Source organism: Delphinapterus leucas, chromosome 4 (genome assembly GCF_059928025.1).
Source record: "Delphinapterus leucas isolate spDelLeu-1000000601 "Yukka" chromosome 4, BTC_Dleu_Yukka2, whole genome shotgun sequence".
NCBI lineage: Eukaryota > Metazoa > Chordata > Mammalia > Artiodactyla > Monodontidae > Delphinapterus > Delphinapterus leucas.
In genome coordinates, this window is record NC_143132.1 from 127,889,248 (window position 1) to 128,033,426 (window position 144,179).

The 144,179-nt window shown below is 38.1% G+C and overlaps 1 protein-coding gene across 4 annotated transcripts; it reads right to left on the reverse strand.

Moving 5' to 3' along the window:
• Positions 1-2,961: 2,961 nt before the first annotated feature.
• On the reverse strand, positions 2,962-120,548 carry RASA2 (RAS p21 protein activator 2). 4 transcript variants are annotated; one of them, XM_022582642.2, is made up of 24 exons: positions 120,399-120,548; positions 96,811-96,928; positions 92,389-92,492; positions 82,803-82,897; positions 73,232-73,308; positions 56,971-57,054; positions 55,232-55,304; positions 51,852-51,928; positions 49,929-50,030; positions 40,125-40,281; positions 39,569-39,717; positions 38,838-38,952; positions 38,335-38,409; positions 37,765-37,888; positions 35,349-35,455; positions 30,164-30,247; positions 29,653-29,730; positions 26,141-26,214; positions 25,479-25,585; positions 10,109-10,191; positions 9,250-9,458; positions 8,490-8,593; positions 7,569-7,758; positions 2,962-6,071 (listed from the first exon to the last, which is right to left on the reverse strand). In XM_022582642.2, exons 1-24 carry the CDS (start codon positions 120,523-120,525, stop codon positions 6,041-6,043), a joined length of 2,544 nt encoding a protein of 847 aa, XP_022438350.1. In that variant the 5' UTR covers positions 120,526-120,548; the 3' UTR covers positions 2,962-6,040. The 4 variants fall into 4 exon arrangements, with proteins under 4 accessions (XP_022438350.1, XP_022438349.1, XP_089767187.1 ...); XM_022582641.2 differs by having other exon boundaries at positions 25,476-25,585; XM_089911061.1 differs by lacking the exon at positions 29,653-29,730 and having other exon boundaries at positions 25,476-25,585.
• Between the last annotated feature and the right edge of the window lie 23,631 nt (positions 120,549-144,179).

Below are 144,179 nucleotides of genomic sequence, written 5' to 3' on the forward strand. Positions count from 1 at the left end.
ATTTCATTGCATATGGTTTCTGTTTTATAACTCTTTTTGAGAATTCATGGGACATTGCCTCCATCTATCTTTATTCCCAAACATTAGTGGATTCGGCAGGACTGCCAGCAGTGAACTCAGCCTCCACTAAACTGAGTGGGTGCGGCCTGCATTTCCTAGTTTGCCAGCAGAGGGCGACAAGCCCGTCTCTCTTACCAGTGCAGGGCCTGCCTGATCTGCCCACAGACCTGGCTCTGTGCACAGCTGACAGGAGCTAGGTCTCCTTAGGACGTACCAGGGATTTCGTTTCAGGACAATGCAGGTCTGCATCCACGTTGAGTGGATCTCTGTTTCTTTAGGACCTGCTGTAAGGTGCTGCCATGGGAAGAAAAGTGATGAAAAATTGAGGAGAATCTTTTGTGCATGGCTGACTGCTGGGGGTCTGTCATCAGAGGACCCAGCAAAGGAAGGGCCTGATGTGAAGAACTGTGTATTTCAGTTAGCTTTGTGTGCGAAGCAGACGATGTCCAGTGTCCTTCTTCTTGTGATGTTCCATTTTCCAAGCAATTTATTGGGGAACATGTCCTTTGGCTACTGCACGTCCTTTGGATGGCAGCTTTGTCATAAATTAACTGACCACGTGTTTGTGGGTTTATCCCTGGGCTCTCTATTCTATTCCTCTGGCCCATGTGCCTCTTTTCTTTACTCCAGCTGCTGGTCTCCTTTGTCAGGATCCCCTTGGCTGTTCGGGGTCCTCTGTGGTTCCATACGAATCTCACACGAATAGGATGCTAGTCTACCCAATCCCCTGCTGCCGCCTATGCCTGCGAGACTTTTCTCAACACAGCAGCCAGAGCAATCCAAGGAAGCCAAGTCCACCATGTTACTCCACTGCTCAAAATGGTCTCTCATCCCAGGCATCCCAGTTCCTCTCAATCACCTCGCTCTGGCCACACTAATCTCCTTTGCTGTTTTGAGCACACCACACGTTTTCTTTCTTCTGCCTGGGAGGACCTTTCCCCTCACATCCTTAAGACTCCCTTTCCTCGCCTTCTTCAGATCTTTGTTCAGATGTCACCTACCTTGCCTGACCACCTAATTTTAAATCGTATCCCAGCCCTCCCGGTCTCCCTTCCCCGCTTTACTTTGCTCCATAATACTTATCACCATCTGACATTTTACCTGTTTGTTTAACCTTCCATCTCGTCCCAGAATGCAAACTCCAAGGAGGCAGTGATTTTGGTTGTAGTTTTACTCTTGACAACTACTTCTGATGTACAGTTTAAGAGAGACTTGGGATCAGAATTTGGAATTTAGCCCATATTCCAGTGTTTCCCAAACTTTAAAAACAAATGTCCCACATTAACACAAACATCTCAGCCTCCATGTTGCAAAGGGCCTTCAGGTGAGAATCATGGTCTCACCTATGCTATTTGTACCAGTCAATATTTTGTTGACTTTTCTGTTCTATGAATTACAAAAAGAGGTGTTTTTTGCATTTTCAAGTATAAAAATTATACTGACTCATGCCTTTTCAAACTACACCTGAGCCCTCCATCTCCTCAGGGAGACTCTGATAGGCCTCTTGAGGGGTCACTTACCCCACACTGCATTGAGTCTGACTAAAATAATGGGTGCTTCTGTAACAGTGCAGTGTGGCCTTCTCAGTTCTGGGTGGAGTTGAGAAATATGTTAAATTTGGAAAACAATATTGTTCACTCCAGACAGAATTTTCCTTGATGAGCAAAAACTTCGTGTATCTAAGACCATGTCAAAAAGTAGATAAATGCAAAGAAAGCAAAGGCTTTGATAGTATGAAATAAAAAGGATTTAACATACAAGGCAGAAAACTGAATGAATCTTAATAGGACTTTCAACAGGTTACCTTCTCTGCTGTTAATATAAAATCTAGGTATAAGCTTAAAATATGATGGCAAATGGTTCACCAAACTGAGAAGTCACATGGCAAAATGACAAGCCAATGAATGAGACTTTCGGCCACAAAAGACTAAACCTCAGGTGAGGATACATATGAGGAATGATGACCCAAGGTCTCTGGACATGGATCAGTTTATTTTTGAAGTACGTCATGTCTATCCAAGACAGGTGTTCTCTGAAGGGCCACACTGGTCATTGAGACTTGGGGCAGTCGAGAAACTTACACCAGCGAATGGAACATAAAGGGACTCTGCTTGGCCTTAGGTGTCTCTTGTTTTGGAGTCATGAAACTTAAAGAGAAACCCAACAGAAGTATTGCCCCCTCTCTCTTTAAAGAACTGGTTTATGTCATAGAATAGAACCCACACAGAACCCTTTGATGTTTCTATTCTAAGGTCTATTCTTTTTTTTCTTTTGAAGGAACTAGTCTGTAGATGTGCGTTGTATCCAGTTGATTGATGTTGTTGAGTTCAACTATGTCCTTACTGATTTTTCTAAGGTCTATTCTAATACATGGGCTAGTATGAGTGGGATTCTGGTATTTCAGTAAAAACAAGATGCTTAGAGATTCAGAACCCTATTCCTTCCTCTTTGTTAACCTTCAGTTCCTCTGGAGTTGCAGGGACTAGGTTTTATGGAGGTTTATTTGAGGATACTAAGAGGCTGCTGAGGCACTAATGGGGAAGATTCTGGCTTCTCTCGTTGGGGGTGCAAGTCAGCTCTAAACTATTTACTCAGAAAAGAGGGGAATATATTCCCACACAACAGATGTGCATGGCTCTCGGGAATGATGGGATCCTTCACGGCACCTGCACACCGTAGGTCTTCAAAACAATTCTGCTGAATGAATAAATAAGGACCTCAGTCCATCAAAAAATCAGTCTAGATAAATGCAGAAGACTACTGCACCCTTTCCAGATGGTTTGTTCTTTGTTACTGAGGACTCCTCACTTCTGCTATTCCCTTCCTAATAGGTGAGGTACAATAATTTTAAACGAGAAGAAATTCTTACATCAGTGAGAAAGTAAGGTCACACAAAGAGTGGACAGGCTTCTTGTAATTTATTTGAGTTATTTCCAAGCGACAGCTACAAAAGTTCTTAAGTTTTATAATACTTTTGATAAGAAAATAAAATTTAAATAAAAATACATTCTCAACAATACAACATGGTTACACAAATTCACTACATTAAGTTTTGATAACTTATATTTTCAAACTGGAAACTGGACACTGTAAAAAACCAATATTTACTAGCAACATTAATTTCCAAAAGTTAATAAAAATGGAAGCAGATAATATCAAGACTGGCAATTTAACTCTAGAATGAGTCCTGTATTTTTCACATACTGTAAGGACACCTAAAAGGCCTTGTAGCATTTTGTCTTTACAGGATGTACCATTAGAACAAATTAAAGGTGCTTTTACTTACAAAAAAAAAACAAAAAAAAACAAAAAAATCTGGCATGAATGAGCCTTTCTGATAATGAAATTAGGCTTCAGAAACAAAAACAAAAGCCACATCATTCGTCATCTTTTTTTGTACAATAAGGAAAGCCTTGTTTTGACACTTAACCACTACCTGTGATAAACATATTTTTCTTTGGCAAAGAAAATAGTTCAATTTGATAAATTACGTTCCTGGGAGTAAAAAAAATGTTGCTATTTCCCATTATATTAAATGAATATTAAAAAAAACAAAGCTAAATGAAGAACAAAACAAACGATAACAACAACAAAACAAGCAACATACCAGCATAATTTTAAATGATAGAAATGGATAAACTAAGAACCAGAATTGGCATTTATGGCAAGAGTTTCTCCATATCATCCTTTTCTTTCCTTCTTGGGGTTTTCAGGGTTTTAGGGTAAAGTGAGCTGCCATGTATTTTTTTCAAGTTTAGAAAAGGCAGAGAAAGCAGATCAGGTAGTAAAAATCAAAGTACTCATAAGTAACAGCAGAGGAATGAGGAGGCCCTTGGAAGCAAGTAAGTACCTTGGTTATTTTGGGGTCCCACTGACATGGTCTCTTATTTCAGAAGACTTTCAAAGAAAATTTCATGTCATATTACTTGTTTTTAGGCTATGCCAAGGTGGTTAATTCCAGTCAAACTGGCTGTTTAAAAAGTGTCATGTGAAGAAAATAACTAGTAACTGAACTCTTCAAATTCTGAGTTACGTATTCACACAGCCTTGGTCCCTTTGAGAATGCTGTGATCTTTAAAAACCGTCATAACGGAGGGCTTGACATTAGAAATATTAGAAGAATATAACTAAAGAAGCCACTGGAGAGTAATGAGTGGTACCTGGCAATGCTCACATGGCCTTTCCAGGCAGACATTCAGAGACCCTTAAAATGAAATTTCAATCTGAATGAAATTCAAAAGTGAGAAATTTATTAAATGGTAAAATTCTTTCACAATGATGAATCAATGTAGTTTATGGAATCTACAAGCTCATAAAATTTAAAAGACTTTTCAAACCTGTCTTTAAAATGGGCCAGCAATGACCTACCATAATGCAGACTAGGACTGATTCTTAAATAAAACCAACTGATTTTTACAAGTCCTTTAGAGACTTGTACATTAGAGACATTGCTCCATTACAATCATTTATGGAACAACTTTGATGACTGTGTGTGAATGGTCTTTGAAAATAATTACCTAGTAACATTATAATTTAAAAACAATTACCAATAACATAATTGGCAAAGTGTATCTTGAAATATAGCTTATGCTCAGGGAAACAAAAAAAAGCACTACTAGCTAGATTTACATTAATAAGTAGTCACAGTTTTAAACAGAAACATGTAAAATACTCCAAGGTTCAAAGTACCACATTTAGAAAATGTTTTGAATTTAAAAAGACAAAATAAGAGTACCATGGTTTTTAATACTGATGAAGCAAAGTGCATACCTCTTAACTTCAAGGTGGCAACTTGCTTCGATTGCTTATTTACAGTTATGATTTTTAGGATAAAAGTAAATTAGGGAAAAATAGGATTCAAACAAACAGTTGCTTGCCCAAATTCCATTTGGCTAGCAGGCAATAAGAAAACAGCAGTGAAATATAAACATTTTCAGGAAAGCACTATTTCTAGACTTAAACACTGATCATTCAACTGATCATAAAGATTAGATACCATGGAGTATCTAAAGTATAATCTGGGGTGGCCCAGATGAGTAAAGTGCGCCGAGTGACTGTTCTTGAGTTAGATCTCAGCCTCACGCTGGGACGAGGGCGTCCTATGGTGGTGGCCCTTATAATAAATGGAGTAATGAGTGAAGTCGAGTGAGTTTACCACCACCTTTTCCCATTGTTTACTTTCTCTTCTTTTTCAAAAGTGAAGTCCTTAGAAGTCACATTAACCTGAACTCTCAAATCAAGAAAATGAGTACCTGATGTTTAAACAATGAAAAAAATTTAGTGGTCTCATTTTATTTCATCTGCCGTCACTCATCCCAAATGTAAACAAGATGCAGACAACAGTACATGTTCCCTGATTTCTCCTATCTGAGTTCTGTTTGCATCCTCTCTAAATAGACAAAAGATCTACCAGCTTTCAAGGATACTCTGGCAGTTTTCTAACATTTCTGTCGCTGTTCCAAATGTAATCTGTAATGACCAATGGACCAAAGGAGATCTTTTTTTTTTTTTTTTGAAGAGGGAGGGTCTAGATGAACTAAATGGAAAGCTCTGAATAGTCATGGATTGAAATATTCCAGTAAAACACAACGTTGGCAGTATAGAGCAGGCACTAATGGTAGTGAAAAGTCCACAGAACACAGAGTGTTAGAAGAAGAAATGGTTTCTTGCTATGGAGGAGTTCTCCTTTTGTTACAAAGCTTCTTTAGGAAGATTCTTTCTATTAAAAAGAAGTTGCAGAAACATGGCTTTCGACACGTAAGATACGAAGGGAATCTTGGGTTTTAAATTCTCTAGGAACACATCAATACCAGGATTCCCAAACAGTTAATTTCAATTATTAAATATTAAATACAAGGTGAATGCAGGTGACAGTAAAGCCAATGTTCATTCTTAAATACTATGAACAAAATATATGATGAATTGAAAAACTCCAACAAAAATAATATTTTCCAGTTCTTCTGAGTCAATTGGTCAAACTCTAAAATGTTTTCCCAATAATTGGATTTTCCCTAGAGAAAAATAGAGGAAATAAGATGAACAAATAAAATATTTAGTACAAGAAAGATTGGAATTTTTTAACAGAGGAAAATACAGCTGGGCAAGGGGGTGTGGGTACAGGAGTGTGTGTGGCTACAGGGGGAGAATACTATTTAAGAAGGGTGGTCAAGCATTGACTAGGACCTCATATGGAAACCTTCCGGGGCTCCAAGAAAACTGGATTACTACTGTTGGAAGAGAACAAAGTATACTGACGTAGAAAAGACAGTATTAGGAAGCTTACACTAATCTTCCTAATGTACTGAGCCTTCTATCTAGGGAGAACATAAATATTTATACCCGTCAAACTGATTTTTATTGTTTATAAAACATATATAATTATCAATCCACATAGGTAAAAAAAAAAAAAGTAAAAATGGTGGGGCCAAGATTCAAAGCCCCTCCTTAATCAGCTGTATGACCTTGTGCAAGACACTTAACTTCCCTGAGCCTCGGTTTCTCTAGCTGTGAAATGGGAATATAACCCTGTTGGGCTGATGTGAGGCTCAATGAGAGAGTGTGCATTGTGGCAAACACTTAGTTGCTGGTCCAAGAACCATCTCTCCCTATCTACCTCTGCGCAAATCGAAACCTGACTCTAGCGCTAGTACTGGGCAGCCCTGTGTTTCAGGGGAAGCTAGGGGTAACTTTGGACAAGGTTTCCTTCCTCTTGAGGAGGAAATAGCTTTGTCTGCCCCTGGCTGCTATTATTAAAAATGTGGGGCTCTGAACTATTGCAGCCCAGCTGTGACCATGAGGGGACAAGTTTGAGGAAAACAGAAATCATCTTGTTGAAGATGGCTGAGCGGCTGGATTGTCCTTGATGACACTGTTGAGCTGAGCTAACCAACTGTAGAAATCGGGACTTAATTTGTAAGGTTAAAAAATTTCCTATTATTTAAGCCACTTCAATTGGGATTTTCTGTTACTTGCTGCTAAAACCTATCTAACTGATGCAATGTAAAGTACTAGGTACAGTGCCCAGTGGTAAGGAGTAAGCTCCTTAATAAATATTAACTCTTGCTGCTGTTTCCACCAGTGTCCATCTGCATCTGAGATGGATCCAAAGCATCAACTACAAGCTACTTCCAGCACTACGAAGCTGATTCTTTTTTTCTAGTACTTAGTGTGTATAAAGGTACTGTAAGAGATAAAGAAGGAAGAGGATCAGCAAAACAAAACAAAACCAGAAAACTACTAAGTATTCAGTTCAAAGATTACATTGAAATATAACATTAAAAAGTGATGACAAAGTACTGCACCAATATAATGAAATGATACCAGAAGTGAAAAAGACAAAGATCCCTGTATGAGTGGCCAGGGAGATTCTTGCACAAGAGAAAGGTTCTGAGCCGGTTTTGAAAGATGAAGGTAAGCAGGAGGCCTGCACTTCAGGTGTGAGTACAGGGTAGCAGAGGCAATCTCAAACTATGTTGGAAAATGTTGAAAGTATCTTTAAAAATACTTACTTGCTCCCATATTTTGCACTACTTGATCTTTTCTTCCTATACTTTTCATGAGGTTCATCTAGCTTCTCTACGACGCTTTTTATTTGTTGAATTGTCTTAAAGGTTGTTACAGAATCCTCGATTACAAAGTTAGAATAGTCATCAGGCTCTTTCTGTGGTCCTTGATAGACTGCTATAGTTCCACAAGCCTCTATAAGAAGCAATAAAATCTCTGATCAGACAACTAAATTCATTAAATGTAATTTGTATTGGTAGTATAAATAAGAACTTTTCGGGCTTCCTTGGTGGCGCAGTGGTTAAGAATCCCCCTGCCAATGCAGGGGACATGGGTTCGAGCCCTGGTCCGGTAAGATCCCACATGCCGCGGAGCAACTAAGCCCATGTGCCACAACTACTGAGCCTGCGCTCTAGAGCCTGCGAGCCACAACTATTGAAGCCCGTGCGCCTAGAGCCCGTGCTCCGCAACAAGAGAAGCCACTGCAATGAGAAGCCCCTGCAATGAGAAGCCTGCACACCACAACCAAGAGTAGCCCCCGCTCGCCACAACTAGAGAAAGCCTGCGCACAGCAACAAAGACACAATGCAGCCAAAAATAAAAATAAATACCATAATTTATTAAAAAAAAAAAAGAAAGAACTTTTCAAGGGGCTCAAGCTGGGAAGATCTCCCCTGGAAATGCATAGATAACCAAAATACATATATTTTATTAATTATGATAATCACATATTTTCAAAAACAGTATTTTTACTTGATGAATATCTATGAAAAAGGCTCCCTTTGGGAGTTTGTCAACTTTCATATAAGTAACATTTTGGTAAATCTATGAGGTATCTTTGACTTTAAGAAAATGCCAAAGCAACACTTCAGGCATTGGTAATGAAGGATCATGGTTATATAAAAGTATTTTAATTGTATAGTTACCTTCCATTTTCTGCAGCTTAAGTAAACTGAGGGTAAAAAGGGAATAAATTCTTTCTGTTTCTCTGTCTTCATCAATATCTATTTGGATGTCTGCAGGGACACCTCTATGGTAAAAATGAAATCAGAGACATTGGAAAAATATCACTTTGTTATTAACATGCTAAAGACTTTTGATGGTTTGAGACTGAAAATAGAACCACAGAATTTTGCAGAAGGAACCTTAGGAATCTAATCTAATTTGATAATTAAATAAAATGGGGCCAAGAGAGGTTTGGTCATTACGTGACTAATCAAAAGGAAGGGAATTTTAAAGTGAAATCACTTTCATTACCTATGCTTCATCCCATTACTCTTTAAGTCTACAGGGCTAAGCCCTTCTTCCTCGGTATCTTGCTCAAGCTTGCACATCTATTTAAACATTGCCCTTTTTTATATTTTGACCTGTGCAACCATGATTTATTTGAGAACATTTTCATCGCCCCCAGAAGAAACCTGTATTCATTAGTACTCCCCATTCCTCCCTCCCACTGGCCCCTCACAACCACTAATCTACTTTCTGTCTCTATAAATTTACCTATTCTGGATACTTTATGTAAATGTTATCATATGGCCTTTGTGTCTGGCTTCTTTCACTCAGCATCTTTTCCAGGTTCATCTGTGCATGTATCAGGACTCCAATCCATTTTATGGCTGAATAATATTCCATTGTATGAATGTAACACATTTAAAACATTGCTTCTTTAATCAAAAAGAAACTTACGCAGTACATGGCTTGCAGCCGAGAGCGTTTTCACTGGTCTCCAGACAGCAGAGCCAATTTCCGTTTAGATATGCAGAGGGATGATAAGAGCTGAGCCTGTTCTGATTGCATCGGCTCACCCTGCAGAGTACATCTATCCATTCATTAGCTTCCACACAGTTATTTGCCTGGACATAGAGTGGTTTCTCTGTGTGTATCACTTGGAACATCTTCATAGGCAATTAAGACAAAAAGTTAGTGACAGGGTCTAAAAACCAAACAGTACAAAACACAAAAAGGTACATAAGAGAAATCTAGTTTGCTTGGCTAGGTAACTGCCGCTCAGGTATCTTATAAACTATTATGTTTCAAGCAAGTTAGTCCCTGGGACTGAGTCACATGGTACTAAACGGTACAACAGAGTATAATTTTTAGAAATCACACAAATCCAAAGGAAGGAACTATCATATAATCAGGAATAAAGGGACAGAATTTCAGATGGAGGAAAAAAGTATGAGTAAAGACAAAGCAGTGGGAAAATAGAAACAAGGAAATCATCTCGGATGACTTGAGTGTATTGGTATGTACTGAAGGGTAGCAGAAGATAAGGTTGCACAGACTGGTTGCGACTATATTCTTAAAAACTTGAATGTCAAGCTGAGAAGTTTGAGAATATGCAAATATTGAGAAAAGTACCTTTAACTTAACAGGGGAGGCAGACTATATAAAGCATCAACAATAATGGACAATTTTAAGACAGATTTCTAGCCACCAATTATAAGATATTAATGATTAATAACAAATACTAAAATAAACCTCTTTTTAAATTTCCAGCTAAGTAATATATGCAGTTTTAAAAGCTTTAAATTATGTAACTTACATTTTTCTTGTTGAAAGAGCTCTCTTCCAGTTTTTCCACAGCAAGAATGTTTTTCACTGGAATCGTGTAAATTGCATCTTTGCCTAAATTATAAAAGAAGTAGGATAAAATTAAAATAATTTCCATCAGAATTATAGAGGTGAGAGGTTAACTCTATAAGATTTGAGATCATTCTCTTGATGGTAGGTGTATAACAAACTTACAGATTTCCAAATGGTGCATATATAAGAATCCTTTGTTTTATGGAACAAATGAATTTTGATTGTTTTCTATAATGTGACTCCCTCTTTATTTTTTTAAAAATAAAATTAAAACATTTTCAAGGAAAAATGAGGGAATAAATCTGATCTCCATGTAGAAAATAAAAATGTTATTATATTTGTAACATTAATTATGTGGGGACCGAAAATATACTTAGCAATAAAGGTCTACTCAAAACTTGTGGAGACATGGAATTTTCTTTCATGGAGTTATTAAATAAACAGTGAATCTGTATCTAAGTGGATTTTTCTGCTTTTCCAATCAAATATTTAATTAAGGAATTAACCCTCAAAACAATGATTTGAAATTGAAAAATTGTTCATTACTATCACATAATGGCTGGTCAGCTGACTAGAGCTACCAAATTTACTCTAAGAGATACAGGAAATAAAAGTAAAATTTTATGTGGTAGAGTGAATCATTAACCTAATTTAAGAATTTGGGGACTTCCCTGGTGGTCCTGTGGTTAAGAATCCACCTTCCAATGCAGGGGATGTGGGTTCGATCCCTGGTCGGGGAACTATGATCCCACATGCCACGGGGCAACTAAGCCCGAGCGCCACAACTACTGAGCCTGCATGCCACAACTGGAGATCCTGTGTGCTGCAACTAAGACCCAACGCAGCCAAAAATAATAAATATTTTTTAAAAAAAGAATTTGGAAATTTGAGTTTTCTAAAAGAGCTTCATAATAAGGTGGCATGAGGATACGAAGCATTTCAACTTATAATTTACTTGAGAATAAACTACATTCATATAGTCATAGAAACTATAAGAAACTATAAGCAAATATAATTATGACTTTTTCTGGTCATTTTGTAATGTTGTTCTTAGAGAATCAAAGCTTTGCTTCCCCTTCCACCAAACTTTGCTTTAATGACATGTGGGTTGAAGTGCTGGAGGCTAAGACCTTTATATTTTATATTTTCCATGGATTCATGTATAGCTTTTTGGTCAAAGACACTAATTTGATTAATAAAGGTTTTCTTTCTTGAACAGAGAGGTTAACAGAGTATTTGCTAAGCCTGGTTCCTGATGTAAAATCTAAAATTCGTGTAATTCAAGAAGATGTGATATACAATTTTTTTTAAAAGATAAAGTCACTTAATTCAACTATCATACACTGAATGTTTACTATATACCAGACACTGTCCTGTAACCACTTGGGATACAGGAGTAAACAGAACGCATAAGGCCCCTAATGAAGTTTGCATTTAGGTCTGGAAAGACTGACGAAAGACAAATATTAGGTAGAGATGAATGCTATAATGACAACAACCCAAGGCGATATGATAGAAAGTAGTTGGGAAGTTACTTTAAATTGGGCAGGTAGGGAAAACTTTTCTGCGGAAACGACATTTAAATTCAACAAATACAAATTACATATACATGGGAAAATAAGAAAAGACTATCAGCAGTCTCCTGGGAGCTAGCTACAAGATCAAATTTATGAGGAGGTGTGGGGAGGTGGGAAGGGAGTAAACTGGAAGAAGCCACAGCCCAAACCACACGTAGGAAAAGACATCTGTAAAAGGAGGGCTGGTTTAGAAAAGCTTCAAGCCAGAGTCAATGGACATAGACAGTTGGCGGGGCGAGGGGGAACACACTCAGACATGTGTGATGACAGTCATATCACTGATTGGTATGCTGCATCTGGAACAGCTGGGTCAATTAGGTCCTCACCGCACCCCTCGCCCCGCCACCTTGTGCTAAGCAGCAGTCAACAGAGGCATAGCCCCAGGCTAAAGCAGTAAGGATGCGTACTGGGCTGTAAAGCAGGGCTGCCACAGGTTGTTGAAAGCATCCACGCCAGAAGACAAGCACGAGCACCCTTGCCCCTCAGCAGCTCGTCCTGTCCCTCCCTCGAAATCACTGGCTGTAAGCTACTGAACACTCAAGCAGGTGAATGGACTGTAACACAAAGATGAGCAAATCGCCAAAAAAATCACCAAACAGATGAGGAAAATCAGCACTCTGGAGGAGACACACATACAACAAAGAGAATAACATCTGAGGAAATCAGGGGTATAATAAATGAGGGAGAAAGGAGACATGTCTTTCGGTACTAATCTACATGGGGCACCACAGAGATTCCAGAGAATTTAAAAATTTTGCAGGAAGTTTCTATCTTTAGATTTGTTGAATACACAAAAGCATGCCCATATCCTAGAATTGCTGTATTTGTTCATTTCTGGACAATACAGCATGTGTAGAGAAAGTGCACTGCTCCAGGCACATATGATGTTATTAGAGTTAATTTCAGTCGATAATGATAATTGGAATGAATTGCAAGGTGAATTAGTAAAATGGAAGATTTTACTGAGGACTCTCTAAAGTACAAAAGGACAAAGAAACAGAAAGTAAAAATGTTAAGAGCCATGATGGATGAATTCAGAAGTTTTGATATCTGTCTAATAAGCATTCCAGAAACAAACTAGAAAGAAAGGTATAAATCTTCAGATTGAAAGGATCCATCAAGTGCTGAGCAGGATGGAAGAAAGGTAATACTTAGACACTGGGCAGTAAAATATTAGAGCTTGAAGATTAAAGAAAAGTCCTAAGAGTTTCTAGGGAGAAGAATCAAGGCTAAGAATCAGAATGACATCAAAATTCTCACTAGCAACAAAGGAAACTAGCAAACCATGGAGAAGTATCTTAAAAGTTCTGTGGGAAATGATTTTAAATCCGATCTAACTTATTCAAGTGTAAGGGTAAAACAGACTTTTTTTTTTATTGCAAGGACTCAGAAAATTTATCAGCCCTAATGCCTATCTGAGATAATTCCTTGAGGACATACTCTTGCAAAATAAGTAAGAATTCAGGAAAAAGACAAGTACATTATATAAAAAATAGTGCTGGGCAAAGAAATCAGAAAAAATGATAAGCATGGTTAGAAAAATCAAAACATAAAAAGGTTAAAGAAACAAGAGAACCTCTAATGATTAGTGATGTTGAGCATCCTTTCATGTGTTTGTTGGCAATCTGTATATCTTCTCTGGAGAAATGTCTATTTGGGTCTTCTGCCCATTTTTGGATTGGGTTGTTTGTTTTTTGATGTTGAGCTGCATGAGCTGCTTGTATATTCTGGAGATTAATCCTTTGTCAGTTGCTTCGTTTGCAAATATTTTCTCCCATCCTGAGGGTTGTCACCTCACACCGGTCAGAATGGCCATCATCAAAAAATCTACAGGGCTTCCCTGGTGGCGCAGTGGTTGAGAGTCTGCCTGCCGATGCAGGGGACGCGGGTTCGTGCCCCGGTCCGGGAAGATCCCACATGCCGCGGAGCGGCCGGGCCTGTGAGCCATGGCCGCTGAGCCTGCGCGTCCGGAGCCTGTGCTCCGCAACGGGAGGGGCCACAGCAGTGAGAGGCCTGCGTACCGCAAAACAAACAAAAAACAAACAAACAAAAAAAACAAAAAATCTACAAACAATAAATGCTGGAGAGGGTGTGGAGAAAAGGGAACCCTCTTGCACTGTTGTTGGGAATGTAAATTGATACAACCACTATGGAGAACAGTATGGAGGTTCCTTAAAAAACTAAAAATAGAACTACCATACGACCCAGCAATCCCACTACTGGGCATATACCCTGAGAAAACCATAATTCAAAAACAGTCATGTACCACAATGTTCACTGCAGCTCTATTTACAATAGCCAGGACATGGAAGCAACCTAAGTGTCCATCGACAGACAGGTGAATGGATAAAAGAAGAAAAAGAAACGAAATTGACTTATTTGTAGAGAGGTGGTTGGACCCTACAGTGCAGTGAGTCAGAAAGAGAAAAACAAATACTGTATGCTAACACATCTATATGGAATCTAAAAAAAAAAAAAGGTTCTGAAGAACCTAGAGGCAGGATAGGAATAAAGACACAGACATAGAGAATGGACTTGAGGACACAGGAAGGGGGAAGGGTAAGCTGGGACGAAGTGAGAGAGTGGCATGGACATATATACACTACCAAGCGTAAAATAGTGGGAAGCAGCCACACAGCACAGGGAGATCAGCTTGGTGCTCTGTGACTACCTAGAGGGGTGGGATAGGGAGGGTGGCAGGGAGATGCAAAAGGGAGGAGATATGGGGATATATGTATACGTATAACTGATTCACTTTGTTATACAGCAGAAACTAACACACCATTGTAAAGCAATTATACTCCAATAAACATGTTAAAAAAAAAAAAGAAGAGAACCTAGTACTAAAATTTCAGACGACTTCATTAGGTAGACGCTATTAGGGAAAAATAAATTGAAAGCATGCTCATGTTCTTTCTCAGCTTGAACAGAGACTGTGATTAACTGCAGACAACAAGGTAAACATGTAAGTTTAAACCTGTCTGTTAACAATTTAAAGGTAGAAATAGGATGCCCAAATTCTCTCAGTAGGTAGGACAGAATGAACATGAATGGGACTGATTATTCCAATTAAAAAGGCAGGAGAAAAACCCTCAATAAACAGAAAAGCCTAATAAACAAAAAACATAAAACAAAGTAGCAATTACAGTAATCACAATAAATGTGAGTGTATTATATTTCCTTATTAAATAACTAAAATCCAATTTAGGTTCAAATCATCATTACCTCCTCAAAAAGTTAAACATAAAGTTAGTTACCATATGACTCACTGATTCCACTCCTAAGTACATAGTCAAGAGAACTGAAGACATATGTCCACACAAAAACATATATGTGAATGTTCACAGCAGCATTTATTCATAATAGTAAAAAAAAATGGATACAATCTAAATGTACATCAACTGATGAACTGATAAACAAAATTTGGAATATATCCAAACAACAAAATATTATTCAGCCATAAAAGGAATAAAGTACTGATTCACGCCATATCATAGATGAACTTTGAAAACATTATGCGAAGTGAAAGAACCCAGTCTTACAAGGTTACATACACATTGTTTAAGTCCATTTACATGAAATGTCCAGAATAGGCAAATCCATAGAGACAGAAAGCAGATTTGTGTTTGCCAGGGGCTGGGAGAAGGGAGGAGTGAGCAGTGACTGTTAATGGGTATAGGTTTTCCTTTTTGGAGGGATTAAAATGTTCTGCAACTAGTGGTGATTGCACAACTTTGTGAATATACTAAAAATGGATTGTACACTTTAAATGGGTGAATTTTATGGTTATGTGAATTATATCTCCATTAAAAAACCATTACCACCCCAAGAAAAACAGAATTCCAGCTATATATCGGTCCCAAGGAACACAGATGAAATAAAATAACTGTGAATCTATCTTTTGATAGTAGTGTAAGGAAGCTGAGTAATTCCATTCCTTAGAAAGTAAGTATAAAACTGGGCAAATTATTAAAAACAACCACTTCAGAGCACTGGAAAATAACCAAAAGCAAGTAAAAATCTGAGACGTGTTTACTCAATGAACAACTGCTACCGCATAGGATAAGAACTGGGTAGTTCACAGTCTTCCTCCCTGAGGGTGTTTCCGAATTGCCCAGATCAGTGAAAACTCACAGCTTTACTGGCTGGAGGTTACAAATTCAGTTTAAGGGTGAGATTTTGGAAACAAGAGAGCTATAGAAAGGCTGAGATAATAAACCTGCCACATCCTTGGCTAACTGCTAAAGATGCATGTATGTGCCATCCCAGAGAGTCTGGCAAAAGTGGAAAGCCTGGGGAGACATGTGAATTTGCTGTGCCTTTGAATGTGTTCCGATTCACAAACAGCTCAGGTGATAAAGGGTGGAAGACTTGCTGGCTTCAGGTATTTGAGCACTATGCTCAAATCGCTGGCTGACCACTAAACTAAGCAAGCTCAGGTGAGAGCCCTAGGGAGGGAGGTAGGATTAGGGACCAAAAAAAAATCTGAGCAAAGACAACAGCAGCTATACACTGACAGAGAGAAAGATAAAAAGAGACAGACAGACACACACACACGGAACAGACGTTGCAGTCTGAGTTCTTCAGAAGAACAAACAGAATCCAGACACACTATAATGTACTACCTACAAAGCCCAGTTTTTAACTAAAAAATGAGATGTGGAAAGAAACAGGAAAAGTGTGACCCATACTTGAGAAAGAAAGCAGCCAACTGAAACTGACTCTGAGTGGACTTAGACGTTGAATTTATTCTATTAGTGAGCAAATCCACTATTATAAATATGTTCAAATAATTCAAGGAAAATATGCTAATAATGACTGAACAAATATGGACTCTAAACAGGAAAAGTGAAACTATAAAAAGAATCAAACAGAAATTCTAGAGCTGAAAAGCACAATAAATGGAATGACAAATTCACTACATGAGCTGAAGAGAAGATTTGAGATGGTAAACAAATCAATGAACGTAAATAGAAACTATCCAATCTAAAGAACAAAGATAAAAGGGAAAGAAGACAAATAAACTAAGTCTCAGAGAGACCTGTGAGACAATATCAAGCATGCCTGAATAAGTATATTTGGAGTCCTAAGAAGGAGAGAAAATGGACAGAAAAAAAATATTTGAAGTAAAAAATTTCCCAAATTTGGTGAAAAACACTAGCTTATGGTTTAAAGAAACTCAAATCCCAACAACCTCTTGAAAAATTTCAACTGCCAAGCAACACATTTTATGCCCATTATCATAACAAAAAAGAAAGAAAAAGGAGTGATGATATAAAGAGTGGGAAAATCTTACTTTAATGAAGTTCAGTTTATCTTAAAAAGATGTTTAGTGCATTTGATATCCTAAGAAATCCCTGCATACTCTACAGTTGCAAAGATATTCTCTTATGTTTTCACTGAGGCCTATGATCCTCTTATCTTGAATTAAATTTTGTGTGTAGTATGAGGTAAGGTGAAGTTCATTTTCTCTTCGTTTATCCAGTTGTTCCAGCACCATCTGTTGAAAAGACTTTCCTTTCCCAATTGAACTGTCTTGACACTTTTGTCAAAACTGAATTGACCATATATATGTGTGTGTGTCTTTCTGGACTCTTGTCTGTTCACTGATCTCTCTTGCTCTTATGACAAAATTTCAGACTTGAATTACTTAGTAATTAGTAGTCTTGTAAGTCTTAGTCCTCCAACTTTGTTCTACTTTTCAACATTGGCTCAGCCACGTTAAGTCCTTTGTTTTCCCATTGACATCAATTTTAGAATCAACTTGTCAATTTTTACCCAAAAAAACTTGGGATTTGGAGTGGGATTGTGTTAAAATCAAGATGAATTTGAGAAGTGACTTCTTGAAAAATACTGAACCTTAAAATCCACAAACATGATGTATGTCTCCGTTTATTTGCATCTCCTTTATTTTATCTCAGCAATGTTTTATAATTTTCTTTAAAGTCTTATACTTATTTTTTAAAAAATGATCCTAAGTATTTTAGGTGGGTGTTTTTGAACGGGGGGCTGCTACTATAAATGGTATTATTTTTTAAATTTCATCTTCTAACATTTTTTTTTTTTCCGGTACGCGGGCCTCTCACTGTTGTGGCCTCTCCCGTTGCGGAGCACAGGCTCCGGACGCGCAGGCCCAGCGGCCATGGCTCACGGGCCCAGCTGCTCCGCGGCATGTGGGATCTTCCCAGACCGGGGCACGAACCCGTGTCCCCTGCATCGGCAGGCAGACTCTCAACCACTGTGCCACCAGGGAAGGCCCATCTTCTAACATTTTGATGCCAGTTTATACAAATACAACTGATCTGTATATACAAATCATGTATCCCAAGATCTTGCTAAATTCACTTATCAGTTCAAACAGTTGTTGTGAAGATTCCTTAGGAATTTTTACGTAACTCCATATGTCCTTTTCTTCTTTGGGGGGGAGGGGTCTTACTACATTGTTTACAACCTCCAATACAATGCTGAAGAGAACTGATTAATGTGCATAATCCTTCCTTTGCTCCAGATCTTAGATATGATGTTACATTTATTCTAATTACTTGTTATAGTTGGGCTTAACCTATCATTTTGCTATTTGTTTTCTATTTGTCCCATCCGATTTTTGCTCCTCTGTTCTTCCCCTCCTGCCAAATTTATTTTTTGTGCAGGGGAGAGATGGGTTATACTTTTTTCTTTAAAGTTTTCTTCTAGAGATTTATACAGCCTTAACTCATTACAATCTACTTAAAATTATTCTTGTGTCACTCCACATAAAATAATGACCCTTGCAATAATTTACTCCATCCCCTTCCTTTGTGCTACTATTGTCATATACTCTACATCTAAATTTGTTATAAACGCTGTAACTCAATGTTATAAATTCTGCATTAAACAAGATGTTTTTAAAAAATTAAGACAGACATTATTACATTTATGTACATATTTACCATTTTCAATGCTCTTCATTCCTTCCTGTAGATCTAAGTTTCCATCTGGTGTTACGTCACTTCAGCCTGAAGAATTTCCTTTAGCATTTCATATAGTGCAAGTCTACTTAACAACTTATCTAAAGGATTATTTTCATTTTTGAAGGAAATTTTCACTAGAGTTCTAAGTAGAGAGCTTTTTTCCTTCAGCACTTGAAAGACATCATTCCACTGTCTTTTGGCTTTGGTTGCTTTTTATAAGAAGTTAGCTGTCACTTGTATTGTTCTCCTGTATGTAATCTGTCTTTTGTTCCTCTGCTTTTGAGATTCTTCTCTTTTTCTTTGGTTTGATTATTATATGTCTAAGTGTAGTTTTCTTTGTATTTACTATGCTTGGTGTTCACTGATCTTAGATCTGTAATAAAATGTTTTTCGCCAAATCTGGGAAATTTTAGGCCATTATTTTTTCTAGTATTTTTTTCTGCCTCTTTCTCTATTCTGCTTCTAGGATACCAATCATGCATATGTTAGACTGCCTGATACTGTCCCACAACTCGGTAGGTTGAAGGTTCTGTTCATTTTTCCCAATATTTTTTCTCTGTGTTCTTTGAGTGGATAATTCTCATTGATCTGTCTTCAAGTCCACTGAATCTTTCTTCTGACATCTCCAAACCATTGTTAAGCCCATCCAATACACTTTTCATTTATGATGTTGTACTTTTCAATTCCTATTTCCATTTGATTCCTTTTTATAGTTTCTATTTTTTTCTTTTGCTGGAATTCCCCATCTTTTTAATCATGATGACTATCTTTTCCATTAAACCCTTGAAATATTTATAACAGCTTTAAAGTTCATATCTGCTAATTCCAACATGTAGACCATATAGGGGTCTGCGTCTGTTAAGTGCTTTTTCTCTTAGTGTTGTATTTTCCTGTTTCTTCTCAAACTTGTTAATATTTCACTGTATACTGGACACTAAGAATAATATATTGTAGAGACTCTGGATTCAGTTATCTTCCCTCAAAAAGTTACATCATTAGCTGATCACTCTGAGGCTTGGCTTTACACTTTGTTTATATGATACTTTGTTTATTTAAATCTCCTTAATCCTAGGGCATAGTCTTTACTTCTGAACCACCACCTTCTAAAATTCCAAACTCTGTCTCTGAGGAGGAAAGAAGCTGAGATCTCTTCTCATCTTTTTTTATCTTTCAGTTACCGCTTTTCACTAGCCTCTCTGAAGTTCCCCCTAGCATGAGCAGTTCGAGTCAGCTAAGGATTTCAGGGGGGTTCAAAGCAGATTGGAAGGCTCCTCCTTTTAATCTCCTCAATTTCTGCCTTCTCTGGCAGCCTTGAACTCTGTCCTTTGCCATTTCAAGGCAATAAAACTATGACTTTCTGGGAATTCTCTGGTGGTCCAGTGGTTAGGATTCCATGCTTCCACTGCAGGGGGCATGGGTTCGATCCCTGGTTGGGGAACTAGGATCCCACGTGCCATGTGGTGCGGCCAAAAAAAAAAAAGCAAACTATGACTTTCTGTTTGAATTCTACCACCTCATACTGCACAGATTGGGAGTGCTCTCAGGGGGGAAAGCCAAATAAACATAAATCTCACCCAGCATAGTTCTCATCTTCCAAGGGTCAAATTCTTCAGAGAGTTGTTTTATATATTCTGGCCAAAGTTTTTAGTTGTTATCTATGAGACAGTTAGTCTAATACAAGCTTCTTTACTATTACCAGAACTCCCATGTCTGTTTTTAAAAAGGCAACTTCTTCAGTCTACTTGTGTAAGCCCAAATCCCTGGAGTTATCCTTGACTTGCTCTTACTCTTGATATCTGACCCTACAGCAAATCTTGTGAATACTATCTTTAAAATAGATCCAAGATGTGATCTATTTTTATAACCTCCGTTGCTACTAACAGGTCCAAGTCACTATCTTCTCTCCCCTGAATTAGTGCAGTAGCTTCTTACTTGGTCTCCTTGCCCCCTTCAGTCTAATCTCCACACAGCACTCCACATGGCAAGGGAGATCAATCCTATCAAAACATAATTCAAATGATATCATTCCTTTGCTTAACACTCTTCAGTGCCCTGCCATGTTATTCAAACTCCTTCAATGATCCACAAGCCCTATAATATCTAGCTCCTCCATGGTCTTTTTGATCTCAGTTCCTGTGATTACCCCCTTATTCATTTTTTTTTATAGTCACAAAAGCGTTCTCTTGTCTCCTGAATACTCCAGGTGTACTTCTGTTTCAGGGCCTCTGTACCAGCTGCTGTTAGCTATGTCTGCGTCACTACTACCTCAAATTTATCCACATAGCTCACTCCCTCACCCTCCTTAGGTCTGTGCTCAAGTGTCACTTTCTCAGTGAAGCCTTCCCTGACTAGACTTTTTAATATTGCAACTCTCCTGAGTTCTCTATTCCCCTTCCCTGTTTTATTTTTGTCCATCTCATTTATAATCATCCCATATAGTATAAAATTCTTTTGTTTGTTTGTTTACTGTCAATCACTACTAAACTATAAGATCCATGGGGGTAAGGATTTTGGTATGTTTTGTTCACTACTGTTTTCTCCAGAGCTTGGAACAACATCTGGCACACAGCAGGCACCCAATAAAATATCTGTTGAATATAATGCACAGACAAATCAATGGTGTTCTTTAGTTATTAAAGAAAAAAAATACTGCAGAGCCCTGTGTATGAAAATATGAGCAGGTAAAAACCAAGTCAACCTAAATGTATTGAGATGCATGTTTAAAACATCATGGAAACTTCTTTTATATTGTCCATAGGTTATATGAGCTAGAACACTGATATCATATGGAAGTTGTGTAGGCTGTATGTATGTATCTGTGTATAACAGGTCATCCAAAAGTAGACAATATCTAATCAAGTTTGGAGAACACAAATGGAATTTCAGAGATGAATTTGTTAATAACTTATTATTTAAAAAAATAACCTATTAGTAGTAAGCTTGGCAGAAATTTTAGAAACCCAGAGCAGTGGTTCTTAATGTATTCAGATAACAGCATATCTGGAAAACATGGTGTCCTCTGAAGAAAACCATTTATTAAAAATTAATAAATGCCTTAACGAAGGTAGTAAAAACATGGTCCTTGCTACTGAGGATCTTAAAAAACTAGGGCGAGAGATAGATAAAAGTAATGACCACACAGTGTGACATAAGTTATCACTAATGTGCTAAAGAAACATAGTAAGAGAATACTCAACTGAGGTGGCCAGAAGCTTTATGAAAACGACTTCCATAAAGAGCTGACACTTGTTCTGAGGGTTAAAGGACAACAGATTACACAGGTAAAGAAGGAAAGAAAGGGATTTCTAGATAGAGCAAATACAAAAGCATGAATGTAGAAGAGCACAACTCAAAGGAGCTTCAAGAGTTAGTCTGGCAAAGTGACATATGGAGAATGCAAAAGATGAGGCTGGATGAGATAGGAAAAGGCTGGAACATCAATAACTCATTTGATTCCAGCATACAACTAGGAGAACTTTTACTTGTAGAAGATGACCGCGTTATAGTGTATCAATATAAAATCATAATCACACTCAGATCCATAAGAAACTGTCAAGGTAATCATGACTGATAGCTGACTGAATGCCCTACGACATTCATTGGCCACATGTTAATTTAGTGATATTGAAGATTAATTGCTTACTATTACGAAGTGGGCATCAAAATTTAATAACTTATTTGAGAAAAACCCTTAAAATTGAGAAAATTCTATTAATTACTTTTCCAGTAAACTGGCAAACTATTATTTGATTCTAAGTGGTAGAAATACTTGATTCAGAATACTAGTGTTCAGTAGGAGGAAAGAGTGAAAGACTCAATGATTTAAAGCTATGTTACAGAATATTTGGGAGGCGCTCTTTCAGACACCAAAGTCGTAAAGTGTAATAAGAGACTAATTACCTAGCAGTCGTAGCTATGCAAAAAACTGCAAGGAAACAGGAAGTAAGCAAAACATTTGCTGAACAACCAAAGAGAGAATCCAAAGCCTATGGATTTTATTCACAGAGGAAAGTCCTGAAATCGTCAATCAAGGCCTTTTAATCTTATGTATAATTTTAACAAACACAGTACCTACATCTTCACTCATAGTATATTAGCAGTAAAAAATGGAAGTAGGGGATAAGAGGTGGGAGTGAGATGCTACATTATTGTTCACTGACAGCACAAGAAATTTAAGGTGACAGCTTGAACACAGAGGGGATAATGAAAAACTGTATAAAGCAAACACAGGAACACAAAAAAGCATGGCAGTCCAAGGCATGTAGCTGGGAAGTAAACAGCTGCACACACCCATAAGCAGCCCAGAAAACATCACTAAATCAGAGTACTGTATAATAATTAATATTATCAATGACAGCCCCAAGCCATCTCGAAAATGTTAACTTACGTTCAATGAACTCTTTTTTAGAAGGCAGGGAAGCATGTAATATATTTTGGAAAAATCCAACAAAATAGTTAAAAAAAAAGCATGATGCTTAAAACTGTAGGCTTTGGTAAATAATCTTGAAACTTCATATAACAGAGCTCATTCCTCCAATGCCATTCCAACATGTTAAATTTCTTAAGGCCTTAAAATAATGTAACTTCTAATGTGTCTATTTTATACCTTAGAGCAGTCTAATCATTCTAGAGAATTTTATCCTCATAAGATCACTGGATAGAACAGAAGTTCTTGAGAACTGTGCATGGACTCTGGGACTATGAACTCCCTGAAATTATATGCAAGGTTTTGTGTCTATATTTGTTCCTGAATTTTTCTAGAGGAAAAAGGTCCAAAGCTATCATCTGATTTCTAAAGTCTTAAGCCAAAGAAGACTTCAGAATGTTGGTTTAGATTAGAAAATACTTTAAATGAGGAGAAAATAGCCAACTTATTCACAGAGGATAACTAACTTACCTTAAATTTTATTTCAGTGTACTGCTGATGTAAGCATAATTAGCATATTATGCCAGTTATTTTAAAAATGGTGCTATATATGTGAGAGCATTTATATAGTATTCAACATAAACTGTAACTTCTAAAACATTAAAAATATGCTTAGCTTAAAGAATGCTGTCTGGAAGGGCAAGTATGTAGCTGATTGATCCTTAGTCATTGGAATATTTATATTCCACAACAAATTATCTAGGTGCCTAAAAATATAGTGCATTTGGCCTCTTATGTCTTACTAATATATTTGACATATGTAGTCATTCTGGCTAAGCATCCTCAGGAATTATGAAACAAAAAAATTTCTTTTCACTTCACTCTTCTAGAGTCTCCACTGAAGCACTCAGCTTAATTGAGTCTACATTCTCTTGAAAGTATCTTACGTGTGGTGTTTGTTTTTATCATTTCAGAATTTACACCAGAAGTTCTCTTAACAGATCTTTACCTAACAGATTTGTCAGATTAACCAAGACTCTCCATTTCCTCTGTAGAACTTACTGAATGATGCTCATGGGAGGCTGAATGCTTGTGGCTGCTAGGGTACTAACTATTAAGCTTGTACCCTTGTTTCCATTGGTTAGGCTGTTTTGATTACCAAGTCCATTGTGTTTGTTCCCAGACCTATTAATGCCATTTTTCCATGGTGTAATTATAATTTACTTAAACATTATGTAAAGTGACAAAATAAATGCCGCCTACCAAGGGGCATATATTTATTTGAAAATCAGGCAAACACTCTGAAAAGCCTTTCAAAAAAGGAGACCAACACCCACACAAATAAAGTTGATTTATATGGGGGTGAGAGAGCTGCAAAAACTTAGGGTGACTATCATGACACACTAAAAGGATTCTATAATTTGACTACTTTTCAAGTATTTAAGTTCTAGCTTCACTTTAGAGAAATCAACCTGAAAACTGATGCACTAGGGTTATGTTTGCACAAGAAAGACAGAGGGGAAATCTAATCTATAGATCCATATTCAAAGAAAAGATCTTGGCTATCATAAGACTGCTAAACAAACACATAAACATTTAAGGTATGAATGCATCTTTTTGTTTGTTTTTAAGTGATTCTTGCTTTAACTGATCTTTCTGGTTAAGTGAACAGCTTTGGATCCTGATCACTCTGAACAGAAGGAATTTTACTGTATGTGACCTATGATCTAGATACTAAATTCTTGCTAAGGTATCAGAAACTAGTGGCCTTCTGTAGATAATGCTTTACCCCCAAAGGAATAAACTTAAAAGGCAGAGATTTTAAGCATTATGTCAGTCCACTGAGGGACAAACTTTGCCTCTCCGAAGCCCTCAAATCACACTGTAGGAAGATGGCTCTCTGTACCCAAACAGATAGCCAATTTGTGCCTTTTCAGGGGGCAAATTACTAGAATTTTCATCTTGGAAGTTAGCTTGGCAATAGTCTAGAATGACTCTTTTAACTGAATAGAAATCACAGCCTATGGTATGACTGTAGGAACTTTTGGCAAACCACTGAAACCCTCTCATTTACTAGAAACTGATTCTTACCAATTTGACTCTGGAAGTTAAAATTCTGAGTTTTGAAATATCTAACTGTTGTTCCTTATAGATTGATTACAAAAACAGGGATTTACCAGGGATTTTTAGAAAGAGAGCATACTGTAGGAACACCACTTTTAGTAACACAAGACATTCAAAGGGAGAGAAAAGTGTAATTTACATGGTGTTACTCGTCAAATATTTATTATATTTTTAGTGTGTGTACATCACTGTGAGAAACCATGAACTACAGTAACATTAGTAAAAAGGTTCGCTAGTCACATTAAGCAGCAGAAAAAGAAATCTTCAGTGGGAATCAGGAAAAGCCCCACAATAGAGCATAAACACAACTACCTGGCTGCTTGTGGTAGGTGAGCTCTCTGCTTGTTAAGCAGAACCACCGTTTCTTGAAATTCTTTTTTCCAATCCGAGTTCTTCCCTGAGCTCTTTTATACATCTCACTGCCAAAACAACAGATGTAAACATTTAGCTACAAATATTAAAATAATTAATCCAAAACAAAGAATTATCCTTTAATTTTAAATGACATGAAGAGCTGTCAAAGACTATATTAAGTTTATGAAAATGTCTTTGCCATCTATAACTAACTCCTGTATTTATTTTGGCCATACTAAGGGAATAAAGTCCTTAAATAATTTGATATTTACAACTGTACTATCCAGAACGAAAAAGGCCAAGTGAGTAATTTTCCCCTTTAACTTCCAATGAAAACACTACTTTAAGACTGAATAATGCTGTTACTTTTTTCAGTACTACTCTACCACCCATAATCTCATTATATTTGCAAAACAACTATAGCACTGTATGGACAAGAAGTCATGCCCATCTGGCATAAAGTTTATAGGACAGTGAGGGTGACTTACCTGATTGATGTTACTTAGGCAGTTTTAGCACAGAATAAAGCCCAGATTTCCTCACTCCTGGACCCATGCTCTTTGTACTTACTTAATGTCTCTACTGAAATATGACTTTAAAATCTGATTTCATTAAATTACCCTTCTTTCAGGTGCACAGGCTCACTGGTACCACTGGACACTTTAGTTTCAGTAGATGAAATTTCATCCAAGAACTAAATGGGGAAAGGGGCAAATATTACAACTTTGTGACAAGGTACATCATAAATTCAGTTTATCAATGTCGCTGATAGATAATATCGTGAAGTTCTTCATTATTAAGGAATAAAGCAAAATACATATTTAATTATAGAGGAAGTCCCTAATTTACATATGACAGGTATTCTAAAAGTTTATCGTTAAGTTACTTAAAACCCAGGATATATGTCCCTGTAGAAATAATTCAACCCACAATTCCTTAACTGCAACTCTGAAATCTAAAAAGCTCTGAGTACAAAGAGTTTTTTGGTTTGCTTTTGATTTACAGTAAACTCATTTACAGTAACTTAACCTGAACAGGTGAAAGGCTACTTATAGCCTGTATTTATCCTACTTAGTGTGAATATTCACTAATGTGCTACACAAACATTACTGTGAGGCACACTGCGGGTATTTTATTATATAATATATAGCACATACCTATTATCTTTCAAAACTTTGAAAAACTGAATTCTGAAATACTTCCGTTCCCAAAGATTTCAGATACGGGATTGTGAACCTATACTGTGTGGGTCAGGAACTGTCAAACTATAGCTCAGCAGGCCAAATTCAACCCGTTTTTGTAAGGCCCACAAGAACAGTTTTTAAATTTTTAAAGGGTTGTAAAAACAAAGAAAAATATGTGGCAGTCCCCTTATGCAGCCATCAAAGCCTGAAGTATTTACTCACTGGCCCTTTACAGAAGAGTTTGCTCACTTTCATCATATATAATTGACTTTAGCCCTGAGAGCTAGTATTTCAGTTATGACTAAAGTGTAACTGGGTTCTTTGGAATAGCCTGAAAATCTAATAACCATTTAGAAACTTCCCATGGAAAATGTGGGAATGTGGTGGCTCAAGAAAATGTGAAGTACCCAAATCTAGCAATGGCAAACTACCCAATGAAAAGCATTTAAGCTTCAAGAATATGCTACCTCAACTGGTCAAGAGATTCCTGACATGTGGCCTTCTCTTCATGGGAGAGAGAAATTAGTAGTTCAGGAACAATTCCTGTTCTTAGAGAGGAATCCTATTTTGCTCCATAAAGGAACTATTTATTCGTTTAGTTCTTGTTTTTTCCTTTATACTTTTCTATGTTGTCCCGCTTAGGGTTTAAAACAAAAACAAAGTACATTCCAATAAGGATGACATTGAGGCACCAGTGAACAATCTAAAGTAGAGTTTGTGGGCACAGTCATTTTCTCCTAAGACTGGCTGTAGATTGCCCACCAGAACCTCCACTTGTGGGATTTTCCAGTGGAATGTTTACTTCTAGTTTGCTGGGAGAAATCTTGGTAACTGAAAGAACAAGAACAGAGTTTCTTTTGAATTATATATGGGTGACACAGAACAAGTATCCAAGGAAACTAAAGAAATGTCCTATTACATCTTCAGTTCTCACAGATCAACCATCCACTAATGGAGCGTGAAAGAGTTATTTAAATATTTCATTTCTTAATATTTGCCTGCGGGCACTAATTTTCTTATTTGATAAATATTTATTTTATTTATTTATGGTAATTATTAAATTTATTATTTATTTGTCATATTGTTAAGGAATATGAGGTAAATCCACTTATATAAGGTGAAAGAAAACATAATAATTAAGATGGACTACAGGCAGGGTAAATATAGGCCTCAATTTGCTCAGGGCCATCCTTGTCTACAACTTTGGTCCCCTCATAATCAAAGTACTCCTTTTCGCCCTTGAACACTTTGTGGTTTTGGACACTGAATTATATGGTCAGCCTGTTTACAGACCTATTCAGGTTATTTTTCCTAAACTTTGTGGAAATTGTATAGGGTTCAGGATTATAAACTATTTTCTTCTGGAGCAGTGATCAGTGTCACTAGTGAGAACACCACTAATTGAGAAATTGGGTTTCATAAGCTTTTGTACTTTCTAGCACTGCACATATCTAGACTAGTAAATAATCAAGAAAATTCATATATTAGGGCAAAATATCCTACGTAAATGTGAGACAGGAGATGTACTACAGTGATAGTGCATGAGAATGTGAGTGGGTGACTCAGAGCAGATCAGGAACAGACTAAACTCCTGGCACCCTTAAATACTTTCTCCACTGACATTACCAACTCTACACATTCCGATTGTATCAGGAAAAAGAAATCAGATGCTGCCACAGCCTAGGTCATAAAAAATGGAAAAACAACCCCAAAACAAAAGACAGGACATCATAATCTTGCCAACAAAAGTCCGCCTACACTGTCCCACAAACTGTTTCAACAATGTCCTGAGAATAAAAGGGCAGCTTTTTCTTTGCCTATTCTTTTGAGAGACTTTCTCCTCAAAAACATTCAATGGTTGCTTAAAAAAATTTTGTTTTGGTTGAACTTGCGCTATTATTCAAGACAAAAAAAAAATCCAACTGGCTTTAATTTTTTAAATGATCACTTTCATTTACGAGTCCCTCTAAGAAATTTAAAAGCACACATAAAAAACTACAAACAAAATATACTCCTGGCAGTCACCTGTGAATCATGCTACAGAAATTGAATGCAATCTTTAAAATCTAACCATGCTAATTTAGAGTCATTAAGTTAGAATTGTGATAAATAAGATACAGTAATTTCTTCAAGCTAAGTTTAGATGTACTTCAAAATAAGTTTTCTTTACAAATTTTTAGGGTTTTATAACAATGCTACATTTTGTTTAGGGTGATTCAGAACTAAAGACTCTAGAAATTAAAAATCTTCCCAAAACATTCTCAACTTCTAAGTATAGCAACTTTTGTTTGTTGCAGCTCTTTTGTTATGACCTTATATACTATAGACTTCTGTATATTTTAAATTAAAGTAACTTTCCTCAGGTTACTAACCACAAGCTTATATTGTTTATAAGATATTCAATAATTCATATATTTTCTCCAATGGCAATTAAGTGCCTACTATACATCAGGTACCATTAAGTCTTTCCCCCTAGACCAGAGGTTCTTAATCAGAGGCAATTTTGTTCCTCAGGGGACCTTTGGCAATGTTCAGAGACAGTTTTAGTTGTAAAAACTGGGAACGTGCTTCTGGCATCTAATAGTAGAGGCCAGGGCTGCTGTACATTTTACAATGGACAAAAATGTCCCTCATAGTCAAGAATTGCCCAACCAAATTGTCAACAGTGCTGCTGTTAAGAAATATCAACTCTAGATATTTGTAATTTGTGTTACTAAGACACTGGCAATAGTAGCTGTTGCTAAAACTCATTTAGGTATTTTCACAGCTGAAAAACCCATAGTTGTGTATGGGAGGAGAAATATAGTAAAAGACAGCCTTTTCATGTTTGATGGACAGGTTAAACATTTTTTTTAAACTGGGGATTGATTCCTAGGAACAATATAAAATGTTATTTGCCTAATGCTATATGATAAGAAGTTAATATTTCCAGAGTAAAACAATCATACCTTTTTAACTGCCATAATATATCCTTCTTCTTGAAACATTTTGAAAAATTCACACATGAATGTTTCTTTGAAACTTGACTAAGAAAAAAACACATGGAATTTATATATGTTAAGTAGAGAACTAAGAATATAATTGACTGTATTTTTAAACTTAGGATTAGGGCCTAAAGGGATTCAATCGTATATTTCAAGAGAGTTACGGGGCTTGGAGCTGAAGATTTCTCTCAACAGCTGCTGGATGATTATGGCACAAAAAGATAAACAAAAGGCTTTTGCATCTGTTAACTAGACTCTCTCTCCCATCTTAGACACATTAGTTTAAATGAAACTGTCTTCTGTAAGGGTGACTAAGACACAACATCTAAAAGACAACTATCGCCATCTATACATATATATGTTTTTGGTTCTGCTTTGTTTTTAATTTGAAAGGGAGTAAAGTGAGGAAGAAGGGATCACAGGGTGCAACAACATTTAGAAGTGTGAGTACAGAGCAAAAGATGTAAAGACTTACCTTGCTTTTGGACAGACTCCCCCAGCTTCCCAAAGTTTGAATGGTTTTTGAGATGAGAGTTAATGTTCTAACTGTCTGTGGATCCTAAAGAATGTAGAAAAGACACAAAAAGTCTTGTTAGGTTTTCAAGAAATAGAATTTGTGTAAAGAGTAGAACAGAGTGAACGGGCTACCTTGCTCTAAAACAGTGACTCAAAAATGTTCATTCAAACCAGCTAAAATCTAGCTAAGGATTGGCACAATTCACTGAACTAAGGAATTAAGAGACTAAAGAAGCCACATGTAATTGACAGTTCCTCTCAAAGTAATTATATCTAATGACATGTTATACTTTCTTCTGAAAGCCATAATTTAATCAATATTAATTTTTGGGGGGTGGGTACAGTATGGCAGATGGGATTACCTAAAAAACTGTATTCACTTTTGGAATGTCAATGGCATCTACTTTTTTCTACCATATGACTTAAAATGGCAGTTTCCAAATTTCTGTATTCAACCCACTTGTAAGCATATTCAATACTTTTATGGCTTCTGCAATCAATTCTTTTCACCATGGAAGCAAAGACCTAAATTCAACTTAGGAAATGAGAAGTCACTTAGTTCATGTAGGATCTTAGCAGAAGGTAACTATTTGAGTCTATTATCCAGGCCTATCTACCAGAAAGAAGTAAATATAAATAAAGTTGACTAAACAATGCTCCCTAATGAATCCTTGCTGCTTCCTTTTTTTTTTAAATTGAGGTATAATTTACATACAATAAAATGAACAGATTTTAAATGTATATAGTCTGATGAGTTTCCACCAATCCATCCATTTGTATAACCAATTCCCTACATAAAACATCTTTTTTGTTTTGGAGATTCAAATACCCATAATCTGCCATCAAAAGATATGTTCAAGGGTTTCCCTGGTGGTGCAGTGGTTAAGAATCCGCCTGCCAATGCAGGAGACACGGGTTCGAGCCCTGGTCCGGGAAGATCCTACATGCCACGGAACAACTAAGTCCGTGCGCCTCAACTACTGAGCCTGTGCTCTAGAGCCCATGTGCCACAACTACTGAAGCCCGCATGCCTAGAGCCCGTGCTCCGCAACAGGAGAAGCCACCGCAATGAGAAGCCTGCGCACTGCAGCGAAAAGTAGCCCCCGATCGCCACAACTAGAGAAAGTCTGCGCGCAGCAATGAAGACCCAATGCAGCCCAAAATAAATAAATAAATAAATAAATTTTTTAAAAAAGATTAAAAAGAATCAAAATAAAATTAAATTAAAATTAAAAAAGAAAAAGACATGTTCAAGAAAATTTAGATACAGAAATGCTTTAGTTTAGTGTTTGGCTGACATTCCTTAATATTTTAGTATCCCCACACTGAAAATAGGCAGTGACTGTGAAGGTGAAGAGATGACCAGGATGTAAGGCAATTCTGGAAAAGAAGGAATACCTGAGATATGATCATTACGATATACTCGTGAAACAGTTACACACCTTAATTAAGGTTATTCAGAAATATTTTAGCTACAACATTCAGAAAATATTTTAGCTACAATATCTATAAAAGGTCCCTCCAATTCTCTGCCTTTGAAGAATATAAAATTCTTAACAATGTGCTAACAACCTGAATTTGAGCTGAATTTCATCAAGACTTCCCTGTTCAAATTTGGTTTTGAAATCAATGTTTTAGCTCATTATGTTCCTGAACTGAAAAAAGTGAGCAAACCATATTTTCCATAATTTCTGCATGTCAGAGGTTTGTTTACACCAATATGGCCCTCACTACTATTTGACAATCGTATCATTTAGCTACTGCTGATGCCCTAGTGTACTCTACAAAGAAGCTGGTCTAAATTTTCACCCGGCTACTATCTTCCGTCATAATTATTCAGAGATGCCCAGGACCTTAGTCATCTGGCACCTAGTACACAGACTAGCACTAGCATATAGTAGAAGCTGTATTACATTTATTAACTTGAACTGAAACGTTGAATCTGTCACCCCAAAACAACGTATCCTATCCTTTTTTCCTTATATTAAGTCGAACCATGTGAAATTGCTGTTGACTATTTTTGATCTACAAAAAAACCAAAACAGAACAATTTCATAGGATTCACCATAATACTTCAAAGGAGAAACTGTTCTTTCCCCCAGCAAGTTTATCCTATCACTTTTTCTTTTAAAGACACTCTTTCTGAATCATCCAGTACATTGATATATTAGTAAGGCCCCTTCTGTCTTTAATTTCTCCCTTTCTGTTGGTCTCTTCTCCTCTATTTAAACCATACATAGCTTTTCCCATTTTTGGAAAAGACATCATTTGATGAGCTCTCTCTCTGAGCTACCATCTTTCACCTATCAAACATTTACTGAGGGCTTCCCTGGTGGCGCAGTGGTTGAGAGTCCGCCTGCCGATGCAAGGGATGCGGGTTCGTGCCCCGGTCTGGGAAGATCCCACATGCCGTGGAGCGGCTGGGCCCGTGAGCCATGGCCGCTGAGCCTGTGCGTCCGGAGCCTGTGCTCCGCAATGGGAGAGGCCACAACAGTGAGAGGCCCGCATACCGCAAAAAAAAAAAAAAAAAAAAAAAATTTACTGAGCACCTACTTGTTCTAGAAATTGTGCCATGTGCTTGGGATACACAAATTTGAAAAAGATTCCGCCCTTGCTGTTAAGGTATTGACAGTCCACATGCAGAGACAATAAACAGATGATTATAGAACAGTATGACAAGTGCCATGACAGAGGAAGCCCCAGGGTGCTACAGGCACATATAAGAGAGGAGCCTAACCCAGACTGAAGGGTTAGAAGTCTGCCTTGGCTGAGTCTTGGAAGGAGCTATCAGTGAGAGACTAGGGGATAGGATGAGAAGGAAAGTTCAATCTTTCTTCTTTACTATGAAACTTCTCAAAAGAATGGTCTACCATGTCAATGTTACTATAACCCATATTTTAAAATCAGTGTTTTTCAAAAGAAGTATTTATTCATGTGTATATGTACACACACATGTACATACTTGAATTTGCCCATGTCTTTTAGCAGCAGGGCGAGCTCACTTTTTTTTTTTTTTTGCGGTACGTGGGCCTCTCCCGTTGCGGAGCACAGGCTCCGGGGCGTACAGGCTAAGCGGCTCCGCGGCATGTGGGATGCTCGCGGACCGGGGCACGAACCCGCGTCCCCTGCTTCGGCAGACGGACTCTCAACCACTGCACCACCAGGGAAGCCCTCGAGCTCACTTTTGATATATTTCCTAGGTAAAACTGCATTCACCTACTTATTCCTTAATCTTCTGTAATTGGATTTTCTTCTTTTCTACTCTACTAATATTCTCAAAATCCAAAGAACTTACAAATGTAAAATCTAACAACCTTTAATTGGTTCTCCTCCTCAACCACTCTGTAACTTTCAATAATAGTCTCGACAATGTCATCGCCCTCAGGTCACTGGGATCATTCCTTGCTTTCAATTTCTATAGTATGGATTGTCTATACTCCTTACTTGGTACTAATCAGGTGCTAGTTTTAGATTTATGTATGTAGTTTTAGACTATGTGTCTTATATATTTGCCTTATTTCCCCAATTAGAATGAAAGGCTCACTTAAAAGCAAACAGTAAAGTTATATGACAGTTTGAAGCAATCCTTCTGACATACTGATTGGAAAGGTGACTTCAAATACAGAGTCTGTGGTTAGAAGGACTTTACTGTAACATCTGTTACAGGGATATGCAAATTCAAGTCTGAATATAAGGCAGGGTCACAAGCTCAGAGGTAGGAGTTCTGTTTATGTCCAGAATGTCATCAAGCTTTTGCTGCCCCACAGTTCTGTACAGCTTCAGTAATATAGCCACAGAAAGGACAGCCCTGTGAACAAAAGGCACTGGCCCAATCCTCCGCTGTAGCTACTCAGAGACCATTTGTTCTTTGACAAGAAGGTGTGTGTTGCTGCCACAGCAGCATGGTTTTACTCAGTTCTCAAAGTTAAGTAAGTGGCCAATGTGTAGCTGTCAAGAGAAGCAGTGGCTGCAGAGCCCAGTTTAACTCCAAAACCTGTGGGTCTTCCCTACACTGTATTAGCGAGTTTCCTAAGGGCAGGGAGTGTCTCTTCCTCATCACTACATCTCCGGTGCTGAGCACAGCATCTGATACACTGTAGGTGCTCAAACACCTGACTGCCTAAGAGGCAGGAAGGAAAAGGGGTAAGCTTACAGCCTGGGAAGACTGAGTGGGTCAGTCAGTGAACTTTCTTAATCCAGTGCAAATTGAGTGAGATCAAATCATAATTTATTAGTTGTGTGACCTTGGAGAAGTTCTTGAATTGTGGTTTTCTTATCTATAAATAAAGATGAGAATAGAATTTACCTCACAGGGTTACTGGGAGGACTAAGTAAGTTAGAACATATAAAGTACTTAGAAGAAGGCCTAGTACAAAGCAAGGACTAAATAAATGTTGGCTTTTATTATTATTATTTGTTATAAAAATCAGCAACAAAAACAATTAGATAAGATTATAAAATGTTTGGAACATAAAAGGTTAAAGAATTAGCAATAATACACTGTAGGAGAAGGAAAAAGAAACAGCAAAAATAAGGAATTTTAAAATGTTAAGAAACATGTAAATCTATGCAGTGCAGATTCAGATTTAAGTAACTAAATACAACTTCAGAACAGAAAGATTATATGCCTTAAGTTTTAAATCTCATATATTTATATCATCATCTCAGGTGAATAAAAAGTAAAAATATGGAGATACCAAACAAATTACATTCCAATGAAAGTTTCTACACCTTTCAGAAATGAGCCTCTTCAAATTTCTGTGAGATTTAAAGATATCTGCAAGATCAAACTAAACCTATAACTAATGAAAGAAAAAAAAGACATCCCTGTATTATGGAAATTTACAAACATACAGAATAGCAGAGGGAAAAGATGATGAATCTTCTTTGTACCCATCACCAAGCTGCAGCTATTACCAACATAGTATTATTATTCATGTGCATATCTTTTAACAACAATAACAAAAAAATAGAATTTTCCACCTTCTCTGAAAGAATCAAATGGCTAAGAAAAATGCCCAGTAAATTTAAGTATCCGTTATAAGAAAACATAGCCAAGTGAAATTTGCCTGTTATTTTATCTTTTCTTATTTTAATAAAAATAAATTAAAATGGAATAAAGCTTTGAGAAGAACAACACTTACTGGATGATGAGGTCGCAAATGAAAAGTATGAGGTGATACTACCGCTACAGCAAAGAAACGAAGAAACACAAAGCTGCTCACTGCAGAATACTGAACATGAGGGTCATCTGCAGGAAAAAAAATGGTGAAATGTCATGCACAAAAACACTGAATTAAAAAACAAAGATGACCAGGTAAAAAATATTGGAAAAACATGTAAATTAAATAGGAGATAAATATAATTTGTATAGTAAGAACTGAGTTGATGAAATGATAGTAATGGTTATGAGTAAATTAAAGGAAAAAAATCCTATGACTAAAAAAAAATCTGAAATAAATAATAAAGAAAGTGAAAAACAAAGCTGCTAGGTTGTCAGAAATATTTTAATTTGGAAAAATACCTCTTTCCTCATCTGCAAGAAGAGACTCCTGAAATTACAACAAAAATAAAAGTAGTATCTAGCACTACCTAGTGGTAATGCTGAATCCCCTAAGGCTAAGATAGGCGATTGTCTTCAGTTTTAGGATACTGTTTCAATTTTCCCTCAAAAATCTTGACAATATCAAAGGTTATGTAATATAAACAATTAGACAGAAATCTTTACTTTAAAAAAGCTACCAATATTCCCTATAAAAATGCAGATGAACTGAAGACAACTTGTGGCTTTGATCATTCAGCTACAGCTTTTGTTGCTGACTGGAGTCAACACAATGCAACAATCAACCAGATGGTAAACAAGCAGGTGAGGGAAACAATGTCTGCATTTGGTGTGAGTTTTAACTCTTCTAAGTCACTCAGCAGGTGGTCACCCACAAGTCATTTAATGTGTAGTTCTTTAATAATACTTGCTTCCCATGACTGCCTCCCCACTCCCCACCCATGTTCCCAGGGCAGTAAGAACAAATGAGAAAATAATGAAAATACTCTTTGAGAATAGAACTATCACTACTGGAGTCTACTGAGAATATCTAAGGCCAACAAAAAGACAGTTAAGGAAATATGTTTGCAGTTTTAAAAAAATCATAGGATGTGTTTTAGATTATTCACATAAACAAGAATTAAACAGCTAATGCATACTGAAGGCCAAATTCACTGGGTAGTGTAGAGTACGCTGGTTAGTAGCATGCTTTGGAGTGGGCCGGGCCCAGGTGTGAGACCCTGCTTGCCTGCTGGCCATGTCACGGACCTTGGGCAAATTACTTGACTTCCCTAAACCTCAGTTTCATTAACTACTGAAGGGGAGCAGTACCTATCTCATGTGGTGTTGTGTAGGTGAGAGAGTGGAGATAATTCAGGCTAGCACTGTGCCTGTTCACTAAGTCCTCCTCAATGTGGTTATTATGATCTAACACACTATTTAAAAATATAATTTCAGTCAGCATTTCATCTTTCCATACTTTAATGTCTCTGCTCCCCTTATTTTCATTACAAAGTCTAGATTTAGTATGCTTATTTCAAGTTAACTGTTTATATTTTTACTATAATTAGCAAAGACATCTAGGGCTGAATTTATCTACATGTTAGTTAGACAACTCAACCCTACTTTAGCTTTGGGTAATTTAGTGGAGCAGCAGATAACTGCACACACCTGTGTGCACATAACACACTTAAAAATATGATAAAATAGCAAAATCTCTTCAGATGGTTACAGAAATAAACTTACAGTTTCACACGGCTGGATAAGACTGATAATTTAAGCAGCTGCCTTACCTCCTTACCCTCCCCCCCATTACAGGCAGATCTGGAAAGACAGCCATAGTAAGTTTATTTACTTATCAGAGATGCATATAATTAGAATTCCAAGTGTTGACAATCAGAGATAGCAACTGTTAATTTAATTGAAATGTTTTTAAGGAAAGCCTTGACACAGGTGTTCTTGCAAAATTAAAGCATGCCAGATATTGATATGTTACCTCAAAATTCTATGTATATTGCAACAGAGATGTTTCTAATGTCTAAAACCATTTTTGCAAAAACCTCTCATCATTAAGACCTTAGCATTCTCAAACTGTCAAATCTAGTCAGTTGTACAGAACTTAAAAATTCTCACTATTTTGAATGCATGCAAGTGGAAACGGTAGTTGGTACAAATAACAAAGCTGTTTTTGTTTATCATATTTAACAGTCTTGTAAGCAGCTGGTATAAATACTTATATACTGTTACGGTTCTAAATTTCTGCCTTTCTTAAAATTAGTGTTGATTTTGATTTGCTTGTATAAAGTTGCTATTATATTGAAATAAGCAAGAGTATTCTGTTTTAAGATTACAAGAAAATTAGATGTTTCATTAAAATGCTAGAACTATTTTGAAAAATGAAAGAAGACTATATACTTAACAAACCATAAACACATTCACATAAACTAAATAGATAATAAATCTACAGAAAAATCAAGTATAGAAAAAAAAGGAGTATTTTAGTAAAACAAGGCACTTACTAGGAAATCTTTGAGTGGCCATTTGCCTTAGAGAATAAAAGATATCACACATTACAGTGGGGCAACTCATACTTGATTTTACAATTGTACTGAATAACTTGTCTACATAGTAGCGCAGATTCTCCTGTAGGATTTAAAAAGGTAAACATTAAGATTTTGACTTTTATACATGTTCAACAGCCTTTATGGAAAAAAATGCAGCGAAAATGAGATATATTAGGCAGTAACCATCTAGTATTCTAAAGCTTTGCTTCCCTTCTCTAAACGCACTCAGCTAAAGGACAATTGCATCCTGAACTCATTTAATGAATTAGATTTAGACTAGTTAGATATAAGAGGTGAATGTACGGAATAAAATTCATAAGAAGCAGCAGAGAATAAAATGATCCAAAGAGAAATGAGGGAAATAACATTCTAAAAACTAGACATAGGATATGCTGCTAATAGTATAGGCATTATGCAAATAAAAAGCGCTGCTTCCCTCCAAATAACATTACTACAACATAAGTGGGAGATAGGTATACCATTAAGACCAATTTTAATGCAGTTATAAAGACAGAGAAGACTTACCTTATTATTTTCTACATTATCTCCCTCTTTCAATTTAATAGGATCAATTTCACAGGATTTTGAGGATTCACATATCTGGAAAATAGATTAATTTTTCATCTAATGCTCTTTTCTAAATAATTTGGCAAAATGAAAATTACTATTATTTTTCTGATCATACAATTATAAAAATTAAAACTGTAACAAAGTTTAAAACCCCCATCCAGAGATAATGTATACAATATGCGTAAAGAACTGTATCAAAAAACATTTCTCATATATTTGAAACTCCAGCTAAAATAAACCCTATAACAAAGAAATAATTATGTAGAGTATTCTACAATGTGCCCTTCAAGTAAAAATCCATTGATGGAAAAGTACATCATTTATTTTACTTCTAAAGTGTTCACCTGTGTTCTTTCAGTAATGTGTGAATGGATATATCATCCCCATCAGTAGATAACTTGATGAAAGAGATGCTATAATAAGGACAAACTATTAGTATCAGAGGTTATATTCTGTACCTCATCTAGAATAGGTTTTAATGTTACTTTCAGGTAGTGCCTTCCCACTATTTTCATCATCTCATCCAGACATCGGGTAGCCAAGGAATTTCCTCTAAAAATTGTGTTTGCATCTCTGAAATACAAATAGAAATAAGGTGAAACCAAGTGTAATAAACAAAGGCTGTAAAATCAATAATGAGGTATTTGACTTTGGTCATATATACAATTTTAGTAATTTTTACCAACCTGCTACAATTAGGATTTTCAAACTTACCAAAAACATAAAAAAATAAGTTAGCAAAAAAAAGTAACCTATATTTGAACTACAAAAGTAGTGTGTGTCTAAAACAAGTGTTAGACTATGACAGGAACAGGAAGCCATCTGATTGCTTTTAATGTCACACATGGGCATATAAGGGTGCTACATAATGGATAAGGAGGAAAAAACCCTTCTGTCCTGGTGTTTTATTTGTGACATGTGACTCATTACAATAAAGAAGCAAAGATTAGTAACAGGAAATTTTAACAATGAGTGAAAAAAATCTTTTAATTGTTAACTTTACTGTTGGTGGATACTGCTTGCTAACTTAAAGAACTGCCTTTTATTACTTGCTAAGCAGTTCTTTTAAGACCTCTATACAGAAAGAGGCTGGTCACTACAAAAGAACTGAGATTACAAAAACAACTTGGCAAATTAAGGTCCAATTTCAACAGCACATAGTTAACATTTAATAAAATATAACTCTTACTGTGTATCTTTCAAGTCTAATTCAGCTACTGCAGTGGCAAAAGGAACAAGTTTATCATGGTGGAGCAGCAGTCGTACAAGGGGCAAAACAGCATCATTTTTATCTCGACATATTTCACCCAAAATGTAAGCAGATGAGGCAGATATCGGCTAGAATATAGAAAGGTAGAAAACAAGCACAAAATCAAAGAAGCATGATTAAATACTCAATCATTAGCCTTTAAAAAGTAATTCAAATATGTTCATTAATGATAACTGTTGTATAGAATAATATTTAATTTTCTAGATTTTTATCAGAGATGAAATTTGGAGCAGATATTGGTATACAGTACTCTGGTTCAGAATATATATATATTTATATATATATATATACACACACATACATACAGAGTGTGTGTGTGTGTGTGTGTGTATATATATATATATATATACACACACACACACACACATGTATATATAGTTTTAATAAAACTTGATACTCTGAAATCTTTTCCTCATAATTTACAGAATTATTCTAGCCTTTCCATATTAAGTAGCACACAAGATTTTTAAGGTACCTGAACATCTGGTGATTTTAGCAGCAAAGTTTTCAAAGGACCATAGTACTCTGAAGGAAGCACATAGTCTTCTGTATAACATATATTTAATCGAAGGGATCCCAGGTCATCAGTTTTAGATGACTTGTTTCCATTGTCTCTTGGTTGTAGCAAGTACCTAAAGTAAAAATAGAATCAATTCTATGCAATGGTAATGGGCCTCAAAGTTGGTGAGGTAAACAAACAGCTAAGCTATCAAAAAACTAAATCCAAAAAGTCAACTTAATGTATAATGTTAGGATAATTCATTAAATAGCACAGTATTAATTTTCAGAGGCTTAATAGTGGCTGTCTATTGAACTAGAAAGCTAAAAATAGATTTTAATCCAGGAAAAAAAAGTATAGATAATACAAAAATCAAGATCTCAAAAGGACTGAATAAGAGTCTGATTAGCTTGCAGGTTAGGAAAAAAATAATAAAAAATGAAACACAAAATCCAACATATTATCAAAAATAACTCTTTACCAACTAAATTTAAGAGAGACACATTTGGTTGAAATAGATAAGACATACTACAAGAAGGTATAAGTGATCTCATTTTAAAGTAAATCCTACATTGTAAAAATTTGAACTTATTTTTTAAAAGTTAGTGATTGAAGGTTTATAAATGATTTTTATATTATTAAAGGATTAACAGTGCAAATATACTGAAAATGTTTTTATTTGCAAAAATCAGATTTACATGAATTTTTCCAGGTACGTAAAAGGCAAAAAATATATATGTAAAAAATAGAGGCAGCTTTAAATATTCCAAGGAAAGAGAAGTGTTTAAAAATCAAGAGAAGTTTGTAGGACCAAAACCAGAAATCTAAGTTATTTTTAAAGACTTTCTGTCATGGAAATTTAAAAATACATACAAAAGTAAAAAGAGTAGCATACTGAACTCCCATGTACCATCACCTAACTTCAATAATTATCAACTCAAGGTTATTCTTGTTTTAGCCGTCTCTCTACTCACTCCTCCCATCCCACTCCTGCATTCTTTGAAAACAATTTCCAGGTGTTTTATAATTTCATCTATAAATATTTAAGTATATATAACTATAAATATATATATAAACTTTTAAAAATCATTACTATCCAGTCAGTATGCAAATTCTCTCAAACTTGAACAGTTTTCTATGTTCTATTCAAATCCAAGTTTTATAGATTGTAATTGGTTGATAGCTTAAGTTTCTTTTAACCTATAGATACCCTCTAACCACTAAGAAATCAGGTAATTTATCTATACAATTTTCCAGACTTGGGACTGTGTTAACTCTGTCTCCATGATGTCATTTAACATGTTCTTTTGTCTCCTCTGTATTTCCTGTAGTATTGTAGGTAGATCTAGGGGCTTGGTTAGATTCAGGTTTCACATTCTGGCAAGAACATTTCATTTAGAGTGTTGTGTAGTCCCACCAAGAGGCACTAATGTCTGACTGTTTTCTCTTTTTGTGATATTAGCAATCACTGATGGCCACTGCCGAGAGTCATTAATCTGCACAGGTTGCAAAATGATAACTATGATTCTATCATCCCTCCTTCACTCATTAGCTAGAATGCTTTTTATAAAGGAGTCAGTAGTTTTGATATTTACTTTTGATGTCTTCCCCTAACAGACTAACTTGTTTAAAAATAGAAGAGAGGGGGTTTTAAAAGAATTCTAGCTTTCAGAAGGATATGATAAAGATATAAAAGAGAACTAGAGAATTAACCAAGAAAAATTTAAAAGATGAAGGAATGGTAATGTAAGGAGAAGAAATTATACAGAAATTATAACACTACCCACAAAACAGGAATTCTTGTCTCAGAAGACCAACCTTCAGAACTTCTAGTCTCTGATTTGAGAAATAATGATTTAAAGAATTTGCCTATGGAAATAATTGGAAATCAGCCTATTAGCAAAAATGACTCTGAAGTGCCTCTAAGGGAAGTCTAGCTGGCTGATCCCCAAGCATCCTGACGTGGGCATCACTTTGGTCAATTTTCAACAATGCGGTGTATGTTCTGTAGCTTTGCAGACTCAGATACCTAGTTTTAACAGCACATCTCAAAGTGAACCTGAATTGCAATGATTGAGCACAGAGACTAATATATTTAAAACAGAAGGCCAATTACTAAATTTATGAAAAGAAATACTGCTGACCCTTGAACAACATGGGTTTGAACTTCACGGTTCCTGGAAGAAATCCCCCATGGATACCGAGGAAAGACTGTACAACAGTCAAATGGCAAAGAGACCCACACTTTTTTGTGACTAATACATTTTATTATGGAAATGTTAATTCACAAAAGTAAGGAGAAGAGTGATAATATTAGTAAGCAACACCCTCACCATCACCCCCATGCACTTATCACTTGGCTTCAACAATTATCACTATTTCCCATAGTGTTTCATCTACATCTCCTACTTCAACTAATACCTTTTTTTACCTGTTAATACAATTGTTTATGTTTGATCAATACATTTTTTACCTACTGGTAAGCTATTTGGAAAGCCAAATTATTTATCAGAAGGTGCTGTGGTGAGTACAGAGACACAACACAGAGATCTAAGGAAATCTTAAGAATCTCTCAGCTAAGACAATTTTGCCAAGGAAAGAACAATGCTTCTAGAACAGAATCCCCTTACCACTTGACTGTGCTTGAATGGGCGGCAGCCACCCATGTTGGCCTCTTTGGGATACATTTTTATTCTGCCCCTTCTATTTTAACTCATGTTTTCCGTATATGGAAGGATAAAATTACTTGTGTTACAGTTAAAACCCAGCCTCCCAGGGACTGTGCCTACCCATCCTAAACAGTGTCCTCATACTCTAGTCAGGTTACAGACTCTGTTTTGGTTTGTTCTATAGAAATTATACTCAGAGGGCATCTCTAATTCCCTTATCTCCGAATTACTGGGGGAAGGAATATGCTTTATCCCTCTGGTACTCTCATAAAACTACAAAATACCCGCAAAATAGGTCTATAGTCCTAACATGGCACATTCTTTGCAGAGGGATTAGGGCAGTGTTATGCCAGTTATTCGTTTTTATGCATACACTGTTCTAGGATGCTCAGGAACTCCAGAAGGGCTCGCTCCTGCCACTCTTTTTAAACCTGTCTCCTTAGGTTTCTTTGGCAGGATAAGAAATTCCTATGGACAAAATACTTCACCCATGTCTACTTGAACAAAATACAGAATTTCAAAATTGCCCTACCCATTCCTTGAAAAGATCATTTTTTTAAATGAGAAGGGACCGCTCACTCAATTTTCTTTTTAATAATATTTTATAAGCAAGGGACACTCAAATCTTTGCTGACAGCTTAAAACAGAGAATATTTTTGAGTTTTAAACATATTCAAAAATATTTATGCCAAAGCACAAATTTATTATTTTACATTGGTTAAAAGCAAAAACTTTGGAGTCAAAGAGTTTGGTCCAAATCACAGCTGTACGACCTTGGGAAAACTGCTCAATCTCTCTGTGCTTGTTTCCTCACCTCTTCAATAAGGGGTAATAATAGTATCTAACTGATTTAATCCCTAAGGAGGTTATGTAAGTAAAGCACTTAGAATAGTGCCTTGTACACAGTAAATGTTATTTATAAAACATTTATATACATATAACTGTTACCACTTAAAATATATTAATTAGCTTTTCCGGTAAACGGCCTGAGGTAACCTCTAAAAATGGTTCGTTATTCACTTGACCCAGAAAACCACAAAAAATCAGGCAAATCAAGAGGTTCAAATCTTCGTGTTCACTTTAAGAACACTCATGAAACTGCCCAGGCCATTAAGTGTATGCATATCCGAAAAGCCACCAAGTATCTGAAGGATGTCACTTTACAGAAGCAATGTGTGCCATTCCATCGTTACAATGGTGGAGTTCGTAGGTGTGCCCCAGGCCAAACAGTGGTGCTGGACACAGGGTCGGAGGCCCAAAAAGAGTGCTGAATTTTTACTGCACATGCTCAAAAATGCAGAGAGTAATACTGAACTTAAGGGCTTAGATGTAGATTCTCTGGTCATTGAGCACATCCAGGTGAACAAAGCCCCCAAGATACGGCACAGGACTTACAGAGCTCATGGTCGGATCAACCCATACATGAGCTCTCCCTGCCACACTGAGATAATCCTCACAGAAAAAGAACAGATTGTTCCTAAACCAGAAGAGGTTGCCCAGAAGAAAAAGATATCACAGAAGAAACTGAAGAAACAAAAACTTATGGCCCAGGAATAAATGCTGCAAAAAAATAAATGCAAGTAAAAGTTAAAAAACGTATATATGTAAAATAACTATACATAATGTCATTATTTATATAATTATGTACATGTAATTTATTATTTTAAAACATTGTTACAAAAATCTCAACTTAAACAATCTAAAGGAGCCCTGGTGAATTAAGCAATCTTGTATGAATTAGAGCTAAAAAGAAAAACCTCAAGATTTGTTAAGTAGAGGATATCTGGTGTGTCTGAGGTCTAGGGATACAAAAAAACAAACAAACAAACAAAAACCTCAAGTATATTTTCTTCAGTTTTTGAATGAAGTGTTTCAGTTTGAAAGAATAAGGAACAGGAAACAAAGAGAAGTTATCAACTGAAAGTGGCACTCAGTTGCTCACATGTATTTTTTTCATTCATAGTTAGACAAAAAAAGCAATCCTAATGTTCTCAAGAGTCAGCAGTTTTGACAGCCCCTTAACAGAAGAAAAATCAGCATTTGAAAAATTTTAACAAGGTCTGTATAATTAAAATTGAGGTAGGCAGGCAAAAACTACCATTATTTGTGTATAATGCTGCCTAATCTGGAAAGTAACTGTTCAGAGGCACCTTTACTAATACTTAAATGTTATTTCTGGTTCCACAAAGATAATCATTATCAACAGATTGTTACTAAAGATAGGAGATTAAAGATAGGTGCCAAAATTAGCAAACTACAAAACCAACTCATCTTAAAGTAAATAATAATCTAGTTTTAAATTTGTATAAAGTGCTTATATTGAAAAAAACTCCAATCATGTGTTTTATTTACTTCTTGAATCTTACTTTCAAAATTGTAAATTATAACATGAAAGGATGTTTGAATCTATTTTCTTAATGTTCATTTTGGATCATTTAGGAGGAAATTACTGTGCCAATGTGTACAATCACACAAGGGCTTTGCACATGTTAAGTTCTCTGATACTGATGTAACTGGTGAAATGAGACTGAACTAGATGATCACTAAGGTTCTCTTTATTTACACCATTACAAAACAGTGGAATACTGGTACCAAAAAAAAAAAAAAGATGCAGAAATTCTATATGTACTGATGTGGAATAATGGTGATGACAGCAGCAATAACTATAATGATGAGAGCCTGAGTTATACCCACGGTATACCCACTTGTAATTTACTTTACATGAAACCAATTCATCCTCTAACAACTCTGGGAGGCAGGTACTGTTTGTACTATCCCCATTTGATAGCCAAAGAAAGCAAAGGCATGCAGGTGGAACAACTTGTCCAAGGTCACCCAGGTAGTTAATGACAGAGTTGGGATTTCAACCAAGGCAATTTTGTTCTGGAGTCCATACTCTTAACCACTACAAAAAGTCAACAAATACTGAAGTTCTACTAAATTGAAAGTGAAAAAAAGTAAGGTACAGAATATGATACAGTATGTGTCCATTAAGGACCTAATTAAACTCAAGAACTTTTGCACAGCAGAGGAAACCATAAACAAAATGAAAAGACAACCCACAGAATGGGAGAAAGTATTTTCAAACGATGAGACTGACAAAGGATTAGTCTCCGAAATTTACAAACAGCGCATGCAGCTCAATATCAAAAAAAAATAACCCAATCAAAAAATGGGCAGAAGACCTAACCAGACATTTCTCCAAAGAAGACATATGGATGGCCAAGAGGCACATGAAAAGATGCTCAACATCACTAATTCTTAGAGAATTCCAAATCGAAACTACAAGTTATCACCTCACACCAGTGAGAATGGCCATCATCAAAAAACCTACAAACAATAAATGCTGGAGAGGGTGGAGAAAAGGGAACCCTCCTACACTGTTGGTGGGAATGTAAACTGGTACAGCCACTATGGAGAATAGTATGGAGGTTCCTTAAAAAACTAAAAATAGAGCTACCAGATGATCCAGCAATCCTACTCCTGGGCATATATCCGGAGAAAAACATGGTTCAAAAGGATATGTGCACCCCAATGTTCATTGCAACACTGTTTACAATAGTCAAGACATGGAAGCAACCTAAATGTCCACTGACAGATGAATGGATAAAGAAGATGTGGTACATATATACAATGGAATAGTACTCAGCCATTAAAAAAGAATGAAATAATGCCATTTGCAGCAACACAGATGGACCTGGAGATTATCATACTAAGTGAAGTTAAGTCAGACAGAGAAAGACAAATATCATATGATATCGCTTATATGCGGAATCTTAAAAAAAAAAAAGACACAAATGAACTCATTTACAAAACAGAAACAGACTCACAGACTTAGAGAATGAACCTATGGTTACCAGGGGGGAAGGGAGGGGGGGAGGGAGTGTTAGGGAGTTTGGGATTGACAAGTACACACAGTGCTATATTTAAAACAGATAACCAACAAGGACCTACTATATAGCACAGGGAACTCTGCTCAATATTCTGTAATAACCTAAATGGGAAAAGAATTTGAAAAAGAATAGATACGTGTATATGTATAACTGAATCACTTTGCTGTACACCTGAAACTAACACAACATTGTTAATCAACTATACTCCAACATAAAATAAAAAATTTTTTTAAATGTGTACATTTGTGTAACGAATGGGAAAGAAGGATATATCCATGTTTGCCTATACTTACATAAAATATTTCCACAATCTCAAACTAGTGGCTACCTCAGAAGAGGGAAAATGGTTAGCTGGGGGACAGGGGCAGGAGACAGACTTTTACCTTTTGAACTGTGAACCATGTGAGTATACTACCTATTCAAAAAGTCTGATCAAATTCTGTGATCTACATATGATAAAGTTAAAACTAGATATTATCAACACTAATGAGCTAGAATATTAAGATTAGAAAGAATATGCCTGGGCTTCCCCGGTGGCGCAGTGGTTGAGAATCTGTCTGCCAATGCAGGGGACACGGGTTCGAGCCGTGGTCTGGGAAGATCCCACATGCCGCAGAGCAAGTAGGCCCATGAGCCACAACTACTGAGCCTGCGCTCTAGAGCCCGTGAGCCAGAACTACTGAGGCTGCACGTCTGGGGCCTGTGCTCTGCAACAAGAGAGGCCGCGACAGTGAGAGGCCCGCGCACCGTGATGAAGAGTGGCCCCCGCTCACAACTAGAGAAAGCGCTCGCACAGAAACGAAGACCCAACACAGCCAAAAATAAATAAATTAATTAATTAAAAAAAGAAAGAAAGAAAGAATATGCCTGAAATCCTGAAGGTAAATAAAGCTTTTCCTGAGTTTTCATGTAGTTACCATCAACCCCACAAGGGGATGCTGCAGCTCTACAATTGACAAAGGAGGCTGAGTTTTAATTTGACTTAAAAGAAAACTGCATTCACATTTTCATATTTCCTTACATGCAGAGAAGTATAAATGAATTAGCAGATGTTTCTATTTCATGTTGTATAAATTTTAATACATACTTTTGGGCAGGTTACTTTTAAAATATTATTAGCGAAAAAAAAAAAAAACTATGGGAATAAAATTAATTTGTTTGTTAGTGTTCTTACATCCTGTCTAGGTAGTTCTACAAATTTTGCCAAATTTGGAGGGCCTCCAAATTTGGAGACCTCTTACTTAAAATAAGGCTATAATGGCACATTTCAAGTTCACTTTGAGGGGCCTTGGGAAGCACAATGACTCACATTTTATTTTGTACCAAGTAGCATGGCATATCATTTTAAAGACTTAATGAACTGAGTTCAGAAATTTTCATTTAAAAATGTATGCTAGGGACTTCCCTGGTGGTCCAGTGGTTAAGAATCCACCTTCCAATGCAGCGGATGTGGGTTCGATCCCTAGTCGGGGAACTAAGATCCCACATGCACCGGGGCAACTAAGCCAATGCACCACAACTGGAGAGCCCACATGCCGCACCTACTGAGCCCGCATGCTCTGGAGCCCACACACCACAACTAGAGAGAAGCCTGTGCAGTGCAATGAAGAGCCCGCGCACCGCAACGAAGATCCTGCGTGCCACAACTAAGACCCGATGCAGCCAAATAAATAAATGAATAAATATTTTTTAAACAGTATGCTAATTTTATAGAAGGTGGAAGAAGATTGGCAGGGGTGAATGACAAGCCTCAAATGTTCATCAGTTTTTCATAGTGACCAAGTTTCCATCTATGGATATATTTTGGAAATTACAGCATACAAAACGCCATCATAAAGACTAATAAATCTTAGATCTGCATTAGCAAGAGGTAAAAATAAAATAAAATTTTTGAGACTCTAAATATCAGTCTAGGGACTTCCCTGGTGGTCCAGAGGCTAAGACTCTGTGCTCCCAATGCAGGGGCCCTGGGTTCGATCCCTGGTCAGGGGAACTAGATCCCACATGTTGCAACTAAAGATCCCGCATGCCACAACTAAAAGATTCTTCATGCCACAATTAAAGATCCCGTATGCTGCAACTAAGACTTAGGACGGATGGATGGATGGATGGATGGATGGACGGATGGACGGATGGACGGATGGACGGATAGATGGATAGATGGATAGATGGATAGATAGATAGATAGAAAGAAAGAAAGAAAGAAAGAAAGAAAGAAAGAAATATCAGTCTACTAGGGAGAACTGTTTAAGGACAACAGAGTCCAAAGTGAAGAATGCCTGACGGCACTCAGGAGAAGCAAAATCCTAAAGGCAAATGAGACTGCTGTCCACAGTAAGAAACATCTGAACACTGTTTCAACTCCTCTTCCAGGCAACTGAAACTGAGCCCTAAAAAGGGGGCCTTAAGAGGAAAGTGAGAAAGGCATGCTGTTTATACTCAGTTGAAACCCAAGTCTAGCATGAGGGCTACTGGGCAACCTACTGGAAGGGAAAGGATATACACGCTTTTAAGTGCTGTAGACAGAAAAAAAACAATAGTTTCACACTGATTCTACTAAGGAAACTAACATCAGTTTAACGTCCGAGCATTAACATGAGTTTAATGTCACTATTAGAAGTCACAAAAAGGTAATATTGTAGCCAACATTGAGCCACTAGAGCTCCTGAAAAATGTGTTAACTGGGTCAGCTCAACAACATCTAGATCCTAGGCATTTAGAAAATAACATCAGAGCCATCCATGGTGCATTTCAATGGGATTTGGGGTAGGGAAATCACTGGTGAGATCCCGTAAACAGCTGAATCCCTACAATAAACCTTTTGCTTTCAAACATCCAGTTCCCATGCCCATTAATAAAGCTTCTGAACTACAGATGCTGATTTGTGATCAAGCATCTTCTCACATGGGCAACTCTTACGTAACATTGGAAATGTTTTATATTTTTTCTTTAGAGTTAAGATTAAGTTTTTGAACAGGAAAATATCCCTAGGCAATTCAGTTCTTTTATCTCAGTACCAGAGGACAAGTCATAAAACTAATATAATTGTACTTATATTTCTGCAACAATAAATTAATGGCCAAATCAGTTAATGTTAATAACTTTGGGCTTATCCATTAAAAACTTAAAATATGCTCAAAGTAAGCATTTATTTGCATATACAGTGCATGAAAGGGGATGACCTACTATGTAGTTCACTACAATGTTTGCCTTCTTACCAGGCTTGATGAGAAGCATCATTTCTTAACACGTTCACAGGAACCTTAATCTCACCGAGGAAAACATCTTGGACCAGGTTTCCATTGTTCCACAAGTCGATCCTGAAAATTTAAAAACTGGCTTTATTTTCTGCAAACAATGTGTAAGAGAACGCACATGACCAAAAAGCTTCAAATTACCATGATTCGTATTCCAGCACTAATTTACGGTTCTGGGTACTTCTGCCATAAGCATCTTTGCCACAGACATCTTTGCCTCAAGCACTTTTTGCCGCAAACATTTTCACCACATAACTAATTGGTCAAAGGCAATTTTGTGATAAAAGATAAAATAAAATAAGAGAGACATTAAAAAAGACACAAACATAAAAAATAAACAACAAAATTAAAAAGACTTTATTGCAAAATACAAAATTTATTTGAACACATTCAAAATGTGTGTAAATTCATGGCAATGCTGCGCAAATACTGCCTCTATTTTGTGGGCTGTACCTAAACGCTTATCTTCCAAGTCTTTCGTTCACAGTATTTCACACGTTGTTTTTGTTTTTGCTTCTTGATTTGTCTCCTCATTCAGCATTGCACTTTTTTCCTAAAATTTCTTCCTTCATTAAGACAGGTATGCGTTTCCAGACACTAGGATGCATATTGGTTTCTGAGTTTTGTACTGAAGCCTCCACACTCTTGTTTGTTCTTGCCATAGTGTCACGTCTGCTGATGGATGCTTCAAAGTTCTATGCGAAATGTGGCTTTGCCTCTGTGCCTTTCAGGCCCTCAGCCTCTTTCTCCTCCAATGTGGTGTGTTTCCAAATAAGAAACCAACTCTTGGGGCAAATCACCGTCACTTGTCTGCTCAATGAAGCTATCAATAACGTCGATAACCAGGAGAAATGCTAACACATTTCAACCAGTTGAAACCAACTGTCAACTAGTTATTTTATTTTTCACAGCAAAGCTGACTTATGGCCAGCTAGTCATGTGGCGAAAATGTCCGCGGCAAAAATGCCCACGGCAAAGATGCTTATGGCGAAAGTACCAGACATAATTTTACATGCTTAAAAACAAGAGATGTTAGCATTGTCTTATACCTCACTATCTAAACTAAGAAAGCAGAATACTGCAGTAGCTTTTACTTAAAAGCATAGAAAGTGACTATCTTAAATCTAAAAGAAAGCACTTAAGTTTCTTAGTTTCAAAGTCTATGCTTTATTTTAACCTGTAAAAATAAGGACTACAGAGTTCCTTTTTTGTTTTTGAGAAAAGAAACCAACACAAGACTACAGTTTCTTTCTCAATTAAAACCAGTTAATATGTAAAGGTAGGTGATTTAGAAAAATACATTACCTGATCATTCCAAACATGTGATTAATACACCCTTTAGATGAACACACTGTTAACACCACACCTATACATGCATTTACAAAACTTTCCCCTCCCAAACAGCATAGATATTTAAGACCTAGGAAATAGCACAAACTTCAAACACATGCACCTGTTGAATCATCTTACAAGACTTCTTACCTCACTGAAATTTCTGTTAGACAGCAGATATGTTAAGAAGAATAAAAAAATTATTTCTAAATTGGCTAATATATAATTACTTTTCTATATATTCTTTGCATCCATTATGCTATGATTTAGAAATTTACGGAGCAATTAAATTTGGGAAAAACTAAAAATATAATAAAATAGGTGAAAATTAGCTCATTTTATTTTTAAAATAAATACCCCTTAACTATTAGTACAAAGAAATCGGATTTTGAAAAGATTATTTGGATTTAAATTAGATGCACATTCCTCTAAGTTTCATCGATTAAGTTGCTAAAGAGAATTCTGTTAAGCTTGAGTCACCTTTTACAGTTAAATTTAGGATTTTCTTTTAGCACAGAACATAGCAATTCTGTAAAACCCCAAGACACATACCTAATTTCCAGCTTTTCAATGTCCTCCTCTTCTACCTGAAACTGGGACTTTCTGGTGTAACTACTGGATCTGGTTACCTATAAACAAAATATTTTAGTAAAAAAAATTTTTTAATATCTTTTTCTTACATGAACTTTAAAAAACTATCATCCCTAAAATGTTCGACTGTGTATATTATAAACAGAGAAAAATGCCTAAGTAATATTTTACCCAAAAGATAAATACAAAAACAGCTATGGAAGTAGCAGAGTGGCAAGAATAAGGTGGCAAAAAAAATATCAAAATCAACCTTACCTCCATACCCTTCCTTATCAACTCAATCTATGGCAACACTGGGTTCTCTGGCTCATATGTAATCTCTTGGTGACTCAGAGTAAAAGTGTTCTATTTCAGGGAAGCTGCATAGGCTAGGAACTGTCTGAAGGCCTTCCCACATTTCTCAAGATACCAATGCCACCCGTACACTTCCTTCTCACATTTTTACCAAAAACATCAAGGCCGTTGGCAGGAACTTCCTCAACTACTGTCCACCTGAACATGTCCGTTCCCACACAGGCCTGTTTACTCGATGAGTGTTCTCACCCTCTTCCAAACAAGACGATGAGATGATCCTCCTCTTGTCTAAGGCTGCTCCGTCCCCACACAGTATGCAGTAATAAGCACGCAGTAAACATGGAGCAAGCATTCGATCTATTTTAATTACAGCTTTCTTGACCAGACTGTTCACCTCATTCAAGTCTAAGAAAAATTCTCCCCTTAAATTATGGTCTTCCTATCTCTTTCCTTTCACAGACAAATATCTCAAAACTGTCACCCATCCTTACAGCCTCCACTTCCTCACCACCCACTCACTAGTTACTCACTACAGTAACTCCTTATAATCCGGCTTCCTCACAGATCACCCTCCCCAAACCCCTCTCTTAATCATCAAGTCTGATGATGAAATTCTTAGCTCTCACCTTCCTTGACCTCTTTATCTGGACAAGTGACCATACAACTATACTCCCTTTTCCCAGAGCTACTCTGGTCTTTTGAGTTTACCCAGCACTATCCTGGCTACCTTCTGCTCTCTTTGCTTCTTCCTCTGGTACTTCTTCCTCAGAACCTATAAATATGGGTTTTCTCCAGGGTTTTATATTTTATTTTGCTCTACATACGTACTGCATAGTGCTGTACAAAGTGCTTTCACATCCATTATCTCTTTTATTCATCAGAACACTGCCCTGAAGCAGGCAGGGCTAGATTTATTATCCTCATCTTGAAAATGAGGAAGCTGAAGTACAGAAATTAAGAGACATACTCAAAGTCGAATACATAATATGTGGCAGAACTAACCTTCTTCACTTTTTTCCTTTATTGTATACCTCTACTCCTTTGGCTTTCTTTCCTGACTTGCTGTAAGCAATTCCTGATTCTTTATCTACAACCATCACCCATCACAGTCATGAACTTCCTATGGGAGGATTTTACATATCTGAGTCCAAGCTCATTATGCCCCAAACAGAACCACTTATGTTTTCCTTCTTAACTTTTCTATTTTTCCAGATTTGAAATCATGAAGACAACATTTGACTCCTCATTTTCTCTCTTCTTCTATAACCAATTTGTTATCTCGCCATCTGCAGTTTCTTTCTCATCCATCTCTTCCTCTTATTTCCATATTACTTCTCTTGAATCAGAGCCCCCCCTTTCTGCTTTTTCCTTTTTTAAAAAAACACCTAAGCTACAACAGTCTCTTGATCTCTGTTCTCTCTCTCAGCCATCTGGCCCACAGATCATGGTTAATTCTTCCCAAAACAGTGCATTACTCATTACTTCCAGGTTCAAAAACATTCAATGGCTAACACAGCACTTCAGCCTGGCTCTCAAGGCCTTTCATTAGTTGGTCCTACTCTTATCTTTTTAAGCTTAGTTCCCATTATTCCCTTTTAGTCAAATCACTACTCGCTACTCTTTGGACCTAACTTTCTGCTTTTCTGTCTCTATGTCTCTGCTCAAAATGTTCCTTCTCTAATACTCTTTCCTCTGGCTTAACTCACCTAGAGCAGAGCTACCCAGTATCTACTACCGCATTTTACTGCTGAGTGTATGCACACACATGTACGCTTTGGGTCTCCTGCTCTCACTAGAGCACAGAGATTGGACTTTTATCTTTATAATCAACTCAACAAAGGGCCCTTTGAATGAATGGTTCAAGGCCTAATATGTATGCTTGCATATAGCAAAGAGGTCAGGTCTTGACTGTCAAAGGACCATCTGCTTGCTGCTGCAAGTCGCCCCTTCTTGGTTTTCTCCAGGCTAGATGTAACAGCCATTTGTAAGTACAGAACAACTGAACTGAGCAAGTCCTGAGCCGGGAAATGGGGCGTCTCACACTGGCGCACTTTCTTGTTTTCTTTCTTCCTTGCCTCCACCCCCCACAATTCCTCCTACTTCAATCTTGGCATTTCTTCAACTGTGTTCCCTTATTAAAGTACAGTAAACAGGCACGGCTAGATGTGCCCTCGCTCTTTTCACTTTGAAACATCAAGAAAAACACACACAAAAAGAAGGAAAAGCACAAAATGTAACTCTTTTTTTCAAATCTTCCCTACATGGTAATCTCAACTGCAACATATTCTGTGGGTAGAACACAATCTTTTAGAATACAGTTTGATTATTTTTGTTTTTTTCCTATAGTTTCTAATAATATGAAAAAGGATTTATTTAACAAATGCTCCACAGTAGAGAACTCCAAAGCACTTTATTTTGGGCAACTTCAAGGCAGCTGAAGTTCTCTAAGAAAATAAGCATGTGTCCATAGAGTGATTTAGCTAAAAAGAACTTAATAATAAGGCCTTAATCATATAATACTTTATAGTCTCGAAGCATTTTCACATTTGAACCTCCTAAAAACGCTGAGTTAGGTAGGGATGCTACTGTTTTCTCTTACAAAATTATCCTTTCACAAGATAAGAAATTTGAGTCTCCCATGTAGTGATTTGTTCAAACTCAACTGGGACCAGAACCCAGATCTACCAAGTGATATTGTACTTATTCAACTAGTGGTTTTCAAATAATATTCTGCAGAAGAGTCCTGGGGCCACTGCATGTTAGGTCAGGGGCTGGATAAGGTAGGGTTCTGTGTGAAGGGGGTTGTGATATTGAGGATGACTGAAGAGCAGGTGTGGTCCTAGACTTCCCCATCCTCAAATCAATCACAGCTCTGCCGTTATTTGTTTTATGCACTGGGCCTCTACTGTGTTACACTGTGGTTCTACTGCTTAGAAATGCTTAGTTGCATTAGTTAATAAAATTATGACTATGGCCAGAATTTGAAAAAAAGAAGTAAATCAGCATTCAATATTCAATGTTAACATTTAAATAAAACAAAATGTTACCTCAAAATAAAAGATTTCATTAAACTGCGGATTGCTTGTTTTCTTCTTTACTTTTGTCTTCTTTTGGTCATTCCTGTTCCAATGTGGTAGAGTTTTACCTTGTAGAACTTAATAGTACACAATTATAAAACATGCTATTTCCAACCGGGGAGCCTGACCTCTTTCTGTTTAACTGTTAAGATGACTCGGGGAAGGCAGGAGCTTTAAATATTACTTGGGGGAAGAAAACTGAGGTGTCTCTAAAACTTCAAATCAAAGAATACACAAATTTTGTATATCTGATATATGCCAAGATTTTACTATTCTATGGCTATACTAGATTGATGCCAAGCTTACTTCAGGGGTTTTTAATAACACATTCGGTTATACAAGCAACTCGAAATAAATGGTAGAAGGAAGACAATGAGATTCAGAGTACCTTTATCTATGCTGAAAAATACCAGAGGAACACGAAAAGCATTCTTAGTTTACTTCTTGGGCTTCAGCCACAATGTGGTTTTTTAAAAAAACTTTTAATTTTGAAATAATTACAGATTGACAGGAGGTTGCAAAGAAATGTACAGGGAAGTCCCATGTAACCTTTCCCCAGCCTCCGCCAATGGTAGCATCCTCCAAATGACAGTACAATATCAAAACCAACAGTGACTTTTTAAAACAAATTCACAAGCCAAATAATTTCTATCTGTACATTACTAAGCAATTACACTAAAGAATCTCTCAGGTATTGATTATAAACAAAAACCAAAACCAAAAACAGCTCGACTAGATTAAACATTTTTAACACACAAAACTCAATTCCTCTGATAGTATGAATGTTATAGGATTGAGTATCTGCTTTTAGCAAACAGGTCAGGTTTATATTTTTAAATATAAAACCATCTATAATAATAATAGGATACTATTGTTTGAGAACCCAATAAGTACCAGGCATGGTGCTTTACATACATAGGGACAAATACATTTTTCAAAGTGACTTACTGGTGATTTTCTAAAAAATAAGAATACATAGCTTGGGGTTGGGAAGAAGAAGTGCATGTCTATGTGTATATACATGTGCTTGTGTAGAGGGAATAGTATGCTCTTTGTTTCCTGACTCTAAACCTTCAAGTTGTAGACAAATTTCAGACTAGTCAGGCTCTGAAAGAAACCATAATGAAATTATAAAACAGAAAATACTACAAAGTGTGATAGATTTTCCATAAATTATCATAAGTAATTAAAATCAATGATACAGTGCACTTCACCATGTTCTGGTGCTTCAGCAGTTTGTCTACGGCTTGGAATTCTCTCTGTACAGCACAGATGCCATGGGAAAAAAGGTATTTTTAGTCCTGAGTTGTTTTCCAGATAAAAATACAGAAATTCCTTTGCTATTTTGAGCTAGCGTTTATTAAAACAGGATTCTACCTGCAGTAAGATCTAAGGCATTTGAAACTAGGAAGGCTGATGATAAGTGAAGGCCAGGTTTATGTTTTAAAGTGCATTTTAACTACTATAAAACACAGGTTGCTCCCCATAGCCTAAGAGTCTGGCAGGTTTGAAACGGCACTCATTTTCTTTCATAAAAATAGGAGTTGGTTGTTTGCAAGTGAATAACAGAACTAACTGAAGATTTTTCTTTCAAAGCATTCGTTACTTTGTGTCATAAATAGCTATTCAGCAAGTTCTCTTAGAACTTTAATTTTGTAATTGTTAAACTTTAAAACTTAAAAATCTAATACTAATTCAATAAGCATTACCTAGAAGGGCCCACAAGAGAAACTGTTGCATAAGGGTCACAGCTTTGTCCATTTATGAGAGGCAACCCATGGCATGCCTTGACACTAAGGAAGAATAAAGAAAAATTAACGTTATTATATTCAAGTTAAACAATATAAAACATTTATATTCAAGTTAAACAACCTAAAACATTATCTTTAAATACGAATTAATACATTCAAAGGGTTAAAATTGTTTTCCACATGTCTGAAGTTGTATGCCTATATACCACCTACCCAAACATATGTACATATGCATTTATTTACTTTTGCTGTATTTCCAAATAGGACTAAACCACCACAGTCAGTACTGAGACTACCAAATAATATTTGGATATACACAAGGTCTATCCAACAAGGTACACGCTGTGGTTTGATAATAACATTAAAACTACTGTGGCTTCTAAAAAGGAAAAGAAAGCTGTGTGAACCTTAAAGGAGACACTACAAACCAAGTCAAATCTGTGGCATCATATCCTCTGCTAAAGCATGAATGAGAAACAAGGAAACAACTGTGGTTTCCACTTAAAATCTGATTCATAAATAAAGGGCAAGCCACATACAGTTCTGCAGCCTCTTATTCTGACTCTCAGTAACAGCTCCTGCATCATTCTGTAGAAAAAGCTTTAGACCAAAAAAACCAAGGTCATCTCATCCACTCCGTGACAACAGTCATTGGTATTTACAGAGAACACAGAATCTGACTTAATGACCTGCTCCTCAAATTTTCTCTTTATTGAGTTCACGAATTTAGTTTAGCATCTAAGGGTGTGCATTTCCCAGTGCCTACAAGAAACTCATGAGTGTTAGTGAAAAGTATTCTTTGTTGAAAGATATGGGCTATTGAGCAACATCCTAATTTCTCTCCACAACCCACAGATCATATACGTGGGTGAGGTGCAAATGGTGTGCTGCCGAGTAAAGAAAGAAATGATAATATGACTCATTTCTATTAAATTGGGTATTAAAAATCAAATTTAAAAAATTTCTGAAACTAACCGAAGAAAGTACAGGCCAAGATAACAATTCTGATTATTGATGTCAGGCCTGGGTACAGTCAAATTTTCCCACTGTACATACTGCTTGAAATTTACACTTCTCAGGCTAAACCTCAAAATGATACCCATTTTGATATAGTATGTGCAGTTTACTATTTATTTTCACAAAATGCATCAAACTCTCACAACTGCCTTGAAGAAGGGTATCATCATGCATTTTTAAAGAAGAAAGTAAGGCTCAAAAAGCTTACGTGAGAAAGTAACAAAATAAGGCTAAAGAGGTAATACAACTTGTAAGAAGTGGGCCGAGACTCAACTTCTACTTTCCTAACCCCATTTCTAAAATTTAAGTCCTCCTATAGTCCCACTGTGCCTGAATATAGTGTATTACTTTCCTTCTAATACCAAATTTATCTCATGTAAACACTCATTGTGTAAAATCTTAATCATAAAAATTCACTACAATTTTATGAGGTATAAAAACACTGAGAGGACTTCCCTGGTTGCACAGTGGTTAAAAATCCGCCTGCCAGCGCCGGGGACACGGGATCGAGCCCTGGTCCGGGAAGATGCCGCAGAGCAACTAAGCCTGTGTGCCACAACTACTGAGCCTGCACTCTAGAGCCCACGAACCACAACTACTGAGCCCGCGTGCCACAACTACTCAAGCCCGCGTGCCACAACTGCTTAAGCCTGCGCACCTAGAGCCCGTGCTCCGCAACAAGAGAAGCCAACGCAATGAGAAGCCCGTGCACTGCAACAAAGACACAACACAGCCAAAAACAAACAAACAAATAAATAAATATATGTTTTAAAATAAAATTAAAAAAAAAATGAGAATAATGGGGACTTCCCTGGTGGCGCAGTGGTTAAGAGCCTGCCTGCCAATGCAGGGGACACGGGTGTGAGCCCTGGTCCGGGAAGATCCCACATGCCGCGGAGCAACTAAGCCCGCAGGCCACAACTACTGAGCCTGCGTGCTGCAACTACTGAAGCCCACGTGCCTAGAGCCCATGCTCTTCAACAAGAGAAGCCACTGCAATGAGAAGCCCACTCACCGCAATGAAGAGTAGCCCCCGCTCGCTGCAACTAGAGAAAGCCCATGAACAGCAATGAAGACCCAACGCAGCGAAAAATAATGAATAAATTAAATAAATAAATTTATTTAAAAAAAGAGAAAAATGCTGTTCAGTATACAAACACTTCTATAAGAATACCCACAAACCAGAAAAACAATACCCATAGTCCAAAAGTGTGAGTCTATAAAAAAAATCAGAAGTACTCTTAATTTTTAAATCTAAGTATAAAAATTGGGTTTTCTAACACACAAGTAGTATTATTAAATACATATTATTTTATTTGCTACATATGTTATGAAATAATTTTCCTAATTACCTAGGATACAACTATTCTTCTAGTTGGTAAATTAAGAAATTTCACGTCATAAACCATGGATAAGCAGAAAACGAATGTTAAAATAACCTTAGTATGCTAAATTATCTTGTATTTTATTTATATGTGACACATAATGTATTTGATATTGACACATTTTTTAGGAATTACAAAGGAAAATAAGTTTAGTCCAAACTTGTTTATAATACAAAATGATCTGATTGTTTTCCTTGGATTTTTTTTTTTTTTAACTAAAAGACAAATATTAAGTTCTACATACAGGAGTACATAGTACAGGGAGTAACAGGGAACAGATTTATCCTCCCACCTCAAACACTTAAAAAAAAAAAAAAAAAGGGTAGTATCAGCAGCTCAGGAAAGCTGCACAGAGAGAAAGAAACCTCCAGAGAGCTACAAAAGAACTGGCCCCCCGACCCACCCATACCCGGAGTCTCCAGCTGAGTGCTGATAAACATATACATGTGAGGAAACTATCTGAGGCTGGGGAAAGAACCATTAGAAAAGAGCAGAGAGAACAATTCCAGAAGCCCACAAATGACTAGCAAGAGATCCCACGGGCCACAGTAAAAAGCTGGTAATTATGGGTGCTGCCTCAGTAGTGGGAAAATATTAGCCCCAGACTAAAGGCCACTCTTGTTCCATCTAACAAAGCTTATAAGCAAACCACAAATGAACCAAACTATTTCCAAGTAACTAAGTCTTCAAGTATATTCATAGGAATACAAAAATATCCAGCAACTTCACAATATCTAGCATCCAATAGAAAATAACCAGGAACACAAAGAATCAAGAAAATACAACCCATGATCAAAAAGAAAAACAAATCAATAGTAACAGATCCAAAAATGACACAGTTGATAGAATTAGTAGACAAGGACATGAAAAAAGTTATAACTATATTTCATATGTTTGGTAGAGACACAGAAGACATTACATTTTGAAAGTCTACAAGGTTTGACATGAAAAACACACTGAGTGGCATTAACAGAAGATTAGATACGGCAGAAGAAAAGATTAGTAAACATGAAGACAGAGTAACAGACGCATTACATAGATATGTAAATGGCCTAAGCATGCCAACTAAAAAGGAGAGATTTTCAGATTGGACAAAAAAAATTATACACTGACTTTAAGACTCCTTTAAATATAAGATAAAATTAAGTTAAAAGTAAAGAAAGTGGAAAAATATAAACCATACTAATACTAATTAAAAGAAAGCTGATTTAATGGGTAATGACAAACCAAATGTCCATTAGCAAGGGTCTAGCTGAATGAATTATAGTATCTATAGGATGGAATTCTATGTAGTTGTCAAAAGAATGAGGTAAATCTCTAGTCCCTAATTACTCTGATATGGAATGATCTTCAGGATATATTCTTAACTGAAAAAAGAGGAAGTTACAGAACTCTATACTGTGTAAGAATGGAGTGAGAAACATGAATATATTCTAATTTTTATTTATACATGTGCATATATTTATTTGCTTATACTTGTAAAAATACTGGAAAGAAAGGCCAAAACTTTTAAATATAGGAATTAGTAGGGTAGAGGACTGGGAATGGACTTGTTCGAAGATACCTTTATATAGTTTTGAGTTTGGCAACATAGACAACTTTTACATTTCAAAAGTGAGATTAAACTTAAGAAATAACCCTTAAAAAGTAAACAAAAACAAACCTGAGAAACCACTAAAAAAAAAAAAAGGGAATTAGTTCAAAGGACTAGAGCACAGTATTTGATTCTATATCCTTAGTGATATATTCTATATTCTTAGAACAAACAGCAGTAAGACCTCTAAAACTTCATTCAGTAACCTAATTATCAGTGGTAATACTGGTATTATTATTTTGAATCTATTGTCTATATCTTCGAAGATAATGTAAATAAATAATTATGTTGTTAAGTATTTATGTAAAGTTAGGGATTAAGATTTTCAATGTTAGAGGAAAGAGATACCAGTATAAAATCAAAGTTAGATTAAAAATCTTGTAATATTAAATTAAGAAACATGAAAAAAAGGAAGAAGGCAAGTAAACCAGCCAGCCAGGCAGCCAGAGTGGCTATATTAATATCAAAGCAGATTTTGCAACAAAGAATATTACCAATATTAGAACAAAGAGGGTTACTTTATAATAATGAGTTCAAATTATCAAGCAGACATAAAAATCCTAAATGTTAAGTTCCTATTATAGCTGTAAAACAAATGAAGCAAAAACTGATAGAACTGCAGGGAGAAACTGACAAATCCACAAATAGTTGGCGATTTCAACACCCAATAAAGCAATTAAGAATGAAAGTTTAAACAATACTGTCAACCAACCTAACATAATTAACATTTATAAAAAACAGTGTATCTACCAAAAGCAGAAAACACTCTTCAAATGCACACAAAACATGTACCAATATAAACTATATTTTGGGGACAAAAAATAAGTTTTGGTAAACTTTAAAGTATTCAGATCATACAAAATATGTTGACAACAGTGGAATTAAATGAGAAAACAGCAACAAAAAGGTATCTGGAAAATCCTCAAATATTTGGAAACAAAATTAACTTACCTCTAAATAATCCCATGGGTCAAAAAATAAAAGAAAAATTATGAAGTATTTTTAAATGAATGAAAATGAAAACTCAGTATATCAAAATTTGTGGGATCCAGCTAAAGTAGTACTTAGATGAAAATGGATAGCACTAAGGAAAGAAAGATTTCCAATCACTGACCTCAGCTTCAATCAAAAGAAACTTTAAAAAGAAGAGCAAGTTAAACCCAAAATAAATAGAAATAATAAAAGTGAAAATCAATAAAAGAGAAAACAGAAAATATATAAAAACAATAAAATCAAAAGCCATTTCTTTAAGAAGGTCATTAAAATTGATAAACTTCTAGCTACAATGATAAGGAAAAAAAGAGTGAAGACACAAATTACCAACATTAGGATATCACCATGAAGTCTACACATATTAAAGGGATAAAAAGGAATAACTGAACAACTTTATACAAAGAATTGTACAACTCAGATTGAATGGTCAAATTCCCTGAAAGATACAAACTACCAAAATTACTAAAAAAAAATTTTTTTTGAATAATTATGTATCTATTAAAGAAATTGAATTCCTGGTTAAAAACCTTTCCAACAAAAAACAAAACAAAAACATTCCAGGCCCAGATGGCTTCACTTGTGAATTCAAATATTAATCATATAAAAAATAAATTACATCAATTCTATAGAAACTCAGAAAATCGAAGAGGAGAAAATACTTCCTAATTCATTCAAAGAGACCATTAATATCCTGATTCCAAAACCAGACAAAGACATTACAAGAAAAGAAAAGTACAGACCAATATCCTTCATGAACAGAGATGCAAAAATCCTTAACAAAATTTCAGCAAATCAAAGCCAGCAATACATGACAATATTAACACAACATGACCAAGTGGACGCTGGCTTAACATTCAAAAATCAATCAACAAGATTCACCATATTAACAGATGAAAACAAAAAAAAGCATAAGATCGTTTGAATATCCATCCCTGATAAAAATTCTCAGCAAACTAGGAACAAAAGGGAACTTTCTCAACCTGATGAAGGATGGCTAACATTGTACTTACTGGTAAAAAACTGAAGGTTTTCCCCCTAAGATAAGGAATAAGACAAGGATGTCTGCTCTCACAACTTCTATTCAACATCGTACTGGAGGTTCTGGCCAGTACAATAAGGTAAGAAGCACAAATAAAAGGTATCCAGACTGAAAAGGAAGAAGTAAAACTCTATTCATAGAGGACACAATTGTCTATGTACAAATTCAATGGAATCTATTTTTAAAAAGCTAGTAGAACTAATAAGTGAATGTAAGAAGGTTACAGGATACAAAACAATTTTTTAAATTTCCATATAGTAGCAACAACCATATATTCAATTTGTCTCAAGTTTCTCTCCTCAGGTTCTTTCCCTCAGCCTGTTTCTCTAATATAAAGATCACTGCCTGGACTTCAAGTCACTCTGTACCTATCTAATTTTTCTGTTTTTCTCTCCAAATTTCTTGACCTCCCCACTCACTCCTCACCCTACTGAAACCCAGTTTTTTCTGCATTTGTCATTCTATGGACAGTCTCCTCATTAAGGTCCCCTGAGTGCCAAATGCTATCCATATTTTTCAGGGCTCCTCTCACTGGACTTCTTAGCTGCATGCAATATTCCTGATCGCTCTCTCCTTGAAACGCTCTTCTCTCTTGGTTTCCTTGACCCTCACTCTCCTAACTTCCCTCATGTCACCTATCTGTCTCCTTCATGTTTTCCTCACGTTTTTCTACGTCTACTGCTGGATTTGCTCTCAGTCAACTGCTCTCTTTATGCTACATAACCTCCCTTAAGCCTACTTCTATCACATCTATTCTTATGGCCACAACTACCATCAACCATACATTTCTATATGAGATCTCACCACAGAGTTAAAGATTTTTATATCTAAATGCCTGATGGAAATCCCTACCTAGATGTTCAAGAGCAGCTAAAACTCAACTCATTACCATCTCTTATTAAAGCAGCTTCTCTTCCCGTATTTTCTCTTCATTGTGTATACCACCACCACCAAGCAACACAATCTAGAAATCTACAGCCACACTTAAATTCTCCTTCCTCCTCACTTTCTATATCTAATCAATCAGTAAGTTTCAGTGATTCTACTCTTTAAATATTACTTCATCTGGCCTCTTTTCTCACATCTGCAACTGTTGCTCTGGCACAGAAGCCATCACCTCTGACTTGGATCACCCTAACACCCTTCAAATTCACCTTTCTATACTTACTGCTGTCACAAATCTGATCTTTCTAAAATGCAAATCTGTCCATACTCTATGGTCTACAATCTTCCAATAGTTCCATAAGCTCATGTAAGTTTTATAAGGTCAGATGGTACATAAGCGGCTCTTAAGATCTAGCTCCAGCCTATTTACCAATTTCTGACCAATCTTTGACTCAAGGTTCATATATTAGGCAACATCAAACTGCTTTTAATTATACACACACACACAACACCATGCTGTTTCTTGCCTCCGTATTTTTGCCTATACTATTCTTTCCTTCTGGGGGGAAAAAGAAGACGCTCACTTTTTCTAGGCAAGCTACTTTCTCTTCATCCTTTAAGAAGACAGTGTTACCTTTCGTCATTTAATTGTTTGAAAATTTATTTAGTGCCTATTAAGTGCCAGATGCTGGGGCCATGAGGTGAATAAGACAAACATGGCCCCTGCACTCATGGAGCACAGAGTCTACCTGAAGAAAGAGATAACAATCAATAAATCAAAAATAATAATAATCAGAAATACTGGCAAGTGCTATGGAAGAAAAAGAACAGGGTACCCTATTTTAGAGTAAGTGATATTTAAGTTGAAACTTAAAGGACAAGAATGAACCAGTTAGAAGAAGAATGGGCATAACGGCATTCCAGGCAAAAGGAAAGGCAAATGTACATCTCTGAGCTGGAAGAGTAATGTCACATTTGAAGAAGTGAGAGAAGGCCAGCAAGCATATGAAGAGGAAGCACGCCACAAAATGAAATCAAAGAGGCAGGCCGGGTCACTGGTTCTTATGGGCCACAGTAAGGAGATTGGATTTTATTCTAAAAGCACTGCAAAAATCACCAAGTGCTTAAGCAGGGGACTGCCATGATCTAGTTTATGTTTCAGAAGACTGCTCTGGGCTGCTTATAAAGAGAATGGATTGCGGACTGGAAGACCAGCTAAAAGATTATTGAAATAGTCAAGGTAAGAAATGATTGGTGGTTTGAAATAAGGAGAGGTCAGTAAGTATTATGAAAAATTAGAAAATTCAAGAAAAATTTTTATAGAATCAGTAAGAAATAGATCCAATCTTGGGGGAGAGAGAGGAGAAAAGATTTTAAGTGACTCCCATATTTCTGGCTTGAGCTATGGGGAGGAGCTGGATAGATACAAGAATCAATACTGCAGCTTTAAATGTGTTAAATTTGCAATGCTGTGAGACATCGAAGGTAGGCTGACATGTAAGTCTGGAGTTAGAAAAAAGATCTGGGTTGAATGCATAAGGTGTACACAATTTTTTAAAAACTTTTTATTTTGAAATAATTTCTTACTTCCAAAAAGTTGTTAAACAATATGCAGAGTTCCTGTATACCCATCACCCGATGTTAACATTTTGTGTAATCAGAGTAGAATTATAGAAGCAGGAAACTAACATTGATACGATGTTAGTTAATAATAAATAACAAGTTGTATTTAGCTGTCATGTCTCCTTAGTCCCCTCCATCCTAAAACAGTTCCTTACTTTTCCTGCTTTGTCCCATGATCTTGCCAGTACTGGCCAGTTATTTTGTAGAATATTCCTTAAATTGAACTTGTCTGATGTCTGTTCATGATTACATTGAGGTTATGTGTCTTGATATCCTTCTCAATGCAAATTAACAGGAGGTACTGAATGTCTCATTATCAGTGACATTAACTTTGATCACTCAGTTAAGATGGTACTTATCAGACATCTTATAGGGTTATTCTTTGAGACTATGCATATATGCTGTTTGTCATTACACTTATGCTCACTTACTTAGCATCTCTAGATGATTTGTCCCTGCACTAATTATTATTGTAGTGTTTGATAATAGTGACGTTTCTATTTCCATCACTTGTCCTATATTCATCAATAAGGAAAAGCAGTCCTTTCTCTCCCATGTATTTACTTAATTGTTACATCAGCATTGGCTCATGGATATTTATTTTATTCTACAGGTTTTAATCCATTATTATCATTATTTATTTTGATGATCAAATTGTCCCAGATTTGGTTATTTGGAGCTCTTTCAAGTTGATTTCAACATCCTTTCCACATGCCCTCATTATTTTGTGAGCAATTCCTTGCTTTCTGATTCCATAGATGCTGTGGGCTCATCTTGTACTTTTCTCTGCCCAAACCCAGAAACTAGTCACTGCTAAAAAGACAAAACAAAACAAAACAAAACTCCTCCACATTCTTTTTATTAGAGCAGTTCTAATACTGTAGCCATTGGCCACATTTAGCTATTTAAATTATAATTAATTAAAATTAGACAAAATTTAAAATTTAGCTCTTTAGTTGCACTAGTCATATTTCAAGTTTTCAATAAGCCACACAAAGCTAGTGGCCACCATATTGGACAGTTAAGACATAAACATTTTCATCATCACAAAAAGATCTAGTGCCTAGTGCTGACTAGAGAATGGTATTTAGAAATCAAGATATGGGTGCTAAGTATGCTCATTGCTACTGGGATGACACTGTTTGCAGGCCTTCTCAGTGAACACTCAGAGCTAGTATATACACACACACACACACACCCATATCTATTAGACAATCTTACTTTGAGAAGTCTGCATTCAAAGGAGAACAGAGAAATGGGGATGGTAGCTGGGAGAGGGGGCTGGAGATGAGGTCTGGGAAGGCATGTCTTTTAGAATGGAAGATCCTAGAACATGTTTACATGCTGGTGAGAACAATCCAAAAGAGCAAGTAAAGCTGATGAAACAGAAGAAGGGATAACTGAAGGAGCAAAGTTCTTTGTAGGGGAAAGAGAAAGAATCCAGAGTTCAGATGGAAGAATTCACTCCCAACAAGAAAAGGAGCACCTCATCGACTAAAACATAAGGACAGAAAGATGGAGGCCAATACAGGTTTGCAGATTTGGATTCAGGAAGATGTGACCAATTTGCAGTCTGTAGTGATGGAGAATCTCATAGGTGTATTAGAGAAGCACAGTAAAACTCTGTGATAGTTGTAAGTATCCAAGTGAGGTTTGTGATCATGAATTTAAAGTAAAATTAGTCTTTCTGTGTGATTTTCTCCAGCACTATTCAGGTGCAGACTGAACACAGAAGAAGTTGAGTTCATTCATATAAAAGGGATATAAATACAAAAGGAAGAGAAGATCAGGGGAGTTCAGGGAAACTGTAAGAAAATGACTATGGCGACAGATCATAGAAAAAGACCTAGAAGAAAGTAAAAATAGGAGCAGGTAAGAATGTGGTAGAGATTAGCGGATGGAGGTCTTACTGAAGTTCAGGAAATGCTACAGTGGGGAGCTTCCAGGTCTGGAGAATAATAGCAACTGCTGGGATATGAACCTTTCCACACACTGCTCCCCAAAACTGTAGTTCAGCAAGGAGCACAAAGAAAACAATATATAAAACAACGCCTTGAGCATTACTGAAAAAAACGAAAATACCACAAACTTCAAATACCTCTAAAGTTGAGAAATCAGCAATAAGTTCCACAAAACTACTACTGGAGTTCTGTTGCTGTATGGACAGTGAATATGGACAGTGGAGGCTTAAGTGAAAAAGAGAAGCAAGAAAAGAGTGCAGATCAGCATATGTCCACATACAGACCTGTTTGTGAACATTTACAGCAGTTTTCTTTATAATAGCCTCAAATGGGAAACAATTCAAATATCCATCAACTGGTGAATAGGTAAACAAATTCCATACAAAGGAACACTATTTGTAAGTAAACAGAAATGGACTGGTTTCCAGTTCTAGGACAAGATGGAGTACATGCATACCTCCTTCTTCCCATTAAGCATTGCTAAAAACCTTAGATGTTAAACAAACATAAGAAACTGAAAGGTGAAGAGAAGAAGGCAAGCCAATTAGAGATCTGGGGACCCAAGGAAATTGGAACCCAGCAGTGAATTCCCTGGGCTTTCTTACACTTTATATATCCCAGACTGAGTGCTAGAGAAGTTACCAATCCAGAAACACCCACCAATGGGAGCAGACAACAAAATGCCCTAAGAAAAGCCAGCTTTCTCTAGCCAAAGGACCAGGAACTGGGCAGCTTAGCAAGATAGAAACCATTTTTAGGCAATAACCATCTACTCCAATCAAACACCATTGAGAAACACTGTGGATCCACCCTCATCCCCATCAACAAAGGCCAGAAGTTGAGGGGAGAGTCTAGACTTCTACCTCTGACAGGTTGTAATGAGCCCCTTCTTCCCATGGAGTCAGTAGAGACCACATGAGGAGCCTGGATTTCCATCACCAGCCAGCACCAACGAGGCACTCCTCTCCCTCCACGTCAGGGTGGTGTCAGAGAATGCTGAGTGGGAAGGTAAGACTTTCACCGCTTTCTAAGGGTAACTAACTCCTCCCGACCAGGGTGTCAGTGGAGGCCACGCGGAGCAGCAGTAAGGTACTCCTCCCTATCCCCCCAAAGTGGTAACAGGAAGGAATTAAGGGGAGTGTGAACCATGACTTTCGTTCAGCAGTAACAAGGAACACTTCTCATTCTTCCCCCAGGGTTATCAGGAGCGGTTGAGTCAGGAACCTGGACTTCTACCTCTACCTGACAGTAATGAAACTGGGACTCCTCTTCCCCCACCAGCAGAGGGTCAGAGGAGCCTGGCTAAAAGAGAAGATTTAAACAAGACCTGGAGTCTCATTATATAATACCCAAAATGTCCAGGATAGAACTGAAAACCATTCAACATATGAAAAACCAGACAATCTCCAACTTAAATGAGAAAAGACAACTGGCAGATGACAAGGCTGAGATAACATGGACGTTGGACTTATCTGACAAAAAGGTGAAAGCAGCCACCATAAAAATGATTCAATGAGCAATTATGAACATGTTTGAAATAAATGAAAAAATAGAAAGTTTCAGCAAAAAAACAGTAAGTCTCACCAAGGAAATAAAAATATAAAGAAGAACCAAATGGAAATTTTAGGACTTAAAAATACAATAACCAACATAAAAATAATTCAATAGTTGAGTTTAACAGAATAGAGAGGACAGAGGAAAAAACCAGTGAGCTTTTAAAGACAGAACAACAGAAATAACCCAATATGAACAACGGAGGGAAAATAGACCAGAAAAAAAAGGGCAGAGCCTCAGGGATGTGTGGGACAATAACAGATCTAACATTCATGCCACTGGAGTCTCAAAAGGAGAGGAGAGAAAGCTGGCAGGGCTGATAAATTTAACAAGAAATAATGGCTAAAAGTTTCCCAATATGGCAAAAGACATAAGCATATAGATTCAAGCTGAGCCAAAATCAGACACGATAAACCCAAACAAATCTATAGTCAAACTAAAACTTAGAAAACTAAAGACAAAGGAAAAAATCCTGAAAGCATCCAGAGAGAAACATAGGAAAACCTGCATAGGAAAAACACTTTGAATGATAGTGGATTTCTCATCAAAAATCATGGAGGCTTGGGCTTCCCTGGTGGCACAGTGGTTGAGAGTCCGCCTGCCGATGCAGGGGACACGGGTTCATGCCCCGGTCCGGGAAGATCCCACATGCTGCGGAGTGGCTAGGCCCGTGAGCCATGGCCGCTGAGCCTGCGCGTCCAGAGCCTGTGCCCCGCAATGGGAGAGGCCACAACAGTGAGAGGCCCGCGTACCGCCAAAAAAAAAAAAAAAAAAATCATGGAGGGCAGAGGAAGTGGTACATTTTTCATGTGCTGAAAAAGAAAAGAACTATCAACCAAGAATTCTATATCCAGTGAAAATATCCTTCAGGAATCAAGAAAAAAATCAAGACATTTTCAGATGAAGAAAAACTAAAAGAATGTGTCACCAGTAGGCCTATCCTAAAATAAAATGGTAAGAGGAAATTCTCTAAACATAAAGACAGTGATAAAAGAAGGGATCCTGAAATGACAGGAAGGAAAGAATATGGAAAGAGCAAAAATATGAGTAAATACAATAGACCTAGAATTCTCTTCTTTTCTAAATTGTGTTAATAACTGAAAGAAAAATTATAACACTTTGATGTGGTTTTCACTGTTGCACAGGAAATACTTAATACAATTATATTACAAATGGTGGAGGATTAAAAGGTAAGGTTTCTACATTTTATTCTAACCGGTAAAATGTCAACACCAGTAGACTATAAGTTACACATGTACAATGTAATACCTAAAGCAACCACTAAAAACACTATACAAAGCGATACACTATAGATTAAAAAAAACACTATAGATAAATCAAAATGTAATTCTAAACAATGTTCAAGTAACTCACAGGAAAAAGAAAATAGAGGGGACAGAAAACAAAAAATAAAATGGCGGATTTAAGCCTAACATATCCATAATTATAAGTAAATGTATAAATTCACTAAATAAAAGACAGAAATTGGCAAAATAGATTTTAAAAAGTGACGCAACTATATTCAATCTTTAAGAAACTTGTGCACAACTGGCTGGATCTGAGTGGAAAAAAGCCAATCTCAGAAAGTCACAAACTATTAAGAGTCCATTTACATAAGATTTTTGAAATGACAAAATTTTAGATACGGAGACAGATTAGAGGTTGCAAAAGATTAGGGATGGGGGTGGGGAAGGAGTGGGTGTGACTATAAAGGGGTAGCATGAGGGAAATATTTACAGTGATAAAATAGTTTTGTATCTTGATTGTGGTGGTGGTTACACAAATCTACACATGTGATAAAATGATACCCTGTCACTATACAATGTCAATTTTCTGGTTTTTATACTGTATTTATAGTTATGTAAGATGTAACCACTGAAGGAAACTAAGTGAAGAGTACACAGGACCTCTCTGCACTTTGCAATTTCTTGCAAATGTATGATTATCTCAAAATTAAAAAAAAAAAAAAAAGAAAAGAAACTGCCAGAGTTCAAATCCAGGCTCTACTCTCCCTGTACGAACCTGGGCTTATTTAACCAATCTGTGCATCGTTTTGTCATCTGTAAAACGAGGACAACAGTATCTACCACGTTATGGCAAGAAACAAAGAAAATAATACCTAAAAAAGGATGAACTCCTGATACATAATGTGGATGAATCTCAAAAGCATGCTAAGTAAAAGACACAAGAGACTATATATTATATAGACCGGTTCATATGACATTTTGGAAAAGACAAAAACTATAAGGAGAGAAATCAGATCATGGTTGCCTAGAGCTGGATATAAAGAGAGGGGACTGAACACATCTCTGAGTAATGCCTTTTGGTATAGTTTTGACTTTTGAAGTCATCCTGATATTCTACATATTCATTAAAATAAAAGTAAACCAACAAGGATGGGGGAAAACAACATTAAACTAAATGCAAACCAAATCAATCCAATTAACTGTATTTCAAATGTACAACATAACTGAACTGAGCAGGGCAGAGAGTAATCCAAATACTTTCACTATATGCTCTCAGTCTAGGGGGAAAAACTGTAAACAAATCCTGTTTTTAGTAGGTAAATCCAAACTGAGGAACATGTGAAAAAACAACTGGCCTGTATTCTTCAAAAATCTCACCTCCCTGTCACAGGGCGAGAGAGAGTCATGGACATATACACACTAACAAACGTAAGGTAGATAGCTAGTGGGAAGCAGCCGCATGGCACAGCGATATTGGCTCGGTGCTTTGTGACAGCCTGGATGGGTGGGATAGGGAGGGTGGGAGGGAGGGAGACGCAAGAGGGAAGAGATATGGGAACATATGTATATGTATAACTGATTCACTTTGTTATAAAGCAGAAACTAACACACCATTGTAAAGCAATTATACCCCAATAAAGATGTTAAAAAAATAAAATAAAATAAAAAAATAAAAACATATTGCAAATTCAAAAAAAAAAATCTCACCTCCATGAAAGACAAAGAATAGCTAAAAGTACAGGTTAAGGAGATTAGAGACATGACAACTGAATGTAATACATAATCTTGAACTGTATCCCTTCTTGGAGAGAAAAAATGTGTCTTAAAGGACATTATTGGAACAGTTGACAAAAGTGAAATATTATAACTGTAGATTAAAGTATTGAAATATAAAAACTACAGATTATACTTTTATTGTAACAATGTTAAATTTCCTGAATTTGATAACTGTACTAAAGTACATTTAAATATATTTAAGAGAATATCCCTTTTCTTAGGAAATACACACGGATATATTAAGGATTATAATATGTGCAACCTTCTTTAAAAGAGTTCAGAAAAAATTAACTGAGTAATATTATATATAGTATTTTATGTATATATAAGCACATAAATATCAATATGTATATTTATATAGAGAGAGAATACCTCAAAGGATCTGGGGTGTTCATAATTAGGAGAATAAATTATAGTCTGGAGCAGCAGTAGGAGAGTAATATTGACCCTACTCCCTGGCTCTAAGGTATATGGGTATGGTGGAATACATAGCCTCAGATTGAGAAGGCAGTAGAGGAAACAGTACTTCAGGGGATATTCATGTATCAGTTAAGACAGAGAGAAAACATTCAGAAGTCAGGGATATCCCATTGTTTGCTGACAACACAGAGGAAGGGTTTGGGTGAGAGGGAAAAGGTGGAGGATTGGGCTGAAACAGATTTCCAGAACAGTTAGAAGATTAGAATCGGGGTGATAAAAATAAGTTGAGAGAAAAGAGGAAAAAAGGAATTCAAAGTAGGTGAGAATCAATACTGGTAATCTCAAGGTACACATTTAGTTTTAGCCCCAAGGTCCCTAATGCTCTGCTGTGTTATATCTAGAGTTTCTAGAGGCCCTCTACTGGGAAGCTTTTCCAACTCATTGCTGCTAGGTGGTTAGACACGTTTATCTGTGATCCTATATCTATCATGTAACACACATTAAATAAATACTGGTTGAATGAATTAATGACTCATCATACGTAATCTGAGTAGACTAGATGTGAGAAAATAAAGTGGAAAACAAATTAATAAAGGAATGGCATAGCAGAGTTCATTTCTGAAAAAAGTTTCTAAAGTATTTAAAATAAGGAGTTGGCTTAAAATTCAAAGAATACAAAATAGAGAATTATATCTAGTTGACTTTGGTAAAAGAAATATGCTTACTGTACAACAAGCTGCTGGCACACAGTTCCATTTTCTGTTATCAGTTCATTCAGTTTTAATTCAAGGTGAACTTTACCCTATAATGCAAAAAAAAATTACAAACTGAGAAGTCTATTTTACAGATAAAATATTAGTTAAAGGTATGTACTTTTTCAAATGGTAGCCATAATATTTAGTTATTCACTAACTAAATACTAGTGATCCTTAGCACATGGCTTTGTCTCCATTAAGTACTTGTTAAATGACTAATAACCAACAATGTAGATCAAAATCTGAAAAATAAGCAGTCAAATGCTTATATCACACGTGGTATTAAATTTAAGAATTTTATGCCCAGTTCAACAAATATTTATCTCAATTATCATGAATCAAAAAGAAAGACAAAACTTACGTTTTAGGAAATTTTGAATTTAGCAAATTACAAGATGTAGAATGCTTTTTCCAGAGAAGATAATAAGTATAGAGACAGTATCATTAAAAGACAGAGAAATCATACAATTCTAAAACAATAAAACTAAGTTAAAGCTAGTAAGATTCAATTTGCCAACACTTACTTTTCTCAAATAATTAAGATTTATGGAATATCTACTACATTTTAGGAGGCACTGTGGGAGTGGGTAGGAATCCAAAGAAGCATAAAACAAAGTCACTGCTTATAAGAACTCACAATCTAGTTGGGCAGACAATAAATAAAAGATAACAATATATGGCCAAGAGCACTGATGAAAAAATGGGATACTGAAAATGAAAATAAAGGACTACTTTCTTAAACAGCCATTAATAAATGGATTTCTAAAAAATTCAGTAGTATAAGTTTAAAGCAAACTATCAACTTCTCAAGAAACAAAGGCTTAGGAACAATATAACCTAGAGCGTGATATTTCTACCCTGCCACTGGTGATGAGCAATTCTAAACTGGCTATGAGTAATTCTGAACTGGTTAAGAATCAGTGTTGGATTTCCTCCACCCAGCTGACAAGACAAACTGCCACATTGCCAACTGGAGATTTCAGGGGTGTGATATCCAGGGACTACTGATATAAGTTATTTCATCAGAGATAGGAAAGTTTATTATCTAGTCACTGTTCCTCTTTGGAACAACCCCTTTCAGACATACACAGAAATCTAACCTGAATCAGCCTACTTTTTTTTTTTTTTTGCGGTACGCGGGCCTCTCACTGTTGTGGCCTCTCCCGTTGCGGAGCACAGGCTCTGGACGCGCAGGCTCAGCGGCCATGGCTCACGGGCCCAGCCGCTCCACGGGATGTGGAATCTTCCCGGACCGGGGCATGAACCCGTGTCCCCTGCATCAGCAGGCGGACTCTCAACCACTGTGCCACCAAGGAAGCCCAATCAGCCTATTTTTAATCGGCATATTCTATACAAGAGTGAGTCTGAGGTCCACTAACTACAAATCTCAGCGTTAGACAGATGAGCAATAAACACTGATGGATCTCAACACAAAAGTCTGCATGAGAAAGCTAAGCTCTAAAAAACAAAGGCAATAGCTGTCATAAAATTAGCAGTTAGGTGGAATTGGAACTATATCTAGCCAACCTTCCACTAAAAATCTAGACACAAATATTTATAAAACCACATATAATTTATAAAATAGGTCTTTCATTAGTCCAGCATTTAATAATCACAACCCCTACTATTCAAGAGTGACCTCAAGAAGGTTCATGATAGGTAGTAATTTATAGTATTACTCAACCAGAATTTTGAATCATATTTGCTGTCACACCAGCATCTGTGTCACTTGACAAATGAGTGAGCCTAGCCAACTGCACCAACATTTACATCTCAAAGCAGCTGTACCATTTTAACATGTATGTATTTTATGGTAGAAACTGTATACTAACAAGGCACTCCCAACTGTTTCTCAGGAAATGTCTAGGATCTAATCTATTTTTAAAACAATACAAACTTAATACAGAGTAGGGAAAAAGTATAATAATTTCATTCACAACTAAAAATCACAGCACTGTATCAACTCAAGACTAGAAATCAGAAGATATTTAATGGGGTTCTCCCAGGAATCATTATCAGAGTCAGAGCCTACCTAATATGTTCATTACTCCCGCTGGCTGTTAAACAGAACATTCCTTTGGCATTAGTCAACAATAACGTAATTACGTATTAACCTGGTCAAGAAAAGAGTGGGGAGAGAACAAGCAGACACAAGACACATACTATAAGGGTGGAACACTAAAATTAAAAAGCATTATGAGTTAAATTAAGGAAATTATAATTTCTAAACTATAAGACACTACCTCATTATATACTTTAACATGGAAATATATACATGATACTTAGTAGAAGGAACAAGTCACGAAAGGGTGTATAATACAATATTAATTTATAAAAATAAAACATACTATATATATTACTATATAAAATTACTACAACGCTATCTACCAAAACATTGATAGAACTTATCTTTGGTTGGTAGGATTTCAAATTGTTTTCTTTTTGTTCATCTAGATTTTGTAAGTTTCTACTACCATTGTGTTTTGCTTTCTAATAAAGTAAAATGAACAAGAAATTTTAAAAATTATTTGAAGCTACTTGTTAGTGTTAGAAACCCAAATTTGAAAACATTTAAGAAAAATTTAGTATTCCTTACTATGTTCACATGACAGTTCAGTTTTACTTGCATTTGTCACCATTTTATAGATCTAGATTGTAGCAAAACTAGTTTATTTGTGGGGTAGGGAGGAGAGTTCAGCAAAACATTTCCTAGTTTCCCTTGAAGCCAGGGATAGTGGCTAAGGATAGCCATAAGATACAGTTCTGGCCAATGAGATATAAACAGAAGTTGCCGGTACAGCATCCAAAGCAGCTTATTGAAAAGGACTCCCTAACTTCAGCAGTGGCTTGAGAGGCTGGAAAGCTTACTCAAAACTTTCCACAATCTCACACTGGGCATGATAAAAATGGGAGCCCAGGGCCCACCAAGATAGAGTGGCTCTCATAAACACCCAGGCTTTCTGTTGGAACCTTTGAAGGCCTATGCTTGAGTACAAAGGGTGAACAACATAGATCAGCCTTTACAAAGAGTAAAACCTAGCCTGGAATCAGCCAAATCCCTAACTGGATTAAAGTGATCGGTTTCCAGCCTAACCACATGCCAAAAGCTAAAGTAAATCTTTCCTGGAGGAAGAAAAAAATATCATCCAGAGTTTCAAGTTATCTCTAAAATAGCTCATATTTCAATGTCCAGCATTCCATCAAAAATTACAAAGCATGCCCTAAGACCACACACCAACCCACCCCCCGCAAACACAAAAACCAAAAAGTCAAAAACTGACAAAGAGCAGATTCACAGGAGACACGGATGTTGCAGTTAACGGACAGATTTTTCTTTTTTTGAAATAGAAAACAAAATGAAAAACTCAGCAAATACCTGTAAAGTATAAAATATGTCAAATGAAAAATTTAGAATTAAACAATAAAATAACCAAAATGAACATGTATTTAACAGATTAGCCACAGCTGAAAAGAGGATTGGTGAAATAGGAGACAGGTTAGTCAGAGAGGGAGAGAGTATAAGAGACATATGAGACATAGTAAAATGGTCTATTATTCATGTAACTGAAGTCCCAGAAGAGAGGAGAAAGAACGAACAGGGGAAAAAAAAAGCTGAAGAGATAATTGCCTGGAATTTTCCTAAACTGAAGAAAGACATCAAGGCACAGTAATCAAGAGCCCCTAGGAACACCCAAGTAGGATAAAAAGAAAATCACACGTAGGTGCAGCATAGTAAAACTGATGACAACAAAATATAAAGAGAAAATCCTAAGGTAACTAAAAAAAACAGGGACATTACTTACAAAGAGGTAACTGTAAGATGCTGACAAGGAACTATATTTGGTGAGAAACATGCAATGTGATTGGTCCACAACAGCTTTCTTATTATCCAACCTCCTAGGGGAGGTTCAGTGACAAAATAGTGACAAAATTAAAAAATAAATCAAATACTTAAAGGGTATTATTCTATATATATTTCATACCACTAATTATATTAGGTTGATATAAGCAATTATATCACATTAATTTGTATTAGGCAGCATATTTAGGAACTTATTACTGTCTGAAGGTTTATATTCTAACTTTATTTCAGTTACTGCTACAAAAATTTCATATAGAAAAATCTGTGATTATTTTAATTTTATAGTAATGTATAGTCTTGGTACCATTTAGAAGATATTATGTGAATTTCTACATACAATTTGGGAAATTCAAATGAATATAGTTATTTGGGCAAAACACAATGCACGCACTTAAAAACTTCCTGAGTCTAAACATTTTTTTGTTTTATCAATATTAATAAATTAATTTAAACGACGATTAAATTAAATTTTAACAACCATTCCACAGAACTCAAGTATATTTCAACTGATGAAAATTTTTCTTCATATGAAGGAAACTTCTAGATTTCTGATGGATGCTTTTATATATAGTAATTAATTCTATGAATCATTTTGGACACGACTGCCTATCTGATGAAAAAATAAAGGTTTTACTTAATACCTTCTGTTTATGGATGGATTTATTTTCTCTTTAAAGAAGTATTTATTATGATCTAGAATGGCTCATTCCTTTATTATTTCATGTTTATAAATTTACAAATAGAGTTTTTAAGATACCTTTATACTCATTATGTCTTAATTGAGCATGTAAAAAAAACCCTTGATTTATGCATTATTAGCTATAATCTTTGGATTTTTTTTAAATGCTTGCTTGTTTTAAACAAGGGCAGAGGCCATATTACCACCCCACACACACCAAAAAAAACACAACCTATAAAACAATCAATAACTTATGGCAGGATCCAGAAATTCAAGATAAGCCTGTTGGTAAAAAGACTTATTAACTAAGTAATTACATCAAAAGGATGTGATTGATATTGCATCTGGATTCACTGCTTGTACAACTTGTGTGAGACAAACACCCTTAATTAACGAGAGCACCAACTTCTCCATATGACAGATTTGGTTTAATCAGTCTTATATAAAGGCATACTTTTTATCATAGTACCTAAAAAATAAAGAAAGGAAAAATACTTAGTTATTGTGAGCTCCAGGACCAAATAGCTAAAAGCATGGCTGCAGATGACCTAAGCCAAAAGAAGATTTATAGGAAGGGGCACCGATACAACTCATATTAACTTCGTTTATGTGGCAAAGAATACAGCGAAAGAACACCAAGTGAAATAGGATGATAACCAGGACCACAAACTTAAGGAAGAAAATGCTTTGAAAAAGAGGGAGCAGTCAACAGTATCAAAAGTTGCTGAAAGACCATGTAAGAGGAGGACTAAAAAATGTCCACTAGACTTAACACACTGTCATGTGTAACATTACTGAGAGCTGTCTACACTCTCCCTCCAACCCACTGTGGGGTTTGAAGGCAGATTAGAGTGGGTTGAGAAAAGAATAGTTCAAACCACAGGGGAACGCTGAAAAACAAAACAAAAAGAAAAGGAAAAAAAAGTGTAGCAAAACACACTCATGAAATATTATTAATATTGTCTTGAATGTTTGAAAAGAAAACTGAAAACAATTAACATTAACAGCAATAATAAAGCATCTGGGAAACAATTCAAGGTAAGAGGTTAGTGTTCTTAGCAATTTTTGAACTGTTTTGGTATAAAACCCATCTTACTACTATGGAATCCTTTCATCTGAGGGCTAAATTATGTTTCTACATGTTACTTCCCTAGAACTTTAGAACTGAAGGGAATCCTATATACTGAAGTTCTCATGTCACAGTTGAAGGTCCTCAGACAACAATAATTTAGCAACTCTTTTGGGTACAAATGCCAATTAGAGCTAGGAAATCAAACATCTCTGAAGTAGAGATACCAATCATTTCCTCTACCTAAATCCCTTTCTTAGGGGACAACGCCCCAAAACTTTAATCCCCAATCATATCAAATTAGACTGCAGTGTGCATCTGACCCAAGTCTGCCAAATTTTCTCTCTAAATTGTGGCAGAGAACTGAGTCAGGCCTTAAGAGGGTGAGGGGGCCGTATGCTCAAGTAGGCTCAAAGATGGATGTGGCATTTTTTAGCTGTCAACAAGAAATTAGAGTGGATTTATAGAGAGAAGCAGAAGGGAGAGACATGTTAGTCTCATAAGACATACGAAAAGAATACCATGGAATCTCATCATTAAACAACGTTTTTTTTCTTTCCCCTTCATTTTGCAAAGTGAATAGTTATTAAAATTAGAGCAGGGGCTTCCCTGGTGGCACAGTGGCTGGGAGTCTGCCTGTCAATGCAGGGGACACGGGTTCGGGCCCTGGTCTGGGAAGATCCCACATGCCTTGGAGCGCCTGGGCCCCTGGGCCACAACTACTGAGTCTGCGCTCTAGAGCCCACGAGCCACAACTACTGAGTCCGTGTGCCACAACTACTGAAGCCCACGCACCTAGAACCTGTGCTCTGCAACAAGAGGCCCCCGCAATGAGAGGCCTGCACATCGCAGCGAGGAGTGGCCCCTGCTCCCACAACCAGAGAGGAGTCTGCACCCAGCAACGAGAACCCAACACAGCCAAAAAAAAAAAAAAAAAAAATTAGAGCGACAAATAGAGAGAAAACATTAACTATTCACTTTACAAAATAAAAGGGAAAGAAGAAAAAGACTATTTAAACAGTGAGCACTTATACTCAAGAAGCACAACGAGCACAGGAGTAGGGAGAAAGGAATCAGTGGGTCTCAATCCTATGTGCCTCCTGCAGTACCTACTGCTGTGTTGAGAAGTCTACACTTTAAAGATACAGTATGTATTTTTCATTCACCGTGGTGATAAATGCAAGCCAGCTATTTTATGTGGTGGTCAACCAAAAACAAACAAACCACCCATTATTTTAGTTTACTTTATGAGAAATTAAAGTCTTTTCAAAAATAATTCTATGCGAACTGTGTCTAGTCTATTATAGTAAGAAACCTGATCTCCACTTAGGATGCAGCTCCTGCGTAAATGCCTGACAACTTTCTAGCTCTCACTGGCCATACTGAAATTCTTGTAATTATACTCCAAGGAGCTTCCCAGGAACTTTCTAATGTCCCTCCCTTTTTCTGTGAGCTAATTTGGGTAAGCTTCTGTGCCTTATATCCAGGTTTTCCTAAGTGATTCTCCTAATAATCTATGTTGAAGCCTTTTTATGACCAACAGTACAGAATAGTGAAAGGTAGTAAAGCACCGTGGTTAGGAGTTTTAGAATCAGACATGCTCTTTATGGGAATGATGGTTCCATCACTTAATAGTTTTGTGACTTTGCAGATGTCATTTAACCTCTATGAATCCATTTTCCACATCTACAAAATAGAGGTAATGCTACCTACACCTCATAATGCTAATCTGAAGATTAAGTCAGATAAAATATATTAAATCCTTAGTACTGTGCTAGATATATGCTGTTCTAATTACTAATAGTAATTATTAAATTCCTGCTGAACTCAATCTGTCTCACAGCTTTCTCCTATGGCTCCATCAACTGCTCTTATTTCCATGATATTTTTATGAAATTTTATAAAACTTATGCAAGTGAACAAATTCATTAACAAAATAGGATCTGTATGAATCAGGCTGCTTTTCTAACGTTTTTAGACTCACAAGGTTGATTTAATATTCCTAGATCAGCTTTGGAGCGAAACAATATTCCCAATGTACCAGATTAATGTGATAAGTGTCATGCACGCCTTCCCATCCCCTAAAGTACTCTTCCTTCTAAAATTTATTTTAAATAGTGAGTAGATCTTACAAATCAACTATCATTTAAGACAAAAGAACTGTAAAGGTTAAAAACTCATGGTTATGAAAATAATTCGTAGCAAATAAAAAATGTCACGATATCTAACGGTTAAATGCTGTTGCAGATTTTTGTGTTTCAGCCATGAGTTTTATACATACAATCAAATAAAAAGCCTGTTACCCAGTACTGATCTCTAATACCATCTCCAATAATTATATAAAAAGTATTCTATAGAAATTTCTAACTTTGGAGAGCTGGGTCCCTTAAATCCTTTAGCAAGTAACACTGGCCACAAGAAAAAGAATGGACTTTAATAAACTACATCTTAAAATAATCCTCAAACTTCATTTTAGACCAAATTCTCAAAGCCTTTTCTTATCTTTCTTTTTTGTTAAAACTATTAAAAAGAAAAACTAGCACTTCAAAACTTTCATGTCTGCCTTTTGGTAAAGGCGTATTAGGGAAATGGACACCTGACTGACTGGTGGTAAACAGACATTTTACATTTGTATAACTATTAACAGCTTTCAAAATACTCTTAAATGTATTTCATTTAATTCTCACAATCATATGAGTCAACATGGCAACTTCCATTCCCATTTTATAGAAATAAAATTCAAGGTCAGTAAAATAACCACATATGAAAATTAGGACCTCAATTTTTAGACTTCTACTTTAAAACCCTTTCCACTTCATCACATTGCCTCTCACCTGGATCATTTACCATACAGTATAACTGGAATAAGAATAAAAGTTATTATCAAATGGAAAGAAAAGAACATTAAAATGGGGTAGGGTGGAAAAACAAGAGAAGTTTCAATTATATTTTATACTTAAGAAGGGGTCTTAGCAAACAAATACTTAATTTTTTGAGAATTTAATCAAACAGAATGCTTGAGAGGTTATGAGGAAACAGACACAGGCACTTTATTTGCAAATACCTGTGGGGGTGTGTGCAGTACTTTTTTCTTACCTAAAACTTCTGTTTGAGTCATAGTGGCAAATTATAACTTCTTTTAGAGAAGAAGAATTCTGCTTGCAGTTATGCCCTTGGGAAATGGTTTCACAATCCTTATCATATTTTATAAATAAATAGGGTTACAGAAAAAGGATTCCCTTTAGATAGAAATAATTTCTAAGAGTAACTCAGACTTTTGAGAAACAAACACAAAAGTTAAGCTACATGGCTAAACATACATCTTTATTCACACACAGAATCTTTAAGATCTCTTATTTTGGCAAGAGGAAAGAAGAGCTTTAAAATAAGTAATGATACCCTTTCAAATAAAAAGAAAGATGAACAAAAGGAAGGGTAGGTATGGGAATGAAAGCTCTGCATGGTGGGCTCAGGCATGGTTTGAATGAATAACATTTTCCCAAGTCTAGTGTATTAGAGAGTAAAGAGAGAGCATCCTGGTCAGAACAGATGAAATAAATCACAGACTTCTAAGGATTCTCCTCAGAATTAATAAAATATATCTTTTCCATTAAAACTGTTTCCCCATCTAAAAAAGTTAGTAATTTGCTACTGTGACCCAAATAAAAGAACTATGGAAGGAAAAAAAATGTCCTCCTAACATAACCCCCCCAAACACATACGCGTGCACATACACGTACATCATTCTTGATTTCATGTGGCGAGGCATTTCCTTCCAGTTATATGTTACTCAGAGGTCTATAATATTTGGTGCCAGAATTTAAAATAAGGTATGATAAGCTCTCTCTAAATGAACTAGTATAATTAGTTCGTTTTACACTTATTTTCTGTGTGTGACAATCTCCTCCATCACTTAATCCTTAATATTTACCTGAACCTCTGAATTGGAATCAATAGGCTGTAGTGAAAACCAAGTTTCTCTGCCACTGTGGTTACACAAGTCTTCTTTTTTGATGGCTACTTTTCCTGTAAGAAATAAGTAAAACAATGAGGAAACATATATAACCATTAGCCGTTACATATAATACTTTGTAGAAAACATTTAAAAATAATTTCTATCTGTTGATATCAAAAAATCCATTTTTATAAAGCGTTTTTATATATCCTAAAAAATGAAAATGTGCCTCATTTCCCTCTACCCATTGGCAGACCCTTCTCTGGGCCATTTTGAATTAGGGGTTTAGACCAAAACTCAGTTGTATTTATATGCAACTGCGTTTTCAACATACAATGATAGTGCAAACTAATCCTCTCAACTCCTTAACAGTATGAATAAACCATATGTTCTGTCTGAGCAGACATATCTGCATTTAATAAGAGTTTATAAGCTCCAATTAAGAGAACAGAAAAACAGTATCATATGGTCACTAATAATTTTGAAAACTGACTTGAAATTATGGGATTAAAACAATTTTATTAAAAATTTGCTTTATCAAAACACTGTAAACACTGCTTATGCTGCTTCAATGCATACACACACACAAAAAAATCAAAGCAGTTCCCTAAAGAGTTTCTACGTCTCAGAGACAGATACAGTACAATGAACAAAGTAGTATGAGAGGAAGAAACAGAAATGTTCTTATTATAATGAAGTATTTGCCATGTTGGTACAAAGCATTTCCTTCCTCAATTCAAGTTTTAAGAAGTAGACATAGTTTTGCATATGACCGACAATTTGTTCCAACATTCAACACAAAAGCTTCAACAAAGGATATATGCTAAAGTAAAAAATAGTTCACTTTATTTTATCAAACAAGAATTTCCATTTTAAGTACCCTAATTATACTTCAGACCCTTTTCACTTATGACCATCTTGATCTTTTAGTTCAACATTTGAAAACTTTGAGAAAACAGTAAAAAAAATTTCTGTCAAGATATATCAATTTTTGTGTATCAAGTGGAAAGAAAAGGCATAACAGGAAAACAAACACAGAAAAACTGTCTTTAAAATTTTATTCTAGAATTAGACAGTGGTAATGGTTGCACAGCTCTGTGAATATACTTAAAACCATTGCATTGCACACTTTAAAAGGGTAGGTTTTATGGCATGTACATAACACATCAATAAAGCTATTATTTAAAAATTTAATATTATAAGACCCTTATTCTACAATGTCCAGGATTTTTAGTTTTATACATAATTTATGAATGTGTATGTAGATGTACATACATGTGCATGTATAATGCATACAAACATCACTAAAGCAAGCACCCAACTTAAAAAAAGGGTTTTTAGAAAAGTTTATTCAGAAGTTTTCTGGTTTGATTCATTTACAAATTTGATTCAACAAATAATCACAATGGCTTTGTATTTTAAATGGTGAGTTGATTTCCAGACTTCCTTAACCAAAGTCTATTTAACCAATAATGCTTCTAAAAACTAGAGGAGAAATCTACCTGTTCTATTTATAACTCACAACTCAGATCACTGGAAACACATCTTCTTTGTCACAAGTGCCTTCCCAAGAGAGAATCCTCTCTTAGTTCACAGGTTAAAAAAAAAAAATCCTAAGGCAAGGACCCTCTTCCTCCTATTTCATGTCTCATGTATCCATGGTACTCACTGTCACAAAAGAATTGAATGGTTCTTGTCTTCTGAGGGGGAAACTGTTTTCTGACTAGCCGTATAAATAAGCTGTTTTAAGTTGAGAAAAACCTGCAATTTTATTGCCAGCTCTTATTCTTATCAAGTTCCTTTTAAGATGTCAGTTTCTAAAATGTAAAGATTTAGTCAGCCTGAAGAAGCAGGGAAGAACACATGATCTCAAGAAGTCAGAGAAACTGACAAAGAACAACAGAGAAAAATAAAGAAAAATATTTGAAGTCATTAGGTATTAGGATACCTGCAACCTGTTCAGCACTTCAATAGGCAATATAACATATGAAAAAGAAATATATGTCATCAGCCCTAGGGAATCAAACAGGGTAGAGAAGGGTTAGGAGGGGAGGGAGGGAGGGAAAATGAATAAAAGAATGAATGAGAAAGGTGGGAAGGTAAAGGGGAAAGGCATTTGGAGAAGGAAGAGAGGAACAGGGAGGGGAGGAACAAGTGTCTGAAATACAAATAAGACCAAAAACATCGTTCATCATTCTTATTCGTTGTGAGTTATCCTTAGTTTAACAGGTTAGATGACAGCTTTTAAATATTAAAGGTAGGCAGTCTGATACAGTGGAAAGAGCACTGAACTGAAAGAAAAGCCAGCATTTACTGAACAGCTACCAGGTAGTAAATATTCTTACACATTAATCTTCATAACAATCTTGGGGGAAGAGCATATATTACAGATGAGGAAAGCTTAATGATATCAAAAACCTGCCCACTAATAAGTGCTAAAGCCAGCTTTCAAAACCAAGGTATGCCTGCCTGTTCATGTTCCTTCCAACACAGACACTAACTCTGTGGTGTCTACACTACAGACACTACAGACACTAATTCTGTTACTTATTAAGCTGTGTGATCTTGGGCAATTTATTTAAATTCTACATCTCATTTACCTCCTCTGTATTTGAAACAACTTTCAGCTCTAATGAAACCTATTCCATGCCTCCAACAGTCTCCAAAGTGTTTTAGTTTAATGTTTACTATTTTAAACAAAGTTAACTCATTATTTCACTAGCTGTGAGATCACCAACATTGAAAATAAACAAATATATAAATAATCAACCAACCACCCCAGGAACCAAATACCCAACACATTATTTAAAGGTACCATTCCATTTTCCCACTGTACTGACAAACCCATAGACAGAAAGAGCTTAGACCACATATATACACACATATATACCAGATGCTATATTAGTTCCTTAAAATCAGACAAGGAGAGGAAACACAAAAAGAAATGAAGGAACTGTGGACACAGAAACCATTTCTGTTGGTCTCTAAGTAAAAAAAGTATTCTTAGCTTTCCATTACCACTTCTAAGAAGCATTTTCTTAACATCTGTAAATATCATGTTATACTAGGCCCCCATTTTTAAGCACAACATATTCTTAGAAATTTCATCCTGATACAGATCACCAACTGGCAAAATCTTGATGGCCTTGTTCCTACTTGGCTACTAGTAGAAATGGCTGAAAGGGCAGATAAAAGTAGCGATAAGTGTGACTGCCTATACAAGATGAAAAAGAACCAGAGGACTGAACAAATTCTGGCAGTATCAGTAACAGCAATTCAATCGATGGCAACACTTAGATGCCTTTGTGTACAGGGTTTAGATTGATACCTTTTGGTCTCTGTGGTAGACTGGTATATTAATGGCTTCCAATAAATCATACTTCCTTGTTCTGTGCCACTGTGTGGTCCCCTCCAGCACTGACTCTGGGTTTGGCCATGCCACTTACTTTTGCCAATGGGACATCAGCAAATGTAATGCAAGTAGTCTTAATAAGCACCTGCAGTAGGGCTTACCCTCTGGCAACCTCAATACCATGTGGAGTGGAAGGCCCAGATAATGGACAGCACCAGCCATCAGACATATGGGTCAGATCATTCAGCCCAGTCAATTTTTCAGGTAACTGCACATTAGTGACCCCAGGTGAGACCACCAGAAGAACCACCCAGATGAGCTTGGCCCAAATTGACAACCTGCAGAATCATGAGCAAATATATGATTGCTAAATTAAGCCACTGAGAACTGGCATGTGATTTGTTATGTAGCAATAGATAACTGATACAGTCCCTATGCAAGCAGACACAAAAGTGTAGTCATAAGCAATTTTTAAACAGTAGGTTTGACTTAAGAGCTAAATGCCAGGAGAAATTACAATTCAAAGGGTTTAAGAAATACCTTCGCTATCTTAAACCCAACCTTATTTCACAGGTGAACAAGGCCTAAGAAGGTAGAGTGACTTATTTAAGGTCACAAAGGCAGTTAGTGATAGAGTCATGAAAGGAATTCAGGTCTCTAATATTCTACTGAAATTCTCTTATAACATTCTAAACCATGGGGAAAGAAAAACAAGTTAACCAGTCTACTAAGATAACCATGGTTTAACTGCTTAAGCCTAGATCCCTCTGAAAACTAAAATAACTAGAAAATACACATTAGAAGGTTAAATATATATGTTTTAATATTATTAGGATCCTCACTGGAAATGGCATTTTATTCTTACATGAAGTTTTTCTCTTCTCTTTTTCTCCTTTTTTAAGGGAAGAAGACACTATAACTTAGGACAATAAATCACACAGTAGAAGACTTTTAAAGCCTTAATTTTACAATTTTCTACCTTTTTGCAGCTTGGTTCCTATGTTTCAAGTTTTCAATTAATCTATAATCAAGTTTTCATACTAACTGTTCCTGGCATATAAGGATTCCTAATATGAAAAATGATGCCCCATATTAATAACAGTTATTACTTCCAGGAAGGGGACTGGGAGGGGAGTCAGTGGCCAAAATTAATTGTCTGTAATACTATAATTAAAATTTTTTTTACAAAAAGGAAAATATCCATATATTATTATACAATTAAAAATAAAAAACAAACAGGCTGGGCTTCCCTGGTGGCGCAGTGGTTGAGAATCTGCCTGCCAATGCAGGGGACACAGGTTCGAGGCCTGGTATGGGAGGATCCCACATGCCGCAGAGCAACTAGGCCCGTGAGCCACAACTGCTGAGCCTGCGCGTTTGGAGCCTGTGCTCCGCAACAAGAGAGGCTGCGATAGTGAGAGGCCCGCGCACTGCGATGAAGAGTGGCCCCCACTCGCCGCAACTAGAGAAAGCCCTCGCACAGAAACGAAGATCCAACACAGCCAAAAATAAATAAATAAAGCAGCTTTCATAAAAAAAAAAAAAAAAAGGCTTTTAAAGCTATTCAACAAGTACACATTCTTAGATCTTCTTAAGTTTAAAAGGTGGCTCTCTCAACCCTAGCTCAAATTTCATTCCCAGAAAATGCTATGGCACTGTTTAGCCTACAACTGGGCAACTCAGTTATAAAATAATTGAGGGAACTCAATTTCCAGTAGCTCAAAATTTAAAAAAAAAAGTGCCGCGTAACTTTATGAGTTAATGACAAAAGAAAAATACGTTAAAGTAAAAAAAATGTAAAAATTTATAAGTGAAAATATCAAGATTATTTTCCAACTTTAAATTAAAGGCTATGTACGAACTGTGTTTACTTTAATAATAATAATTCCTATCTGTAAAAGGAAAAAACAATTTCTACTAAATGTAGAAATTTTATTTCTTAATAAGAATAAACTTTTTTTTTTTAACAGTTCCCACACCAAGTTATGGCCTTCTGATACCACTCCTCAAAGGACTGATTTTTACTTTAAAAACAAATAAAAAAACAAAACAAGGGCAACTTTTGGAAATCATAATTATAAACCTCAACTAAAGGCCTTTCCAAGAAATACTATATAATGACTACTTGTAAATAGGTAATGAAAATTACAAAACATTTTCTTAAAATGTTTAGTCAATCAAAGATACACACTCTCTCAAGGGTCATTAATAATCACCAACAGCCTCTATCCAATCTTTATCCTACTCTACCTCTCTCTAGTCTTGTCATTAAAAGATCTCCTTGCCTTCCGAGATATTCATCTCTTCTCTCTCTCTTCCAACTTCCTGATACATTTAATCAATCTTCACTAAAGCCACATTTTCCCTGCAACCCTCCTTAAATGCTCCCAGGGCAATTTCATTCATTCCAGTGGAGGCTTCAAGTATCACTCAGTGCTAATGACTCTGAAATCCATACCTCCACATCAAATCCAGATTTCTTCTCTGAGATTCAGATCTGTATTTCCAACAGTCAACCAACATGTCCACCAAGATACTCCCCAGGTAATGCAAGTTTAACTTGTTTGAAATCAAAGTCATCATCTCCCTTTCCCATCCTGAATGCTCCGTATCTCAGTTAATGACAACCATAGAAACAAGACCATTTTTAACTCTTTCCCTTCTTATATCCTCTTTATCTTCTTAGTACCTAAATCCTATTTAAAGCTACTCCTGTGAAGTACATTCCCTCATTTGCATTTCCACTGCCACTACCCTACTCATCTCATTTGATAATAGCCTCCTTGATGGCCTCCCTGCCTTTAACCTCTCTCCATTCTAAAGCATAAACTATAGATCAGGGGTCCCCAACCCCCAGGCCATGGACCCATACTGTTAGGAACCGGGCCGCACAGCAGGAGGTAAGTGGCAGGCAAGCGAGCAAAGCTTCATCTGTATTTACAGCCGCTCCCCATCGCTCACATTACTGCCTGAGCTCCACCTCCTGTCAGATTAGTGGCATTAGATTCTCATAGGAGCACGAACCCTACTGTGAACTACACAAGCGACAGATGTAGGTTGCACGCTCCTTATGAGAATCTAATGCCTGATGATCTGAGGTGGAGCTGAGGCGGTGATGCTAGCACTGGGGAGCGGCTGCAAATACAGACTATCATTAGCAGAGAGGTTTGACTGCACAGAGACCATAATAAATCAACTGCTTGCAGACTCATATCGAAACCCTGTCGGTGAGTGGCAAGTGAAAACAAGGTCAGGGCTCCCACTGATTCTGCATTATGGTGAGTGGTATAATTATTTCATTATATATTACAACATAATAATAATAGAAATAAAGTGCACAATAAATGTAATGTGCTTGAATCATCCCAAAACCGTACCCCTCCCCAGGTCCATGGAAATACTGTCTTCCATGAAACTGGTCCCTGGTGCCAAAAAGATTGGGGACCGCTGCTACAGATGACCTATTTAAAGTAGATGTTCATATACTTTAAAAATATGTGTATATATGGTTATATATATGTATATATATGTATACACACTTTAAATACGTAACCTATAGACTCTGAGTTTGTAGTTTGAAAGTTATTGTTTACACCACAGGAAGTTGTTAAACTACAAAACTGTATTCATATATGCAGTTATATATGATTTTTAAAAGGTTCCTCATTCTTAAAAGGCTCAACACTACTGTCTACAGGATAAAGTCCAAATTCCTTAACACAGCTTTGAGGGTCCACCACAACTTGGTCCAATTCATATTCCCAGATTCACCTTCTACCACCCTTGGCCTAAGTGATTTACATTTTCCAGCAGATACACCACAAACATGATCCACTTTTTCTTCTCTGCTTCTGCTAATCCCTATTATCTTGAAACTTCTTCCTTTTCCTACCTAGGTAGTCTCTGTTAATCCTCCACCAAACGTAATTAACTCTTCTTTACTCTGTGCTCCCAAGTACTTTGTTCCTACCTCCAGCACAGACCCTATTAAATATATTAGGATTAGAGTATAAATCAGCCTGAAAACCTGGGAGCAACTTGAATCTTATTCACCATAATATCCCCATCTTTTGTATGCCACACAGACAAGTGTTTGTAAATGTTTGTTTAATTGAATTAAGGATGGAGCCTCAGCGGTGATCCATAATTAAGGGTTTGCTACACAGAGAAAAGTCTACATATAAGTAAAGAAGTCAGAAGGAAGACAACTAGGAAAATACAATGTCATTAAATTGCCTTTTCCTTGGCTTTCAACAAGTTGAATAAGCAATCCAAAGAGTCTAATGTGACACAGAGGCAGACGAGGATTGAAAACTATGAAAATGCCTTTTGTGACAAAGTATTTGTTATGTATATAGCTGACAGAAGTTAACATATTTATCAAATATGGATGCATAAGAATAAATAAAAGATAAAATTCCATCCAAAAGAAAAATAAGCAAAAGAATTAACAACTAATTCCTAGAAGAAAAATGTAAAAGACCAATAAACACATGAAAAAATTCCTCAAGTTCACTAATAATCAGAAAATACAAGTTAAAATGAAATATTTCTTTCACCTATCAAACCGGAAAAAAAAATTTTTTCAATGATAATATCCAAGAATGACCAGGGTATGGTGAAATGATTACGCCCATGTCATGTTTGGGGGAATGTAAATTAGTACAGTATTTCCGGGAGCCAATGGAAAAATATATATAGAAAAAAACCTTAAAAATATTCAAACGCTTTGGCTCAGTATTTTCACCTCTAGGAATTTATCCTAGAAAAAAAGACATGCAAAAATTTATGCAGAAGGATGTTCATAGCAGCACCATTTAGAGTAACAAAAATCTGGAAACATAAATCTCTACCACGAAAAGAGTAGTTAATACATTCCTATAGAAAGGATATTTTAAAAATTACTTGTGAAAAATATTTAATGACATGGGAAAAGGATCATTAGATGATATTAAATGAAAAAGGAAAAAAACTTGAATAAATAGTACAATGTAATAATATAAATGTGTGAAATAAAGAATGGGAAGAAATACACAAATTATTAACTATAACTGTTCTTATGCAGTCATTACCAATCCCTTAGAACATGTAATAATTTTACAATTAAGAGAAAGTATTATTGTTTTTAAAAGGTTATTTTATCTGCTCTAAAATGATTTTTGGCAAACTTCAAAAACAAGTTTGTCAGAAAAATGCAGTCAGATTACAGCGATTTAAAAAGAAATAAGTAGGAAGCAGAAGGATATAGACCATTTGTTAAGGAATTCAATAGCAAAAGCAGAAACAATTTAGACGGTAGTTAAGAGGTCAAAGCCAAATAAAGCGTAATCATTTGAACTGTAGGAGATGAGCATGTTTCAAATGGGAAAGGAGAGATGGAGATGATGAAATTCAGGACACTAAAAAGGGAGAGTAATGCGTGTAAATTACAGACCTCTACCTGTTATTCAAAGATAGTAGTGCAAAGGCCATGAACGTGACAATATGTGGCCAGTTAGTTCTGTCCTAGTCGATGCCTACAGATCATACCTCAGACAATTACTTAAGAAACAGTTACAGGTCACCAATATAGCCAGAGAGAAGAATATGACTAGATTAAACCGAATTATTACTTCTATTAGAAAAACTTCAAAAACAGATGTTCTTTGGTGGGGATCAAATACTGTGATCTTTGTAAAAAACATTCTTTGAACCATTCAACAATATTTACAGAGCATTTACTAAATATAAGGCACTCGGGCAGTGACAGTCTCTGCCTTCATAAATATCATATATATTCAACTAGAGCACCTAGACATTAAACAACAAACTGATTTGTCAAATCAGATTCATATAAATCAGAGTTCTACCCAGGATCAAGCTTTACTAATAACATAAAAGAAGTAGACAAATAGACTCTGATACACCTGAAAAACAAACAAACTGATGAACAACTATAATGAATACTACAGAAAGGGACCCACCAGGTACTATGGAAACATATGGTACCATGACTAGTGGGAGATTGGTTATGTCACTTCCCTGAGGAAGTGTCACCCAAGCTGAGCATTCAAATTAAAAATCAGATCCACAAATGAACATGAAGTCTACAGGAAAGGATTAGAAAGTTGAGAATATATAATTCTGTTGTTTTCAACACTTTATACTTAGAGAAAGAATGAATATAAACATGAATGTTGTGATTAAAAGACAATTATGAAGAGTACATACCTATACGAAGGTCTCTTTGTAAAACATTCTTATCATAAACATAGAAAGACAAATACTGGAAAGTTCTTGGAATCTCAAAGTAAAATTCTTCACTGAAAAACGGGCTAAAGAGAAAAGGGGGAAAGCTCATTAAATTTAAATTCAGCAGTGTCCTCCTATAATATTTTCAATAAAATAAATTAAAATTACAGATTAAACACCATAAAGAAAAGCTTCAAGAGTTCCAAAATAATTCTCTATGCTAAGTTTCAGCTAAACCCTGTACAAACCAAGCTGAACTCTGAAAGGACCTCGATTGCCAGGCTGGGCTCTGAACAAACAGATTTCCTGGAGTCCTGTGGACAGAAGATCCAGTAACTGCCTGGGGTCATGCTCACCTAAAGTGGACACAAATGAGAGCTGAGGACAGTGTCATTCACACCATCATCATCTCAAAAATATGTAAATCACAATAATACATAACACCTAAAATGAATAGTGCTACGTAAAATGTTATTTTAAAACATACTTTAAAAAATTAAAATAGGTTATTTTTAATCAACTTTACTGAGGTATAAACTACATAAAATAAAATCTAATTTAAAGTACAGAGGTTAATGACTTGATTAATTTATAAACCTGTAGCGTGTCCATCCCAATCAAGATATAGTAACATTGCAACTCCCCACAAAGTTCCCTCTTGTTTCTCTGCAGTTACTCCATCATACCTGTCACAGGCAACCAGTGATCTGATTTCTAGCCCTAAAGATCTGGTGTAGGATTTCATATAAATGGAATCAAATAGTATGTACACTTGTGTCCAGCTTCTTTCACTCAGCTTAACGTCTATGATATCTGTTCCATCTTGCTGTGTATATCATTAGTTCATTTGTTTTAAGTGCTGGGTAATATTCCATTTATGAATATTCCACAATCCATGCTCCTAGTGATGGCATTTGAGTTGTTTCCAGTTTGGGCTATTAAAAATAAGGCAGCTATGAATATTTTTATACAAAGCTCTTTTATGTGTTCAGTTCTTTTGGACAGGTAACTAAAAATAGAATTGCTGAGTTAAAAGGTAGGTGAACTTTTAATTTATGAGAAGCTGTCAAACTGTCTCCAGTGCGGCTGTGCTATCTTGCACACCTACGAGCGAGGGATAAGAGCTCCAGCGGCTCCACGTCATTGTTAACTTTTGCTACTGAAAGCCTTTTTAAAATTAGCTACTCTACAACATTATAAATCAACTATACTTCAATAAAAAGTTGTTTTGAAAAAAAATAGCTATTCTAGTGAATGTGACGTGATAAATGTATATACCCGTGTAATCTCTACCCCAATCAAGATAAAGAACAAAGTTCCCCTGTGCAATGACTCACTCCATACTGTCACGGGAACCAGTGATCTGATATCTATCGTGACACATTATGTTCAAGAATGTGTAGTGACAGAAGTGGTTTTAAACTGCATTTCCCTGATGACTAACGATGCTGAATATCTTCTCCTGTGCTTGTTGCCCATTTGTATATCTTATTTTAGGAACGATTTGTTTGAGTTTCCTCCACATATTTTAAAAGGTTTGTCTGTCTTCTTACTGGGTTTTTGGTCTGTTTGTTTGTTTGCTTTAATAAATTCTGGATGCAAGTCCTTTGTCAGAATATTTTCTCCTAGGTGTGGCTTGCCATTTCATTTTCTCGACAGTGTCAAAGAGCAGAAGGCTCTGATTTTGATAAAATCCAGTTTATCAGTTTTCCTCTTTTATGATTGGTGCTTTTGGCATCCTAAGTAAAGAAATCTTTGTCTACCCCCAAGTTGCTAAGAGTTTCTCCTATGAAACAGCTTATTTTTCTAAGTTCATTTTAAGAATGCTCTTTTGATATTTAAATTCTCCTATGAAGACATGAATTTCTGAAATTCTAGTTAACATCTTTTGTCAAGAGTACCTCTTTCCTGAGAATGTTTAAAGAACAAAAGGTACTTTAAAAATGTCACCATAAAATGCAATCTCTTCAGGATGTCACAACTTAAAGAGAAGCTAAAATGCAAAGTAAATGACTCTTAAAGAAGTCATTTCTGACCCTGTCCAGAAAACAGTTGACTTAGCTTTTTAGTTGTTATAATACCCGGTCAACTTTTGTCAATATATTTTTCACTTCAAACGTAACGAAAATAAACTTAAAAGGTGGTCTGTCAAAATAGTCTTTCTAATTAGTCTCAATATAGCAATCAACACAAAAACAACTATTAGGCAAAGACAGGTTTAGGTATTTTTCTCCTTTGCATCATTTTATATACAATTGAAAATTTCCTTTATATATTACACATCCACACTCAAATATTATTTTTAAAACACATTCTAAAGTCAAATAAGAACAAGATGAGAATTATTCACTAAGTCATCTATATCACTGTATCATCACAATCTCAACAATCTAATCCCCACATCTGGGCGCCCACATCTTTATTTTATAAATTAATTAATTAATCAATCCATTTGAAAAAAAAGTTTTCAACAACGTTGGTTAGAAGCAATAACTAGACATATAGTTTTTATAAAGCAATACTCTACTGTTATCACTGACCTATAATCCTGCATATCACTCCTAAGGAAATTCCTGGTGTGGGGAAGAGAAGCACTAGGTACAAGAAGTGTTGCTACTCAATTTGTTTATAGACCACCTACTTCTTAAAAGGATTTGAGCTAGAGATTTAGGAGCTATGGATTCCATATGTGACTCCTACTTACCTGCCATGAAAAATTCTATATCCAGACTACCTATAAAAACTATAATATTCAGAACCCATAAAAGATCTAAATGATATCTACTGACTTTTGACTTAACAGCTTATCACAACATTCACTAGGGTAGAAAACACTGAAATGAAAGCAAGGTGAGCAAGGGTTTATACTACAAATTCTTTCACCCTATTCCACAAGGAAGAACGCTAGGAGGCACCTAGAATCCAAGAAACATGTAGTCTAATTATACTGAAATGACCTAAGGTAACCACTGCTAGCCTTAAAATATCTTCCAAGTTGCTATGCATCTAGCATAATAATTTAAGATGGATAAAAATACTTGGTTTTATCATTTCCCCCACACAAATATCTGGAAAGGCAGGCAAGAGTTCTGGAAAAATAGTAAGCTTATTTTAGTTATTCATTTACAAAGCTATATTACGTACTAGAAACTACCACAAATATTCAATTTATTGAAAATTACTAGTTTTGTATATAGCTGATTTTTGTTTGATACGGAATCAACATACATTAAATAACAAATTGAGATTTAAATAGTTTCAGGTCCCTATCCCAGTTTTGCTTCTAACTTCCTTTATTACATGCACAAATTATTCAGGCTTTTGGTGACTCAGTTTCATCATTTATATAAATAAAAACAAATTCTAATACAACAGGGATAGGTGATTTACGATTTAAAGATGTGAAGTATACTACTTCAAATCTCCTTGGATTACTAAATATTTCATCCACCATACGTTCATTCCAACAACTCTTCATTCCCTTATTTTAAGTCTTGTCTCTGAACAAGACTGCAGCCTTCCAGTACAGCTCTGCACTAGAATTATATCCACAAACACTGTTACAGGGAAGAGGTGGCACATCTCAATTTTATGGATTATAATTTACTATGATACTCTCGCAGTGCTATTACACTTCCAAAAAATGACAAATCTACGTAAGAGTTCATTCCCTTACAATGCCCTACTTAGTTAAGTGACTTTTATAAACGTTAAGGGGTAATTTATTCTCAAGAGAAATAAAATAATGATGTACTTTGAGAAAAGTTCAAATGAGTGGGCAAAATTTAGCCTAGAGAAAAAACTGAGGTATATTGGTAGTTGTTTTCAAAAACTTGAAAGAGTGTCACGTGAATGATGGATTAAACTTGTTCTCCAGAAATCCAAGGGACACAATTAGGAACAATTAAGAGGAAGATATATTTTGAGGCAATGAAAAGCCACATGAAAGCAAGCACTGTGGCTATCTTGTTCTTGTGGATGTATGAATAAATAGCACCCAGCAAGTTCTTGGCATATGGTAGGTTCTCCTTTTGCCAGACATTAATCAATTAAATGTAAGAGCTTTTCAAGAGTCAGAATAGTTCTAAGACCTAACAGGCTGCTTTTAGGAGGCAGTGAACTCCTTGGTCACTGGAACATTATTAAGCAAATGCCATATGACTACTTGTCAAAAATAATTGTCAGGAGGAACTAAGCGTAAGGCATTTAGTCCAGCTCAATGAACATTAAGGTTCCTTCAAACTCTGAGATTCTGTAACTCTAAAAATGAACTCAGAATCTATAAGGAAAATAAAAGTTTCAGATGAAGAAAGTCTTCTTGATGATTACAGTCAGGAAAATGTGAAAAATTTTTATTCAATATATATCATATGAATGATAATTTACCAATTTTTTACAAACCTTAAAGATTTTTCAACAACTTGGGTACGATAAACTTCTTCCTGGTCCAAATTTATGGTGCAGAAACAATCTCTCATTTTGTTGGGTCCAAGATATGGCAATAAATTTTTCGCTTCACCTGTTGGCACAAAAATTAAAACTGGTGTTAAAGATCACCAGCTGCCTCATGCTAAGTCTTATATGGGACACATTAAATCCAAAAGAACATATAAGATATAGCACAGAAGAAAAAATTAGTAATTAAGAAAGATAATCAACTTGGTCTAAAGGAATGTGGTGAGACAGAAGGGAGGAGCTGTGTGTAAAGGGGCGTGTGAGGTCATGTTATACCACCGTATCCCTGATCCTAGAAAAGAGCAATGTCCCCACTTATGTCCTCATCCCATCCCACCAGCACCACCCTAAAGACATCTCCACAATTAATCCCCCTTTCCTGTATCATTAATTTTCCTCTCTACTGGATCATTCCTGTAAACTCATAAACAAACTTTGATATTTCCCAATTTTTAAAAAAGCACAAACAGAAAAAAAAAAAACTCCCTTGACTCAGTCTCTTCCCTCATGATATCATTCCATTTCTAGACTCCCTTTCACAGCAAAACTTCTCAAAAACAATCATCTCTAGCCATTGTCTCTAATTCACCTTCCAATCATTCTTTGACCCTCTCCAATCAGCTTTTAACCCCATGACAACAGTGAAACTGCTCTATCTAGGGTCACCAATGCCTTCCATATTGCCAAACCCAATGGCATTTCTCTGTCCTCATCATACCTGATCTGACAGCACTATTTATTTAATATAAGTGAATGCTAACATCCCTCCTTAAAACTCACTCTTTTCTTGGCTTCCACAACACAGTAGTTTTGGCTTTCCTCCTGCCTCACAGACCTCTGCTGACTTCTTTCCCTCCTCACGTCTCTAAATGTTGCAATGCTTCAGGGCTCAGTTCTGGACCACCTTCTCTTCTTTCCCTATGCAAATTCCTTCAGTATATGGTGTTCATGCTGATGCCTCCCAGATACACTGCCTCCCAGTGTTTCCAGGCCTGATTTCTCCTCCTCAACATTAGATATGAATACTCAACTGCCTCCCTGGATATCCAGTAGGCTTCTCAAATTTAACAAGTCCCAGAAAAACCATCTGATTTCCTCCCCTAAAACCCACTCTCCCCACAGTCTACCACCATCTTCCTCTCGTTTTCTCACCATGCTCCCCAAACCTCCCACCCCCACGTCCAGTCCATCAGTAAATCCAGCAGAACTCCAAAATAAATCCCAAATGCAACCACTTCTCCTTGCCTTCATTAGTATCACCCTACAATCCACTCTCCATCAAGGAGTATGATCTTTTAAACATACTTTTCAAGTCAATTACCCCCCTACTCCAATGCCATTCCATTTCACTTAGAATACAATTCCATTTTTAAATGCCCATTTTCATGGTCTACACAGCCCTACTGAACTGTCCTCTCCTCTCTGACCTCTTCTCCTCCCACTCTCCGCAGTGTTCACCTTCTTTCCATTCATCAACCATGTCAAGCTTGTTCAAGCTTAGGGCATCTGCCTGAAATGCTCTAACCCTACATCTTCATATGGCTGCCTTCTCCTATCATTCAAGTCTCAGCTCAAATGTCACTTCCTCAGAAACCTTTCCTGACTATTTATCTAACGTAAATAATCCTGCTACCATATTCCATGTCTCTGTTTTCTTCAGAGCCTTTACAACTATCTGGAACTCTTAATTTTTACCTAAATGTTTATTTCTGGTTCCCTCATTCTTTGGGAGTTCTTGGTTTCCTCCTTCAATGCATGAGAACTTACTGAGCCCCAAGATCTAAAATAGTGACTATTAAATACTGAGAAATATTTGCCGAATGAATATTAAAGAATCAAGTAAGTCTAGTTTCGAAGTTCTTGTGACATGCTCATTGGCTAAAAGGACACACAAAACTGTGGGTGCTGAAATCAGACACCAGTGTACTAAATTAGGAAAGCAATGTAGCTGGCATAACGGAAAGAGCATTTCCATGAGAATCATGAAACCAATGTTCCTGTATTACCTCTGCTACTAAGTAGACAAATGACTTCAGACAAATCTCTGAAGAACAGTTTTCCTAACGAAAGTCTGGGCTAGATAAACTCAAGTCTCTTTCTGCTTACCAACTTTAAAACTAAAGGCCAGGGACTTCCCTGGTGGCCCAGTGGTTAAGACTCCGTGCTCCCAATGCAGGGGGCCCGGGTTAGATCCCGCATGTCGCAACTAAAGATCCCGCATGCTGCAACTATAGAACCCACATGCCACAACTAAGACTCGGCACAGCCAAATAAATAAATATTTAAAAAATAATAAATAAAACTAAAGACCATTTAAACCAATATCTTTTAAAGAAGTCTAGCAGAAACTTAAGAAGCACCTATGAAAAACTCAATAAACAAATGATTTTTTTTAATTAAAATTAGAAAAATCAGGGAACCGTCCCTCAGAGCTATCTGAGAGGCTGTCTCTCAGGCTTAAGTCCTGAGTAAGTCCACCGAATAAAACAGAATTCTCGAAAACTAAAAGTAGAATAAAATAAAATTAGAAAAATCAATGGAAAGGCACCAGTTAGATACTCACTGTTATTAAGTTTGTCATTGAGAGATTAGGAAAAAGAAATCAAGTTACCACGTCATAGAATAAGCATCTCAAGTCAAAATAAAGGAAATCTAATCTTTTAAATGACCCCCAACTTGCCTAATATAGGTTGGCCTTTACAAATTCACATTTCCTAAAAGGAAAAATAATATATATTTGAATTTGTATCCATCCATCTTCTCTTCCTCAAAAGACTACAATGTCCCTACCTATTATCTATAGCTCATCCATCTACCTGTGCTCTCTCTACCCCATTCCCTCCCTCTCACTCCAGGACACTGCCCAGCAATTCTGTTTTCATTACTTTCAACCTTCTCCTTTAAGTCTCTCCTTCTTTGCCGTCTCCCCTCCGTGTAATCCAGAGGGTTTGGGTTGTTTTTTTTTTTTAACTAAAAATCCACCTAGGTCACCATATAGGGCCTGGAATATAAACAAATTTGGAATTAAATCATAATAAACATGCTCCATATCTAATGAGGGAATCTTAAATACTAAATCACTGCCCTTGAACATGTTGCTCTTTCATTCACACTAGTGCAATCTGAGAAAACTACACTATATAAATGTACACATATTCCACCGCCCACCTTTCTAAGAGGGAGACAGTGGGGGTTATTTTGCAGAATCCAATGAACTTGACATTATCAGATATTTACTCAGAATAATTAAAATTCAAGTTCTACATAATATATAAAATGGACTCAACATCACTTCCTAGGAAATCAGTTGTCATAATCTTTGAATATCTGTCACTAATGTTCAAAATAAACTAACTACACTGAAAAGTAAATTCATCTAATCAATGCCAGATCACCAATCAATCATGCTAATATATGTTGATTAAGTCAGCTATCAAGACTTTAAACTGTGACTCCAAAATACAGTGGTAATTAACTGGCACTTTACAAAAAACATAAATCAAAATAATTAACTGTCACTTTATTCTAAAAAAATCAAAAGTAACTAATGGTTGGAAAATTAACAAAAATAACGTTGTACTCAATATATCTCTAAGCAGAAAGATTAATTTAATAGCACACACTTTATATTAAGCTACACAAAGAAGTGAGGAACTTTAGAAGATTATACCTGTCCTGTAGGTGATATTTTCATAGGGCCTCACTAGTTCTAGTTGATTATTGTATATAAATAAGCAAGTGCATTGGACAAAAACCAAACAAACAATAAACTACTGCTCCTTAAAAGGCAAGCTTCCAGATAACTTATTCTATAATCTCTGCTTCAATCCTTCCCCTCCTACTCACAGCCTAAACCTACAATTTGGCTTCTGACCCTATTTCTTTACTAGAACTTTCAAGGACACTAATAATATTAAGTGCTACCAAATCAAGCGACTGTTCTTCTGGTCCCACCTTATTTAATCACACTTCAGTGTTTGATAACACTGACCTTTCCTCAGCTTAGGTAACCCATTCTAATTTTTTTTTTTGAACTCCCTCTTTCAGGCTTTTCATCCACTACCTACACTTTAAATGTCAGGTAACTCTGGGCATCCACAGACCACTAAATTCATCATATAGGTGGAGAACCAATTTCAGGCATTTTTTTTTAATATGTCATTATAAAACAATTTTAAAAATATACTAAAATACAAATACTTGTAAGCTTCTCAACATTATTTGATGGTATTATGTGCCATGTTTCTCAATTTATCTATAGCGCATTTGACGATGGCTAGCCTTCAGGAGAATCAGGGTCTGTATCTGTGGCAGATATGGTGGGTCAGTGTTCACCATCTGTTACAATGTCCTTTGGCATATGATTTCCTGCACTGCAGAGACTAGAAAGCTAAAAACTACATTTCCCAGCCTATTTTGTAGTTAGGGTTGTGGATGTGATTTAAATTCCGTTAATTAGATGCACTCGCTGGAAATTTGGAGGACAAAAGAGAAGGGAGGTTGCATTTATGCTGCTTCTACTAGCAAGTACTGTCATGGAGATGTCCAAGTTTCCCGCAGTAGCTCTGGCTGCAGTCCTTGTATCCATTAACAGGTTTCACAGATATCAAGAAGAAGGGTACAAGGCATCCATTCTGTCACACAGGTTGTGGCCAGTGTGCCTTAGCTCTAGGGCCAGCAGCAGCAGGGGAATTCCCTGGCAGTCCAGTGGTTAGGACTCCATGCTTGCAGTGCAGGGGGCACAGGTTCGATCCCTGTCGGGGAACTAAGATCCCACAAGCTGCACGGTGTGGCCAAAAAGTAATAATAAAACCTACTTCTAGAGCTAGCAGCAGTGACAACAGTTTACCGATGAAGATGGTTGCTTGTCGTTGGCTGTTTCCTAATAGTGGAAGATTCCTGATCATGGTAGAGGTGGCAAGGTTCTACAGCTAAAAGGTACAACTTCCTAATTTTGCAGGCACCTTTCTGATCCAAAAAGAGGTAGTAAATCGCTTCGTGGCCCAGATGCAATGTGGCTTTTGAATGTCATTCTTGAAAGTTGGACTAGAGTCTATTTCTTCAGTCTTTCTAACAGTTCTGTAAGCCACTTACAATCTTTTATTTTAAAAAAAATCTTTTATTAAATCTCTTTCTGCTTACACTAGCTAGAGTTGATTCTGTAACCTAATCCTGACTAGCTTCTTTTCTTATCCTTTCCACCTTTTCTAACAAATTTGAAAGTCCCATCTCACATTACTGGTCATCAGAGTTTGGTAAGTCTTTCAACTAGATGTGGCTATCTGGATCAAATATGGACTCAGAAATTATAAAGCAGTATCTCATTGACAACCACTTTTACTGTTCCATTAGACAATGAGTTGAATAGCAGAGCACACTCAAAAGGTGAATGCTTCAACTTGGGAAATGGAGACAAATGGATCCTAACTCTGCATGGTTGTATCTGCCTTTGGAAAACATTTCTTCATTTCCTACTGCAGCATTTGGATGTGGTTTTGAAAACATGCTCAATAATACAATATCATGCTTCCATGAATTTGGGAGTGCCAAATTCTCAACATCCAAACCATGTGCACCATTTGAGTACCTCCATCTTACCCTTAAATTTACACATCCTATTTTGACTCTAAAGTAAAAAGATTAAAATGTGTTCAAGACATTCAATATATTGCTAAGATATGACACTTGAGCAAGACAGCTGAAATAATGCAAACAGTTTTTACTTGCATTTGAATGAAAGTAGAACATGTTTTTAGCTTATTCTTGATTTTTAAAATTCTGTGCATGCCAGGGTACTTCAATATGCAAAGGTAGATACTTCTACAAAGACACATGTATTATTGGCCCTACAGCAAATAGTATAGCTCTGACTACATTTACAACTGTTGCTATTTCCTTCAACAATGAATCAAGAGCAGGAGGCATATTATTGACTAAACAACCGTTCCTCTATGAAGAAAGGAGGCTGGCCTTCAAGCACAACATCTTCTACTCTATAACAACACCATTTCTTGTTGAATTCATAACTGGTACTCTTTAAGAACTTTTCAGTCTACATGACTTACAACCTAACTGTTAACCAAATTTTTAAAAAAAATCTTCTCCCCTAAAGTATGGATTTTTAGAGATGAACCAATCCTCTAAAGGGCATTTCTTCTCCCTCACAGATGTACTGCAAGTAGGCCAAGAACACCTTCACACTACACATCACTGGTTTTGTCAACCATAAAATGAAACAGCCGCCTGCCCATTCACGTGACAGTAATTGTTTCTCTGCATCATACATATCTTGCAACTTCATATACAGAGTATATAACAAAATGCTGTATTTAGCTTTGATCCCCTTCCTTCACACTGTTGCCTGTTACTTTTTTAATACATAAACATATATATCACTCCTTGCTCAAAAATCTTCAATGGCTCCTCCATATCTACCACTGCCCACCTTGTGGGATAAAACCTAAAATTCCTTCATCTGGCATAAAAACCCTTCATAATCTGGCACCATCTACTACTTAATCTTTACCCCCACAAATTATGCTCCAGCAGTACTGTACTTTTAGTTCCTTGAAAACACTGTGTTCTCTCATGCCCCTGTACATTTTCAACACTATCTTCATTGCATGGGATGCTCTCACCTGATTTTTTTTCTCCTGAAAGCTCTGCTTAAGACCATCTTTGTAAAGTCTTCCCTCAACTCCTAGGTAGGCATGTCACCCTTTCCTCTATTCCCTACTACATCTTATATGCACTTCTACTCTAAGGATTGTATCGGATTGCACTTGTATTTCATTCAACAAATATTTATTAAGTGCCGACGGCATGCCAGACACCTTTCTAAATGCTGGGAATATAACAATGAACAAAACTAGGTCTCTGCCCACGTGGAACTTTTATACAATTGAGACAGTGGGGACAAGCATCATAAACTCTTAAACAAGTAAGTATATAATATTTATTGCCATGGAAGAAAATAAAGTAAGGTAAGACAGTGAGGGAGTGCCAGGCCCAGAGGGTAGAGAGGGAGGAGAGCAATGTTATTTTATACAGGGAATCAAGGAAGGCCTTTCTGTGAAGATATTTGAGGAGATACTTGAAGGAGGTCAATGAGGGAGTGAGTCACGCAGATACCTGGGGAAAGAGATGGATTAGCAGAAACAATAAAATATGCAAAGGCTCTGAGACAGGATAGTTTGGCACACTGAAGGAACAGCAAGGAGGCCAGTATGGCTGTAAAACAGTAAGCAAAGTAGGAAGAGTGAGGAAACAGTAAGAGGTGAGGTAGGATTGGGGGAGGAAACAGGTTAAATAGGGTCTTGCAGGCCAATGGAAAGTCTTAGGCTTTTCTGAATGAGATGGGAAGCTATTGAAGGATTATGGGCAGAAGAATGGCATGATCTAACTTTTGTTCTAAAGAATCACTGCAGAAGGAAAAGGGTGGAAGCAGGAAACTAGATAGGAGGCTATTGTAATCATTTTGATTAGAGATAACTGAGACTAGGGGGGCAGTCCTGGCATGGAAAGAAGTGGTCAGCTGGGCATATATTTTGAAGATAGAGCCAACAGGATTTTTGATAGTTTGCATGTGGATGTGAGAGGAAAAGGGGTCAAGGATCGCTTCTTAAAGGGTTTCAGCCAGAGCAGCTGGATGAACAGAGATGCCACTTCCAGAGGAAAGAGTCTCTTGTTGGGAAAGAGGGATCAAGAGTTTGTATTGAGTATGTTAAGTCTGAGATGCCTATTAGATATCCAAGTGCAAATGCAAGTGGGCAAAGAAGTGCTGGCTAGAGATAAAATTTGAGAATCATTAGCAAGTACATAATATATCTCAAACCTTAAGACTATACAGGATCACAAGGAAGGTAAATGTGGAGAAAAGAAAAGAGATTTGAAGACTGAGCCTCAGAGCTCTCCACCATCATTTTGCATTAGTAGAGTTAAGAAGGAACCAGTAAAGGAGACTGCTACATGTCTCTTTGCTGAATATAAACTTAAGGGACAGGACCAATGCTTAGCATCATGCTTAGCTTATAACAGTTAATGAAATATCTACTGAATAAGTATAAGTATGTGTATGTTTATAACTTCAGCATGGGCAAAAAAAGGGGTTCTAATATCACATCACGAATTATAAAATTGCATATAAACTTCTTTTTATAAGTTTGATATAAGTTTATCCATGTCAACTGTTCCAAAGTTTTAAAAAGAAAATGTCTCCTGTATACAGTTACCAAAAGCACTAAATTTCAGAATTTTTATAGTGTTAATACAGAGATATCATATTGAGAACAAACAAACCAGTCCTGAAATGCACACATTCAAACATTTACTGAGTGCCTACTCAGACGCCACGGATACATTAATGAGAAGAACAGAGAAAACTGTGTCCCCATTGAACTAACACAGATGGACAGATAATAAATAAGATAAATAAATTAAAATGGTATGTTAGTTTTAAGCAGGAATGGGCACCACATGAAATGGCAGAGGGAGGGGAACCAAGGAAGGCTCCACCTAGAAGGTAACTTCTGCATAAGTACCTGAAGAAAGAGGGGAGACAAGTAACTATTTTATAGAAAATAGCTTTTAGTCATTGGCAAAAAGTAAACAATTTAAACCAAGAAGATAAACACCATTGGGAATCAAAACCAATAACCTAGATTAACAGAAATAGAAAGACAGTCAACTCTCTGTGTACAAGATCAATGATTCTGTGCAAAGGTCACAGGTCCAGAGCCTACCATATAAATTTTACCTAGGACTAGAATCCCAAATATCAGGGTATTGGGTAGAGAGTCCAGTGTTACGCTTCTGGGCATGAACGTGAGTATGCATATATGTGTTTATGTGTATGTTTTGGGGGGACTGTGTGCATGCATTTATATCTATAGGTTTGTATGCATGTTTCTGTGTGTCCGAGAGGGGAACACTACTGGGACAAGTAAGAAAAGAAGATAAATATTTACCAAGCAGTTGCATGCTCCGAGACAGTGCTAAATATTTTCTCAAATACCTCATTTGGTTGGTACAACAACCTTGTGACATAAGCATTACTGTTCTCTTTTATAAACTAAAAAAAAAAAAATTCACAGTTACACAGCTGGCACAGTGAAATGACAGAAATCAAATTCCACAGCCTAGTCTTTCCATTCCTATTAATGTCTTTCTGGACACAGCAGTGTTGAGAGGAACAGACAGCTACTCCTTTCTGAAACTATCCTAAGAGATCTTGTAGAATCTCCAATCTATTTCAAAGGATACCTTAAGCACAGAAATAAAAGCCAATACAGACCCGCCAGCGTGATTAACTCCCAAGAGAAACTGCAAAGGGCCAGGGTCCTGGACAAGATGATCCGAAGATAAAGATTATTTGGAGTGGGAGGAAAGCTAAATCATAATAATAGTTCACTACATTCATTTATCAAATAAATAATACATTACACATAGATTTTTTTAGGGACTTCATATATATTATTTCACTTAATCTTCACGGTAACTTCTTCCAAGTAATTTTTTTAAATACAGAAACTGGGAATGGAGGGGTAACATTCCAGGAGTAAGGCAGGCACAACGTGAACAAGTTCGGGAGGTGGAAACAGGAGGAGCACCTTCAAGGAGGCAGTGAATAGTACAAATTGGCTAAAGCGTAAAGAGAGATGAAAGGGTTATAAGAAAGGATGAGACTATAAAGGAAAGGTGGCATCAAACAGAACCTGGAATGCCAAGCTAAGGAGTTTTAACTTTATTCAGGAAGCAACAAGGGTCACTAAAAGTTTCTGTGTGATCAAAACTATGCTTCAGGAAAATTACTAACAGTTACCGGGCCTAAACTAAGGGAATAAAGGGAAGAGGCGAGGAAAAGAAAAATGGAAGAGGTACTACAGAGAGAAAATCCACAGAATTTGGCCTAAGTGACTCAGGATATGATGTTCTAATAACTGGAATAGCAACCTAAACAGAGGATTAGACCTTTAGATGGGGGGCAAGATATAAAACTATGCAAACATTATCATTTACACACACAACAAAAAAATGGAGTGAAGGAGAATGAATCAAACATACGCTTAAAAATATAACAGTTTCAGTGTTGACAAGCTTAGAATAAAAGTAAAATGCTGTTATGCCATCTAATTATAGACAAAAAGACAATCCTATATGTGTTCTTTATTTTTTTTCTTTTTTTTGGCTGCACTGCGAGGTATGCGGGATCTTAGTTCCCCGACCAGAACTCAAACCCGTGCCCCCTGCAGTGAAAGTGTCGAGTCTTAACCACTGGACCGCCAGGGGAGTCCCAAGACAATCCTATGTAATGTTAACATACAAGGTCTTTCAAATTTTCGTATAATGTTTAATTTTAATTTTTGCAGTAAGATGAAAGTTGCACAAAATTCTGAAAACATATACAGTACTGGTGCAAGTTAAACAAATTCATTTTGGAGACACCTATGAGTTTCAACGTGAGTTTTGTACTTAATGATCTGCATGTCCCTAGTCTCAACCTCCTGCATAAAAAGAGGTAATTATAATGCTTCAAGGACTACTGTGACCATTAGCTCAGGTCAAGCACTTACCACGATGCCTAGAACAGAGTAATCACTCAGTAAATAGTAACTAGTAGTGCCCTTCCTTGGTTAGAGATTCCTAAAAATTAGCATCTGTACACAATTCCCTTCACTCAAGCCATTAGGTTCTGACCAAAGATAATCTGTAATTTAACAACTAGATACACCAGAGAAGCTCACTTTTTTTTAATGAGACTTTTATTAAAGAAATAATACATTTCCACTAGAGGAAACAGATGCACAAACACCTGACCTTTCTATACCTCGGGCTGCACATCTCTAAAATGAGGGGTTTGAAATGTTTCAAATGGGGGGGCACAATTTGGGGTTCAGCTAACCAGAGATTTATTTTGTCTGTATTGCATAGTGTTAGGAAAAATGTAGCCAACATCTAGAAACTGGGAGAGTTAATAATAAATAAATCCATATTTCTGGTTTCTCTTTAATAATCAGAGACCTGGCAACGTGGTTCTGAGTAGAAACTGTAGAGGGACAGCCTCTTTCGAAATCCTAACAATCCCCACCTGGCTTCAACTTCACTATGCCTGGTCTCTGTAGACTGGAGTTTGCAACGCCTTAACTAGTTAATCTTCTAGGCTCCCGTAGCTTTAAGAGATAACACCTGAAATGTTTTAAAATGCACGTGGCAACACTGATTTCAAACGTTTTTAGATATTGCTACCTGTGGCCAGTTTAATCTCATAAACACTACAAGAACTAGATATACATTTATATTAAATAGCTGTTCATCAAGAAAACTATGAATATTTACTTTACCGATTATCACTACTGTTTATGTTACAACGTGCCAGGCACTATAGCAAGTCATCCAATCTTCCCACAACCACTCTGTAAGATTAGAATAACTACCATTACGAATTTATACAAAAGGAAGCTGAGGCTCAGAGAGGTTAGGTGATTACTAGAAAAGTAGCAGAAAATCATGTTTTCAACATGCTACATTTTCATTCAATTTCTAGATACCTAATAAATATTTCCTATAAAGAAATCTTACAGAAGAGCTCTCTCTTGTTCATTTTTTACAGTTCTCAATGGAGAAAGGAAGAGAAAAACTGCCGTAATCACACATGACCTTCCAAAAGGTTTCCTATTCACCCTCTTCAGAGTATGTCGGATTGCCCCAGGTGTACAGTAACAAAAAAGGGGGGGGGTACCTAAGAACCACTGAAGATAAGAAAGTTACATAGCTGTTATTCTGCTGTCTAGTTGTCATCTCGAAAGCACCACTGGGAAGTTATACATTTATATTTGTGATACTATTGAGGCAGAGAATGAGACACCAATAGGCATATGGTGACTGCTGGAATATCTACTAGTAAGTAGGGTTTTCCAATGCATAAATTAACATAATCAGATAACTAGATTGTCAAGCAACTTTTCTTACTCCCAATAAATGATAAATTACCTTTAAAAATATAATCTGAGATTCTATAATCCCACTCAACTGGTCATCTTAAAAAAAATCAACACATTACATAATTCCTAGCAGAAATCTGGTTCTATGGAAGAACAGGCACTATGATATCAACCTGGGACCTGGAGGTTAAAGAAACAGGGAATAATAAAGTTTCACTAACACTGCACTCCTACTCCATCACGGAAATAAGGTACTGTGCAATCACCAGTAAAACATAAACGAGGTAATAGCACTGAGTGAGCACTTGAGTGGGCAAAGGACTCCAGGAATCCAGTATAGTTTAGGTGGTTAGCCTAAACTCAGTGAGCAAAGAACTGTCTTGTGGTTATAAAACCTGAACAACATAAAGTACAACTCTTGACAAGGCATAAAGTCAAGGTTAAAGCATGAATTCCATGGCAACTCCTCAAAAATGCCCTACTAGGTAAGATACAGCTCCTCAGTGTGAAAGTCTACAGAACATAGTTAGGGGCCAATTGTTTTACACAAGTCATGTGCATAATAATTATCATACAGTTATCTATATTGCTATCATATTAATCACCTCCGACTGAAGCTTAGGCCAGAGCAAGAAGTTAGGAAACTACTGTACATGAAAAGGCAAGTTTCGCAAGGTATTGCCAGGAAACCTCCATGGGTTATAGAGAGACGTCACCAAGTTGCAGGCAGGATCTTCCTGTGGTTTGCTTTGCCCACTTCTGGTTTCAGTTTTGAACGTGTGCTGATCCCTAAGCTCCCTACAGCCCCCTTCTCAAGTAGCAAACCAAACTCTGAAGCACATAGGGCAGAAATCTCTCCTAGGATAGGCCAATGGTCCCTACAGCTACAAGAAACTTAAAGGCTCCTAAGCTGACCAAGAGAGACTAGTATGGCAAGCAAATGAAAGGCCCAAAGCCAGGTGATGACAGAACTAAGGGCTACATGGACAGGCCACATATGGGATAAGGCTACTATTTCTGATAACAGCATCCAGGAAGCCAAAATGGGACTCAGTCATGATACAGAGTTTTTCAAAAAAAAAAAAAATGGCACCTAGATATAAAGAAGTAGCACCCACACAGGTGCATGTATATGGGGGGTGTGTGTGTGCAAGGGTGTGTTTTCTAAGAGAACCGTTAACATGCACAAACCCACATGAGCACAGCCAAGTAGACAGAAGAATAACATTTTTTGTGAAACCCGAAAACAGTACCAAAGATAAATTTTTATAGCATTCCAACATTCTAATTTTATTGACATTAGACCATAACCAATTTAGGGATCATTATTAACTTCTTGGCAACAGAAACGTACTCATCAGTTCTTCCCAATATACCAACTCACAGGCAACTTGGTAGAGAAAAGGACACGGACCTTGGCATCTTAAAGACCTTCTGAATACCTGCCCCTGCCCCCTTTGAACCCTGAGCAAATAACCTTTCCATCTGCTTCTTTGCTAAAATAGGAATTAATAACAAACTGCTTCATGAAATTGGATTAAATGAAATAATTTACAAAGTATCCTAACAGAGTACCTGGAAAAGAGTAAATACTCAATAAATGTTAGTTCACTTTCCCCATCTACCAAGAAAATTTTTTTATAAAATAAAACTGTCTAGGGACTTCCCTGGTGGCACAGTGGTTAAGACTTCGAGCTCCCAATGCAGGGGGCCTGGGTTCGACTCCTGGTCAGGGAACGAGATCCCACATGCATGCGGCAACTAAGAGTTGGCATGCCACAACTAAGAAGGCCACGTGCCGCAATTAAGGAGCCCGTGAGCCACAGCTAAGTCCCAGCACAACCAAATAAATAAACATTTAATAAAATAAAAAAATAAAACTGCCCAAATTCAAAACGAATAGGTTCCGTACCACTCACACAAATGTTAACAATATTTTAAGGGATCAAAATTATTCTTTTTACTATATTCCTCTGAAACAAAATACTGAATTTTTTTAAAGTCAACTTTCTGAATACAAACAATGGGTGAAAACAGGCAGAGCATATGAGAATTCACTGTATTACTCTTACAGTTTTGTGTGTGTGAAGTTATATCAAAATTAAAAGTTACCCAAAAAATTGACAGAAAAATTGACTTTATTTCTATGTGCACTCAAAATGTTACCCAACCTAACATTTGGTTGCCCTTATTTTTGCAGATAGGATAGTCTTCAACAGTTAGAGAAAGAGAGGCTCTCACAGAATAAGACAAATATTGTATCAAATTCACTTATACAAACAGTCATTTTTTGATAACATACCTCATAAATAAATACACTCTCCAGAAAAGTAAACCTTTATAAGGCCAATTCCCTTTGTCCACCACTGACATAACCAATGTTGTTTATCTTTTCAAACATCTTTCTGTGCATTTTTCCATATACATATACAGAAGTCACATGTAACTATACATACCACCCTAACAACTGGCTTCTTTCTTATTCAACGATACCTCTTGAAGTTCTTTCCTTTCATACTATAGATATATCTCATTCTTTTTAGCCATATATGGGATAAGGCTACTATTTCTGATAACAGCATCCAGGAAGCCAAAATGGGACTCAATCATGATCCAGAGTTTTTTAAAAAATTTTAAAAAAAAGTGGCACCTAGATATAAAGAAGTTGCACCCACACAGGTGCATGTAAATGGGGTGTGTGTGTGTGTGTGTGTTATAAAATATGTTTATGAACATACTACTTAGCCATCATCCTACTGATGGACACTTAAATTGCCTCTGTATTGTTTTACCAACAAGGTAATATTAAACATGTTTGTATATACCGCTTCTGCAACCGTGTGTTTCTGTAGGGCAGATATGTAGAAGTAGAAATGCACAGGGTATACACACTTAAATTTTTAACAGATATTGCCAAAATGCTCTCCAACACTGCTTTCCAGTTTAAAATTCAAGCAACAGTGAAGAAAGTACCTGTTTCCCTAAACCCTCACCAAATACTGAAAGCAATGAGCTCTTCTTTTTTCACAAACTGATGACTTTTTAAAATCTGTATTTCCCTGATTAATTTTTGTTAAACCTTTCCAGTATTTTCTTATGTTTACTGGCCTTTTGTATCTTCTTTTCTGTGGAATGCCTATTCATATCCTTTATTTTTCTAATGGCCTTTTCCTTTTTAAAATTTGGATGAACTTTTTATATACTCTGGACACTAACAAATAAGGAGTATAGATAGCAGGTTAAGAGTAACAGAGCCAGTCTGCCCACGGCTCACTAACTGTCTCATCTTGACAAGTTACTTAGTTTAGCCTCAGTTAAACTAAGGCTCAGTTACACTAAGGCCTCCGCACCTCAGTTTCCTCATCTGTAAAAATGTGGATAATAACTGTACTTATAGAGTCACCATGAGGATTAAGTTAGTTAATATACTTAAAGTGCTTTATCTTTTTTTTTTTTCAAACATCTTTATTGGACTTAAAGTGCTTTAAAACAGTGCCTGGCACAGTATAAGTGTTATATAAGTGTTTTCTTTTTCCTCTAGGATTTGCTGCAAGTATCTTCTCCCAATCTATTGTTTATCTTTTAGCTCCTGTTTATAGTTAAGTCTTCATTTACTTTTCCTCAAACAATTCTTTTTCCATCTCTATTCTAATATCAGAAATTATATACATAGATGAAACAAAGACTGCCCTCACTGGATCTCATAACCAAATTCTCCTCAAGAATAAACAGAGACATCAGCCAAAGAATCTAAATTTAAAAAAATCTTTCCGCTAAAAAGATAGCTAACTTCCTTACTGCATAAAGCATTCCCACCAATCAGTAAGATGACTGATAATCCAGCAGGGAAAAAGGCAAACCAAATAAACACCAAAAAATGGGGGAAAAAATGGCTCTTAAAAATATGAAGAAAGGGGCTTCCCTGGTGGTGCAATGGTTAAGAATCCGCCTGCCAATGCAGGGTACAGTGTTCGAGCCCTGGTCCGGGAAGATCCCACATGCCGCGGAGCAACTAAGCCCCTGCGCCACAACTACTAAGCCTGCTCTCTAGAGCCCGTGAGCCACAACTACTGAAGCCCGTGTGCCTAGAGCCTGTGCTCCGCAACAAGAGAAGCCACCACAATAAGCAGCCCGCACACCGCAACAAAGAGTAGCCCCCGCTCACCGCAACTAGAGAAAGCCCGCGCGCAGCAACAAAGACCCAACACAGCCAAAAATAAAAATAAATAAATGTATTTTAAAAATTATGAAGAAATCCTCAACCTCATCTAGAAGTGCAAATTAAAACTAAATATTAGGTGTTCCTTTTCATCTTACAGACCAGTAAAGATCAAGAAGTTTTAAAATACACACTATGGGGGTGTAAAGAAACAGGCATTCATATATTGCTGCTGGGAGCATAAACTGTTATAGTTTCTATGAAAAGCAATTTGCCACTGTCCTTTGAGCATAAAGATGCACATACCACTCAATTCATCAATTTAACATCTAGGAATTTATCCTACAGACACATGCATTCATATGAAAAATAAAATACCTACAAAATTATTTATTGCAGTAATGTTTGTAATAGCAAAAACTGGAAATAATCTAAATGTCCAGTCCAGGGGACTGGCTAAATAAATTGTGGTATATAGAGATGATGAAATTTTATGCAGCTGTTAAAAAAATGAGGCAGTTCCCCCTACCTCCCTACCTCCCTCCCTAATATACACACATATATTTATGAAAAATCGTCAAGCTACTATTAAGTGTAAAAAGGCAAGATGCAAACGTGTATATTTTGTCATGATATGTATATTGGTGAGACAGAGATGGTAATACTCACACATTTAAGTATAAATGCTTAAATAATCTCTGTATGCATACGAAAGAAATTAATTGGTAATGCTTACTTCTGAAGAGGGAATGGCTAGGGGAATAAAAGAAGTGAGAAAAATTAACTTTTTAATGTATACCCTTATGTACCTTTTGAATTTTGTACCAAGTATTTGTACTATCTAATCAAATGAACAAATAAACCTTTAAAAATAATCAATTGAAAACCTCCCTGTGATCACACCAAACTTTCTACTGGTACCCTTTATTCTTTTTTTGGTTTTTGGTTTTGCCATGCCACGCGGCATGCAGGATCTCCTCCGATCAGGGATTGAACCCGTGCCCCCTACATTGGGAGCGCAGAGTCTTAACCACTGGACCGCCAGGGAAGTCGCTGGTACCCTTTAAATGGTCACGCACAGCAGGTTGCTAACATTCAGGTAGTTGATGGCTAGTCTGTTCAATGGGCAAAAGCAGAGGCTCACCATCCTAGCTGCCCATTAACAAACCCTGTGGAATGTTTTAAACCTACAGGTGCCCAGGTACCACCCCAGAAATTCTGGAGTAAAGCCTGGGCATCAGAACTTTTTAAGTTCACAGGTGACACTGATGGGCAGTCAGGTCTGAAAACAGCTGAGTTAGAGCATAACAAAAAAAGGTAAACATCCAGGCTCAGTCTCCACCTAGATTACAACCACAGTTTCATCACTAACCCTAACTACTTCACAAAGTTCTTAAAGAGGAACAGATGAGAGGATGTAGCTGGCACAGTGAAAATCTATTACTACTTCTGGATATTATCATTAAGATAGGCAGTGTAATCTTCATATATTAAACACAGTACTTTTGCAACACTCATACTAATGAGTTCATCCTATGTAGCATTTTAGTAAAAACTTTGATAGTAGTGGACTAGTGCCCAACAGGCCATTAACTGTGTGACAGTGGAGTCTCTGAGTGTCAACTTCTTCATTTGCAAAATGAGGGGACTGAACAAGATATGTTCTCTACCTTCCGGCTCTAAACTTTTATAATTCTCTAAGAATACAGGTGTCTAAAAGCAACTATTGCTTTAGGATAAACTAGTAAGAACCTTTTTCATCTCATTCACTGCTTAGGCCCATTTCACAGTCCAGTAGGTTGGTGCCCTAACACACACTCAGATATGTATTGTGTACTGCTGAATAAAGTAATGGTCACAAAAAAAAACTTGTTAGGATTCAAACAATATTATCTAATAAATCTTAGTGCATATTACACACAATAAGTATACTAAACACATTTAAGCATTAAAATAAAAGCATCCAATGTACTGTCTTAAAGTATTAATAAATGTTTCAAGTTAAAAGGCAACAATCAAAGACTCAGTGCTGGACGGGATGTTGAAGACCACAACCAAACCCTTCATTTTACAAGTAAGAAAACAGAAGCTCAGCAAAGTTAAAGAATTTGCCCAAAGTCATTCTGTCATTAATGATATTCTTAGAACTAAGCTCACTGTAACAAATTTGTCAAGTACTGTTCATTCATGTTTGCATGTCTACTGGTATAGCCTTATAAAGTATATTATTTTAGCTAGGGATTTTGGTGAAAATAATGACATACAAAACTAAATATGTATTGTAGAAATTTCTTAATATACATAAAGTTTCTTAATTTACATTAATTGATTACTATATAACAAAACTGATAGCAGCACTCAAAAGCAAACAGAATTTCATTAGTAGATAAAACATAATCTGCTATTACTGTCAAATAATTTCACAAAGCACATTAGCAAGAAATAGGATTAGTATCTGTGATTAAAGGATAAAACGATAGTTTTATTTCAGCTACGCTACGTTAGTTCCACAGTCCCTTAAGAGTCTATTCAAAGAGTTCTAAGTTAAAAAAGAAAAATTCTATGAACTCATTGAGGTTTACCTCCTGTCTTCCTCAGAGCAAATGATTAGCGGACTGCTCTGTGAACTTTTACAAAGAACCCTTTTCTCTCATTTCGATCCATCTAAAAGATGGATTCTTCCTCCATCTTAAATAACTCATCATCTCATTTCAAATTTCTGACAATAATGAGTTCTTAGCATGAACAAACCCTTTTTAAATCTCTATTAATTTATTAAATAACATCTCATTTCAAATGTCTGATAATAATGAATTCTCAGCATGAATAAACTCTTTTTAATTTCTCCCTCTCAATTCGATCGCATTGGTCAATAAAATGTTTTGATTTATATTTTATTACCAAAAAATTGAAACCTCCCATGACAAATAAAAATATTTAATGTGTAAGGTGGGATTATTAGATTTTTCTCTTACAGGCTCAGGACCAATTAGTAACAATATTCATGGAATACAGTCAGGTAATAATATTCAATCCCCTAATAATAAGCAATCAGAGCATTTAGATAAATTTAATCCTTTTCCTAATAAGGCAACTTTGGCATCAATTCAAACCTAAGCTCAGTTGGAACTGTGATTTTGAAAGGGATGAACTTCCTGCCACGGACCCATGTAGTTTGTCTTTAATAATACTATCATCTTCTAGTTTGTTTAGCTGTAAAATTTACAGAACACTTTCACATATAGTACATATCTCAAATCCTCCTCAGGATAACATAGTGAGAGGTAAGACATTTTCTAAAGGCCTGTTTTGTTCTAGGCACCATGCTGACAACTGGACATTAAAAACAAACAAACAAAAAAAAAAACAAGAATGAATTCTACCTTGGAAGAACTCACAGTCTAATGGGGGAAAGAAATGATTTCTATACAATGTGTTACAAGGAAATCAACAACAACTTGTGATTCCCCAGCAGTACAAAGGCCTACCACATTCTCTCCAGGAATGAGGGTAGCAGTGTCCCACACACACAGCTTTGGTCAGGAGATCACATGGAGCAGGCTTCTGAAGGATGAGTAGGAGTTCCCTGGCATAAATATGGGGTGGAAGAAAGGAGAAGACACGGCCAAGCAGAGGGAACAACATGTACAAAATGGCTAGTGATGAGGCGTTATTCCCATTTTAAAGGTGAGGAAGACAAGCTCAAAGGTAAGTGAGCTGCCTAAAGTCACATGAATAATAATTAACAACGTATGAAACAGAATTCAAGTCTCCTGATTTTAATCAGCTTTGTACACCAGGAAATGCCAGCACATGTTGGACCAGAACATAAAGTTTTTAGCTACTACTTTATTACTCCTTCCTAAGAGATGGCCCATATCTGATTCAGTTCCTGGGGGGATGAAGAGAATGATCGGGGAGGGATTTATTTAATCCTCAAATCAAGCCTGTGAGATAGAGGTGTTTTAACTACCCCCACTTTACCCACAAGAACAGAGAGACACACAGAGGTTAACAAAAGTCAGAAATTAAGTGGAGAATCAAACCCAGGTGACTAACCTGACCAAGCCTCTAAACTCAAGCACTTAACCATATCCCACGGATCCTACACAGGGAGACCACGTGAGTTCTGGGACATATCGTGGTCCCAGAGATCTTGTACTGTACCACACATCTCAACGTTCACACAAATCCTCATTGGCTCCCTTATCAATCTGGTCTCCCTTGAGCAGGTCAACCCATGCATAAGGTGGTCTGGGCTCTCTGAGCAACATTTTTACAACATGATTTAACTGGATGAGAGCAAACTTAACAAAAAGCAGTAACCAAAAAGGAGGACATGACAAAATAACAGCATGAAGCCTGAAAGTATAAAGGAGAAAGCCCCAACCCCCATCTTTCACTTGTGTATGGGATTTTTAGGGGGATGGGGCCAATGTCAAAGCGCTTCAAGAGGACTAACATACCGGCCACTCACTGCACAGGAGTTCAGACCAAAGGATGGAGTCTGGAGTACAACCTTGCTTTCCTTGATCAAAGGTTCATACAACTCTAAGACATCCAACAACTAAACCTGGCTCTTGAATATTAATATTTGGAGCTGCCATGGTTTCCTACTGCACTAATATGACTTCAAGGAATTAAGGGTCCGCACATAAGCTCAAATACTGTAGCAACACTGGATTAGCTAATGTCAGTTGATTGTTTGAAAGTGACCACAGAATGTCATTTCACCTTGTGAAGTATACGGGGAATATATGGGGTATATGGAAATATATGGGAAATTCAATAAATACTGGAGCGATATGTCTAAAGAAGGTTGTGGACTACTATTCTAGAACTTGAGAGAGATATAAATCCAACCTTCCCATTATCTGCTGGAATAATCTGGAGATGAAGGGTCCTACCCAAGTCCAGGAGAAAGAACATTTCCTTTCAGGCTCACTTTCAGACCTAAGAATCTATAATTCCCCAAGTCAAAGGCTCTCAATCAGCAGTTGGAATCTGCCAGCACAGCTCCAGGCTCGTGGGCACATCAAGCTTTCCTCCGAGGTCTCTCTCCCAGCATGGTGAAAAAGAAAGCTGACACAGTTACCCACACTCCCAAGCTGCTTAATATCTGCACAGTCAGAACCGCTATCATCCCATTTCTGTGACTTTAGCACCTGCTAATAACGACACTTCCAGCCCCCCAGCCCCCAACCTGCAAAACCCACATGTCAGTTTCAGGGAAACAGAAAACAGCATCTCTTCACAGGGTTCTGAAGGTCAACCAACTCTAGATTACACCAGCTAAAAGGAGGGCACAGAAACAGAGAGGGAGATGGGGGGAAGCTTCGTATATAAGTTTCCTAATACGTTTTTTCTATGAAACAGACACTCCATGACCTGAGCTATAAGCTGAGCAATTCAAAAAGCAAGAAGCTGACTGCGATAACAGATGTAGTGCTTCGACTATGGTTAAAGAGGTAATATCACTCCCAGCAGATGGATGTTCAATCTCCAAGTCTGGGTAGTGGGGTTGCTCTCCCATAAAAACAAAGTTGAGTTTTCTTATTTGTAGGCCCAAGTTGCACTCACAGTGATATCACTTACTGTGCTATCTTTGCCATGGAGCAGGTGAAAGTGCAGGGCAGCTAAGTCCTTCTGGAAACAGTCCAACCCTAACTCTCGATTCCAATATATGTGTATATGTAGTTCCATGGTACAACCCGCAGCTATGTAAATCAGCGAGGCTCCAATAGACACTGCCTAGCATCAAGTGACACTAAAATGTAAAGCAGTGAAAATCTGAAAAATCAGATCAGTGGGGGGTGCTCTGGCCCATTCATTTATAGTTTTCCCAAATATTAAATTAGATATATGCAAACATTAAGCATAAGACTTAACTTGAATACTGAAAAGATTTTATACCCTAGTAGGTTGTGCTGGGATCTTAGACATAGCCAAGATCTCCTTCTCTGGTGTCATTTTTCCAGGTTTTAAGAACTGTACTCTCTTAAGAACCCCAGCACTACTTCTGGAAATAAAAAGGTGAGAGAATTTAACATGTCTGCTTCTGAGGTTTAATAAAATCCCAAATACTTGAAAGGGGGATCAACTTGAAAAAGGCAAGTGGGGAAATCCAACCTCACTTAATAATATCACTACTCAGGAAGAGGAAAATTTTACATCCTGTGCAAGAAAGAGCATTGTTAACCATTTTAATGGCAATTCGATTTTCTTCATACAAAGTAAAAAGTACTCCTAATGACTAAGGGCTATTTACAGGAAACATGAAGCATGGAGCATGTTTCCAGTCTGAGGATACTGAATCAAGAAAGCAAAGCTAATTTTCGACCAGAGCAAAAATAAACTGTATTGACATATCTTATCTTACAAATAACCAAAAAAAAAAAAGTGTTTCCTCTGAATAAACTACAGTACTGTGAAAAAATTGGCAATCTGACGCCAAAAGGTCATTTTTAAAAAAAATAAATGTCCAAATGACTGAATTCAAATGGTCTGTCTACAGTAATGCTCAGGGCCTCTGAGCAAAAATGTGAAGGCAAGTAGGATGGCTCACTCACGAAAGTAACAATTAAAGGCATAAGAAAGCAAGGAATTAAGTGGGTTAAGTGCGGGCTGGATGACTGTTTTGAGACCTGCTCACAGGAAGCCACTACATCCTGCCTTAAGTCCCTGTCAGTCACGCTGTCTCTCGATTCAAGTCCCCGCCGCAGCGAGGTGGGGCAAGTACAGGTGTCCGGCCCCAGCCCCTCCCGGAGCGCTCACTCGCGAGCACACGTACGGCGGCCACTCGAGTCCCAGGGCGGCCCGTTTCCCCAGCCCTGGGCGCCTTTTCCACCCTCGCCCCGGCTCGTGAACCCAGAAAACAGGCAGCCCCCTCCCCTCGGGCCAGCCCCAGTTCCCCGCCCTCCTCCTCCTCCTCCTCCGGCCGCGCCTCCCAGTAATTACCACCCGGCTCCCACCGCCGGGCCGCTCCCGACGCCAGCAGCCGCCCGCAGGCCTGCGTAGGAGGGCAGCCGGAAGCTCCTCACGCCCCCAGCTCACGCCCCCAGCCGCAGCCCGGGCCGGGGCGTCCCAGCGTCCAGGCCGCGCCCCAAAGCCGAGCCCCTCACGCCGGCGCTGCCCCCGCAAACCCCCCCTCCCGGTCCCCGGCAAATTCCCGGCTCTCCACTCGCTCCGGACTGGGGCAGCCTCAGCCCACGCCGCCCCGTCCGGGAGACGCCTCCCCCAACACACCCCCCTTCCAGCCTCCCCGGGCCGGTCCTCCCCGCGCGCCTCGCCCGGCCCCCGCCCAGGCCCCTCTCGGCCCCGGGGTCCCAGCGCGGCTCGGCGCCGCCACCCCCACGCGCCCGCCGCCCCCTCAGTCCCGCGGCCGCCGGCGGCGCCGCCGCCGCCGGGTGGGTTCCCTCACCCCGGCCCCAGCTTACAGATCTTGCCCCGCAGGCTCTGCAGCACTCGGACCTCGCGACTGTCCTCGTCCCCGGCCTCCGGCTCTGCCGTCGCAGTCGCCGCATCGGAAGAAGCCGCAGCAGCAGGCGCCGCCGCCGCCGCCATGGTGCCGCCCGGCCTGTACCGCAGCCTCGCCGCCTGCGTAGCGGGGCGAGGCGGAGCCCAGCCGCGGCCTCCGCGAGGGCGAGCCGCGCGCCTGGCCCCGCCCCCCGGGCCGCGGCCGGTCTCGCCCCGCCCCGCCCCGCTCCGCTCCGCCCTGCCCCCGCCCCACCAGGGGCCCCGCAGTCACCGCCCCCGCTCCCCCGAACCCGGGCAGCCAGGCGCGAGCCCACCTCTTGGCTTTCCTCCTCTTGGCCCCGTCAAAGCCCAGGCTCTAGCCAAGTGTGGCTCTGAGTCGTGGCTTTGAGCAGCCTCAAAACCCCACTGAGAAAACACCAGCCCTCCCGAGATTCCCCGAATCTTCCTGGGAATTACTCCCCCCTCCCGCCGTCCGCGGATTTCCACATCTAACGCTCAAGGGAACTCCCTGTGGGAAGAAAAGAGAATGGAATTTGACAGTTGCGTGGACCTCCAAACTACCTTATTCAGAAGGAGCCGAGGTGCCTTAGAGACTCCCCCAGTAATGTCCACATGCCCTCACCCTCAAGCCAGACGCCACACACACACAGATTCTTACTTTTAAGTCAGAACGCTGTTCGTTCCGCAAAAGCTGGTTCAAAAAAAGGTCCCTCCCCGCAATCTCAACCTGAGTGCAGTGCCGGAGACCCTCCCATAGAGAAATGTTGACGCCTCTACCACCGCTTGGGTACTTGGGAAACAAAGAGCAAGGAAGGGTCGGGTCGCATCTCCCATCCCCCCGCCCATAAGTGAGCTTGTTGAAAAGTTGATTGACACTAGGAAATTCGTAAATCTTTGACTAGTTTGTTAGCTTTTTTTCCAAGGGAACTTTTTGCAGTGAGTAAACTGCATGAATAATACCCTGGTATGTAAGGAGGAAGATGATTTCCTAGTCTTGAGGTTAACTGCAATGCCCTAAGAAGGAAGAAACTGTGACTTAATAGGGCAGGGTAGTTGTTTTCTAGGGCAACAATAGGAATCAGTCTGTCAACAAATATTTTTTGAGGGTCAGACTTAACAAATGATAGCTTCAGAGACTGCACAACGTCAAGGGGAAGACAGCCCCAGCTCTCCAGCAGCTCAGTCTGGGAGGAGACACAGAGAAGGGCAGAGGCACTGGGAGAAAAGAACTAAGATGATTAAACTGGAGAGTCATGGGAGACCTTCCTGGGAAATGTACTGCAGGATAAACTGAAGACAAAGGGGGAGAGGTGGAAAGGGGCCAAGGAGCAGAAGCCGCTTGGGCAAAGGCTGGACAGCCAGAGAGAATGGCCTTCGTATGTGTCTATGGCCGAGGAGTGACACTCCCAATTCTGCGTGTGTTGCCAGTGACCACTATGTGATTTTTACACATGTTGGAGAAAGTGAACCTACTCCTCCTATATGAATGTTTTGCTGTCGTTTCAAAAATAGGTCCAAAGCTTAATTCCCTACCTTCATTTCCAAATCTGAGTTCACAGCCATATTCTGTTATCAGGGCTAGAAACTTTGACTCTTTTTTGAATCCCTTGTCCCCATACAGTTTTCAGTTGCCACATCCTTCTGACTCTGCCAAAATCTCTCCTCTCTCTTCCTTCCTTTCCATTCCCTGTCATTGTCCTTATTAAAACCATCCTCATTTGAGTAGTGTCAACATGTCATAGTATTTTGTGTGTGTTTTGTTTTCAAAAAGAAGGAGCTTATGAGACTGACTTGGGTCTGAGCCTAATGCTATCACTTTTACACGTGTGATGTTTGGGCAAGTTACGCAGTCTTTCTGAACCTGGTTTTAAACCGTAAAATGGGAATTCTATACTTACTCTTCCCTCCTCAAAGGGTGATTCTCAGGATGAAATCATTCTTGAGAGTGTGTGTGAAGCATCTAGTGGAATGTGGGGCAGGTAGCAGGATTAACTCAGTAAACATCACCTCCTGCTCTTGACTGGAACTCTTAGAACAGGTCTCCCATCCCTGTCCTTCCTCCCACACATCACTTAAGCTTTCTAAAGCAAAAATTGGAGTTTGTCACTTGTCTGCTCAAAAAAGCATCAATGGCTTCATTCATCCCTTAAGCCAGCAGCAAGCTACACAGTACAGGTCATGAACAGTACTAGAAACGACGAAGAGTAAAGTTCACATTCCTCGGGCGAGCTTTCAGGGTTGGTCCTGGACCCAACCTACCTGACTCCTCTTATCTCCGGCCACACTGAGCCACTTTTCCCACCAGCCGGACTCTGTTAGGAGGGCCCTTCCTCCTCCCAGACCAAATGCTGCCCCATCCATCTCTCTTTTTCTTTCACAGACAGAGGTTCTGATCTGTACCTGTTTATGGCATTGATCACTTTCTGCCTGGTGTTATGTTACCTGTGTACTTGTTTATCTCTTCTTCTAAATTCATTTTTTTAAACTCTTCCAATAAATACCTGCTGAATGAATGATTTGAATCATATTAGCTCACTTCCTCTCCTCTGCAGACTTGAAATTTTCCTGTTTGGGAAATCCTGATTTGTATTTATTATTCATTTTCATACCTGTCCAAATGGTTAAAATAGGAATGGGAAACCTTAATAACAGCCTATAATTTAAAATTAAAAGCTAGTTTTTAAAGGTTTCTCCCTTTCTTTAAAATAACATCTGTACAGATTCTCCTAGTTTCCTTTCTTTTCACTAGCTTAACCCCAGGTCCATAACTCTCTCACTAAATTGTTTGAAAACAGTTTTACATGAAGTGTAAAATTACACACTTTTCCTCCCAGGCAGCCTTCCTGTTGCAGATTTCAGAATTATCATACTATTTCACTAAAACTCAGAAACTTCATTTTTTCTTCATCCAAAGTCATTCCTAATTACTCTAATTCTGAATAATTGTTTAAGAACATTAATATTCTTTTGCTGGTACTGATCTGCTTTGCAGAGATTTTTAGCAGAGTCAATGTTTCCTTAATGTAAAACATTTGGGAAATAAGGTTTTGTAAAGACTCAAAAGGTTTACTCACTATGACAAGAAGGCTGTTGCATCCCCCTGCCTTAATCGCCCTTGCATTGTGTTTTAAATTCAACTAGAGTTCCTCTCATTTCTTCATGATGTTTAGTAACTGGAACAATATTGCATCATACACAAACTTGCCCTTCACTTCCTTCCTCAAATTATTAATGAATGTGTTTAAAGGCCCTCACTCCTATCTCTACCCGCTCCATTCACTACTTTGTCTTTTCCTATTTCTTCACCAGTTTTTAACCTGTTCAGTCTTTCACCGTAACTTGGCTGGCTTCATGGTGGCCAAGGTAGGGAAACTCTTAATAAAATATGTCCCGCAGCTAGAAACTAATCCCAGAACATGACAGTTATACAGCATTGTTTTGAATCAACAATAGCACACACCAACCTATAACTTGGCACTATAAAGGGCTATCTCCTGGCCCTGAGTTATTTATTCGCCTTCTTCCTGGTGAGTCAGGGGAAGAGAAATGTGCTTGCTTTTCAATATTTAAATGTAGATCATTTCCATAGGGCTTTACACACGCGAAGCAGAACTGATGGGGAGGCAAGTTCCTTTGGTCATTCATGACTTGGTTTCCCATTCATCTCATTAGAGTACTGTTTGTATCTCAGGCATTACACACTCAGTTACACTGTACAATTAGCCTCTATATCCAATCAGCATTTTTCTTTTTGATAAGTTAGGGTAGTGGAAGATGAGGTAAGACCTTAAATATTCAGAATACTTTGCAGAATATTCAAAATGTACTTTTTTTTTTTTTTTTTGCCTGTGTTGGGTCTTCGTTGCTGCATGTGTGCTTTCTCCAGTTGCAGTGCGAGGGCTTCTCATTGCGGTGGCTTCTCTTGTTGCGGAGCACAGACTCCAGGTGCGTAGGCCTCAGTAGTGGTGACACGAGGCCTCTAGAGCGCAGGCTCAGTAGTTGTGGCGCACGGGCTCAGTTGCTCCGCAGCATGTGGGATCTTCCCGGACGGGACTCGAACCCGTGTCCCCTGCATTGGCAGGCGGATTCCTAAGCACTGCGCCACCTGGGAAGTCCCTCAAAATGTACTTTTAACTGTTCACCTCAAGATCAAACAGAGCCATAACGGGGATGTCTTCAAAAATACTCATACGTTTGTATCCTAAAGCCTTCTTCCAGCTCCTCCATTAAAAATATTTTCAAATTTGCTCAGCTCCTGGAACAGGACATTGAAAGCCTGAATATTGGAGCATGGGACAGTCTATGCCCTTAGGCCTTCCTGACTTCAGTTGTTTCTCAGCCTCCCTCCTTTTGCACTGTGATGGTATATCCACTATGCCACCACTGCACTTTTCTTGTTATTTTAGACTGATGCACTAATCGGTCTGAAAAGAAAACTGGAAAGTTGGACAATCATGCACTTGTTTCATCTCTTACTCTGTACTCAAGAAATTTCTGTATTTTTCTGGTCAGAGTTGTCCATTTGTCATGAATCCTGGAGACATGCTCCATCCAGCTGGCAAGAACCGGACCAGGGCCCACCTGATTTCCATGCTCTGAAGGCATAGCTAAGGTCTTCTGAGGCCAAGAACCCCATCACTTGCCTGGTTGGTACACATTTGAGTTTGTACCTTCAGCGGTCATTCAAAGGAGGATGGGGCTAGAGACCCACCTGGCTATACTCATGGCAGGTTGGAGATAAATGTCATCCCCCACCCCGTTCCCTCCCCAGGGCCAAGGGAGAATAATGGAGTGGTACTTGGATAGATGCCCTTGAGTTCTTCCAGACTCTGAAGGAGGAGAAAAGGAGCCTTGGATGGAACTAGAAAGGAGCTGGCTACAGAATGGCCCAAAACCTCAGCAGCAAAAGTCAATGGTGGGGAAAACATCCATAAGGAGAGAGATTCAATAACACAAGCCCAAGAGTAACCTCTCTGAAAAGTATCTCTATCTTCTGGCAAAACACAGAAACTAATAGTGCCCTGTATTGAGCACTTATTTGTGCCAGTCTCTTCACATGGACCCATACGCGTTGATATTATGGTTGTTTATTGTTGCTTTTTTTGTTGTAGTTATTCTATGTCTCTGAGCACAGAAAGGTTTAAAAAGTCCCCCAGGTCAGACAGCTAGTAAACAGGATACCCGGGATGAGGAACGGATGCAATTCTGACTACAGTGCACACTCCCAATCACGCCACTCCAGTGCCATCCTAGGAGGATCTGCGTACCACTAGGCAGTTTTCCCGGCCGTAAAAGGTTGGGAGAGCCCAGTTCTGAAAGGCAGTCAGTCATTCCTGATGGTGAGAGGAACTTCTGAGCAGCTTGCCTGGTATTTTGGAGGTGCAAAAGCTGTTTGGGTGCTTAGCCCCAATGCAGCAACACCGGCTCCAGAAAAGAACCATAGGAGAATCTTATTTGAACAAAGAAGGGAACAGGTTGCTCCTGGAGACAAAAAGGACTCCAGAAAGAGGGGGCCTGACTGGGGGGTCGGAGGCAGCAATTCCTGCACTCGTCGTTTGGTTACATAAGCAGGATTCTGTGGGTACAAAACGGTTTTATTTCTGGCTCCATGTCCTTTTCTCCCTGCTCTGCGACTACTTCTGTCCCAGGCCTCGGTGAAGTCTCATACAGGTTACGCTGCTCGTCCCGTCACTTTTAGTTACCAAAAATGTCTCATGACAGTAATTTAACTGTCTAGTTCAGACTAATAATCAAAGCTTCTCACTTCAAAGTTAAGCCTTCTCCTCTGTCCAGATTTAGACCTGTCCCAGGCTGGAGGGTTTACAGGAGGAGGGCAGGATGACGTTGACTTCTTGCCTTTTTTCTTGGGCTCCTTCTGCACTCAGTGAGGTTGCTGACACCTTGGGGATAGGCAGGGTCCAGGGGAAGAGGGCATGGGGAATGATACCGCCTTAGACGGCCTTCCCGGTGTGATGTGGCATTGCTGCGCTCTGAGTCTGACGATGCTCACAGCTGCCTTTCTTTCATGGATCACTTAGGTGGGTTTCCTGGAGATTCTCTGTTCTGAATCTCAACTCTAGCCATGTCACCTCCAGCCAGCAGCTGATAACTCCAAATATTTGGCCCCTAGATTTCCTCAGCCCACCCCTCTGCTGGGTCAATTCGTCTGGCACCTTCCACTTTGGATGAAGCTCTTTAAGTGATGTTTCCAGTCAATCCCTCCTGGGAATCGTGCGCCCTCTCAGTGGACGGGAAGCTCCCTCCCACTCTACCTTGTTCCTGCTCCGTCCTTCTCTCTCACTTTTGCTCTGCTCTTCTGCTACCTCAGGGCAGTAGCCTCAGCTTCTTGCCTTTAGATTTCTCAGGTCTGTCACACTCCAGGGACACCCCCAGGTGCAATGAGGAGTCCCTTGGAGGTCACTTTCACTTGTCTTGATAAGAAACACCCTCTTTGCCTTTGCCCACAGGAGGGGCATGGAGAAGTGCCATAGCACAGTAACAACTCTTTCTGGAAGACTTTTCCGCCCTCTTCCTGTTATAGACCAGAGTGAAAGATGGCTAAAGCCGGCCCATGGAATGGCTCCCCCAGATGCTTGCAGATCCTGCATAGGAGGTCTGGCCTCTCATATTAGGATGTGAGTACTGTCCTGTCACACCAGGAAAGTGAGACGGGAGAGGCTAATCACGCCACTCATCACACCCAGACCACAGAGGAAAATGATGGATCTTAAAGGAGACTGGCTGGGGAAGGCCTTCCAGCTGTTGGGAGGGAGTGGTCCAGAGACCCTCTCTGACCTGGGGAGAGGAGGATAGTCCAAAAGGGTGAGGCACAAGCGATGATGGGCTTGATGGCACTGGAACCCTGAGACTGACCCAGGAAGGCATCATACCCCAGACTGCTCCTGCAAACTGCAGACAGCAGGGGAAGGATGCTCCCTTCAGGAAGCCCTAGGTCCAGGGGACTCTCAGCCCCATGGCACATAGAGTCTCAGAATCTGAATGACTGGCTGCTCCTGGGGAAAGTAGAGTGATGGCCTGCTAGTGTATATCTTCCAGGGAGACTGGAGAGGCCTACAAAGGTGCATGAAGGGAGAGTGAAGGGTTAGATGACCTGAACCCAGGAGATGAATTTGCCGAGGGCTCACTCTCCAGGACTGGAGGAGGAATGGTACTCAGTCACAAAAAGCACTGAACCTTGATAACTACAAGCACCTATATCTAACTTGTCGAGTAAAAAAATCTATTCTTTCAAAACACTTTTTCTTCAGATATCATTTTAAGCTTATATATACCCTTTACCTAATTCTCTAAATGTTAACATTTTAAAATATTTACTTTGCGGTCTTGCCATTTATTCTCTCTCTCTCTCTCTCTCCTCTCTCTCTCTCTCTCTCTCTCTCTCCCTCTCTCTCTCTCTCCCTCCCTCCACCCATTCCTGAAACCATTCCAGAGTATGTGGTGCCTCTACCCATAAATACTTCCACATATATACCCTAAAGAAAAAAGAGTTCTCTTATGTGACCTAGTGCAATGATCAAAATCAGGAAATTAACAGTGATACGATATAGTAGGTAATCTACAGGCTTTACCCAAATTTCACCAACTGTCCCAATAACGATCTTTACAGAAAAAGAAAGTCCCGGATCATGAGTTGCATTCAGCTGTTATACATCTTTAATCTGGGACAGTGCTTCAGTTTTTCCTTATCTTTCACAAGTTTGACATTTTTGATCAGTACAGGCCAGTTATTTTGCAGACTATCCCCCAGTGTGTGCTGTGCATTTTTGGTAGGAATACTATGTAAGCAATGCTGAGTTCTTCTCAGTACATCTTTTCAGGAAGCTCCTGGTGACCATCTATCTCACTACTGATAATGTTAACTTTGATCTCTTAGTTAAGATGGTGTCTGCCAGATTTGCCCTGTGAGGTCACTGTGTTCCCATGTCACGAATAAGTATCTCGTGGGCTGATACTGGATATTTAATAAAAGCGAATTTCTTTGTTTCCCCGTACATGTTCCTCCTTCCATATTCTGCTTGGATGAATTACATCTTCACTTGGCCAGCTGCCTAAGCTAGAAACTAGGCAGTCATCATTGCTTCTTCTTCCTTGTCTTTTGTGTTCAATAACCAAATCCTATAGATTCTGCCCCTTTAATGCCTTTCAAACTGGTCTTCTTCCCCATTTCTATTACCACTGCTTAGCTCAGCTTCTCATCATCTTTCCCTTGAGTTACTGAGACACCCCTAAGTAGGCTCTCTACTTCCTGTCTAACCCTCTCCCCACCCTACCCACTTTTGCCACCAGAGCTGTCTTTCAAAAATGCCAATCTGCATTCTCCTACTTAAAAATCTTTAATGAAGTAGTTGCAAACTGGAGGTTTTCAGGCAGTGATGGGAACCATATGACACGTGTACTACAACTCTGTACCATAACAAAATACCACAGACTGTGTGGCTTTAACAACACAAATTTCTTTTCTCACAGCTCTGGAGGCCAGAAAGTCCAAAATCAAGGTTGTGGTCAATTCTATTTCTGGTAAGCGCTCTCTTCCTGGCTTTCTTTGATGCCTGCACGTGGAAAAAGAGAATGAGCTATCTGGCGTCTCTCCTTGTAAGGAGACACTAATCCTATTGGATCAGGGCCCCTCTCTTATGACCTCATTTGACCTTAATTACTTCCTTAAAGACCCCATCTCTAAACACAGCCACACTCCACAATACATATTTTAGGGCTTCAACATGAATTTCAGGGAAACACAGGTGTTCAGTCCAATACGCTCCCACATCTCCCTTTCTCATACCCATGGCACACACTGTTGATCAATCGCAGCACTCTTTCCTACTGAATTTGAATGAGCCTCAGAACACTGTGTCCCTCCTTCTCAAGGTCAAAGTCTCTCTTGAATCTGGGACGCATGCACGTGACTCAGTTTCCCCCAGGGAGCTTTAGCCACGAGAGACTTTAATTCAGAGGAGAGAAATATGAGGAAGAAGAGGACATCGTTGGCGAAGGCAGAGCAGAAAGACCTCAGGCAGTAAAGGTAGAGGCCTGTGTTACTGTATCCTGTGCAAACCACAGTGCCTGCGCGTGTTGACCAGATGTGTGACTTGGGTATTGTTCTTAGATGAAAAGCTTTCCACTTGACTCTTTGACCCTCCCAAGAGATTCTTAGTTACCCAGGACCTTTAATGCGTTTGTTTCCTGCTTAACCTAACGAGGATGGGTTCTGTTGTTACAACAACAGATACAAATGATACAGTCCTGCACTTTATGTGCTGATATGTCGAGCTCTTTGCAGCTTCCTAAATGTGCCAGGTGGTTCTGTGCAGATTTGCTGCACTCCGCCTGCGCCCTTTGTCCAAGATATCCTCCCTACCCCAACCCCTCACGATACTAGGTAGGAGGCTTTTGGCTGCAAGTAACAGAAAAACTGTCAGAAAATGGCTTAAACGGTTACAGTTTATTTTGTCCATAAAAAAGTCATTATGGGTCCTCAAAAAAGTTAAAAATAGAATTACTATATGATCCAGCAATTCCACTTCTGGGTACATACCCCAAAGAACTGAAAGCAGATTCTCAAAGGGATTTGTACACCTATGTTCATGGCAGCACTATTCACAATAGAGAAAAGTTGGAAGCAACCCAAATGTTCACTGACAGATGAATGGATAAGCAAAATGTGGTATATACATACAATGGAATATTATTCAGCCTTAAAAAAGAAGGTAATTCTGATGTGTTACAACATGGCTGAAACTTGAGGCTATTATGCTAAGTGAAATAATCTGGTCATCAAAAGACACATACTGAAAAATTCCACTTTTATGTGGTACCTAGAGTAGTCAGAATCCTAGAGACAGAAAGTAGAACGGTGGCTGCCAAGGGCGGAGGAGAGAGAGGAAGGGAGAGTTATTGTTTGAAGGGTACGGAGTTTCAGTTTTGCAAGATGAATGGTGTTCTGGAGAAGGATAGAGGCGACAGTTGTACAACAATATGGCTATACTTAATACCACTGAATTGTACATGTAAAAATGGCTAAGATTGTACATTTTATGTTATGTATATTGTACCACAATAAAATTTTTTTTCTGGGGGAGAGTTCTTAGGTACACAGCCCCAGGATGATTAATTCAACTCAACAATATCAAGCTTCTGAGTTACCTTCTTTGCCATTCTCCTGGCTTTGACCTCATGAGCACAAGATGACTGCTGCAGCTCTAAACATCTCAACATCCAATGACAGGAATGAGCATTTTCTCCTAAAGTATCTCTCCTTCTCTTTTTTTTTATTAGAGGGGAAAACCCTTCCCAGACAGTTTTTCTGGAAGTCACCCCCACCATTATACTCTCTCCAACCCGGACCAGGTGTCTTCTCCTTAACATCACATTTGCAATCATGATGAAGGTATAATTGTCTTAGCCTGATCAACATCAATACCCCTGAATCTGGAGATGGACTCTCCCTCCCAAAGTGCTTTTCTGCCTGAGACCTGAACTAAACCAATGTTGTGAGAAAGAAAGGGGAACAATAGCCTCAGAGTAGACAGCCAATTCTGTACCGCACACCAACATACCTACTTATCTTTCAATAATAAGTTCAACTGAAAATATTTCAATAACGCCTAACACCGGAGATTCATCTGGTTTGCTCTGTAGAACTGGCTTCTTCTTCCTTGGCGTCACTAGAGTACCCTGTGTGTACATTCACTGTAATGCCCAAAGCACATTTACCTTTCCATTTGTTCACCTCTATGTAAGATTCTCAAGGACTGTGTTACCAAGTCCAAGCTCATACTGCTCGCTGCACAACAGACCAATAAATCGAGAGCCGAGTCATTGGGGCAAGGAATAGTGACTTTATTCAGAAAGCCAGCAGACAAAGAAGATGGTGGACTAGTGTCCCGAAGAAACATCTTACCCAAATTTGAATTCAGGCTTATTTTATACTAAAAGGGGAGGGGGTGTGGCTAGTTGTTGCAAACTCCTTGGTGTCAGAATCCTTTGTTCCTGCAGCTGTCCAGGTAGATTAGGTCACAATGTTCCCGTAAACTTCCAACAACACAAATATTATTCTCTGTTCTGCAACTTTTTATCTCTATATGAATGGAAAAGTATTATACCTTTAAAGGTCAGAGCCTTGAGAATGGGCTATCCTGTATATTTCAGACTATAGGCAACATTCTTAACTTGTAGCAAAAGCAACAGAATACAAAGTTTAAAGTAAAAGAAACCGTCCAATATGGAGTCAGATTTGTTTTTCCCTATTACAACTGGACAATATTTTATTTGTCTTTGCCTCTCTTGTGCATAGAAAACATGGAAGAACACAGAAAGCACTTACTAAATGATTGCTGAATGATGAATGAATGAATGAGCAAATGAATGAGATGGTCTGTTCAGAGAAGCTGCTAATAAATGAGCTCAGAATTCTGAATTTAAAACCCACAAGGGAAACCAGAACAGACCACATAATCATGCTGGGCTGAGCCTGAGCTTTGCAGAAAGCTTAGATGCAAAGAAAAGGCAACGTCTCAGAAGTCAGATGAGGAAGGTGGAAGGGAAAGAGGCAGGGTCTGGGGTTTGCAATCCTTCCCCCGGGCTGGGCCTGTGTATGTCATAAGCAGCTCATTTTTGGCAGAGGTAACTGAGGAGAGCAGAATCTCATGGGTCATGAACTGTTGTCTAGTAGTGGGCTAGATCTAACCATCTTCCATTTTTTTGTGGGTTGTTGTAGAAGCTGGAAAATTGATTTCAAAGTTGCAAGTTGTTTTCACACTTGTTACTATGGTCAGATCTCCAGGGAGCTTTATCAGCTTGTGGCTACATCCTTACTCCCAGTAATCCATTTTAGTAGATGTCTTATCTGGAGCAACACAAAAGAAATTCATTAGGATCTCAGTGAAAGTGTGCTGAGCGGTGGGATGGGAGGAGAGCTAGATTCTGAGGATTCTCTAGTAGTGAGCAAAAGATGGAGGGTAACCATGACTGGTCATATTTATCACATCTTTTGATTTTTAAATAATTTTTACTGGAGTATAGTTGCTTTACAATGTTGTGTTAGCCTCCACTGCACAACTAAATAAATCAGCCATACACATACAGATATCCCTTCCCTTTTGAACTTCCCTCCCATTTAGGTTACCACAGTGCATTAGGTAGAGTCCCCTGTGCTTTACGGTATGTTCCCATCAGTTGTCTATTTTATACATTGTACCAATAATGTATATGTGTCAATCCCAGTCTCCCAATTCCTCCCTCCCCACCCCTTTCCCCCTTGGTATCCGTATATTTGTTCTCTACGTCTATGTCTCTATTTCTGCTTTGCAAATAAGATCATCTGTACCATTTTTCAAGATTCCACATGTATGCGTTATTATACGATATTTGTTTTTCTCTTTCTGACTTACTTCATTCTGTATGACACTCTCTAGGTCTATCCACGTCTTTACAAATGACCCAGTTTCATTCCTTTTTATAGCTGAGTAATATTCCATTGTATATATGTACCACATCTTCTTTATCCACTCCTCTGTCGATGGACATTTAGGTTGCTTCCATGTCCTGGCTATTGTAAATAGTGCTGCAATGAACATTGGGGTGCATGTGTTTTTTTGAATTATGGTTTTCTCTGGGTATATGATCATGTCTTAAATGTGATAGTTATTTAATTTGGTGTGCTAGGTTTATATTTTTATATTAAGAACAAAAATATGTATAAGGGCTTTTCATGAATTTTCTGGAAACCTTCATATTCAACTCTGTTTTTTCACAGGGTGTGGAATTCTTCAATAGACATTCTCCTACCTTAAATGTTTTCAGGAACCTGAATTCTATGATTTGGCTGATATTACTGTATGTATGTAGTGCTGTTTAAGAATTAATATCACAAACTTGAAATGTTTAAAACGGAAAAAAATGCTGTCTTTCACTTGGTCTTTGGGAAGAGAAGATGTAAGGAAACAACAGCCCGTTTCCTCCAGTTTTCTGTATGAGTTTTTCAACTGTGGCCTTATTGACATTTTGGCTGATATAATTCTTTGCTATAGGGTCTGTCCTGCACATCGTAGGATGTTTAGCAGCATTCTGGCCTCTACCCACGAGATGCCACTAGCATCTTCCCCGTTGTGACAATCAAAAATGTCTGCAGACATTGCCAAATGTCCTTTGGGAGGCAAAATCACCCCCTGCTCTACATTAACACATCTCTTATATAGTAGCAGGGTCATTGTGCGTGTAAGTCAGAGACCTGTCAAACCTGAGATCCACGTGGTCCAGTCCCTGAGGGGGTGGGGTTCAAAGAAGCAAAGTCCTGATAGGATTTCTACTCTTCATCTCAAGGAATATAAATAAGGGTCAGTATGCAATCTAGAGCAGCTCTTATCAAAATACCTTTCCTTTTCTCTAATATCCAACCATCCATTTCTCACCCTCTTTCCCCAGAATAGCAGTTCTCACCCACCCTCTCCCTACATCTCTCTGTGGCCTCCTCCCACACTCCCACATGATGCCTCTGAACAACATTCATGCCCCCTACTCTCCATTTTTTCCCTTAGAATCTACCCGTGTGGCTTACACCAACTCTCTCTCTCTTCCTTTCCCCTGATTCTCCAAAGATCCGATCTGGACCTTCCAAGCTCTTCTCCCCAGTTGTGTGTGGGTGGATGGGAGGAACTGGGCAACTCCAGCAACACCAAATTTAGCAGTGGGGAGGAGGGTGAGGAAAGCTGGCAACACTCACATGTGTGAAGAGTTGCAGATTTTTTCACCCTACTCACAAATGTGCAAAGAAGATGTAGCATTTCATTTCTCCAAAATTGTTCTCATCTTTCTTACCAGCGAAGCCCTCAACCTTTCCCCCACCTACTTAACAAGCCTGCCCACTTTGGGTGGAATCAGGAGAAGGGAGATTAGCATCATCTCTGACAACCTAGGACTAGTGGGGCGGCAGGGATGGGGTGGGCATTCTTTCTTTTCCTTGTCTACTTCCCTGCGTAAACTCTATGATCAAACTGACTTTTGATATGCCAACAAGAGAAATAAAGGAATCTAGAACATCTTTTCTCTCCCTTATGAAACCTAGCTTTTAAGATCATCTGGCAGAAAAATACTAAAATCCTATTTGGAAGCTGATACTTAATTTTTTTTTTTCTTTTTCTTTGTGTCCCTCTGTAACAACACTAAACCTCCCTGAGGCAAGTGGAAACCGCTGGAAATACGAGGCAGGGGGAAGGGCAGTGTAAGGAAATTAAAAAGAAAGCAGCATATTTGGGTATTTCACAATGAAATTACCACCATTATATACATTGATAATTTTTTTTATCACACGTCATGTTCTAACGTGGTAGTTCCATAGAGGCCTGCAAGGCCGAGACTGCAGCCTGTGGGCAGACTGCGTCTGTCCAGCAAATGGCCGGAAGAAGATGTAGGTCCTCAGACAGGAAACCAGAACGCTGAGGGCAAATCTTAACAGACTGGAGAACTGTTTACCATCCTTGAGGTCTCTTGACCTGGAATCACAGAGCCTCAGCACTAGGACAGCCCTCCCAGGTGTGGGCTAATTTTCTCTCCCAAATGAAGTCAGGCCAGAGCCTGCCAAGGGAGACTTCTTTGTAGCACTGTGCTTCCCTGATTCTACAGTTCAAAAGATCAATGTAATAAAATGTTTTTAACGGGAAGACTAACAGGGTTATCAATTTAAAAGAAAAATTATTTTCTTGCAGTATAGTTGATTTACCACGTTGGGTTAATTTCTACCGTACAGCAAAGTGATTCAGTTATACATATATACACATTCTTTTTCATATTCTTTTCCATTATGGTTTATCCCAGGATATTGAATATAGTTCCCTGTGCTATACGGTGGGACCTTGTTGTTTATCCATTCTGTACATAATAGTTTGCATCTGCTAATCCCAAACTCCCTGTCCATCCCTCCCCTTGCCCCCTCTTGGCAACCACAAGTCTGTTCTGTAAGTCTGTGTGTCTGTTTCGTAGATATGTTCATTTGTGTCGTATTTTATTCTCTTTTTTTTTTGTGGTATGTGTCATATTTTAGATTCCACATGTGAGTTATCAATTTTTTTTTTCACCAAGCAAGTATGTTTAAAAGAAACCCCTATTCCTATCATCAATGTTTTTTTTTTTTTTTTAAAGGACTTTAACACCTGAAAAGCTGGTGGTTTTGTTTTAAGGAAGGCATCATTATTGGTAAGAAAGAAAGCTACACAGATGCCTGGAATGGCATGGAGCAAAGGCATGGAACAGAGGTAGGGAAGGGAGATAGGGGCAATGTTTATTCCAGGGTGGTAGGTATACTAAGAAATGCCTACAGGATTTGTATAGGGGCCTATGGGAAGCAAACTGAAAGGAAGTTAGAGCATGTCATGGAGATCCTTCAGTAACAGGGTGAGAAACTGGAATGTCAGCTTTGAGAGAGTCAGACCTTCCGACTCTTTCATGAGAAGGGAATTGACACGAAGAAAACCATGTTGCGGAAATTTAAGTTGTAGGTTATGTGCAGCCTCTGATGCAATTACTGCATTTTGAGGGAGGGAGGTTAGAGGAAGGAAAGCCATTTAGGAGAGAAAATATGGAACCATCCCAGACTTTGGCTGAAGTGTAATCTTTAGTGGGAGATGAATGGGGCACTTTTTCTATGTCTGTTGGTTATTGTGTCTATTGGTGACCATGGCAAGGGTGGTGGGTGATTTTAAAGAGTGCTACATATATTCCTAATAACTTAATACGTAGTCACAGGGTAGACTTTAACGTTTTAGACAATTCCTCTTTCATTCTGTACAGAAGTTCGTCCATATTTATGCCGCCTTTCTGCCTTGATTCATCTTATCCCGGTGTCTGTACTGTTATATGGCTTGTACGTTTCCTTTGGATCACTTACCACACTTTGCGATTATTTCATAAATTTGAGCATTTCAGTAATGTCTGTTTCCTCCACTAAACCACAGGGACAGTGTCCATGTATTTTCTTCACGATTATATCTCCAGCCCCAAGCATGGGGCCCACCCAATATTTGATAGGCACTCAATAAATATTTACTGACTGTGTAAATGAGTGAACGAATAAAGGAATTTAGGAAGAATGATTGGAGTCATCCTCCTTAAACACACTTCACCGAGTGCCTCTCTGTGTGTGGGCCTGTGCTAGGTTACGTCTTGTGATGGAGGGAGGTCCCCGAGGGCCACAATCAAACATAAATAATAGATCCCATGATCACTGCTACAGGAAGTGGGCTTCGTGGCTCCCCGTGGCCTTTCCCCTGCCCGTGTTTATGAGGCAGGGTGCTAGTGTAGCGCCACCTGTTGGAGAAAAAAGAAAATCCAGCTTTTTGCTCAATCGCGTATCTGTTTACAAATACACACGTTGTAGTCCGATCTAGTTTTTGCTGACTGAGGATCTTCTCTGGCATTTGAAACTTTTTACATTTTAAAACTTTGGCTTCGGGACTTCCCTGGTGGTCCAGTGGTTAAGCTCCGCGCTTTCACTGCAGGGGGCACGGGTTTGATCTCTGGTGGGGGAACTAAGACCCTGCATGCCCTGCGGCAAGGCCAAAAAACAAAAATAAAAATAAATAGAGGGAGGGGATATGGGGACATGTGTATGCATATGGCTGATTCGCTTTGTTCTGTCACAGAAACTAACACGGTATTGTGAAGCAATTATACTCCAATAAAGATCTATTTAAAAAATTAATAATAATAAAATAAAAATTTGACTTCATTTCCTCACCAAAATGTACCGTTTTCTTACTCTTTCTCTATTAAATAGTAGCTTTAATTCCATTCTCCCTGGTTCAGATAAAGGAATCTTCTATATTAAATTGTAGTAAAATTTCTGTTAAACAAAAGGAGTCAGGGAGTGGGACAATGTCTAGAATTACCTTATGTGCCGTGTATGCATGAGTGACTTGAAGACACAGATATCTGTGCTAGAAATACATTCTATAGCCATGGTGTGACAGCACAATAAAAGATTATTGAAAGGAAACTTCAAGAATATGCAGTTCCTCAGTCATTACTGTAAACACCTGTTATTACACTGGAAAAGTGCAAACAGCAGTTAATGGAATCCTGGCCAAAGATGTTACTACTTATACTTTACAGGGACACATATATTTTCAAACATTGTATGTCAAACACATATGCACACCTTGGCCTATTTGTCCGTTTTAGGAGAAATGCATATTGACTTAAAGGATGCTGAGGGCTTCCCTGGTGGCGCAGTGGTTGAGAGTCCGCCTGTCGATGCAGGGGACGCGGCTTCATGCCCCGGTCCGGGAGGATCCCACATGCCGCGGAGCGGCTGGGCCCGTGAGCCATGGCCGCTGAGCCTGCGCGTCCAGAGCCTGTGCTCCGCAACGGGAGAGGCCACAGCAGTGAGAGGCCCGCGTACCACAAAAAACAAACAAACAAACAAAAACTCATTGAAATCTCAGTAATGTTCTGCAAATTCCTGGATGAGGAAATAAAAAGAAAGACATTTAGGGATTTATTAAAAGACTTAGCTGAAAGTGGAATTAGAAATCAGGGTACAATCCAGAAATTACCAGCTTCCTATATGATCCCCTAGAAAGCAGCTATTTCCACTGAGTAATTTACAAGAGTTTTGTTAATGTAAAAATAGAAAGTGCTCCAGATGAGACATATATTTACCAGAAGTATGATGTGGTGGAGCCCAAAGACTTGGTTTTTTAATACTGAAATCACTGTTTTTACGCTCCAAGATGCCATTCGTTCAAATTCCCTCCATCTGGGTCTTGCCTTCCTCCAGCACTAGGGGGAGTTCAATGTTCTTTTCCTGAAGGAAGAGCTCAAGAACCAGTGGAATTCTCACGACCACCATACAACTTACAATTTTTTTTGGTAATGAAACGTAAACAAATGCATATCTATTAAACTAGAAAATGTTCATCTATCCTGAAGTAATCTTGGGTGCCTCTAGTGGCACACATACATAGCCTGTTCTTGGGGCAGTGGGCTCTTGACTCCCACAGTCATGTCTGCAGACAAGGGGAAAGGATGAGAGTAGAAGCCGAGCATGGATGAAGGTAGAAGAGAGGCCCAGAGAGGACACGACATATACCTATTCTTCTACCCACTTTGTCTCATGGGCTCCTCCCAAACCTGCGGGGGAGGAAAAAGGAGTGGCACTCTACCCAGGGTGACCCCCGGGGGTGGGTTAATTACAGCAGGTGCCACTCCATCTCTGGCCCTCTGGCCCTGCCCACTTCCCTCCCACTCACACACATACCCAGCTCCTGGTCTCTCTCTAACACACACACACACACACACACACACACACACACACACACACACACACACCCTGCACCAAGGGTAGCCTTGGTCCTGCCTCCATAACTGCTGAGAAAGGGTGGAAATAAAAGGCGAATTGTTAGTACATGGGCCTCTTAGGTGGCATTTTTGGTACTTCCTGGGAAATCACCCCTTGCCCTCAACCTCTGGCCCTCCCGGGGTCATTGCCTACCCCGCCCCCCAACGCCTCCCTCACGGGGCCATTTATCCAGGCTCCCGTGGGTGTGCTCTTGAGTCAGAGCTGGCCAGGGAAGTTGAAGGGAGCTCAGTTCTGTTCCCAGGCTGCTGAGTTTCACTGAGAAGGAACAAATGATGACTGTTCTGCAAGGCCATACAATGAGCCACTTTCTCCGAGAGCCGTGACCTTTACCCAGGAAGAGGCCAAGCACACTTATCAAGTCTCTGCATTTGCCTCAGAGGAGCTGTGATAGAGCAAGAAGGCCCTCATTGTCACCGAGAGCTTCCAGAAGCCTCCAGAGCTTTTCACACAGAGCCCTTGGTTGCCTGGTCCACGGCTGTCATCCACTTTTACTATGGAAGTGGATTATTTAAACTTAAAAAATAATTTATTTAGTTCCATTTGGATTCACCTGGATGATCGCCAGTGTCTGCCCTTGTGGCCGTGCTATGACAACCATGTTGGTTGCTCACTCATGACTCATCTCTTCTCCTGCTGTGCTCATAGAGCTCAGGTTTTATGCAGCCATTTGGTGACCATGAGCCCAGTTCAGGGGATAACACTTATTGCGAACACCTGTTTCCTCTTTACCAAGGATTAGTCTAAATTGTGGGTCACTGAGGACCTTCGAGGAAGGGAGAAAAGCCCTGCCACGCTGCCCTTTCTTTTGCTCTTGGACTTGTATAAGAGTCCGATGCTTGGATTGACTTTGGCCATCTTCTGTCTGTGAGGGTAGATATTACGGACAGCACTGACAGATGTAAATAAAAGCCTGAGTCCTTGTTGACACAACTGAACTTCAGAAGTGCCTACTTTGAGACTTCTTGTTAAGTTGGTTTTTCTGTGGATTGCAATCCAAAGCCTCTTAACAGATATATATGCCTTCCCCCCCACCAGGGGATCTAACATCATTAGGCATAAAGCCAACCCTTCAGCAAACAATTTATAAATACTCTGGTTTCATTATGGCTTAAAGCAAGATGCTGGACTCCAGAGGATTTCCAGGGAGTTTGATTGTGCAGTTACACTGCAGAGGAACTGGAAATTGATTTGAACAATAAGCATCAGGTTGGATGGCCAGGGAATCCCCTTTCCTGTCAAGACAACAGCCTACTTACCTCAGAGCTGGCTTTCTTCTTTGTTTAGTCCTTTTTCTCTCCCTGAAGGATTTGGAACAGAGATCCACCCATCCATGCATCCATCGATCCATCGATCCATCGATCCATCCATCCATCCATCCAGTAAATATCTATTAAATTCCCTTTGTGTGAGCATTTGCCAGAGTGGCTATGATGGGGTCCCCCGGTTTCCCTTAGCCACGGGCTGTGTGCACTGTGACAAGTGTGCAGTCCTGTAGGCCATGGGCTTTTTGGTTAACAGCGTCCTGCTCCCAAAGCTGGGCTCTTCTGGAGGCAGTGTCAAGGCGGCCCTTGGGGGAGCTCAGCCTAACAAAGATTTATCCCGTTTCAATCGTGCAGGGCCCCTGTGTCAGGTGTGGGGTAAAAGTCATACTGCAATCGTGATACAGGTGCTATTACATCAAAACATGTAAAACGGGGACTTCCCTGATGGTCCAGTGGTTAAGACTCCACGCTTCCAATGCAGGGGGCACGGGTTCGATCCCTGGTTGGGAAACTAAGATCCCACATGCAGAGCGGCCATAAAATAAAATAAAAATTTAAAAAAAACTTTATTAAAAAAAACATGCAGAATGGGTGTCACTGGCTTGGAAGAGGTCTCTGAGGAGAGTTTAGAAATGCTGCCTCACTTACTTGATAGATGAGGACACACACCCAGAGAAGATGAGTCACTTGGTCTACAATGTTAAATCCATCAAGCTGCACACGTGAGACTTTCAAAAAGAAAAGAGAGGAAAGCAGAAAGGAACAAGATGACCCTAGATATTTTTTTTTTACCACCACACACACACACACACAAAGAAATAAAGGCAGAACTTTGAATATAGGAAAATCAATGATACTTTACCTATTTAAATTAGTAATCATGGGAATAAGCCAATTAATTGATCATCCTTCTCCAGCTGGAAGCCCTTCTAAAACTTAAGTTGGTTTCAACTTTAATTTCAGGGAGGCGCTTCTCAATGTGTACTGTTTTCTACAGGTGATGTGCGGTAGAAATGCTGGTCTCTTGGTGTAGCTCTTAGGGTTCAAATTCATACCTTGGAGTTGTTGGCTCCCACTCTGGGGTGAGGAATGGTCCCCAAGATTCAGGATGGCCTGGATGTTTGTAAGAGAACAACCTCTGGTGACCTTTTGAGCCTGAGCACCTTGCCCCGGCTGACCGGCTTTATCTCAGATCTGCCGGCATATCAGGAATCCTAAGGGTATCAGATGCAGAACCTGCTCAGAGAACACCTGCCTCGTCTTTCCCACCTCAGGAGACACAGGAGTGCCGTTCTAACGGGCGCGAGGGGAGTCCATTTCCTTGCTGGAAACCCAGGAGTAACACTGACTTCAGGTGTGGCTGGATTCAGGGCTCAGTGTCATCAGGACTCAATTTCCCTCTGTCTTGAGGTTCTTCCACTGAGATAGTCATGATCTCAGGACCTCCGAAGTGGCCCCACTCAGCTCCAGGCAAGGAGGAAGCAGAACCTCCAGACTCTGTATCTCCCTAGCTCCAAGTCCAGTCAGGAGAGAATCATGCCTTCTCTCTTACAGCATTTCCAGGAGTCGCTAAGTCTCATTGGCTCTGAGTGGGTCACGTGCACACTGCTGACCCAATCACTGTGACCATGGAAATGCAATGCATTGATTAGCTTAGGCCTAGGTCACATGCTTCTTCCTCAGAACTCTTCCCAAATGGACAGCTACCTCCCCTTCCCAGATGGTTTCCTGCTGCCACAATGCCTCTGTATTTCCTTCTGCTTTCATGAGACCATCACACGTCGATTGGCCAGTGGCTGTGAGGTGCAATTACCTGGCTGCCTGCGTGGGGAACAGTCCACATATCCTAATGGCTTACAAAGGTGGTCTTCTCACCTGGCCTCTGAGACTGGCAGCAACCTAGCCTTGGCCAATATATGAGACGGGTGCTACCATTTGGCAATTCAGTGGCTTTCAGGTACTTTATTATGCCCTCCCCAATCCTACAAATGTAGTTTCTTCCTTTCCACCCTGAATGGGTAGATGGCCCGTGGTGGCATCTCTTTGCTGTATTGGTGGCCACTTGAGAGCGCTGGCAAGTTGGTCCATGGTCTGCAGCTATTGTCCATGGCTACTCTTTGGCCCACAAGGGGCTCATAGATGCTCCTAATTCTCTGCAAGCACCTTCTCTTTTCACCCTTCTGGGTGTACCACGCCATGCCGTACCACAGCACCCAGCCTTACTCTAGGGGTATTCGCACATACCCTCAGCCGTGTGTGTGTGTGTGTGTGGTGTGTGTGTGTATGAGCAGTGGGGTCACCTCCCAGTCATCCAGGTAAGAAGCAAGTGCAACTAGTTTCTGGAATGGTGGTCAGGTACAGCCCAAGTTTGAAGCAGAACCTGACATCCTGTTATTGTCTGTCCTGTTCTGAGTATTAGTGTTAATCTAAAAACCCTTAAGTTCGGGATATCAGAAGGTAGGTACTACTGAGAAAGTTGCTGATAGCATGCACGCACTGGGTCAGTGCAACAACGACATGTATTTCCTTCAATAAGTGAAACAGGGAGCAAGTTACTAGAAAGGGAAGAGGGGCAGGCACATTGCTGGAATGAGCTGTCCTGCTGAGTCCCAGCTGGAGCATCAGTGACCTCTGCTGGCAGGATTTTCCTCTCTGGTCCACACAGGGTTAGAGTCTCCTTCAGGTCTGTGTGTCTGGTTCAGTATTCAGAGAGATGTCACAAGTTTGATCTCAGAGAGGGTAGGGCAGACTGGGTTTTCATGCTAAAACTTTTACCAGGGGGTTGGAGGTCACAGCAGTCAGGAGTTTAAGCATAGATACTAACCTGCCTCCATTGGCTTTCTCTCAAATGTGAATGGCTTGTTTACAAGACTCATCTTCCAGATATAAACATGTTTTCTTTCTTTTTTAAGGAATACTTTTCTCAAAAGAACACATTAAAAACACAGGTTTCACATAAACAAGTGTATAAAATTTCTTAAGAATAACATGTTTGCAGTTTGACAAAGTGAGGTGAAGACACTCTGTCAAAATAAGTTCACTTTTTTATGTAAAGGATGAGGCGTCCTTTACAAATACCTCTACCAAATCCCACACTTCACATGATCATGCGCCCTCTCACCCACAAAGACCTGTGAAACGCTGCTGTTGGTAAGGCCTGAGCCCACCTCCATGCCAGGAGACTTTTTTTTTTTTGGCTGTGTTGGGTCTCTGTTGCTGTGTGCGGGCTTTCTCTAGCTAGGCGAGCGGGGGCTGCTCTTCGTTGCGGTGCGCAGGCTTCTCACTGCAGTGGCTTCTCTTGCTGTGGATCATGGGGTCTAGGCGCACGGGCTCAGTAGTTGTGGCTCGCGGGCTCTAGAGTGCAGGCTCAGTAGTTGCGGCACACAGGCTCAGTACTTGTGGCACACGGGCTTAGTTGCTCCGCTGCACTTGGGATCTTCCCGGACCAGGGCTCGAACCCATGTCCCCTGCATTGGCAGGCGGATTCTTAACCACTGCGCCACCAGGGGAGTCCCAGGAGACTTTTTTATAACTGCCTGGGTACAACTGCAGTGGGAGACTGGGGTAGAAAGCTGGGCAGCAAAGTCGAGGCCACCATGACAGGTTTTGAGGGTCACACTGATGCAGTTACTGACTAAGCAGCTCTTGTCCCCATGGGACCACGTGATGGGCACTTGAGGGCCTCTCCCAGCCCACCTGCCACCTCTGATTATGGATCATGGTTTGCCCTCAAGGTCGGGTCTCTGCAGCCATCTTCTAACAGGGCTCTGTCCCTTTAACCAGAGTTCATTGGACCAGGAGTAAACTGACTGAAGGGAACCGATCCCTTCAGTGGGGAGTTGGGGAGGGTGGGAATCAGATTTCCTTTTCCATAAAGTGGCAATTAGGACACAGGCATGGCAGTCAGTCTCTGATAGAGACTTTGCCTGTCCTGTAGAGATGGCCAGCATCTTCCATTGTGGGCAGGGAGAAGCAGAGAAGGCCAGCCAGCACAGAGAGAACTGAGTAAATGTAAACACAAAGGGGACACAGAGATGAGGTGACGGGGAGAGAGAGAAGGCTTCTGCTTCCTGATTCCAATTTTCATCCGAGGTCCAGGAACTGCC

What these genes read in the sequence shown, in the direction of transcription:
- RASA2 (XM_022582641.2), bottom strand. Translation starts at nt 120,525, where the DNA reads ATGGCGGCGGCGGCGGCGCCTGCTGCTGCGGCTTCTTCCGATGCGGCG. An exon ending in TGCCAGCAGCTTGTTGTACA is followed by an intron (nt 57,055 to 73,231) that starts GTAAGCATATTT and finishes ATTCTTCCTTAG; the next exon opens with TGTCAAGGCATGCCATGGGT. An exon ending in GGAGTCTGTCCAAAAGCAAG is followed by an intron (nt 29,731 to 30,163) that starts GTAAGTCTTTAC and finishes TTTTTTTCTTAG; the next exon opens with TCAAGTTTCAAAGAAACATT.